Source organism: Phyllobates terribilis, unplaced genomic scaffold (assembly GCF_046119375.1).
Source record: "Phyllobates terribilis strain yellow unplaced genomic scaffold, ASM4611937v1 Scaffold_9__5_contigs__length_417890890, whole genome shotgun sequence".
NCBI lineage: Eukaryota > Metazoa > Chordata > Amphibia > Anura > Dendrobatidae > Phyllobates > Phyllobates terribilis.
In genome coordinates, this window is record NW_027362769.1 from 168,222,997 (window position 1) to 168,367,175 (window position 144,179).

The 144,179-nt window shown below is 44.3% G+C and overlaps 1 protein-coding gene across 1 annotated transcript; it reads right to left on the reverse strand.

The window, feature by feature from the left end:
* Positions 1–26,158: 26,158 nt before the first annotated feature.
* LOC141161845 (unconventional myosin-X-like) lies at positions 26,159–106,142 on the reverse strand. Its single transcript, XM_073647294.1, has 41 exons — positions 105,657–106,142; positions 87,372–87,470; positions 71,002–71,160; positions 69,727–69,914; positions 69,514–69,642; positions 68,774–68,898; positions 65,843–65,856; positions 65,637–65,721; positions 64,895–64,998; positions 62,935–63,064; positions 62,619–62,737; positions 61,982–62,128; positions 61,269–61,369; positions 59,736–59,802; positions 59,516–59,608; positions 59,052–59,120; positions 58,181–58,263; positions 57,996–58,104; positions 57,621–57,701; positions 57,379–57,503; positions 57,055–57,169; positions 52,133–52,239; positions 49,968–50,258; positions 49,797–49,836; positions 48,858–49,646; positions 48,452–48,575; positions 47,998–48,244; positions 47,824–47,919; positions 46,814–46,907; positions 46,604–46,659; positions 41,698–41,840; positions 38,634–38,828; positions 38,388–38,545; positions 37,233–37,356; positions 36,328–36,625; positions 35,310–35,517; positions 34,172–34,308; positions 31,721–31,844; positions 30,651–31,103; positions 28,976–29,167; positions 26,159–27,592 (listed from the first exon to the last, which is right to left on the reverse strand). The coding sequence occupies exons 1-41, from the start codon at positions 105,675–105,677 to the stop codon at positions 27,479–27,481; spliced, it is 6,153 nt and encodes a 2,050-aa protein (XP_073503395.1). The 5' UTR covers positions 105,678–106,142; the 3' UTR covers positions 26,159–27,478.
* Between the last annotated feature and the right edge of the window lie 38,037 nt (positions 106,143–144,179).

Consider the following 144,179-nt stretch of genomic DNA (forward strand, 5'->3'; position numbering starts at 1 on the left):
TATTATGGGGGACTTCAGCTACCCTGAAATACATTAGGGGACAGAAACCTGTAGTTCAAGCAAAGTTAATAGGTTTTTGACAACTATGAGAGACAATTATCTTTCACAACTGGTTCAGGACCCAACAAGAAGGGGGGCACTGCTAGACCTAATATTAACCAACAGGCCAGACCGCATATCAAATATACAAGTTGGGGGTCACTTGGGTAATAGTGATCACAAAATAATAAGTTTTCATGTAACCTTTAATAAGATGTGTAGTGGGGGGGTTACAAGGACACTAAACTTTAGGAAGGCAAATTTCCAACGGTTGAGAGATGATCTTAGTGCAATAAATTGGGACGATATCCTGAGACATAAAACTACACAAAGCAAATGGGAGACATTTATTAGCATCCTGAATAGGACCTGTGCTCAATATATACCCTATGGGAATAAACATGCTAGAAATAAGAGGAAACCACTATGGCTAAATAGAGCTGTAAGGGGCGCAATAAGTGACAAAAAGAAAGCATTTAGAGAACTAAAGCAAGTAGGTAGTGATGAGGCATTAAATAAATATAGAAAATTAAATAAATTCTGTAAAAAACAAATCAAGGCAGCAAAGATTGAGACAGAGAGAATCATTGCCAGAGAAAGTAAAAATAATCCCAAAATATTCTTTAACTACATAAATAGTAAAAAACTAAAAAATGAGCGTTGGCCTCCTTAAAAATAGTCTGGGTGAAATGGTGGATGAGGATGAGGGAAAAGCCAATATGCTAAATGATTTTTTTCAACCGCATTTACATAAGAAAATCGCAGGACAGAAAACATGATTAGTGATAACAAAAATTCTCCATTAAATGTCACTTTCTTAACCCAGCAGGAAGTACGGCGGCGTCTAAAAATCACTAAAGTTGACAAATACACCCGCGAGTCCTGCAGGAGTTAAGTAACGTCATAGATAGACTATTATTTTTAATCTTTTAAGATTCCATAATAACAGGGTCTGTACCACAGGACTGGCGTGTAGCAACTGTGGAGCCAATATTCAAAAAGGGGACAAAAACCAAACTTGGAAATTATAGGCCAGTAAGCTTAACCTCTACTGTGGGTAAAATCCTGGAGGGTTTCCTAAGAGATGCTATACTAGAGTATCTGAAGAGGAATAACCTCATGACCCAATATCAACGAGGGACCGTTCCTGCAAGACTAATCTGATCAGCTTTTATGATGAGGCAAGTTCTGGACTGGACCAAGGAAATGCAGTGGATGTTGTATATATGGATTTTTCAAAAGCTTTTGATACGGTTCCACACAAAAGGTGATACATAAAATGAGAACAATGGGGATAGGGGAAAATATATGTATGTGGGTTAAGAATTGGCTCAGTGATTTGAAACAAAGGGTGGTTATTAATGGAACACACTCAGACTGGGTCTCAGTTAACAGTGGGGTACCACAGGGGTCAGTATTGGGCCCCCTTCTTTTTAACATATTTATTAATGACCTTGTAGGGTGCATACAGAGTAATATTTCAATATTTGCAGATGACACTAAACTCTGCAGGGTAATCAATACAGAGGAGGACAATTTTATATTACAGGAGGATCTATGTAAACTAGAAGCTTGGGCTGATAAATGGCAAATGAGCTTTAATGGGGATAAATGTAAGGTAATATAAGGTAATGCACTTGGGTAGAGGAAATAAAATGTATAATTATATGCTTAATTGTAAAACACTGGGCAAAACTGTCACTGAAAAAGACCTGGGTGTATTGGTGGACGACAAGCTCAAGTTTAGTGGTCAGGGTCAGGCAGCTGCTGCAAAGGCAAATAAAATAATGGGATGCATTAAAAGAGGCATAGATGCTGAAGAGGAGAAGGTAATTTTACCTCTATACAAGTCATTAGTGCGACCACACTTAGAATACTGTGTACAGTTCTGGTCTCCGGTGTATAAGAAAGACATAGCTAAACTAGAGCGGGTGCAGAGAAGATCGACCAAGGTTGTTAGAGGACTGGGGGGTCTGCAATATCAAGACAGGTTATTACACTTGGGGTTATTTACTGTGGAAAAACAAAGTCTTAGGGGTGATCTTATTACTGTGTACAAGTATATGAGGGGACAGTACAAAGACCTTTCTACTGATCTTTTTACTCTGAGGCCTGAGACGGGGACAAGGAGGCATCTTCTACGTCTGGAGGAAAGATGGTTTAATCATAATCACAGACGGGGATTCTTTACTGTAAGAGCAGTGAGACTATGGAGCTCTCTGCCGCATGATGTTGTAATGAGTGATTCACTATTAAAATTTAAGAAGGGCCTGGATGCCTTTCTTGAAAAGTATAATATTACAGGTTATAAATACTAGATTCCTTGATAGGGCGTTGATCCAGGGAACTTGTCTGATTGTCGTATGGAGTCGGGAAGGAATTTTTTTCCCCAATGTGGAGCTTAGTGTTTGCCACATGGGTTTTTTTTGCCTTCCTCTGGATCAACATGTTAGGCTATGGGGTGGACTAGATGGACTTACACTGTGTTCCAAATTATTATGCAAATAATATTTTCTCAGATTTTCTCAAATTACCTATATGAATTGCAGTCATTGTAATTTTCCAGTCAAATAACTATTAGAGTACAACTGAAAGGTTTTTGTACAAACTGCCTATGATAACAGTATATTTTTAAAAAATAAAAAACTCAAACTGTACTCAAAATGCATGTCCCAAATTATTATGCACAGCAGAGTTTTCAACCTTTTCATTTTAATAAAGAACAAAAAAATGGTCATTTTTGAAATTATAAGCATTAGCAGGTTATTACAAACTGAAATCAAACAGTTTTCAACTCAAAGCTTTATTCTAGGTGATGCTACATTTGCACATAGGACCCCTTGTTCGAAAGGAGCTTCTGAACTCTCTGGTCCATTGAATTTGTCAGGTTTTGGATGGTTTCTGCTTTAATTGTTTTGCATGAGGACAGAATACCCTCCCAGAGCTGTTGCTTAGATGTGAGCTGCCTCCCGCCATCATAGACACTCCTTTTGATGATGCTCCAGAGGTTCTCAATGGGGTTGAGGTCAGGGGAGCATGGCTGCCACACCATAAGTTCGTCCCCTTTTATGCCCATAGCAGCCAGAGATGCAGATGTGTTATGTGCAGCATGAGACGGGGCATTATCATGCATGAAATGATCTTGCTGCGGAATGCACGGTTCTTCTTCTTGAACCAAAGGGGACAAACTTATGGTGTGGCACCCAGGCTCCCCTGACCTCAACCCCATTGAGAACCTCTGGAGCATCATCAAAAGGAGTGTCTATGATGGCGGGAGGCAGTTCACATCTAAGCAACAGCTCTGGGAGGGTATTCTGTCCTCATGCAAAACAATTGAAGCAGAAACCATCCAAAACCTGACAAATTCAATGGACGAGAGAGTTCAGAAGCTCCTTTCCAACAAGAGGTCCTATGTGCAAATGTAACATCACCTAGAATAAGGTTTTGAGTTGAAAACTGTTTGATTTCAGTTTGTAATAACCTGCTAATGCTTATAATTTCAAAACTGACCATTTTTTTGTTCTTTTTTAAAATGAAAAGGTTGAAAACTCTGCTGTGCATAATAATTTGGAATATGCATTTTGAGTGCAGTTTGAGTTTTTTATTTTTTTTAAAATATACTGTTATCATGGGCAGTTTGTACAAAAACCTTTCAATTGTACTCTAATAGTTATTTGACTGCAAAATTACAATGACTGCAATTCATATAGGTAATTTGGGAAAATCTGAGAAAATATTATTTGCATAATAATTTGGAACACAGTGTAGTCTTCCTTCAACCTTAACAACTATGTTACTATGCTACTATGTTACTTTTCCTTTCTCTGCTCAGGATCACGCTATCCACTGCCTTGGTCTCCTCTCAAGTCAGCGACACACACCACATGACTGATCAGACTGTGGCTCTTCTACAGCAGGCCAAGTTGCATCTGACCTCCTGACAGGAAACTATCCCTTCACTTTAGACCCTCCCACTAAGGGTTAATGATTGGGACTAGCCCAAACTCTCCCTACAGTCAAACTTAAAGGAGAAACATTGGCAGCACTTCTATCTTTTTACACCTCTATTACAGATATTCTTGTCCTAAGTATCAGCTGCTTACTGAAAACAAGCAACTGAAGTTTTGACCAAACTGAACCTTCCATTAGAAGAACAAATGTGGCATCTTAGTGTTTGTGGACCCTGTTTGAGGAGATGAAATATAGAGTGAGAAGGTGCCCGACACCCTCCCTGCAGATATAAAATGTATTATTGTTGAGCCCTGTTTTATGCTGAATTTAAGGTAAAGTCTCCCATTTGAGCTATAATAGATAACTCTTCCTTTCCCACCAGTCAGCCCTTTAGATGGAGGAGTGTTTTGGAGTAAGAGCAGTTACCTCTTGGTGAGTGAATATTTTAGATGAGAAGGACATTAGTAATGTCATGCCTTGTGTGTAAGGAGGATAGCAATTTCTGAAGTAACAGGATCCAGTTGCAGAATTACCTATGAGAGCAGGAAGAGCCTTGGCCCTCAGATTCACTGACAGTAAGGAACCAGCTGTAGCAAGTATGGCCCAAGTCAAAAATAGAGCTCTGGATTACAGGGCCCAAGGCTGCTAGAAGAAGCGGGGCTGAGGAGGCAACGTGTATCCTGGAATGCCAGGCAGGCAACATGTACTACTTCAGAATAAGGTCATAGCACAAGAAAATTAAATATGGGAAGACCAAGTTTTTTTATGCAGTGTTTAAACAAAAAGTATATTAAAGAGTCTGTGCCCAAAACAGATGATTGATACCAAAGTTTGTACCTCCTACCAACTGTATATGTGGTGCCCCTGCGGGTTCAGTCGCCACAGAGGTACTGCATCTCACCCAGAGGTGTGGTATCTCACTCTCAGGTAAGGATGGAGTAATGCCCGGGACACAAACACCTGCATCCACACTACACTACTCCAGACCAGCAGGAGGGGCAAGATGCACTGCTGCACTGTTGAGCCCTGACCCTGGCTAGAGTGGGCGGAACCAAGAGAGGGGGAACCATGTAGTGGGTGTGGGTGGAGGAAGAAGGTTAGGGGAGCACTTGAGAAAGAGGATATAAAAAGGGGAAGCCATCTTGTGAGGGGTGGTCAGTCTGATGACTTCAGTGAGAGGAAGAGAGTGTGGAGCAGGAGCTCTGCTCAGGAGGAGGGCCTAGTGAGAGAGGCCCAGGACAGAAAGAAGAGAGGAGAGGAGCAGGAAGGAAGGCTCCAGTAAAGCAGAAAGCATCCCAGGGGTACGGGCAGTGCTGGAGGCTACCCGTACGCCCGAATCTACCAGGCGGTGGAGGGATTGAGCCGCAGAAGGGGACTGGCCCCTAAACTAGCAGAGTTCTTCAAGTCTCAACTAGGTAACCGGAGGGTGCAGCATTTCAGGTGCTGCAGCCAAAAGCCACATGTAACTCAACAAAAAGGTGGCTATAGAGGACCCAGGGGACAGAGAAGACGTCGCCCACAAGGTCCGCGGTCACTGGCTTGGGACACTGGGTGTGAGGTGCAGGGAGACGGCCAGAAGGAACACACAGAAGGGGGTCCCGTTATGTACTCCGGAGGTACCTGCGGGTTTGCTGAACCCCTCCCTGAGTAAGCACAGGATGACATGGGAAGTTACCCTGGCCCTGGTAACTCGGAGTATAAAAATCGTGAGTAAAACCCTGAAGACTGCACCCCACTGTCTCTGTGAATTATTACTGGGCCATCATCCCCTGCACTACACTGCACAGCAACATCTATAACATCACCATTTCCTGCCCTGGAGCTAAGCTCTGCCTGTGGAGAGCTGAACCAACTCTGCTGCACTAACATCAGCTCCAGAGGACCTGCTCTGCAGCAGCGGCTCCCTTTTGCCGCATACCACAGGTGGTGTCACGAACTTTATATAAAAACTATAATCCCCTTTCCCAAATTCCCCTTTTATTGACCGCCCTGGGTCATGGTCCGGGTCACCGCCACTGTGACATCTCCCCTAGCAACGACCGGCCCGGCTACCGAGTACCCCACGGCCCAGGGGGCGCATCATACCTGGCATCACAAACAGGATTCACGAAGCCCGGTATAACCGGGTCCTGTGTGCCATAGACTGTACTGAACTGTGTTATCACGTCATTTGTCGTCAGCCGGAGGGAAGCAGAAGTCCCTGATCCGGAACCGCCGGGTAAGAGATCCTTCCGCCTGCAGAGCAGCGTACAGGTACGTCAGTAGAAACCCAGGACCTGGCTGAGGTTCACTAGGGGGGAGGAAGATGCCCAACCGAGGAGAGGATTCAGCCGCGGCTGCGGCTACTGTAATGCCGTTATCAATGCCATATATACCAGTGGTTCCCCAGTACTCAGGGAAGTCGCACACCCTGACCGACTTTGAGGAGAGACTGCGCAGTTTGTTTAAACTGTACCCCCTGTCTGAGGAGCAAAAAGTCAGCATCCTCATAGGCCAGCTAATCGGTGCAGCCCAGAGAGAAGTGAAGTCCTGGCTGGGCAGGGACAAAGGCACTGTTAAGGAAATACTGGCCCGGTTAAAGGATACCTTTGACACCTGCACTGCAGCAGGATTAAAATGAAGTTCTACAGGTGCAAAAAAAGGGTGCAGGACAGTGTACGGGACTATGCTCTAAACCTGCAGGAGGCGCTGCAGCCAATTAAACAGATAGACCCCGACAGCGTGCGAGACGAGGACAGCTAACTGAGCAGTTTATTGAGGGGCTCCTGTCTAATGCCCACCGGACACAGCTGCGTTTATGGCTCTGCAAAACCCTGATCTGGACTTTGCGCAATTTAAAGACCGAGCCATCCGGGTGCTGCGAGAACCAACCCCAGGTGGCACTGCACCCCTCCGGCGCCCAGCTATCACATACCACCAGGAGGTGGCATCCTTTTCCCCAGCACCTGTGGAGGCTGACACGCAGACTCTAGACAATGACCTGTCTGCAGACCTACGCCTTCAGGTCCAGGAGCTGACCAAAAGTGTGGCTGCGCTAACCAAAACCGTGCAGGCCATGCAAGTGTCTCCAGAGGAAAGAATCCAGCTGGCTTCCAGTCCAGATGACGTCCCGTGGCGACGGCAGAGAAGAATTCCACCGACCAGAGGGAGGAACAGCGATCGCTACGACCAGGACTGACAACCCATCTGCCGCCGCTGTCAAAAGGCGGGGCACTTCGCACGATTCTGTAATTTAAACGAGCAACACCTGGGGCAGAGGGCCAACCCCCAGGAGTAAGACGACCGGGCCCACAAAGCTGGCGAGACAAGTACGTGGGAGAACAGCCGGTCGTACCTGTCGTGCTTGATGGCATCCCGATGAACGCACTGCTGGACACTGGTTCCCAGGTGACAACGATGCCGTATATCCTTTATAAACAATACTGGACTGATTCAGACATTACCCGCCGTCCAGATGAACATCTTAACATCTATGCCAGCAATGGTCAGTCCTTGCCTCAGGTGGGGTATAAAGGGGTGACGATAAAAGTTGGCCGAGTAGAATTGCCATCACAAGGAATGATTATTGTTGATACTGATCGCCGAGAAAGTCATGCTATGATAACAATAGGCACCAATGTGATAGAGAATTGTCTTGGGGAAATTATTCTTTTGTTGCAGCAGGTCGCAGAGACCGCCAGTTCCAGTCAGCAGTGAGTTCTGCAGAAGGAGATCAATACCCTGATGCTGAGACAACAGGTAGAGCTGTCCGGAGGAGAAGTTGGCAGTGTCAGGATGAGTGATCCATTCCCCATTGCAATGCCCCCTAGGAGTGAAATGTTAATATGGTGTCGGGCAGCAATCAGTCTCTGGGGTCAAGATTATCAGGCCCTGGTAGAACCCGTGTACTCTGATAGTAGGGCAACAATCTTGACAGCCAGGGGGGTAGTCGATGTCTGCAAGGGGAGGGTACCGATATGCATCCTGAATTGTGGGGAGAAAGAGGTCCATTTACCCCGGTATGCCACTCTTGCTAAGCTGTTCACTGTCAATAACAATGCAATAAAGACAGTGGAACCCTTGCCTCCATCCAAACCAGCGGAGGATAATGGCTCCAAGGGGCAGATGGAGGATTGGTGTGAGAAGCTACAAGTGGGCACTGACTCCACCCCTTTGCACCAAAAGCATTGAGTATACCGAGTGGTCCAAGAATATGAGCGAGTCTTCAGCAAACACCCACTAGACTTTGGGCAGGTAAAAGGGGTCCAACATCATATCCCCACAGGAGATCATCCACATTAAAGAGAGGTACCGGCCTGTACCCCCAGCTCACTATCAATGTGCCAAAGGATTGTTACGGGAGATGAAGGAGGATGGGGTGATCAGAGATAGTTGTAGCCCTTGGGCAGCTCCATTAGTTCTCGTTAGAAGGAAGGATGGTACAATGAGGATGTGTGTTGATTATGCAGCGCCCCGAGGATTCGGCCGCTACAGGGGTATTGCACCTCAACCAGAGGTGTGATATTCCACTCCCGGGTAAGGATGGAGTGTGGACCAGGGCTCAGTTAGCAGCATGCATCACACACACCCCATTTCCGGGGGACAGCTCAACGGTGCTCCCATTAGACAGTAATGCAGGCACGACAGAATCTGTCCCTGGCTGGAGTGGGGAGGGGGGAGGAAAACCCAGTGATGTAGGAGCAGATAGGGGTTGGGTCTCTGGGCATAGGTAGGAGCCCACTGGTTGCAAGTCACCTGGGCTCATACACAGAGAGGGAGGTATATAAGGTGGGCACCATCTTAGATCAGTGTTCAGTCTGAGAGAGGAAGTGACAGAGCAGGGCCTCTGTGGAGCTCTGCTCCGGAGGCGGGCCTAGCCTGTGAGGCCCAGCCAGCACTGAAAGAGAAGAAGTCAGTTCAGTCAGGAGGAGAAGAGAAAAGGAGTTCAGCCAGGCGGGCTGACAGGGAGCTGTGGCTCAGTCTGGGCCCAGCTCCACGAGGCAGGCCTAGAGTGAAGGCCAGAGCCAGAGGAGAGGAACAGAAACAGCAAGGAACAGAAAGGAAAGGAAGAAAGGAACAAAACACCAAGAGAGGCCCAGAGACACGAAGGAAGAAGGAACCCCAAAGGCCCAGGAGATTGCAGGTGACGGGTTGGCAGAACAGGGTACCGGATCCCAAGTTGGTGGAGGCGACTAATCCTCAGCCAAGGACCGGCGGTCGTGATCATATCTTGGTGCGACCCCTCACTACACCTACTAGAAAGGCACACCACATAGGGTCAGGGAAGTGGACATACTACAGGAGATTCATCAAGGATTTCACCAAGATAGCGGCATATGCAGGACCTCTTAGTGGGCCAGTCCAAGAAGGCTGAGAACCCGAAACCTCCGTTCAAATGGGGTAAACCAGAAGACGAATCTTTCACTTGACTGAAAATGGCTCTTACTGGAGACGAAGTCCTGGCCTACCCCGACTATGGCCAACCCTTTATACTTCATACGGATGCCAGCAACGTGGGATTGGGAGTGGTGCTGTCCCAGGTACAGCAGAGCAGGGAGAGAGTGATTGCCTACGCCAGCAGGAAGTTCCGGCCTACGGAAAGGAACCCCGACAACTATAGTTCCTTCAAGTTGGAGTTTTTAGTCATAGTCTGGGCTGTAACAGAGCGCTTCAAACACTACCTCGCCTCCTCTAGATTTACAGTCTTCACGGACAACAACCCGCTGATGCACCTGGAGACTGTGAAGCTTGGTGCCCTAGAGCAACGATGGATGGCCCGACTGTCTAACTACGAGTTTACCATCAAGTATCGGGCGGGGCATAAAAACACTAATGCTGATGCGCTGTCCAGGATGCCCAACTTGCCAGATGGGGAGAAGACCCGGAAGATCTGGAGGAGATAGAGCTACCTGCTTTCCATCGTTACGGGGTGACCCAGTGCTCCCACTGTGTGAGGGACAAGTGCTCCGCCAACAGAGAGACCACGTTCAACCCATTGCCCCACCATGGATGGGCAGAGACACAGGATAGCGACCCGGCTGTCTGCCTGGTAAAGGAGTTGCTGACACAAGCTGACTTGCACCCTGATCTAGATGCTCCACAGGAGACCCAACAGTTGTGGAAGGAGAAGGGAAAACTGTTCATCTACGAGGGAAAGCTGTGTCGAAGAAGTATCAACTCCCGGGCACATGAACTGGTCTGGCAGGAGGTAGTCCCGAGGCGGGATGCGCCAATGGTCTTAGAAGCATACCACGATGGAGCAGGACACTTCGGGTGGAAGAAGTTGGAAGTCCTGCTACGTGAGCGATTCTACTGGGTTGGCATAAGGAAAGCAATGAGAGATGGAAAGACCGTGATAGCCAGAGGGCTCCCCTGCAGCCCATAATCACCAAACAACCACTTGAACTGGTAGCCTTGGACCACATGAAGCTATCCCCAAGCCGGTCAGGCTATGTCTACGCTCTCACCATAGTAGACCATAGTAGACCACTACTCCAGGTTCTTGGTAGTAGTGCCAGTGAAAGATCAGACGGCAGCCAAAGCGTTTCAACAACACTGAACGAGTGCTGACCGACCAAGGTCCAGCCTTTGAAACAGAAGTGTTCCAAGAATTCTGTAACTTGTACGGCTGCAAGAAAATAAGGACGATGCCGTATCATCCCCAGCCCAACGGGTTGTGCGAGAAAATGAACCAGGTGGTAATAGACCTGTTCAAGACTCTTAAAGAACGTAGCCTGTGGCCAGAGAGGTTACCAGATTTGGTGGACCTATATAACCACATCCCGGAGAACTCCACCAACTGTACACCCACTTACCTGATGAGAGCAAGACCTGGTAAGCTACCCATTGACTTGGACATAGGAGTTTTAACACCAGAGACAACATCACCAGATGCAGATTGGGATACGGAGTGGCAGCAACAATACCGCACGGTGCAAGAATGTGTGGAGAGAAGTTTGTCCCAGGCGAGACAGAAGCAGGAGAAAACTTACAATCAGCACGCAACTCCCGTTCCCTTATCACCTGGAGAACAGGTACTCAAGAGGAAGAGACGAGTCCATAAATTAGATGACAAGTGGGAGGTTGAGCCATACACCGTCCTACCCTCGAATTACGATAACACCAAAGTGTGCCTCATCAGTAAAGATGGAGGGGAAACTTCAGCGGCAGTCTCAAGAGATCACTTGAAGATATGTCCTGAACAGCTGAAACACAGAGAAGTAGACCAAGACAGCCCTCAGCCCACAAAAGAGGTGGAAGAAACGGTCCAGAGAGTCCTTGGAGCATTTCCCCGGTCTTGGACGCAGGTGAACAGAGCAATTGTGGTACCGGTCCTAACCTTTCTCCAAGTGGTCTCACCGGAAGCTGCAGAGGCTCCAGAACATCTGGAAGACCAGTCGGCCCCAGAGACAGATGCTTTATCAGCAGCAGATCAGGAGAATATACCCTCTGCTAGCAGTGAACCTGTCGCACCCAGGGTGAGTCAAAGAATTTGTAGGAGATTACCCAGCCTACCAGTGTTACCTCAGACTACCTGTAGTGTAGTTCACACTGAACCCACCACACCAGGGGTAGACACTAGGGACCAGGGTAGGTCAGTGACAACAAAAGTACTACGTAGATCGACCCTGAGTACTAAAGGTCAGCTCCCTGCCCGCTGGAGGAACTAAAGTGTAAGAGAATAAAAGTGTATGTTATATATAGTTGTAATCATTAAATAATGCTAGATATATATATATTTGTTACATTTGTGGACAATTGGACCACAGGACTAGGTGTGGTCAGGACAATATTGAAAATAGTTAATAAGTGGCCTTGAAAATAAACCGCAGGCGTGGCTGAAGACCAGGCCTAACGACAGAGTGCCCTGAAGCCACGCCCAGGGACGATACACAAAGTGGGTTTATGCGGTTCCTACCAGCCAAATTTCAACTATCTGGAAAAAAGACAATCCCTGGATTGTGGCATAAAGACTAAGCGCCGCAGTGACTGCTGTACGTTTTTGCTTGGGTTTTTGTAGTTTTTGCCTTTTGAGATTTTGTAAACTATGTGTAATGTGAATTGTTATTGTTGATTGTTAATTCAAAAAGGTATCCTCAGTCTGGGAGTACTGAAGTTAACTAGGGGGGAATGTGGCACCCCAGGAGTCCGGTTGCCGCAGTGGCATTGCCTCCCTCACAAGAGGTGATGCCATGCCTGGAAGTAAGCAGGGGTCCCCTAGTCAGGTATACTAGCATGCAACACTTTCCTGGCTCCAGACCAGCAAGGGTAGCTCCTCCCCTTAGCAACTGGAATCTGGAGGCGGGGTTAGTAAGAGTTAGTGAGTGGAGTTGAATACAGGACAGCGATGAGTAAAGACCTGGGGAGTGGAGCTGCACGGCAGCTCACCCCAGAGAGGAGCGTAGAAGAACCGGATACCGGAGTCCGAGGTTGTGGGGCACTGAAGGCCCAGCAGCAGAAACTGGAGGGCAGGAGACTGCAAGTCTCCTGGCCCCATCAGACTCCCGGAGGCTCAGCAGCACATAGGGCCCAGCACCGCCACGTGGGAGCGACACTCCAGGAGGGCCCGAGCTGCCTGCCATACGGGTGAGCACAAAGACGTTTTACTCAGGGACGAGGGCCGCAGCACAGCTATAAGCAGCAGGGCCAAAGAGATTAGCGCAAAGAGAAGGCCTACAACTTCACCTGGCAAAGTGGATTCCCAACTTGCTTCCAGGCCGCCCGGACCTCTACTACCAGCTAGTACCCGTGCCCCGGTCTGCCTAACCACCGCAAGTAAAGATAAGAGGAAACCGCCATTAAGTTGTGGACTGGTTATTAACTGTGCCATCCCCTGCACTACACTGCACAGCAACATCTATCACATCACCACTGGAGCTTAGCTCTGCCTGTGGAGAGCTGAACCAACTCTGCTGCGTCATCATCAGCTCCAGAGGATCAGCACCGCAGCGGCGGCACCATATAGCCGCATACCACAGGTGGCATCACGAACATATATATAAAATTTTAATTCCCCTTTTCTCAACATCCCCTTTTATTGACCGCCCTGGGTCACGGACGGGGTCACCACCACTGAGACAACCCCAGCACCGACCGGCCCGGCTACTGAGTTCCCCACGGCCCAGGGGGCGCATCAACTATATGGTTGCATATTTACAACTCTGTGATCATGTCTACCTAGGGTCATCTCTAAAATGCCCAAGAATGCCCACTATAGGACGAAGTTTACATAAAACTTATCCTTTTTGAACCCTGGTTAGCACAATTGTCCCAGCAAAATGGCGACTTTTAGACCATTCAACCATATACTTGTCATGTCCCTTGCAAAGTATCATTCCTGCACCTGCACGGGGCCCCTCAGCCTCTTATACTTATGATTTCTGATATAATGCTGTATGATTCCACAATGACAAGACAAAAAAAATCCTATTTTCTTTTCAAGTTATTTTCTCAAACCTGGAATCATTTCTGTTTCTATATTTTTATATTATTGATTTGTTCCTATATTTTTTCATATAATTTAATACATTATCCATCTCTGTAATATCTAGTGCAGCAATTTACTATAAATTAAATTTAGGCCTGAACAGATTGTATTTCGCTGTGTGTAGAGGTACAGTGTAAATCTTGCACTGGGCCTATAGAAAAGCAGGCAGTTCAGATCCTCATGGGCGATCTTAACATGTTTCCACCCCTGCACTTCAACATTACCAACTAATGGACCGGAAGGGGGATTAAAAGGGAATAGGGAAAGTATGTGCTGCTTATCCTCTTCTTAGGTAAGAAAAACATGAACTTTCGAATTTACATTTTTGTTCAACCTTTGTTCACTTTCCGGAAGGTGATTTTGAACGAATATTTTCACGTATTAATCATAAAGAAGTCGCCCACAATAAGATGCTAGAAGTGAAATTTTGGCACATTTCACGCTTTAAAACAATTGCTGAAAGAGAACATGTCAGAACTGAACGCGACTGCGCTGATACAAATGCGTTCTCAATGAAAGATGAGAGTTGGCTCTAATTTGGGATGAAGAGTTTATCCACGTTGGACTCATGCAATGGTCATAGCAGCAGTTCACACTTCTTGGCTGTTAATTCGAATATTAATAGTTAAGTCCAATTATATTTAATATAAAAACCAAACATTTATTTATTCCAACATTAGGAAAATTACTGTCACTTCTTTAAGTTACAATAAACCACAAAGTACCCGGTCAACAAATAAAGGCAATGTCTGATGCGGCCACACAGGGCACATGTTTGTCTCACAATCTTGTATCTACAGCTAATAATAAAGTGTTTTAACCTTTTTCAGGACGGCACAGCTCCTCTACCTACCAGCAGGAGGAAAAAAGTCTCATCATTACCGCCGGTCCAGTGCAGACCGACAGGAAGCAGATTCCTGGAGTCAATACATCTTTTTTTCTTCGCATGGTTTGCCGCAGTCAATAAAACAATGATAGTTGTGATACATTGTACCATGCATAAATTGTGCCCCATTTACGTCACCATGCCCATAGCCTATGCTATCAGTATTCAGTTTTCTTTTATAGACTCCTTACTAGTGATGGGCGAGCACTAAAATGCTCGGGTGCTCGTTACTCTGGTCAAGCACATTGGAATACTCAGGTGCTCGAGCCCAATGTAAGTCTATGGGAAACTTGAGCATTTGTCAGGCGGCTCCCCCCGGCGGTCTGCAGAGGGCCTAAAAATTGCCCAAATCAATGGGAACAGTGCTCAAATAGCATGGGAACAACATGGGTGTAACATACCTTTCGGCGTCCTTGCATAGTGGTCCATCTCCCACTGTGCAAGAGCGCGCACTTGATCTCTAGTCCAGAATGTCTCTCTGGCTTCCCTCCATGCTGTCTGTTTGTGTCTGTTTCTGCTGCTTAAGGGCGGCGCCCGATGACTTCCTGCTTTTTGTACCTGCTGTAGGTCACACCCCTTGTGCGTCCTCAGCCTATTGCTGTCTGTCACCTGGTATATAACCCAGCTGCTCCAATCAATCCCTGCCTGAGCATTGTGTTTCATTCAGTGTGTGCTTGCACTCTGAAGGTGACAGGTCCCGTTCTGTGTTCTCTTGTCTGCCTATCCTGGAGGCTGTATTTCCAGGCCTGTCTGAACACGCTCCTAGCCTGTTCCTCCTGCCTTCTAGGGGCCGATTACCTAGACCCGCTCCTGTATCTTGTCTGTCCTGTCTGAACACGCTCCTAGCCTGTTCCTCCCGCCTTCTAGGGGCCGATTACCTAGACCCGCTCCTGTATCTTGTCTGTCCTGTCTGAACACGCTCGTTGCCTGTTCGTCCCGCCTCTCTGGCTCACCGCTCTGGCGGTTCTAGCCCGCTCTGACTCCTTTGCTCACCGCTCCAGGCGGCCTCGTCCTGCTCTACTCTTGCTCACCGCTCCAGGCGGCCTCGTCCTGCTCTACTCTTGCTCACCGCTCTAGGCGGCCTCGTCCTGCTCTACTCTTGCTCACCGCTCCAGGCGGCCTCGTCCTGCTCTACTTTTGCTCACTGCTTCAGGTGGCCTCGTCCTGCTCTGACTCCTTGCTCACTGCTCCGGCAGTCTCACTTAGCTCTGACCCTTTGCTCACTGCTCCGGCAGTCTCGCTCAGCTCTGACCCTTTGCTCACCGCTCCAGGCGGCCTCGTCCTGCTCTACTCTTGCTCACCGCTCCAGGCGGCCTCGTCCTGCTCTGACTCCTTGCTCACTGCTCCGGCAGTCTCGCTCAGCTCTGACCCTTTGCTCACCGCTCCAGGCGGCCTCGTCCTGCTCTACTCTTGCTCACCGCTCCAGGCGGCCTCGTCCTGCTCTACTCTTGCTCACCGCTCCAGGAGGCCTCGTCCTGCTCTGACTCCTTGCTCATTGCTCCGGCAGTCTCGCTCAGCTCTGACCCTTTGCTCACCGCTCCAGGCGGCCTTGTCCTGCCCTGCTCTCGCTCACCTCTCTGGGCGGCCTCACTCTGCTGTGTTTGTCCGCCACATCTGTGGTTCTGTTCCTGAGTCCCAGTGTGTACTGGGTCCTATCCCCCCTGTGTTCCTACCTGCTAGTGCCTCCCTGTCTGCACTCTAGCCGTGCTTGCCTGTACCCCCCTGCCTGCATACCCGCCTGCCTGCATACCAGTCGTGCCTGCCTATTCCCACCAGTCTGTGTGCCAGCCTACCAGTCTGTTCCTGTATTCCCCTGTGTGGGTCAACAGCCGTGTCCGGGGTCTGTCCTGGAGTAGCACCTGGTCCCTCTGCTCGGTTCCTCCTTGGTGCACTGGCGTCGTATGCCGTCGTGCGACCCTGGTCGGATCGGGTGAATACCTAGTTACGCCCCTCCAGGCATTCACTTTCCGGCACGGTCCAGTGGAATCACACGCACACACCGCTCAGCCCGGGCGTGTGCATTACAGCATGCTCAGGCCATGGTTCCCGTTGAGCCCCACGGCCTTCGCTCTCTGAGATGTTTTCCAGCGAATACGTGCATTAAAAATAAATAAATAATTTTTTTTTTCCTTAGCTGAGTTCCAGGCGAATTACGCACCCGTCCAGATGGATCTATCAGCTCTCGTTCCTGCGGATCCGCCACGTTACTATGGGGATCCAAGACAGAGTCGTGCATTTGTGGAGCAATGCATGCTACACTTCAAGTTCTACCCTCTATGTTTTCCCACAGATCGGGTTAAGGTGGGATTCATGATGTCTTACCTAGCGGGTGATGCCTTGAATTGGATCATTCCCCTATGGGACGCACAGGATCCTATTGTCCTGGACATAATGGCCTTCCTGGTGGCCTTTCTAATGGTCTTCGATGATCCTAACCTGGAGGCTCCTGCTGAAGCTTCAATTCCCAGTATCCCGGAGCAGCCCCGATGGGTAATGTGTGTGGGTAGCGCAATAGTCCTCCAGCCCAATGAGACTACTGCCCACCCAGAATCCTCACAGGGTGACTACACTCTCCGGAATACTTCTCCCAACCTCAAGAGGCAGTCCAGACGTGCTAGACGTAGAGGCAAGCCATCACACCAGGGTCTGTCCTCCCTGAGACCTCCTGACCCCAACCTTGAAGTCCCTACTGAAGCTTCATCTCCCTGTATCCCGGAGAAGCCCCAACGGGTAATGTGCGTGGGTAGTGCACCAGTTCTCCTGCCCGAAGAGACTGCTGCCCACCCAGAATTCACACCGGAGGACCCCCTGTTGCCTCCTGAATCCCCCGGGATACCACTTGAGGACAATTGGAGAGAGACTTCCCTATACCCTGCACCTGATACCTCGCCCGCTTCGTCCAGTGAGTCCGACCTTGTGTTCTCCGAAGTAGAGGTTACCCCTGAGTCTCTACACCCCTCCGATCAGGCGGAGGATCTCCAGTTGTCTCCTGAACCCTTCGGGGTGCTACCTGGTAGCGAATGGACAGAGACTTTCCTATACTCGGTACCTGATACCTCGGCTGCTTCATCCAGTGAGTCCGACCTAGTGTACTCTGAAGCAGAGGTTACTCCCGAGTCTCTACACCCCTCCGACCAGGCGGAGGACCTCCAGTTGTCTCCAGAACCCTTCGGGGTGCCACCTGGTGGTGAATGGACAGAGACTTTCCTATATCCTGGATCTGATACCTCGCTTGCTTCATCCAGTGAGTCCGACCTAGTGTACTCTGAAGCAGAGGTTACCCATGAGTCTCTACACCCCTCTGACCAGGCGGAGGACCTCTAGTTGTCTCCAGAACCCTTCGGGGTGCCACCTGGTGGTGAATGGACAGAGACTTTCCAATACTCGGTACCCGATACCTCGCCTGCTTCGTCCAGTGAGTCCGACCTAGTGTACTCTAAAGCAGATGTTTTCCCCGAGCCTCTGCACTCTTCTGACCCGGCGGAGGACCTCCAGTTGTTTCCTGACTCCTCCGGGGTACCACCAGATAACAAAGAGACAGTGACTTTTTCTCACCCTGTACCTGATAACCCGTCTATTTCTTTCTGTGAATTTGACAAGATGTACCTCGAAGCAGAGATTACCCCCAAGTCTCTGCTCCCCTCCAACCCGGTGGAGGACTTCCAGTTGTCTCCTGTACCCTCTGGGGTGCCACCTGAAAATATGTGGAGAGAGACTTCCTTGTGTGCTGTTCCTGGTACTCCACCCATTTCGTCTATTGCTGAGGATGGCTGGATAGGAGGTAGCATCCTTGCTAACCAGATGAGACCAGTTTTTCCTGTGGACAGTGGAAGTGATCTCCTTGAAGTGAAGGATTGGCCCTCGAATTCCCTGCGGAAGATTCTGGCAGGCCTGAAGAAGAGGGGGCGTAAGGGGGGGGTACTGTAACATACCTGGCGGCGTCCTTGCATAGTGCACTGCTCCGGCAGTCTCGCTCAGCTCTGACCCTTTGCTCACCGCTCCAGGCGGCCTCGTCCTGCTCTACTCTTGCTCACCGCTCCAGGCGGCCTCGTCCTGCTCTGATTCCTTGCTCATTGCTCCGGCAGTCTCGCTCAGCTCTGACCCTTTGCTCACCGCTCCAGGCGGCCTTGTCCTGCCCTGCTCTCGCTCACCTCTCTGGGCGGCCTCACTCTGCTGTGTTTGTCCGCCACATCTGTGGTTCTGTTCCTGAGTCCCAGTGTGTACTGGGTCCTATCCCCCCTGTGTTCCTACCTGCTAGTGCCTCCCTGTCTGCACTCTAGCCGTGCTTGCCTGTACCCCCCTGCCTGCATACCCGCCTGCCTGCATACCAGTCGTGCCTGCCTATTCCCACCAGTCTGTGTGCCAGCCTACCAGTCTGTTCCTGTATTCCCCTGTGCGGGTCAACAGCCGTGTCCGGGGTCTGTCCTGGAGTAGCACCTGGTCCCTCTGCTCGGTTCCTCCTTGGTGCACTGGCGTCGTATGCCGTCGTGCGACCCTGGTCAGATCGGGTGAATACCTAGTTACGCCCCTCCAGGCATTCACTCTCCGGCACGGTCCAGTGGAATCACACGCACACACCGCTCAGCCCGGGCGTGTGCATTACAGCGGGGAAGACCCCTGGAAGCATTTCTGACTCCCAGGTCACTTCTGTCAACAACGTTGTCAGAGTATTACACCACTTTTACGGACTCACAATAAAACACACAAAAAGGAAACCAAATTGGATTTTCCTGGGAAATATGTTAAGGAACATCCTTTCCAGGGTAATGACTTGTATATAAGGCAAAATAAATAACCAAAAACAAAATTACTCCTCCACACCCTGGGCTATGTTCACATGTAGTTTTTTTGATGCGTTTTTGCACTTTTTCATTGCTTTCAACCGTGACAAATGCATTCACCAGGAAATGTCATTTTAACATTTTACAACTTTTCTGGCCATGTGGTGTGTGACACATCATCAGACATATCCTGTTTCATTTATGAAGGAGGGACTCTGAAAGTCACAAACCCTATTTTTATAGGGCCATCAGGCGGCCTTTACTATTCTTAAAGGGCCAGCATTCGGCCCTCACTATTCTTAGAGAGTCATCAGCCGGCTATGCTTTGTTGTTCCCATTACTAAAGAGTGGGCCTCCTATACTGTTATTGCGTATGCAGTGAGTGGCAGGTCTGCCCAAAATTTGGATGCGCCCCAATACCCCTTTGAAAATTTGGACGCACCCCAATACCCCTTTGAAGAGACTTAGAGGAGGACCTCCAGAAAACAATGTCCCCATTATTAGGAAGTGGGTCTCCCATACTGTTTGCCTATGCAGTGAATGCAAGGACTGCCAAAAATTTGGACCTACTCCAATGCCCCTTGGAAGAGACGTAGAGGAGGGCCTCCTGAAAAAAAATGTTCCCAATTATTAGGAAATGGGTCTCCCATTGTGTTTACCTATGCAGTGAATGCAAGGATTGCCAAAAATTTGGAGGCACTCCAATGCCCCTTGGATGAGACGTAGAGGGCCTCATGAAAATTTTTTCCCATTATTAGGAAGTGGGTCTCCCATAGTGTTGGCCTATGCAGTGAATGCAAGGGCTGCCAAAAATTGGGAGGCACTCTAATGCCCCTTGGAAGAGACGTGGAGGAGGGCCTCATAAAAAATGTTCCCATTAGAAAGGAGCGGGCCTCCTATACTTGTAATGCCCATGCACTAAGTGTATGAGGCGATAAACATTTACCCCTGAGGGGTATACAAGAACATACTGTATAAAAAAAATTTTTTACAGGCATCATAAACACCATTTAAAAAAATTATGTGGGTGTTGCATCACGGACCACGGCACCCTGGTGATATGGTGGTGGAGGATGAGGATGAGGAGAACAAGAGCAAATAGCCAAAATCAGGAAGCGTATACCCATGTGTGGGTGTGAAAAGGTGCATGGGAATACACCTCCCAAAAAAATACACTGGATTTGAGTTTATGTTACGCTGCTATCATTTGGTGGTGTTGAGAAGTCTGGCCCAATCCAGCCCTTGTTCATTTTTATAAGAGTCAGCCTGTCAGCATTTTCAGTTGACAGGCGGATGCGCTTATCAGTTATAATTCCACCAGCGGCACTAAAAACCCACTCTGATAAAACGCTGGCAGCAGCGCAGGCCAGGACCTCCAAGGCATAGAGAGCCAGTTCATTCCACGTGTCCAGCTTGGATACCCAATAATTATAAGGCACAGCGGAATCACGGAGGACGTTGGTACGGTCGGCAAGGTACTCCCTCAGCATCTTCCAAAACTTTGCACTCCTTGTGAGAGTACCCTGCGCCTCAGGGCCTGTGCGATGGGAGGGGCTGAGAAAACTCTCCCAGAACTTTGACAGTGTTCCCCTGTCTCTGCTGGATTGGAGTTGTCTCTCTCTTGGCTGTACTCCTTGGTTGTCCAATGAACTGTGACCTCTGCCACCAGCGTTTTCAGAGGGGAATTTTTTTAATAGTTCCGCAACAAGGGCCTTCTGGTACAGCCCCATTTTTGTAGACCTGTCCGCCTCAGGAATAAGAGATATAAAGTTCTCCTTGTAGCATGAGTCTAGAAGTGTCACTAACCAGTAATGACTGTCACCCAAAATTTTGAGAACGCGAGGGTCATGGGAAAGGCAGCGTAACAAACTCAGCCATGCGTGCCAGACTGATAACAGGCAAGACTTCCGTGTCCTCACCAAGAGGACGACTGACCATGCTCTCCTCCTCCTCCACCACCTCCTCCTCCTCTCTGTCCTCAGGCCAGCCACGCTGAACAGAGGGTATGACAGTTGTGCAGGTAGTACCGTCTATAGCGCATGAAACTAGCTCCTGTTCTTCCTCCTCCTCTTCCTCATTGTCACCCAATCCACGGTGGGATGAGATGAGGCTGGGCTGTGTGTAACCACCCTGTATGGTTCCTTGCTCCATCTCATTGTGCCCCGCCTGCAATGCATCCTCTTTGATGGTGAGCAGAGAGCGTTTCAGAAGACAGAGAAGAGGGATGGTGATGCTAATTATGGCGTCATCGCCGCTCACCACTTGGTGGAGTCCTCAAAGTTTTGGAGAATGGTACATATGTCTGACATCCATGTCCACTCCTGAGGTCTTTTGTGTGTAGTCTGACCTGAATACCGACAGCCTTGTTGATGCTGGTAGTCAACAACTACCCTCTTCTGCTCACAAATCCTTCCCAACATCTGCAGTGTAGAGTTCCAATGCGTGGGGACATCACACACCAGTCGGTGAGCCGGAAGCTGCAGCTGACTTTCTAAAATGGGTACACAGGCGGCATACTTTGACAAGCAGATCCAGGTAGGTTTTGAGAAACTGCTGAACCACGAGGTTAAGCACATGGGCCCAGTATGGTACATGTGTGAGCTTGTCTCGACCTCAAAGCCGCCACCAGGTTCCGGCCATTGTCACACACGACCATGCCTGTCTGTAGGTTCAGTGGTGTCAGCCACAGATCTGCCTGCTCTTTCAGAGCTGTCCACAGCTCTTCAACATTGTGCGGTTTGTCACCTAAGCATATTCGCTTCAGCACAGCCTGTTGCCGCTGGGCCGAGGCAGTGCTGCATTGCTTCCAGCTTGTGACTGATGTGGTCATTTTGGAGATGGAGGCTGAAGAGGAGGAGGAGGCGGAGGAGGACAAGGTGCAGGAGCTGTAGACTGTGGGGGGAACCCTGATTGACCTAGGGCCCGCAATCCTCAGCGTTGGGAGGATGTGTTCCGTCCTAAGGTCTGACTGGGTCCCGGCTTTCACTAGGTTAACCCAGTGTGCCATCAGCGAGATGTATCGTCCCTGCCCACAAGCACTTGTCCACGTGTCCGTGGTTAGGTGGACTTTCCCAGTAACTGCATTATTGAGGGCACGGCTAATGTTGTGGGACACGTGCTTGTGTAATGCGGGGACGGCACACCGGGAGAAAGTGGCGGCTGGGGACCGAGTACCAAGGGACAGCCGTCGCCATCAGGTTGCAGAAAGCTTCCGTCTCCACGAGCCTAAAAGGCAACATTTCGAGCGCAAGCAGTTGCGAAATGTGGGAATTTAGTAGTGTGGCCTGTGGGGCGTTGGCTGCATATTTGTGCTTGCCTTCCAAGGACTGGGGTATGGACAACTGAATGCTGCGCTGGAACAAGGATGTGCTTGCTGATGGTACTAGTTGAGAGTGTGCAACGACAGCTGCAGGGCAGGAGGCATCTTCGCATACACTATGGACAGTGGATTGGCTTGCACGCACAACAGCAGAAGAAGCAGTGGTGCCACCCACAGACACTGTTCCTGGACCCTGGGGTTTGGCCAACAAAGTCGGGTGCTTTGCTGCCATGTGCCTGATCATGCTGGTGGTGGTCAGGCTGGTAGTTTTGCTACCCCTGCTGATGCTGGCCTAGCAGCTGGTGCAAATGGCCTTTTTGGGGTTATCAGCAGAGTCTTTAAAAAACAACCAGACTCTGGAAGACCTAACTGTTGTACTGGCAACTTCCGTCGTGTTGGTGTTACGGGGAACGGTTGCCTGCCTTCTGTCTGCGGCCACCACACTGCTTCTTCCTGCCTCCCTCCCCCTGTGTGCTGCTGTCCTCGCTCTGCATGTCCTCCTGCCAGGTTGGGTCAGTTACTAGATCATCCACCACCTCGTCTTCCACTTCCACACCCTTGTCCTCCTGATTTTCTGGCAATTGTGTTTCATCATCGTCCATCTCTTGTGACACTTTCCCACCGTCGCCTTCGTATGACCGTGGCTGCTCAAATATTTGGGCATCGCTACATGGGATCTCCTCTTACCGCGCTTCAAGTGGACCAGGCGAGAGGCCCAAATCTATAAATGGAAAAGTGAACAGCTCTTCGAAGTGTCCAAGTGTGGGATCAATTGTTTCTGGGCACTTGGCATGATGGGAGGAAGGACGATCAGGGTAAGGAATATGCGGTCCAGACTCACGGCTACTGAGACTTGACCATGTGGAAGACAGGGTGGTGGTGGTGGCTAAGTGACTGGAAGCATTATCCGCTATCCAACCAACAACCTTTTCACACTGCTCTGTGTTCAATAGTAGTTTTTTGCGGTCCCCTATTAAATGGGACAGAAAGGTCGAGCGAGAAGATGTGGGTGTTTGTTGTAGCACAATTTCAGCTTGCCAATGGCCTCGGCCTCTGCATGCACCATCACCATCACGTCCAGTTCCCCGTCCATTGCCACGTGTCTTGCCCATTTTAAGTGGAGGACAATATCTTCCACGCTCACTACAAATGGCTGAATTTGGATCGAACTTATATGTGATCCGTGTGACGGACAAACCACAGTTTTAAATACCTGGCCTGTAGGTAACTATTTTTTAACAGCAAACTGGTGTCAATAACTTCGCTGACACGCTGCAACAAAATTTCAATGGAGGCCAGAAATTGAAATATTTTCAGCACAATTATATGTGATCCGTGTGACGGAAAAGTCCTCCGAAGGACTGTTAGTTGAGATGGATGTGTGTACACCTACACTAACTAATAAACAACCAAATCTCTCCCTAGCTCAGCAGCAGCTCTCCCTACACTGCCTGATTGCGGAGTAGAGTGACGAGCATGGCGGCGCCAGGTCTGATATAGACCTGATGACGCTGTGCTGCCACCCAATCACTGTAATGCCACAACCAACATGGCTGCTGCATTACAGTGAGCGGTATACAATCCCTGTATGTTCATTGGCTCTGTAAAGAGCGCCAAACATGCAGGGAGGGGACCTGAGCTCCCGCCAAGCAACCCCGGCAATACTCGGCGAGCAGCAAGCAGTAGCGAGCATGCTCGCTCATCACTACTGCCAACAAGTCGGGAAAAAGATATTAAATCAAGATCGATTTATCATGTATTAGAAATATCTCACTTTCCTCAGATTATTCCATCGGTTCCCCAAATAGAAGAGTAAGAAAAAACATAGAAGGCATACGTAGGAGCTGCAAAGAAGAAGCAGAAGGATATTTTTAGTGAAGACCAATGTTGTTTTTTTCTATTAAAATTTTTCATAATTTACAAAGAAAAAAAGAATAAAAAAAGGAAAACAAAACACAAAAGTGGTCACTTTCTTAAAAGGGATTGTCCAGGACTGAATCATTAGTGGTCAGGAGCAGGGGGAATGCAAACATTTGATGCTTTAGCCGTCTGGTGTGTGTGTGTTGGGGAGTCGGAAGAGACGGCTGGTGACTAAAAGCTATCGCATGTTCACGGCGGCTTAAGTCTCATTTGATGACCCTTGATTTCCAAACTGCAGTATCCAACCAGAGGGCTGATCTCGGAACTTTATCTCTAATTTCCTTTATTACCCTTTAAAAGAAGAGGTTCTACATGATTAGATCTACATTGCTTCTCTCATCCAAAGACAGCGCCACATCTGTGCACAGGTTGTGTGTGGTACTGCAGCTCAACCAGATCAACCTCAATGGAGCTGAACTGCAAAACCGAACATAAGGAATTAGAACCACGTGTGTATGGGTTATATATATATATATATATATATATATATATATATATATATATATATATATATATATATATATATATATATATATATATATATATATATATATATATATATATATATATATATATATATATATATATATATATATATATATTGTACAACCCATTTATCTCTAATACAAGTTCATAAATCATTAGCACCCCCCCAAAAAAACTAGTATGGAATTACCTAGGAGGAACATCACCAAATTCCCGGCAAATACATAGTTTAATGTTAAGGCTGCAATTGCCTCTTATTCAGGTAGGAATACAACATTTGACTCGAGCAAAGCATGGTCTAAGGGTATCACAGAATCCTAGAATGTTAGAGTTGGAAAGGACCTCCAGGGTCTTCATGTCCAACCCCCTGCTCAATGCAGGATTCACTAAACCATCTCAGACAGATGTCTGACCAGCCTCTGTGTGAAGACGTCCATTGAAGGAGAACTCACCACCTCTCGTGGCAGCCTGTTCCACTCATTGATCACCCTCACTGTCAAAAAGTTTTTTTTCCAATATCTAATCTGCATCTTCTCCCTTTCAGTTTCATCCCATTGCTTCTCGTGTTTCCATGTGCAAATGAGAATAAGGATGATCCCTCTACACTGTGATATTCCTTCAGATACAGTATTTGTATACAGCTATTAAGTCTCCTCTAGTGTTGAGCGAGTATGTTCTGTTAACCCTTTCGCCGGGTATGCTCAGGCCGAGCTCCGAGTATTTACAGCTGCTCGGTTCATGATCTGCGACTGATTGACAGCTTTATTACATGTGAGGAATGTCTATTTCTTAAACATTCCTCCCATGTAATAAAGCTGTCATACGGTCGCAAATCATGCACACGGGAGCGATTCAAACATATCACCGACCAGCTGTAAATACTTGGAGCTCGGCACGAGCATACTCGGAACAGAACATACTCACTCAACACTAGTCTCCTCTCAGACTATTTTTTTACAAGCTAAACATTCCCAGATCCTCTCACCGTTCCTCGTAGGACATGGTTTGCATACCAGTCACCATTTTGGTAGCTCTTCTCTGAACTTGCTCCAATTTCTTCATGTATTTTTTAAAATGTGCCCAGAACTGGACCCAGTATCCAGATGAGGTCTGACCAAAGAGGATTAGAGAGGGATAATTACTTCACGTGATCTAGACTGTATGCTTCTGTTAATGCAACCCAGAACTAGGTTTGCCTTTTTTGCTGCTGCATCACACTGTTGACTCATGTTCAGTCTGTGATCTATTAGTATACCCAAGTCTGAGCTATAAAGAGGTTGTGATCATCAGATGACACAGATACCCGTAAATGTGTTTAAACAATAATTTATTAGCAATATAATGTAAATGCGGTAACAGTCAATTCCACCATCTATTGTCAGCTAGATACATTCAGCCCTGGGCACCACCGCCTGCAGCTGCCCAGGAGTACGGCCCAACACTGATGCCGCGGAGGTTGGACAGACACAACCCCAAAGGCCTCCACTCGTAAAGCAGCAAAATAAAAAACAACATTAAAGAGAAAGTTCCTCCAGTTTGGTTCTCTGGATCCGGCATTCATCTCCATGATGGGAGTTGGGATTGGCACTGCCACCATCTATGGAGGTCAGGAGCGTCGGCCTTAAAGGGGTCATCTAGGACTACAATGCTCAAAGCCATCGTTATCCAATCAGTGGGGGTCTGACCTCTAGCACCATTATTCCTTCAGTTAGCTATTCGGAGAAGAAGAAAAAGGTGAGATTTTTTTTTTTATTTATTTAAAAGGGGGTTAATTCTGTAAGACGCAGGACCCTGGAGATGATGTGGCAGCTCCAATCCTTGTGCCCGATTGTCGGGAGATCACAGACACCGGATTTGATACCATGGGATTAGTAGTCTATGGTCCCGCACCAAACAATTAATCCAGATATACTGTATAATACGAAGACGGGGACTCTGTCACATCACGTGCCCTCCTGATAAGGAGAGTCTTACCCGAGGGCGCCCCCGCCACGCAATTCTACATAGGACACAACACTGGGCAGTGGGGAAGGTCGAGGTCATTGCGGCACCCAGAAGACGGGTTAGAAAATAAATACAATATATGACACAGAAGCTTCCCTATCCCACCAGGATCATCCACAACGGCAGGGGGATTTAATACCGTCAAAGGTCTGGACCCCCGTCAACGTCTCCGGCCATGAGAAATGCACTCCCTGCAAATTTTGAAATCCCCGAGAAGGATTCAGAAGATTAAACTGGGGCCGAGGCGGCACAATCCTCAGCAGGAAGACAGATTTATTTTTTTTTATAGAAAAAGTGAATGTTTCTGATATTTTTTTCACATTAAATTTTATAGAAATAAAATTGAATCTGGATAATCCAAAGCTCCAGTCTGAGGTGCAAGGAGGTTGTGACGGAATATCGCCTTATTCTGGATGCAAAAGTACAAAAAGAGTTCAGTTCAGTGGTTCTTCCGAGGGTTCGGGCTCCTCGTAGTCATCTTCCAGTTTACGACATGGATCAGAATCGCTCGTATTGTTCCCGTGTTTTGTGCAGATGAAGTCACATCAACTAAGAAGTCTCCATATAGAAATGGACCGTCATGGGGGGAATGTCTGGGAATCCCACCACTAGGGGGCACTGCTTGGTCACCTGGCCCAGCTGTTGAATTGACTGTCCTGGCTGGTTACGGACTTGATGCTGCAGCGCTTCTTGACGATCATGTTGATATAGGCTCTCATGATCTTTGTGATCTCTCCGACCTGGAGGAATAAGGACAAGACAAGGACAGAATTTTACTAAGCGCATGAATTCGGGGCTACTGCAAACAGAAATGCTTAGTCTCATACACATTTTCCTCTATATCCAAGTCCCCAGAAGGGGTAAAGAGAGAAACAAAAAAAAGTTTTACTACTATACTGTAAGGGGGGGGTGAGAAGAAGACGCCGAGTCAAGGAGGAGTAAAATTTTATAGTAATGTATATCTCACGAGTAAGGTTTTTCCTTGTGGCGAGTGATATGCCAGATCTGGCATGCCAGTATGAGACGACTTAAACATCTTGCAAGCTCCGCTTGGAAATTAAATATGTAAATTGTCTCTTCAGAGTGGAAGAGGAGTTGGCGTTTAAGTCTCCTTATACTGGCATATCACTCGCCACAAGGAAAAACCTTACTCCTTAGATCCCAGTCTTAGCCTTTCACCCAGCCAAATCAGATCTCATAGTAATGTATAGGAATGTTTTATTGTTATTTGTTTATATAAATCTGCATTTTTATCCTTCTGGCCGGTTTGTGTCTCAGATTTCCTGGAGGTTTTATCTCAAGGCCATCCCCAGGGATGGGGGAGGGCTGTCCATAGGGGAACCAGTGGAAGAAGGGCATAGGGAATAGCTCAGATACTGGGAGGGGTTAGATCTGATAAAAAGTGGAAGCACTTCCTAGTCAGGAGGGGAGTGAAGGAAGTCTCAGACAGTGACAGGGAGTGAAAGGACCAGCAGCGAAAGGTCCTGTCAGTTTCAAGTCTCCCAAAACATTGCACAGATTCCAGGATGATCTTGGGCCTACGGCCCAGAAATGGCATCGGATTCCATGGCTCTGTCTGCCCTGAGATGAAGAGGCCGGTTGGAAAAGATGGTGGGCCTCAGAAGCTGTAATGCCGGATGGAAAGTCCCTGGTACCATCAGAAGCTCTTGAGGTGGGGGCAGGTCGGGCAGAACGGAGACAAGAATCGATAGTGGACTGGGCAAAGGGAAAACCATATGAAAGGGACTGTCATTCTGTATGCTGCAGCTGTATGTATCTGAATTGCACAGAAAAGCTGAACCTGTAGAAACGGACCAAATGTCTCCTGATATGTGCAACTGCATCCGGTCCCATGGACCGGGAAGTAACAAGGACTCCCGAAGGGCAAGCGAGTACAGAACACATCCCACAGCACGACACACAAGATTCCTGTTTAGAAGAGGGATTTCAGGGTGAAGAAAAGTCAACTCCAGCCCACAGCAACCGGTTCTGGACCCTCCCTTCAATAGCATGGTCATTCCTATTATACTTGTACAATACTACCACTCAATCATACTTTGCTTATTTAATAACTTTCATTCATGACACAAAAGGACAACAATTGCATTTGTGATGACACGGACCTGGGTTGTTTCAAAGAACATTTCTCGGTCGTCTACTGTGATCTTGAAGGTGTTGGGCTGCGGAGCTCCGAAGAAAATGATGTGTTCATACTGAAACGTCTCCAGCGGCTTTGGTTCTCCTCGTTTGTAAACAGAGACATTTTCTGCACTGACCCCGAGCCACAAATCATTAGGAAATCCTCCTTCTTTATACTGAAAAACAAGGACAAAGGGGGCAGTATTATAGTAGTTATATTCTTGTACATAGGGGGCAGTATTATATTAGTTATATTCTTGTACATAGGGGGCAGTATTATATTAGTTATATTCTTGTACATAGGGGCAGTATTATAGTAGTTATATTCTTGTACATAGCGGCAGTATTATAGTAGTTATATTCTTGTACATAGGAGCAGTATTATAGTAGTTATATTCTTGTACATAGGGGCAGTATTATAGTATTTATATTCTTGTATATAGGGGCAGTATTATAGTAGTTATATTCTTGTACATAGAAGCAGTATTATAGTAGTTATATTCTTGTATATAGGGGCAGTATTATAGTAGTTATATTCTTGTATATAGGGGCAGTATTATAGTAGTTATATTCCTGTACATAGGAGCAGTATTATAGTAGTTATATTCTTGTACATAGGAGCAGTATTATAGTAGTTATATTCTTGTACATAGGGGCAGTATTATAGTAGTTATATTCTTGTACATAGGAGCAGTATTATATTAGTTATATTCTTGTACATAGGGGGCAGTATTATAGTAGTTATATTCTTGTACATAGGGGGCAGTATTATAGTAGTTATATTCTTGTACATAGGAGCAGTATTATAGTAGTTATATTCCTGTACATAGGAGCAGTATTATAGTAGTTATATTCTTGTACATAGGAGCAGTATTATAGTAGTTATATTCTTGTACATAGGATCAGTATTATAGTAGTTATATTCTTGTACATGGGAGCAGTATTATAGTAGTTATATTCTTGTATATAGGAGCAGTATTATAGTAGTTATATTCCTGTACATATGAGCAGTATTATAGTAGTTATATTCTTGTACATAGGGGGCAGTATTATAGTAGTTATATTCTTGTACATAGGGGCAGTATTATAGTAGTTATATTCTTGTACATAGGGGGCAGTATTATAGTAGTTATATTCTTGTACATAGGAGACAGTATTATAGTAGTTATATTCTTGTATATAGGAGCAGTATTATAGTAGTTATATTCCTGTACATATGAGCAGTATTATAGTAGTTATATTCTTGTACATAGGGGGCAGTATTATAGTAGTTATATTCTTGTACATAGGGGCAGTATTATAGTAGTTATATTCTTGTACATAGGGGGCAGTATTATAGTAGTTATATTCTTGTACATAGGAGACAGTATTATAGTAGTTATATTCTTGTATATAGGAGCAGTATTATAGTAGTTATATTCCTGTACATATGAGCAGTATTATAGTAGTTATATTCTTGTACATAGGGGGCAGTATTATAGTAGTTATATTCTTGTACATAGGAGCAGTATTATAGTAGTTATATTCTTGTACATAGGGGGCAGTATTATAGTAGTTATATTATTGTACATAGGGGCAGTATTATAGTAGTTATATTCTTGTACGTAGGAGACAGTATTATAGTAATTATATTCCATGTTTTCTTTAGGGATCTCTTACCTCAACATCAAAGAGCGTGGATCCGTATCCCGGCCACTCAGTGACAATTGCCATATAATTCACCATAGCTTGGTGCTGGGACATCCCATAGAGGCGGCTCCATTTCTCGGCTATACTTGTGCGAGCTGCGGACAATTCCTCCTTTACCCACATCTCCATCATCTGTTCTTCCTCCATCTTCTGCTTCTTCATGGAGCCCACTTTGAAGCTACGTTTCAAGGTCCCCTCCAGGAAGCTGGTCCTCCTCCTCTCTAGGGTCTGCCCGGAGGAGCCGCTGCTTGTTTTGGTGGCTTGAAGAATCTTATTTTTTAGCCGCTGAACAGGATAAACAGTTTCCAGCGACCATGAAACTTTGGAAAAGTCTCCATGTTGATATTGCAATCTTAAGGCAGCCAAGTGCTGTAAAGTGTCTTCGGGGGCTGGGAAGTGGCCGCTTGTAAGACTTTCATGAGCCTTAAAAATAAAAAAAAAATAAAAATTACAACCATCAGCCACAGAATAGAAGCAGCATGTGGACGTGTATGTAAGAGTCTGCTATTGTTTTATGCTACATAATGGATTCAGACTACCATTAAATTTATGATCAGTATAAAAAAAATAAAAAAGATTTGTTTCAATTTTTCACTTATTTTTAAAAACTGCTTGCTGTCAGATTTTGTGCTAATGGAATGTTTTTTACTGTCTTCAATGAGCTCCCTCTAGTGGTGACCGCAGACAGACAGGATTTTATCATTTATTCTATGTCCATGAGGGGGATTTGGAGCTTTATATCAGAAAAATGAGCCTCTGCCTCCATAATAGATGAATTATAAAATCAATTGAGTTTTTGATCTATTGAGATCTTAAATTGGATGGTTCCAAGCTTTTCAGATTTTATAAAATAATAATAGACAAAGTCTTAGTACATTTCATCAATTGTTGCAAAATCTGTGCCTTTCATACTTATTGCAATCTAGAGAGAAGAGATGGGAATGGCTGGAATATTTTGTTCACTATATGACAGATCTCTCAGCAAGATGAAATGCTCCACAGCGTTTTATTGCTTAAATGATCTATTAAATAAGACCGACCTGCTCAAACATGAAGGCGAATTCAACCCCCTCCTTAGGAACGCTCTGCACATCCAGGAAGCAGTAGAGTTTGAAATACAAGGTCCATTGCCCCAAATCCTCCTCCTCCTCTGTGCTGGTGAGTCTGAGAAAAGAGCGAGAAGGCAGAACAGAACAGCAAGTGAATACACAATAATAGGGGATGTGAGTTATTATCTGTATTATACTCCAGAGCTGCGCTCACTATTCTGCCGGTAAAGTCACTTACATTACTGATTCTATGTACAGAGTTACAGTGCCTTGTGAAAGTATTTGGCCCCCTTGAACTTTACCTTTTGCCACATTTCTGGCTTCAAACATAAAGATATAAAATTCAAATTTTTAGGGAGAAGAATCAACAACAAGTGGAGACAATCATGAAGTGGACCGAAATGAATTGGATATTTTAAACTTTAACAAATTAAAAACTGAAAAGTGGGGCGTGCAATATTATTTGGCCCCTTTACTTTCAGTGCAGAAGTTTAGTGAGGATCTCTGAAGGATCCAATGTTCTCCTAAATGACTGGTAATGATACATAGAATCCACCTGTGTGTAATCAAGTCTCCGTATAAATGCACCTGCTCTGTGATAGTCTCAGGGTTCTGTTTCAAGTGCAGAGAGCATCATGAAGACCAAGGAACACACCAGGCAGGTCCGAGATACTGTTGTGGCCAAGTTTAAAGCCGGATTTAGATACAAAAAGATTTCCCAAGTTTTAAACTTCTCAAGGAGCAGTGTGCAAGCGATCATATTGAAACAGAAGGAGGACTATCAGACCACTGCAAATCTACCAAGACCCGGCCGTCCCTCTAAACTTTCATCTCGAGCAAGGAGAAGACTGAAGAGATGCAGCCAAAAGGCCTATGATCACTCTGGACGAACTGCAGAGATCTACAGCTGAGGTGGGAGAGTCTGTCCATAGCACAACAATCAGTCGTACTCTGCACAAATCTGGCCTTTATGGAAGAGTAGCAAGAAGAAAGCCATTTCTCAAAGATATCCATAAAAAGTCTCGTTTGAAGTTTGCCACAAGCCACCTGGGAGACACACCAAACATGTGGAATAAAGTGCTCTGGTCAGATGAAACCAAAATCGAACTTTTTGGCCACAATGCAAAACGAGATGTTTGGCGTAAAAGCAACACAACTCATCACCCTCAAAACACCATCCCCACTGTCAAACATGGTGGTGGCAGCATCATGGTTTGGGCCTGCTTTTCTTCACCAGGGACAGGGAAGATGGTTAAAATTGATGGGAAGATGGACGGAGCCAAATACAGGACCATTCTGGAAGAAAACCTGTTGGAGTCTGCAAAAGACCTGAGACTGGGACAGAGATTTATCTTCCAACAAGACAATGATCCCAAACATAAAGCAAAATTTACAATGGAATGGTTCAAAAATAAACGTATCCAGGTGTTAGAACGGCCAAGTCAAAGTCCAGACAAGAATCCAATCGAGAATCTGTGGAAAGAGCTGAAAACTGCTGTTCACAAACGCCCTCCATCCAACCTCACTGAGCTCGAGCTGTTTTTCCAGGAAGAATGGGCAAGAATTTCAGCCTCTCGATGTGCAAAACTGATAGAGACATACCCCAAGCGACTTGCAGCTGTAATCACAGCAAAAGGTGGCGCTACAAAGTATTAACTCAAGGGGGCCGAATAATATTGCTCACCCCACTTTTCAGTTTTTAATTTGTTAAAAAAGTTTAATATCTCCAATAAATTTCATTCCACTTCATGATTGTGTCCCACTTGTTGTTGATTCTTCCCCCAAAAATTTGAATTTGATATCTTTATGTTTGAAGCCAGAAATGTGGCAAAAGGTAGAAAAGTTCAACGGGGCCAAATACTTTCACAAGGCACTGTAAATCCTGTATTACATTCCAGAGCGGCACTCACTATTCTGCTGGTGCAGTCACTGTGTACATACATTACATTACTGATCCTGAGTTACATCCTGTATTATACTCCAGAGCTGCACTCACTATTCTGCTGGTGCAGTCACTGTGTACATACATTACATTACTGATCCTGTACTGATCCTGAGTTACATCCTGTATTATACTCCAGAGCTGCACTCACTATTCTGCTGGTGCAGTCACTGTGTACACACATAAATTAAACTGTAGTGTATCATAAGTATGTAGCAATTTTTGGAGCTGTATTTAGAATTTTGTAGGCTTCAGAGCTGAAATCCCCATGCACTCCCCAGTTTATAGGTAGAGCTTGCACTGGTGATTTGCATTTTATGTTGTGAAATCTTTTTTATCAGGGCTTGTAAAATTATCTTATGTAGGAAAAATTAACAGCTCCCCCTCCTATGTAAAACCATTGATAATTGTTATACCAGCTGGAGGGGTAACAGCTGCAGTCCCATGTAAACAAACAGTTAATAAGAAACTGAATTCACCATTCGTAAAAAAAATCCAACCTTTCAAACTTTGCAAGGACGTCCGCCACAATAACCCGACTCTCCACCGCCCGGTCTGTTTGCTTGTTACGTTCAAAAAGGGCGAACATGTTGCGGCTATCATCCATAGACAGGCCACGGATTAATTTCTCCACCACCTGCAATAATATACATCCCCACAATTGTTACTTAGGTTTAAAAGGGACAAAGCTGCACCCCCTAGTGGTGGCTGTATAAATCTCTATGCAGTGAGCTCCCCCTAGTGGTGGCTGTATAAATCTGTATGTAGTGAGCTCCCCCTAGTGGTGGCGGTATAAATCTGTATGTAGCGAGCTTCTTCTAGTGGCGACTGCATAAATCTGTATGTAGTGAGCTCCCCCTAGTGGTGCCTGTATAAATCTGTATGTAGTGAGCTCCTCCTAGTGGTGGCGGTATAAATCTCTATGCAGTGAGCTCCCCCTAGTGGTGGCTGTATAAATCTGTATGTAGTGAGCTCCTCCTAGTGGTGGCGGTATAAATCTCTATGCAGTGAGCTCCCCCTAGTGGTGGCTGTATAAATCTGTATGTAGTGAGCTCCCTCTAGTGGTGGCGGTATAAATCTGTATGTAGTGAGCTTCTTCTAGTGGCGACTGCATAAATCTGTATGTAGTGAGCTCCCCCTAGTGGTGGCTGTATAAATCTGTATGTATTGAGCTCCCCCTAGTGGTGGCTGTATAAATCTGTATTTATAGAGCTCCCTCTAGTGGTGGCTGTATAAATGTATATGCAGTAAGCTCCCCCTAGTTGTGGCTTTATAAGTCTGTATGTAGTTGGTGGCTTCTAGTGGTGGCTTCACTTTCCATTTTTCCTCCCAAGAGCCACGCTCTTTTTTTTATTTCTTTTAGTCGATCGAGTTGCATTAGGGCTCGTTTCTTGTGGTACTAAATTTAGTTGTTTTTGTTACACTATTTGGTCATTATAGGATGGTATTACTAGTGCATTATATGGCGGTATATTACCAAGTGGCCTTGCAATGTATGGTGGTGGTGGCAGCACTGATGTTTTATACCGCATGGCACTTATGGTCCGGCACTGTGTGGAGATGGCCGCAGTCCATAAGCCCCGAGCATCTCATTCAACCATAATACACAATACAGCCGTCCTTCCACCCAGTCATTACCTCTCCTGCCGTGGTGTGAGAATTAATACTGATCTGGCAGGAGCCTCCGCCATGACAGTAGACCGTTGTGGTCATGTTGCTGCGTGACAATAGCGCCGAGATCTCCTCTTGTGACGGGACCAGCTCCCTACATTTAGTTTTCTTCAGAGCGTCAGCAATGAAATGAGCGAACTGTTCAACCTCCGAGCCAGGAAAGCTGTCGCGCACCCTGCAAGAGGCCAACGGGTCAGAAGGGTCCGACAAGGAAACACAAAGTCCATCTATGTCCACTAAGCAACAGTAACATACGCACTACATGGAGAGAAGTATTGCTTCTTTAATCATTGCATTCCAGTTTTCCTTCATTGCGTATAACATCCAGCACTCGCCATGCAGCCGTACATCACCAAGCACAAGGCCGAGCGTCGGATGGAGTGGTGTAAAGCCGCCACCACCGGACTCCGGAGGAGACTTGTTCTGTGCAGTGATGGATCACACTTCTCTGTCTGCGTCTGATGGAGGAGTCTGGTGACTCCAGGAGGACGTTACCCCCTGACTGCATTATACCCACCGTACAGATGGTGGAGGAGGATAGTGCTAGGGGCAGTTATCAGGGGGCGGCCGCGGATGGGAAATCTTAATCTTTAGCACAAGACATTGTGGACAATTGTAGCTTCAGCTTTGTGGGAGCAGTTTGTGGTTCGCCCTTATCTGCCCCCCATGACTGTGCCCAGTGCACAAGCTCCATACAGACATGGGGGGGGGGAGAACATGACCTCAGCCCCATCCAGCACCTATAATGGAGAATGTGAGCCCGACCTCTCCCCCATAAATGCTCTTTTGGATGAAGGGGCAAAAAGCTCTATAGACACCTCCAAAATCTTATAGAAAACCTTCCCAGAAGAGCGGAGCTGTTACATCTGGAGAGGGGGCAACTCCATACTAATGACTATGGAGGTGGTCAGAAAAGCTCCTGGAGGGGGCACATACTTTTCTCCATATAGTGAAGGTAAAAGGGGCATGAACATTACAGCTTTACCTCTTAAGGTGGAATTTAAGGTAGCGCAGGATTTCCCGGCCGGGCAGGAAGGTGCAGCTCATACAGGCGAGCAGCTGCCAGTGGCGCAGGGTGCCCGGGCTGTTCGGCTGGGGCACATGGTTGGTCTGTTTGATCAGCTGGCAGTAAACTTCATCCCTTAAGGGTTTCAGGTCCTGGCAGGTCTGCAGGATGCCCTGGATGATGGGCACCGGGTCAGGGACGGTCTCAATCTCCTGGAGGGAGTTGAAGATCCTCACGGCCTCGTCCTGCAGCGTGGTGTAACCCTTCTCCTTTTGCACTGTAAGAAAGTGATGACAATACTCTGAGTCTACGGTGGGCTGTGGCCGGCGGACTTGGGGGGACTTTCTTTCAATGGGGCGGAGCTGCAATACCAGACGAAACCCACAGACAAGGGAGGCGATCTAGAGCGCCTGTCCTTAGAATTCTATTGTGCTATTCCCTTTATTATTCCTCCTGGATATTCATATCTACATTTCCAAATGGGCGTCACCAATTCTTTGTCAAAAGGCTGTATCGGCTATGAGACCCCCCAGACTGTAGAGACTGGTCCTATTGACAAGGTGATAGGTGTCATCCACTTGTAAAGTTAAAAATTTTGCAGGAGGAATAACACAGGGACAAAGTCATAAAAACTTTAAATCATCATCATTTCTTTTCACACTCTGTTCGTAGCATTTTCTTACTTAATACTCCCAGAGCGCACGTCACACACAGCCCCCTATAAACTCCTATTACCCACTGGAGGACTCAAGTTTCCTTTTGGGCCTCCATGAAGTCATATTAGTGAGGGGAACCGGTGACCGGCTGTATAGAAGAGCAGAGAGGGCGGCTTGTCTCCACGTCTGCTGCTTCTCCGCAATGTGCAGAGGACGGAGGACACTTACAGTTGAGGTTGACGTCCCCGTAAGGCAGCGGTAGAAGTGGCGAGTGCAAGGGATGCTGGGTGTATCGTAATATTGGGTTTCTTCTGTAAGTCTGTTCAACGGCTTCACTGTTCAGGCTGTTCTCCTGGTAGAGAGGGAAGAGGAATTAGCATGACATATGCAGTACACAGACTTCACCGCTGGGTGGCAGTATAACATCAATCACAGCAGCGGGATTGTAAGATGATCGCTAAATAAAGGATTAAAAAAGTGTTTTATCAGCCGCACAATAAAGAAAATGTAACAGCAGAGAAACACAATATCACGGCTCGTATTACACACATGTATCATTCACACATAGAATTAATCTAAAGAAAAGTCACTGTGTATATACATTACTGATCCGGAGTTACATCCTGTATTATACTTCAGAGCTGCACTCACTATTCTGCTGGTGCAGTCACTGTGTACATACATTACATTACTGATCCTGTACTGATCCTGAGTTACATCCTGTATTATACCCCAGAGCTGCACTCACTATTCTGCTAGTGCAGTCACTGTGTACATACATTACATTACTGATCCTGAGTTACATCCTGTATTATACTCCAGAGCTGCACTCACTATTCTGCTGGTGCAGTCACTGTGTACATACATTACATTACTGATCCTGAGTTACATCCTGTATTATACTCCAGAGCGGCACTCACTATTCTGCTGGTGCAGTCACTGTGTACATACATTACATTACTGATCCTGAGTTACATCCTGTATTATACTCCAGAGCTGCACTCACTATTCTGCTGGTGTCACTGTGTACATACATTACATTACTGATCCTGAGTTACATCCTGTATTATACTCCAGAGCTGCACTCACTATTCTGCTAGTGCAGTCACTGTGTACATACATTACATTACTGATCCTGAGTTACATCCTGTATTATACTCCAGAGCTGCACTCTCTATTCTGCTGGTGCAGTCACTGTGTACATACATTACTGATCCTGAGTTACATCCTGTATTATACTCCAGAGCTGCACTCACTATTCTGCTGGTGCAGTCACTGTGTACATACATTACATTACTGATCCTGAGTTACATCCTGTTTTATACTCCAGAGCTGCACTCACTATTCTGAAGATGCAGTCATTACTGAATCTTTCCCACTCACCTTGATGTCCCGGATGAGTTGCTGGGTTGGGGTCTCTATGGGGGCTTTGCTGTCTATTACCCCCTGGATGGCATTGGCCCACCTCATGGCCTCATTGAGAAGCTTTGTGTACAATCTGTAGGAATGTTTCCTCCCGTACACGACAATGTTCCAGTATCCTGCAGATAGAAGTATTATGACAAATTCTGGGTCAGGGTACCGGGAGGAGGATGGGGGGCGCCCCCCGCAGGGATGTGGTCACTGCACCTGTTTCCGTGTGCGTCTTCTCGTCCGGCTGCACCACGGAGCACAGGCTGTTCAGGACCAGGGTGCCCAGTTTGGACGCCGTCCGCTCAGAGGACTTGTAATAATCTAGAGCGTTTCGGGTCAGAACAAACCAGCGACGTTTTAGTTTGAGCGACGCCATTTTGCTGCTGTTCTGGACTTCTTTATGGAGCCAACCTGTCGGAGCGGGAACACGAGCAACATTATATTGTACAACACTGCCCCCTGCAGCCAATATCACGAGCAGCAATCAAAGAGCAAGCTAGGTTTTATATAATGCATAGCTGTATGTTCTGTTCCCATGACAACACTTCCTGCGACGGCATTCTAGCAGGTCAGAGTGGCCATAAGGACATGGGGCGACATTAATAATTGGAATATATACAATATACATTTATATAATCTTCTCTGTCCCTATGACAACACTTCTCTCCATTGTGCTTTAGAAGCTGAGTGGTCATTTCATCACCTGTCCTTATGTACAGTACAGACCAAAAGTTTGGACACACCTTCTCATTTAAAGTTTTGTGTGTATTTTCATGACTTTGAAAATTGTACATTCACACTGAAGGCATCAAAACTATGATTTAACACATGTGGAATTATATACTTAACAAAAAAGTGTGAAACAACTGAAAATATGTCTTATATTCTAGGTTCTTCACAGTAGCCACCTTTTGCTTTGATGACTGCTTTGCACACTCTTGGCATTCTCTTGATGAGCTTCAAGAGGTAGTCACCGGAAATGGTTTTCACTTCACAGGTGTGCCCTGTCAGGTTTAATAAGTGGGATTTCTTGCCTTATAAATGGGGTTGGGACCATCAGTTGTGTCGTGCAGAAGTCTCGTGGATACACAGCTGATAGTCCTACTGAATAGACTGTTAGAATTTGTATTATAGCAAGAAAAAAGCAGCCAAGTAAAGAAAAACGAGTGGCCATCATTACTTTAAGAAATGAAGGTCAGTCAGTCCGAAAAATTGGGAAACTTTCAAAGTGTCCCCAAGTGCAGTTGCAAAAACCATCAAGTGCTACAAAGAAACTGGCTCACATGAGGACCGCCCCAGGAAAGGAAGACCAAGAGTCACCTCTGCTTCTGAGGATAAGTTTATCTGAGTCACCAGCCTCAGAAATCGCAGGTTAACAGCAGCTCAGATTAGAGACCAGGTCAATGCCACACAGAGTTCTAGCAGCAGACACATCTCTACAACAACTGTTAAGAGGAGACTTTGTGCAGCAGGCCTTCATGGTAAAATAGCTGCTAGGAAACCACTGCTAAGGACAGGCAACAAGCAGAAGAGACTTGTTTGGGCTAAAGAACACAAGGAATGGACATTAGACCAGTGGAAATCTGTGCTTTGGTCTGATGAGTCCAAATTTGAGATCTTTGGTTCCAACCACCGGGTCTTTGTGCGACGCAGAAAAGGTGAACGGATGGACTCTACATGCCTGGTTCCCACCGTGAAGCATGGAGGAGAAGGTGTGATGGTGTGGGGGTGCTTTGCTGGTGACACTGTTGGGGATTTATTCAAAATTGAAGGCATACTGAACCAGCATGGCTACCACAGCATCTTGCAGCGGCATGCTATTCCATCCGGTTTGCGTTTAGTTGGACCATCATTTATTTTTCAACAGGACAATGACCCCAATCACACCTCCAGACTGTGTAAGGGCTATTTGACCAAGAAGGAGAGTGATGGGGTGCTACGCCAGATGACCTGGCCTCCACAGTCACCAGACCTGAACCCAATCGAGATGGTTTGGGGTGAGCTGGACCGCAGAGTGAAGGCAAAAGGGCCAACAAGTGCTAAGCATCTCTGGGAACTCCTTCAAGATTGTTGGAAGACCATTTCCGGTGACTACCTCTTGAAGCTCATCAAGAGAATGCCAAGAGTGTGCAAAGCAGTCATCAAAGCAAAAGGTGGCTACTGTGAAGACCCTAGAATATAAGACCTATTTTCAGTTGTTTCACACTTTTTTGTTAAGTATATAATTCCACATGTGGTAATTCATAGTTTTGATGCCTTCAGTGTGAATGTACAATTTTCATAGTCATGAAAATACAGAAAAATCTTTAAATGAGAAGGTGTGTCCAAACTTTTGGTCTGTACTGTATGTATACTGTATATATTCCAATTGATTGGTATATGTATATTCTCTTCCAGTGTCCTATGATAACACTTCCTGTTATTTCAGTGTTGCCATAATCTTACTAGCCCATCAACCAAAACAATTTAAAAACACAAAAGAAGATGTATTACAATAAATATATAATATATTCTTTTGTGTTTCCCTATGACAATACTTCCTGGCACATTGTAGGTGATGTATTCTGAGTATTGTCATATAGCCGTTGGCCCACACAGGAAATAAGTGGAACACTAGAGTATATAAAATATACACAAGTAAATATTCTCTTCCTGTGTCCCTATGACAACACTTCCTACCACTATGTACTGATTGTGACATTATGACAACATTGAGCAAACAGTGTACAGGTGTATATTCCCCCTCTGTCCCCATGACAAAACTTCCTGACAATGTTCTGGCAGCTTAGTGTTCGCAAAAGGGGATCAGCCCGCATGTAACCAAATAGAATATATAACATATGCACAAGTAAATATTGTCTTCCTTTGTCCCCATGACAACACTACATACTACTGTATACTGACATATCAGTGTTGTCAAAGTCACAGCCCCACATACCAACCAATTAGAATATATACAGAATAATTTATATACTCAACCTGTGCTCCCATGACAACACTTCTTGCCACTGTGATATGGTAGGTCATTGTTGTCATGAGGACTGGCACACCGTAGTCAATCAAATCCCACTTTTATTTTTGACCCATGGGTAACTAACTAAAAGGAAAGATCTGACTGTGCGCTATAATGCTTAGGTTTAAGTTGAAGTGAAATAAGTTTTCATAGGGTTATAGGCCCTAAAGCTTTCCCCACAGGCAACATATCTTCAGCCATTGATTAGCAATAATTCCTTAAAACATTCTTTTTCAGCCCCCAATTATATGTTTCCAATTCATTTACCTCTCACCAGAAACTCCTGACCGTCCACTTTGGCTTCTCCGCGCGGCTTCTGGAGCAGAGAGATCCAGTGATGCATCTCCTCTGGAATATCCGTGTTACAGTGAATGACCCGGTTTGCAGTGATTATCACAAAGGAATTCGGTCTGTAGAAAAGAGATATCAGAGACGAATACAGCCACCACTAGAGGGAGCTCAGTGTATCAGGATTTCTACAGCCACCACTAGAGGGAGCTCAGTGTATCAGGATTTATACAGGCACCACTAGAGGGAGCTCAGTGTATCAGGATTTATACAGCCACCACTAGAGGGAGCTCAGTGTATCAGGATTTCTACAGGCACCACTAGAGGGAGCTCAGTGTATCAGGATTTCTACAGGCACCACTAGAGGGAGCTCAGTGTATCAGGATTTCTACAGGCACCACTAGAGGGAGCTCAGTGTATCAGGATTTCTACAGGCACCACTAGAGGGAGCTCAGTGTATCAGGATTTCTACAGGCACCACTAGAGGGAGCTCAGTGTATCAGGATTTATACAGCCACCACTAGAGGGAGCTCAGTGTATCAGGATTTATACAGCCACCACTAGAGGGAGCTCAGTGTATCAGGATTTATACAGCCACCACTAGAGGGAGCTCAGTGTATCAGGATTTATACAGGCACCACTAGAGGGAGCTCAGTGTATCAGGATTTATACAGCCACCACTAGAGGGAGCTCAGTGTATCAGGATTTATACAGCCACCACTAGAGGGAGCTCAGTGTATCAGGATTTATACAGGCACCACTAGAGGGAGCTCAGTGTATCAGGATTTATACAGGCACCACTAGAGGGAGCTCAGTGAATCAGGATTTCTACAGCCACCACTAGAGGGAGCTCAGTGTATCAGGATTTCTACAGGCACCACTAGAGGGAGCTCAGTGTATCAGGATTTCTACAGGCACCACTAGAGGGAGCTCAGTGAATCAGGATTTATACAGCCACCACTAGAGGGAGCTCAGTGTATCAGGATTTATACAGCCACCACTAGAGGGAGCTCAGTGTATCAGGATTTATACAGGCACCACTAGAGGGAGCTCAGTGTATCAGGATTTCTACAGCCACCACTAGAGGGAGCTCAGTGTATCAGGATTTCTACAGCCACCACTAGAGGGAGCTCAGTGTATCAGGATTTCTACAGGCACCACTAGAGGGAGCTCAGTGTATCAGGATTTCTACAGGCACCACTAGAGGGAGCTCAGTGTATCAGGATTTATACAGGCACCACTAGAGGGAGCTCAGTGAATCAGGATTTATACAGCCACCACTAGAGGGAGCTCAGTGTATCAGGATTTATACAGCCACCACTAGAGGGAGCTCAGTGTATCAGGATTTATACAGGCACCACTAGAGGGAGCTCAGTGTATCAGGATTTATACAGCCACCACTAGAGGGAGCTCAGTGTATCAGGATTTATACAGCCACCACTAGAGGGAGCTCAGTGTATCAGGATTTATACAGGCACCACTAGAGGGAGCTCAGTGTATCAGGATTTATACAGCCACCACTAGAGGGAGCTCAGTGTATCAGGATTTCTACAGGCACCACTAGAGGGAGCTCAGTGTATCAGGATTTCTACAGGCACCACTAGAGGGAGCTCAGTGAATCAGGATTTATACAGGCGCCACTAGAGGGAGCTCAGTGTATCAGGATTTCTACAGGCACCACTAGAGGGAGCTCAGTGTATCAGGATTTCTACAGGCACCACTAGAGGGAGCTCAGTGTATCAGGATTTCTACAGGCACCACTAGAGGGAGCTCAGTGTATCAGAATTTATACAGTCAGCACTAGAGGGAGCTCAGTGTATCAGGATTTATACAGGCACCACTAGAGGGAGCTCAGTGTATCAGGATTTATACAGGCGCCACTAGAGGGAGCTCAGTGTATCAGGATTTATACAGCCACCAGTAGAGGCAGTTCAGCGTATCAGGATTTATACAGCCACCAGTAGAGGGAGCTCAGTGTATCAGGATTTATACAGGCGCCACTAGAGGGAGCTCAGTGTATCAGGATTTATACAGCCACCAGTAGAGGGAGCTCAGTGTATCAGGATTTATACAGCCACCACTAGAGGGAGCTCAGTGTATCAGGATTTATACAGGCATCGCTAGAGGGAGCTCAGTGTATCAGGATTTCTACAGGCACCACTAGAGGGAGCTCAGTGTAACAGGATTTATACAGGCGCCACTAGAGGGAGCTCAGTGTATCAGGATTTCTACAGGCACCAGTAGAGGGAGCTCAGTGTATCAGGATTTATACAGGCACCACTAGAGGGAGCTCAGTGTATCAGGATTTATACAGGCGCCACTAGAGGGAGCTCAGTGTATCAGGATTTATACAGGCGCCACCAGTAGAGGGAGCTCAGTGTATCAGGATTTATACAGGCACCAGTAGAGGGAAGCTCAGTGTAACAGGATTTATACAGGCACCACTAGAGGGAGCTCAGTGTATCAGGATTTATACAGGCACCACTAGAGGGAGCTCAGTGTATCAGGATTTATACAGCCACCACTAGAGGGAGCTCAGTGTATCAGGATTTATACAGGCGCCACCAGTAGAGGGAGCTCAGTGTATCAGGATTTATACAGGCACCACTAGAGGGAGCTCAGTGTATCAGGATTTATACAGTCAGCACTAGAGGGAGCTCAGTGTATCAGGATTTATACAGGCACCACTAGAGGGAGCTCAGTGTAACAGGATTTATACAGTCAGCACTAGAGAGAGCTCAGCGTATCAGGATTTATACAGACACCAGTAGAGGGAGCTCAGTGTATCAGGATTTATACAGCCACCACTAGAGGGAGCTCAGTGTATCAGGATTTATACAACCACCAGTAGAGGGAGCTCAGTGTAACGGGATTTATACAACCACCAGTAGAGGGAGCTCAGTGTATCAGGATTTATACAGCCACCACTAGAGGGAGCTCAGTGTATCAGGATTTATACAACCACCAGTAGAGGGAGCTCAGTGTATCAGGATTTATACAGGCACCACTAGAGGGAGCTCAGTGTATCAGGATTTATACAGGCGCCACTAGAGGGAGCTCAGTGTATCAGGATTTATACAGGCGCCACTAGAGGGAGCTCAGTGTATCAGGATTTATACAGGCGCCACTAGAGGGAGCTCAGTGTATCAGGATTTATACAGGCGCCACTAGAGGGAGCTCAGTGTATCAGGATTTATACAGGCGCCACTAGAGGGAGCTCAGTGTATCAGGATTTATACAGGCGCCACTAGAGGGAGCTCAGTGTATCAGGATTTATACAGGCGCCACTAGAGGGAGCTCAGTGTATCAGGATTTATACAGGCACCACTAGAGGGAGCTCAGTGTATCAGGATTTATACAGCCACCAGTAGAGGGAGCTCAGTGTATCAGGATTTATACAGCCACCAGTAGAGGGAGCGCAGTGTAACAGGATTTATACAGCCACCAGTAGAGGGAGCTCAGTGTATCAGGATTTATACAGCCACCAGTAGAGGGAGCGCAGTGTAACAGGATTTATACAGCCACCAGTAGAGGGAGCTCAGTGTATCAGGATTTATACAGCCACCGCTAGAGGGAGCTCAGTGTATCAGGATTTATACAGGCGCCACTAGAGGGAGCTCAGTGTATCAGGATTTATACAGCCACCGCTAGAGGGAGCTCAGTGTATCAGGATTTATACAGCCACCAGTAGAGGGAGCTCAGTGTAACAGGATTTATACAGCCACCAGGAGAGGGCACTCAGGGTATCAGGATTTATACAGCCACCACTAGAGGGAGCTCAGTGTATCAGGATTTATACAGCCACCAGTAGAGGGAGCTCAGTGTAACAGGATTTATACAGCCACCAGGAGAGGGCACTCAGGGTATCAGGATTTATACAGCCACCACTAGAGGGAGCTCAGTGTATCAGGATTTATACAGACACTACTAGAACTCAATAATAAATCCATATGCAGGGAGCTCCCCCTAGTAGCCCACAATAGAATTGCATGTCGTCTTCTTCATGGAAAGTGGGGTTACTTTGGTATAAATGCTGGTATAGAAAATCACAATTCAAGTGTGATACCATCCGATAACCTGTCGCGTGAGCTCCGTTATACCACAATAGTTGCAAATCACAGCATTTAAAACTGTATATAGTCTTAAGGGGACCTGTCACTTACCATAAATCCGTATTGTTTTAACCAGGTGTAAATACCGCTGTTCTCTTGAATCGGGTGTTTTTCTTTTGTTCCTGCGCCCCTCCGATAAGGAGATATGGAGATAGGACTTCCTCTTCTCTGTACATAAATCTGGGGTGTGTAACCATGTGGGTGTGGTCTTAAGCTCTTCTCTGTTGGAGTCCTCAGGAGGACCACACCCACTTGGCTAATCAGACTAGATTTAAATACAGGGAAGATGGGGCCATGTCTCAGGAAAGGAGAGAGACGCATGAACAAAAGAAAAACTATGCCAGATTCAGGAGAACAGCGGCATTTACACAAGGCAAAAAAAAATGTATATTTAAATCAAGTGACAGCTTCTCTTTAAAGGGGTTCTCCTACGTCCTCTACATGTGTATATAGGTCTATTGCGTAAATCATAGCATACCCCAACAGCCTCCAGCTACTTTCTTCCACAAAAACAGCGCCACAGCTCTTCACAGGTTGAATGTGGTATTGCATCTCATCCTCATTTACGTCAATGGTGCTGAGCCGCAATACCATACAACCCATAGACTGACGTGGTGCTGTTTCTGGAAGGAAGCAACTATTTTTTTTTCTAACCCTGGATAAATGTATTAAAAACAGTGCACAATGCATTAGCTGAAATACCCTTGAAAAAAAAAAAAAAAAGTAATGGATTTTCCCATTATCAGCGTTCTTAATGGAAAATAAGCGATTACCGATCAGGACAGTCTGAGGCGCAGACAGAATCAATAAGGCCCACGTCCAGGGTTCCCTGCAGGAGACAGAAAGAAGAAAGACTGCTCTCAGGACGGAGCGGGGTAATATCTGACCACAGTCGGGTTCATAGGGCAACGCGGTCCTCTCCGCAGGAGACTGGAAGGAATCGAGACGCCTGAGAACATGGAGTGACTCACACAGACACTTACCACAGCATTCTTGGGGTTGGCTTGCTCATCCCTCATATCTCGCAGCTGCTGGGAGGTCGCACTGTGAACTCTGCTCAGGACATTGAACCAGCCGCTGCAAGAGGTGAGAGGAGGATACGGTTCTGGGTTAGTCCTCCTGGCCAGCAATACTGATGGGCGAGCCAATAAGTCACAACTCGACTTGTCCCAAATTACCCAATGTATGGGAAACGCTCTGCAACTTACTAACATGCTTTGTGTTTCACCTTAGACCTCTACTTGCAGTCAGTAAATATCAGCTATAAGTGATCAAATAGATTGAGTTTTATTGCAACATATCAGTAAAGAAAATCCTCTGTAGCTCGAGGCATCAGCAACACACAAGGCTCTGTCCTGTCCTGACTGTTTGCTACAAAGTATCAATGTAGGTAAATATATTTCAATATGGAGTCGGGCTGGATACATTTGTAGCAAATGTACATTTGTACAAAGGATTTTTATCCTGTGAATGCAAAGAAGGACGTTTCTGCTTATTGACTGCAAACAAAGATTTTAAAAATGGTGACGAACGGAAACATTCACGGGCCGGTTCTGCAGTTTGCGCAAAAGTTTTGCTACTTTGTGCGTTTCTATGCGAACTCTGTTAACGTTTTGAAAAGATGGAGGAGCTTAGCCTAACGCAGCACGCGCTAGGAAAAGGGCCACGAGTTAGGAAAAGGGCCACGAGTTAGGAAAAGGGCCACGAGTTAGGAAAAGGGCCACGAGTTAGGAAAAGGGCCACGAGTTAGGAAAAGGGCCACGAGTTAGGAAAAGGGCCACGAGTTAGGTCAAAAAATGTAGACCAGTCCACACCTGGAGGACTCTTCGGATGCAGACACACGCCATCTGAGAGATGCGCCAAATTCATTAAGAGGTGCATGCTTAATAATTTTGGCGCATCTTATTCCAGCAGACTCTTAAGACTAGAGTGCAAAACGCCATTCTTGGTACATCAATCATAAAACTTTCATAAGTTATAATGCAGTCGTTACCTGGCATCTTCAGGTGTCTCTGCCACGATGTGATAGGTTCGCTCCTCGGTGACGATATCCAGAGCGTTCTCTTTCTCATGAATATCAATGATGGCTCTGAATCACAGCAGACAGGAGTCAGACACACTCAGGATGTAATACATTAACCATACCTCCAGCTGTCCCGGGTCTCACTTAGCGTTGCGGACGTCGATTGTCCCCCTTAGTCGTTCTTCACTGTCATTCTCAAAGTACATCAGCTTGGACTCTCTCAGCACAAACCAGCGCCGTTTCCAGTTGCGCCGGGACAATGTGGACATCCCACCTCCCTTCTTATAGAGCCAGCCTGATTTCAAAGCCTCCTGCTTAGTCCGGAACCACATGAAGGTTTCGTCTTTGAGGACGCACCACCGTCGTCTCCACATGTTCATGAGGCCACCAGCTGGAAGGACAAAATCAATATGAAGGAGAGCGGTGCAATGCTTCTCTTATCCTGCTGGAAAATGTAAAACTAGATCCCTCAACAGATTGCAGTAGATCACATGGGGGTGGGGGACGGTTCAGCAGCAAGACACCCCATGTTCAGCTCATCGGAGGAAAGCTTCTACTGAAAAAGGAAATGTATGAATGAATTGATGAAATCCATTACCTTTCATATACAAGTAACTGTGGAAATAGGGGGGGCCGCCTCCATTAAAAAGCGTGACACGTGAAGTCATCAGTTCTTCATCGGTGTCAATATGGCTGTCTGCCTCTTCATCACTGTCCAAGAACTACAAGAGAAATGTTGAATAAACCTCAGTTGTCCACACTGGGAGCTTTTCATGACCATTCTGTAATCTCAGCACAAACACTTCCTGCAAAGCTCAAGCAAAACACTAAAAGTAACAATAAAAACCTTTTCTGTGGCCGTTAAAATACAGATGAGCTCAGAAAAGTCAATATCGCAAGTCCATGCAAGAGAAAAACAGGAACTGTGCACATACCGACCCGAGACGTGACACCATGTGTGCAAGCTCCCCGAAGAGCAAGACCAATGAGCCAAGACTACTCACCGAGTCCAGACTTCCACATTGGGATCCGTAGCTGCCGGGTTTGGAGATCCGAAGAATCTCTTCATCGGTTAAGTGACCATCACTGGAGTTCCTGGCATCAGTAGAACCCGGTGGACCATCATCAAACTCTTCATGGTCATAGTCCGACTCCACATCGGGAGGGTAACTGTAGATGGGCTCCTGGGCCTCTTCGCTGTTACTCTGGATATCTGATAGACATTGATAAATGCTCTCAGATTTGTCAGAGAGGGCGCTATACACATCTTGAGTAGACTGTGGTTCTAGAGGAGACACCTGGGAATCCGTTGAGTTGCCAGGAATTTGTGTGTACGTTCCATTTTCCGAAAAGCTCTCGCTTGTCCTAAGCACAAAATCGTCTTCTTCCAACAACATTGGAGGTGGAGGTGGTAACATCTCATCATCTGCGTGAAATCCTTCATCAACCTCCTCCTCGGCCAAAGGTGCCACCAAACTGCCTACCACGTTCAAGTTTCCTTCTACGCCATTCTCTAAGCTGTTGGCGCTCTCATCCAAGTTTCCAAAATCTAACAGCTCCAAGAACTCTTGAGCCACCCGAGAGGCTTCCTTCTCAAGCTTATGGATCTGCTCCTCTCGCTGTCGCGTCAACTCGTTACGGGTATCCGTGCAAGTGATCGACACTCCGTCTATCTTCTGTTGCTGATGCAATTTCTCTATCTCTTTCTCCAGTCTCAAGATCTCATCCATCTGTCGTTTCTCCTCCTCTTGGAGGAGAAGGTTCTCCAGGTTTCGAGCTTTTTCCTGTTCTTCCTGGAAAATAACATCATGAAAGTTAAAAGATAGAATTTGGAAAAATGGAGACACCCATCTGTTTGGTTTTTGGCTAAGTTGGTGTGGCCCATCATCTCCTAGTTCACAAATGGTCAACAAAAAAAGGTGAACCAACAATGCAAGACTAACCTGAGCAGCTTTGAGCTCAGCCTCCAGTCGCTCCTGCTCCCTAGAAAAAAAAAAGCAATAATTAAAATTAGGCCAACCTGAGATACAAGAGATTCTCGAAGAACTGAAGTTGAAGAGCTCCAACAGATCCACAGAGTGAAGAAGAGATCCAAGGCTTGGGTGACCCATTACCTTCTCTCTTCCTCTTCTAGTCTTTTCCGCTCTTCCTCCATTCTTCTTTGCTCTTCCAGTTCTCTCCTCAGTCTTTCCTCCTCTTCTTTCCGTTTTCTCTCCTCCTCCTCTCGGCGTCTCCTCTCCTCCTCCAGCATTTGCTGATACAGGTGCCTCGCAGTCCTCCCGCGCCAGTGCTTCTGAAACTGCACAGCCGAATGTCGGAGTCTTAAGTATGTGGTTTTCCAGAAATGAGCTCGATAATTCTTTTGAATGGTGATGATGCTGAGACACACGTGCTTATAATGCTTCCTGCAAGAAAAGAGGGAGGAAGTTAGTTGGTGCATAAGTTCCACCAAGGACACGGTCAATATGTCCAGTTTCCTGCTAGTCCATGTTCTCAGCCCCCCTGATCTACAGAATCGCTGCATACGAAGTTCAAAAAGCTGAAGCTTCAATAACGAAAAACTCAATATATTCTGTAGGGGAACCATGCTGAAACGATTGTCCAGTCAATGTCTGCAGGGGCAGTATTATAGCAGTTATATTCTTGTGCATAGGGGGGTGTATTATAGTAGTTATATTCTTGTGCATAGGGGCAGTATTATAGTAGTTATATTCTTGTACATAGGGGGCAGTATTATAGTAGTTATATTCTTGTGCATAGGGGGGTGTATTATAGTAGTTATATTCTTGTGCATAGGGGCAGTATTATAGTAGTTATATTCTTGTACATAGGGGGCAGTATTATAGTAGTTATATTCTTGTACATAGGGGGCAGTATTATAGTAGTTATATTCTTGTACATTGGGGGCAGTATTATAGTAGTTGTACTCTTGTACATTGGGGGCAGTATTATAGTTGTTATATTCTTGTACATAGGAGCAGTATTATAGTAGTTATATTCTTGTACATAGGAGCAGTATTATAGTAGTTGTATTCTTGTACATAGGAGCAGTATTATAGTAGTTATATTCTTGTACATAGAAGCAGTATTATAGTAGTTATATTCTTGTACATGGGGGCAGTATTATAGTAGTTATATTCTTGTACATAGGAGCAGTATTATACTAGTTGTATTCTTGTACATTGGGGGCCAACCTTTTCTCTAGCCCCTTAGACTGGCAGATTTGTACCATTAACCTCTTAATCTTTTGCAGACGACAGTTATAAATGTATTCATGTTCAAGTGATCCTAAACAAACAAGGACATTAGAAACCACTTCATTAGTAGCTTTACAGGTTACTAAGTGTAGTGCTCCGAGCCTTTCTTTTGGCAGTGTAGGGCAGCACCACCATTCCCCCCATTTGCACCATTTATCGATGATTCCTGGATGGACGGAGGCGCATGGAAGCAGAATCGCACATCTCACATGACTCATTTCGCTTCCCTTCATCCTCGCTGCCCTGATTCCCTGCAGCAACAAACACCGCACCATCCTGTAATCTACTCCCTGAACAAAAACATTACCTTGTCCTACATCCGGCCCGCTGACCCCGAGTAACAGCAGGGGCTAAAAATAGGAGCTCGCATTTATCACCATAATTCACCACCAATCATCGAGCCACTTCTGATAATAAATGGCCACAATTCTTTACATTAAAAGGACTTCTGGTTCCTCGCTCAATAGTTTGCACATCCTTATGTTACCCAAATGAGGAAAGAAAACCGTAAGCTCTTGGGGCAAGAATATTGATAAAGTAATGGAATTACAGAAAATTGGGATGAGGTTTGTGCTGCGAGATGCATGACTTTAGGAATGTGTAAAAAAGGTGTAAAGTGAGGCAAGCTTTACACAATGCAATAAATGACATTATATTTGGTGTAACTCACCGTATGTTTCTCTTCCTTTTGCCGCCTCGTAGTATAGACACAAATATACTGCAGCAAAAAAAGGTGAATTTTTCACCTCCTTCTACTTCTGTAATTTTCTCTTTAAAAACTTTTCAAAACTTTTTCAGTTGACAAAAAAAAGTATCTTAAACACCATATAACTTGGCAGGTAGCATGCATTCCCCTGCGGTATAGCTCACTGATTGTTTTCCAGAAGTGATAGATCTGATTAACCCCACGTTCTCTGGAGTCGGCCCCTGCCTAGTAAACCCTTGAGATGCATGCACTATTTCACCTTGGGATAATCTTCACAGTCAGACATAAGAATACAGGAGCTACAGCAGAGCCTTACCTGGCGATGTATCCCTGGATGTGCGCTCGGATCACCAAAGCCGCTCTCCTCAGCTCCTGATCCCGAGTCTTCTCCAGACGCTGCTCCAGAGCTTCTTTGAGGAACACCTGCGGGTGAGTGAAGACACCCTGTAAGTGAGGTGACGGGAGCCATATGACAGGTGTGAAGTGCAGCCCTGTGGTCTGTGCGACTCTGGACTAGGATATTCTTCTTACACCAAGAAAAGAAAGGATTTACGGGGAGGAGTTGAGCAGAGGAGAAGGGGATGATCCAAAGTTATGAGTCAGTGAGCTGAAGCTGGTCACCACTCACACACCAGATTGTAAGGATGGAATAGCAGTACACTGACAGATGCAGCAGAGTTTATCAGGTGCATTTACAAGAATTGGATCCAAAACTGGCCAAAAACGCAACGGCCCCACCCGCCTGGCCAAAAACGCAACGGCCCCACCCGCCTGGCCAAAAACGCAACGGCCCCACCCACATGGGCAAAAAAGCAACAGCCCCACCCTCCTGGCCAAACGTGGCAACCCACACCTGTCTAGATGCAGTGGCAGATGCCAGGTCAAAAGCAGCGTCCCACACCTGGCCAGTGGCCACCATTCATCGATATTACCACGTGTTGTTTATGTATTCACATACAGATGTAGCAGAGCTGAACTTTTCCTTCAATTATCTCCTGGACCAGATGATGTATCAGGTTTAGCTGCCCTGCACCACTATGATTTTTACATGGGACTGCCAAATTCTTTAAACGCAGACATTGCAGTGCTGACACACTCCTCTCTGCTACATCTGCACTGAACACACAGGATGGGAGGGACGCTGGGATGCAGGAATGCACACAGGATGGGAAAAAAGACACAGGATACAGAGATGGGTTTGCAGGAAGATCCAGAGACAGACACGACGCAGGCTGCACAATGGACCTGGACATGGACCTGCACATACGATGGACCGGGGGACAAGACAAACCAGTAAAGACCCCAAATAAGTCCACGAGAACGAGCGCACGAGATCCAGGTGCAATAATCTGCAGACATACACAGCAGGGTAGAGTCACACGCGGATGGCACTGCCCAGTAACACTCATTGCCCCCGGTGCAGCTTTCTGCTCTCTGTACTTTGCAGCGGTTTTATTTGGTTAAACCCTATGACAAAGACGCTGCCCCCTCCTTGTGCTCCCGGCTTCCTTCCAGAAGTTGTTCCTTCCGTTCACAAACAATCGACGGGAGAAAAAGCACATGGAGCAGAGTCAGTGAGCGCCTGAAGACTGTGCAAGTATGTGAGAGAGCAAGAACATGGCAAGAACATGGCCAACCGTGCAACGAGGCTCAACGGGGGTGAAAGTCTGGATTTTATTCATTAGCTGATTGCTTCAAAAGGCTTATTCTCATCTTCATAGATGGATATTGTCAGATAGAGCTTGCAAAAAAATATATATATATGCACTTCTGCAATTTACTGCTTATTAAACTTTGCAGCCATTCTTGAGATAGTAACACTTGTTGCCCAGGAGACCGACCACCGCTGCGGTTTAGCTTGTAAACACTGCGCTGTAGCTGCCCGGGATTAAGAGGTACAAGCTTGTAAGCACTGCACATAGTCTGGTCGGTTTCCAAAACAACGAGCTGTAAATAAAAAATAATAAAAAGATTTTAAAAAAAAAGTTAATATCTCAAGAACGGCTGAAAATTTTAATAAGCAGTAAATGGGAAAATTGCTTTAAATTTCCATCACTGCCCAACAATATCTATCGATGATGGTGGGAATAATCCTTTAAAAGGACATTTTTTGCTTTTTGAAGGACACGTGGATGTCCCACTGATTTTAGTGGGCACATTGCAATGCCTCATCTCACCTGTGGTGGTGCTGTAAGGGGATTGAACACTTCTAGTTGACCGCAGAAGGTCCAGGCAGGATTTTCCAGTTTTATGTAAAAAGTTCTGCAGATTTCTTATACACTTAGAGGTTTCATCCCTTTCCAAGTTCTCTGCTTGCTGTCAATTAACAAGAACTCGTTCCCCCTTCATGAACGGAGCCGTGTACGGACATATAGACCTACTATTGAGCCCATAGACCACTCTGTGCATGCAGCTCGTTTTAACTGATTGGTGGGGGTCTCAGGACCTGGACCCCCACCAATCAGCAGCACTATGCAACGCCGGTTATATTTAAAAACTTTTCCATTACATTTTAATAATGGCATGTTATGGCAAACTTAAAGGGGGTTTCCTGACCTCTAATGGCCAGCCCTGTGTCTATATAATAAAATCATATGGTGCTCATCCTCCCCAGGTCCAGCGCAGATCTCAGTTCCTGCTCTGACCCAAACTACAGTTCAGATCACCACTGCAGCCAATCTCTCAGCTCAACAGCTCGTGCTCCATGATCAGAGTAGCCGAGCTCAATGATTGACTGCAGCCGTTGATGTGCTCTGCGGTTAGGTCGTCACCGCTGCCACCAAAAAGACCGAGCAGCGGTGGACCAGGGGAGGGGCAAGTACATCTGATTTAAATATTTTAAACGCAGTGCTTGGTCATCAAAGGCTAGAAACCTAAGTGGAAAACCCCTTTAATGAAATCTCCCCCGATCACCCACCCCCTAAGTTGTAGTATTTTGTCATTTAATGATTAAAGATCCCAGATAGATTTTCTTTTCTTAGCAGGATCTCTAAATCCAGACTCCGCTCTGTGGCCCACAATGGTCTCGCTTTTCTCCAATGGTCTCGAGCCATTCAGCCACATGACCACTGGAGCCAATCACGGACCTCAGCAGTGACGCACGACCGCTGCGGCCAAAGTTAAAAAAGATCGACAAGGACCACCGGGTCGCCAGCAGTAGAGTGGTGGGGGGGCACCAACAGGCAAGTTATGGTTTGGGGATTTTTTTTTTGATCCCCTTTAATCTTTATTGATGTAACCTGGCGATAAGTATCGGAGCTTCAGGCTCCTGCAATTAGAGTGGACTGTGTCTGTGCGGAGGACGGACGCTGCACAATAAGGGTTAAGACCAATATTAACTGCAATAACACTTCTCGACTGTTAAAAGAACACATCCCATTGAGAGCCCGAACGCGACGACAAAAGGCACAGCCTGTGACCCCAAGCAGAACAAAGAGGCTTTCTGTGCAGCGCCCGAGGCTACCAGCTCCCGATCCCATCCACAATAACCCAGTGTGACTCCGCAGGCATGGCCGGTGCCCCCCCCCAGCTCCAGACTTGTGCCACCCAACCAGGGGAAGCTCCATGTGACGCCCGCCAGCCCTCGCTCTCCCTTGCCCGTGACCCACATAAACCCCCCGTCCTTCCCTCGCCCACTGCCTCATACCACAGGGTGGAGTCACCGCCGTCACAGGGCAAACTCATCAGTCACGGTGGTTTATCACTTCTTACAAAACGACCGGCTCTCAGCGCGGAAACAATGAACGCTTCATAAAATGGCATTTCAACACAAGAGAATCCAACCACAATAAAAAAAAATAAAAAAAAATCTCATTGCAATCACAAATCTGGTATGTACAGAGCTCCAGTGGTTGCAGAACTACAAGTACCAGCACAGCTACTGGAGATGAGAACCAACAATCAACAAGAGTGGGAGATCTGTATATGTAATACATCAGAGGTGTAGCGGGAACTTCTTGGTGCTAAAGCAATACTCCGGCCGTCCTCCTACCCGCCAATAACTTTACTGGCCAATGCATCCATCTTTACAGCGGTCCGAGCTTCGCTTTTCTGATACAAAGCTCCAAATCTCCAGCACGACAATTATTTAGTAAAAGATTAAACTTTTGCCACCTGCAGTCACCACTAGAGGGAGCTCACTGCATACAGATATACATAGAGCTACATAATGAAACATTATGCAGGGACCTCCTCCTGGTGGTGGTTACAGGTAGTGAAACTTCTAATGTAGGTCTCTGCAGGGTATCTGGGGCTTTGTATCTAAACAGCAGGGCCCCCACCGCAATAAAAGATATAATAAACGTCTTAACACGCTGCAACCTAAAAGTAACAGAGCCAAAAGATATCTTAAGTGTGAACATGCATCAAACATGAATATATTTATTTATAAAAAGGTTCAGTTTTTGTTACAGAGCTCCAGTTTAATACATAAAATGGGAATGGGGGGGGGGGGGGGATAACAATTCCCTTAAATCCATTTTGATTTCTATAGATGTCCATGAATATAATACTAGGAGCATAAAAGACAAAGTTTAGGGGCCGTCCCGTCAAATCTGCACAATCCTGGACTGGAAAGGGGCTGGGTTTAGTAAAGCCCTGCCCACAAATAGCAATTTTTTTGATCGGGATTGGTGCAATGGGGTGAAATAAATGGTCTTTGAATTGCTTAAACCAGATGTCTTAAAATATTCAGTTTAGCGCCTGCATGTGCTGTATGTAAATTACTTTGCTGGAGTCAAGAAGGTGGAGCCACTCGGTGGAAAAGTCAAGCTAGCCGTGCCATAAGTCTGCCCAATATGGCTTGCTGTGACATGCTCTGCCTTCCCAAAATCTGAGCATGCACTTCTGACTCAGCGACATACTCTGCCTTCCCAAAATCTGAGCATGCACTTCTGACTCATGCTCTATGCCCTCGTCCCAGCAACAGCAAGTGTCAGTTGGGTTTTGGACAGGTTTGAGATGAGATATCTTGTTCTCAGAAAGTCAATTACATGGCAACCTTGACTCTCTTGGTGAGTGGCTCCTCCTCCTTGACTCTTGCCTCTAATATTACATATAAATACAGAAAGCAAAAAAGAGCCACAGAAACAGCTACTTCAGTAGCAAAAAACACGATTTATTTAACTTACAAGCACCACCACTAGGGGGAGCTCTTGACATACAGGTTTATACAGCTCCTACGCTCCCTCTAGTGGTGGTTGCAGGTCTGACATCTAATCCTGCCTTGTTTTTTTATACCTTGGTTTTGCCGAGCTGCCATTCCTTCTTGGAGTCATCAAAGGTCTGCAGGAAAGCTGCACATTTTCCCCGATCATCGTCCGTACCGGTATTATTCTTCAGGAGCATCTTATACCTGAGGGTAGATAATTAGGGGTTAATTTTCCCCAAAATGCTAGAAAAGGTGAAAAAGCAAAAACTGACAAGAGCAGAAAAATAAAAATTGCACGATTTACTTGTTTTAATACCTCTGCTTGCGGTCAGCGAGAGGACACATCCCTGACAGTTTGTGCTTGCATGGCAGTAACGTGCACTGCAATCTGCAATTTATTTTGACGTGCTCACCGGCTCATGAAGTCTGGGTACTGCCTGCGGACGGGGTACCCGGCCCTCCTGATCTTCACCGTCTCCAGCATTCCTGAGTATCTCAGCTGATTCAGGACCACGTCCGGACTGAACTTGTCCGGCAGCTGGAATAAACATGGAGATAAAACTGGGTAAGTAGTAACCAAAAGGGGGGAAAAATATTTAGGCTTGGGTCCACATGAAGGATAATGCGCCTTTTAGCTTTCATGACTTGTACTCACCTTCTCGGTGTTGGGCTTTATGCAGCGGATGAAGAAGGGGTTTGAGGTATTGAGCATTGCCATGAGAGAATGGAGGGACTCCTACAAGAAGAGGAGAAAACTGCATCACTCCCAATAACTTTCTGTACTGATTCATTTATTTTCTTAATGGTTGGTGATTAGGTTTTCTAATGCAAAGCTCCAAATCCCCATCATTGTAATAGAGTTACATGGTAATTAATTCTGTCTGCCTGTATCCACCACTAGGGGGAGCTCAGTACATATGGTTTATACACGAAGCTCATAAGGTCCCTCTAGTGGTGGCCGCAGGCTGTCTCTTTATACAGGAGATTTGATGGAGCAGGGAGCAGATTGATGGATTCTCATTGCACTTACTCTGAACTGAGAGCTGACCGTCGGCTTCTTCTTCTGTGTCCCCATCTTCAGTGTTTGCTCCCCACCTCTGCTGGAGACTTTTTCAAACAGGTCATAGATAAAATCCAACCTAAGCAATAAAGATGCAAGTTTATAGGGGGCGCTTTATAATCGTGTCACCCCTTGTGTGGTAGGTATCCCTTTACCTGCTGTCTCTCAGCATGTTCAAGATATCATCACGAAACGTGTCCCTGTTCTTTTCCAGGAAGCCCTTCACATCGTACATGACCTAAAGGGCCAGCAATAATGCAAAAAGAGCTCATAAGATCGTAGGTGGTCACTTAGCATAGGCAAGACTCCACCAGCAGCCGCCGCTCAGCGCAAGCAGGGAACCCTCACAAGCAGCCACCGGCTCAGCGCGGGCAGGGAACCCTCACAAGCAGCCACAGGACTCAGCGCGGGCAGGGAACCCCCCCACGAGCAGCCACCGGCTCAGCGCAGGCAGGGAACCCTCACGAGCAGCCACCGGCTCAGCGCGGGCAGGGAACCCTCACAAGCAGCCACAGGACTCAGCGCGGGCAGGGAACCCCCCCACGAGCAGCCACCGGCTCAGCGCAGGCAGGGAACCCTCACGAGCAGCCACCGGCTCAGCGCGGGCAGGGAACCCCCACGAGCAGCCACCGGCTCAGCGCGGGCAGGGAACCCCCCCTACGAGCAGCCACCGGCTCAGCGCGGGCAGGGAACCCTCACGAGCAGCCACCGGCTCAGCGCGGGCAGGGAACCGCCACGAGCACCCACTGGCTCAGCGCGGGCAGGGAACCCCCACGAGCAGCCACCGGCTCAGCGGGGGCAGGGAACCCTCACGAGCAGCCACCGGCTCAGCGCGGGCAGGGAACCCCCACGAGCAGCCACCGGCTCAGCGCGAGCAGGGAACCCCCACGAGCAGCCACCGGCTCAGCAAGGGCAGGGAACCCCCCACGAGCAGCCACCGCTCAGTACGGGCAGGCACCCAGTAGCCGCACAGCATGTGCATGATGCTAAAAAAACAGGATGATTTAAGATATTTAGTTCACTTACCTCACCAGCGTAGTGCTTGATGCCAAACTGGTTCTCGGTTACCCGTGGCTTCACATAATGTGGGTTATTCTGGAGCACAAACAGAATTATGTATTAAAATTGTAGCTTACTGGGCAGCAGTCTTAAGCTCATGGGGCAGTTCTGCGAGTCTGACCAAAATGACAATTGTGCAATGGAGGTTCTGGAAAGTTTGGGGACATCTTGGATGGAGACTGCGGGAACATAATTGGATTTATGCATTTCGCAAACAAACTTAAATAGTCATCAATAAACTCCAGAGCTCCCCCTAGTGGCGGCTGTAGACAGACTTATCATACGGTCTAGGTTTTATGAAAGATTGGTCTAAAAATAACAGTAACTAATGGGAGAAGAATTTGGGGCCCACAATAGGTCGGTGCCCTGTAACATAGTAGGAAAATAGGATATAGTGAACACCCTGCTAAAGCAGTGTAAAGAGCACTTACAGCATGCTGGTTATGGAGCTTCTCTAGCAGGGTGAGGTCTGTGCCTTTTGGAAAACGACTCTCCTCATTAATCAAAGCCAGCAAACCGAGTTTCTATACAAACCATGGTAAAGAAAAAAAGAGTTAACTATGGTGGCCCATGCAAGGACATGTTCAGATCTGTGCGTAGTATCCATCTCTGCCTGTATCCCACAATCTATATACACAGCACAGCTCCCACCTTTTCCACCAGATCCAGGCATTCTGCATTGTCCATCCAGTCAATGGCTTCCCAGTGTATGCCCTCCCTGCAATGCAGAGTATAAGTGAATGAAAAATAAAAGTTCAGAAACTTTTTACATTAGAGGCCACTATGGGTGACTTATGGCGCACGCTATTTGCAAGTTTTCTGACAGCTCTATAAAATAAAATGGAGGGGGGGGGTGGAGCTCAGCGGTAGGGGGAGGGGCAAAATACATCCCGCCACATTTACTATTACTTATGCCATAGTGGCATAGAAGAAAGCAAGCGACGAGCCTCTTAAAATGAATGCAGGCATGAGATGCCGATGATCTATTATTAGTATCTGGTGTAAATCTCCCCAAAAAGTGTCTTCATTAGTCACCACTATCAATATCCCTGCTTGCTGTAAGTGAATGTGTTCCCATGCCGAGGCTTAAAACCTGTCCTGACCTCCGTTCACACAGCCAATCCAACAAGTTTTTCAGCTGTGGGAAATTGGGGCTAGGATTGTATACATTTTTTTTCAAGCAGTGATTTTGAAATCGGTGGGGGAATATAAAAAAAATACGGTACAGACCAAAAGTTTGGACACACCTTCTCATTTAAAGATTTTTCTGTATTTTCATGACTATGAAAATTGTACATTCACACTGAAGGCATCAAAACCATGAATTAACACATGTGGAATTATATACTTAACAAAAAAGTGTGAAACAACTGAAAATATGTCTTATATTCTAGATTCTTCAAAGTAGCCACCTTTTGCTTTGATGACTGCTTTGCACACTCTTGGCATTCTCTTGATGAGCCCATTTATAAGGCAAGAAATCCCACTTATTAAACCTGACAGGGCACACCTGTGAAGTGAAGACCATTTCCGGTGACTACCTCTTGAAGCTCATCAAGAGAATGCCAAGAGTGTGCAAAGCAGTCATCAAAGCAAAAGGTGGCTACTTTGAAGAACCTAGAATATAAGACGTATTTTCAGTTGTTTCACACTTTTTTGTTAAGTATATAATTCCACATGTGTTAATTCATAGTTTTGATGCCTTCAGTGTGAATGTACAATTTTCATAGTCATGAAAATACAGAAAAATCTTTAAAATGAGAAAGTGTGTCCAAACTTTTGGTCTGTACTGTATATTATAAATGGAAACGAAAAAAAATACATTATTCAATAATTAAGCTTCATTTACATTAAAATCCATTCAGAAGTTTGAGGAAGCAAATTTACTAAAAACCGATTATTTGTGTATACAGATTCTTTGCAGAGCAATGTGTCTTCACGGTAACAGACTACAAACAAACCATTATGTAGTCTGATTCTGAATTTATTATTTTTTGTCAGGTATCATGGGAAGGGACTAAGACAGTAGAATCCAACTGCACTGATTTTCACCATGGAGACACATTGGTCTACATAAGAGCTGTAGACACAAATAAACTTCTTTCTTTTTTTTTTAACTTAGGAATCTAAAATGAACAAAAAAACAAATCAGCTGAACACACATCTTAGATTAGAATTCATTACCTGTTATATTCCAGCTGTTCCAGGGAGAATATGTGTTTGTTGAAATATTCCTGGAGCTTCTCGTTGGCGTAATTAATATTAAACTGCTCAAACCGGTTCACCTGGACAGCAATAGAACAACATGCAGTCAAAGATTGCACAACATGGTCTGTTTCCCTCCACGTAAATGACTATGTATGGATGGTCTCGCTTCATTAAAGGTCTTGTATAAAATTAGAAAACTGTAGCTGCTTCCTATTAGAAACAGCGCCACCTTTCTCCCTGGGTGGCATTTGGTATTGCTGCTTAACCCTATTGAAGCAAATGGGAACGAGCTGCAATACCACACAGAGCCTACAGACATCAGTGGCGCTGTTTCCAGAGGAAAATCGGCCATGCTGCCTTGTTTCCACCATGTTGGGCAATTTCCTAGAACTGAAAGCCCCACAACCCAAAAGTGACAATGTAGTCTATCCTCCAATCAGATAGAAAGCTAAAGACAATTCTGTAACCAGACAGCAATGCATTGTGGTTAGTTCAGCTTTTAGGTCACATGACTGCATACAGGTTCAGGAAATGAACCGGCAGGATTATTTGCTTCAACTTTAGACGCCGACCGGAGTAGAAAACACCAAATCAGCAGAAGTGACTCCATGAATCATATAGACTGTAATAGTAAAATGTGGCCCCAGAAATGGAGATCCCCTTGAAATGTGTCTAAATCTTGAAATTACCTGGAAGTTTTCAAATCCAAAAATATCCAGAATACCGATCGACTTGAAGTTCTCTTTTCCCTTAATACGAGCGTTTATTTTTCCCAGCAGCCAGGAGAAACACTGAGCGTAGAGCGCCATCGCCAAGGAGTCCCGGGAGTCTATAGCCTGGAGAAGATGGGTGCACATTACATGTTATGGCCACAGCGAGTGCAGCAAAAAATGAGAAATAAAGCAACTTTGGAATAGGAAAATGTAAAAAAAATTCCCATTACTTTGCGTCTAAAGCTCCTACAAAAAGCTATGTGTCTCCATGGTAACAGACTACAAACAAACCCTGTGTAGTCAGATCCTGCAGTCATATTCCCATCTGTCAGTTTCCTTCTTTCTAAACCTTCTCTACTTAAAAAAGTAAAGATGACCGCAATGGACAATTTCTGCCCTCTGTACCTACTCCCTGCCCCATATCCCGGACCCCACTTCTGCGGGACCCAGAGGCACAAGAAACCTTTTGGATTTGATCTCCCGATTCTTCCAGGAATAAAAGGAGATTTCCCCTTTTTGTAGGAGCACACCGGACGTTCCAGGAAAGTTGCCAAACATGGATGATTCTTACCAAGTATCCGATTGTATAGTAAGAAAAGACGAGCAATCTCACCTGCTCCACCGTCAGGGGAGAACTGATCTCTTCCCCCCTCAAAATCATTGATCGCTGAGTGAGAACCTCCGACAACTGGAAGGAATCCAACCCCAACAGATCGGCCACGTCACTCAAAACTGAGGAAGACACAAAAAAGAAAAAAAAACTTCAAAATAGTTTCAGTCCTACTTAAAAAAGGGACAAAACACCCAAGTCTGTTTTCCATTTATTGTTCAGCCAAATGCAATTTACTGATCTCTGTTATCAGCCAGTTTTAATAGTAATTTTTTCCCACAATCCTGGGGTAAGAAATTACATTATAAATGCTTCTCACCTGCTTTGCTTGTAATCTGAGCGCCCCCTGCAGTCATGAACTCCAAATTCCCCAGTTGCAACGTGCCAGAAAGCAGCTTCCACACCTCCCGGATTTCCTCATCACTGAAATCCATCACTTGCAGCGCCCTCTGTGACCAGAAATCAATACACAGATATTGACTTTAAATGACAGACCAGTTTCTTGGACATAACACTTTGGCATTATTATTTGGGATTATTTATGTTTATTTTATTTTTTTTTAAGATGTTAGACATTTAGGAGTAAGTTTGGAAAAATCAGTAATTAAAGTAGAAAATAAGCGGAGTTATGTATTTTTCTAATATACTACATTACCTAATTTTGATTTTTTGCTCTCTCCCAAACAATGTGCTGCAGAGCTGTTTTAACTGCTTAGTTCAAGCACCATAAGAATCGATTTTCAACTGCTGCTCAGCAAAAGTCTGTACTCTACAGTGTACGTGACTTTCCCTGTCTGAGCCTTTCTGCTCCCCTTGGCCAAACTCAATCTGGGAAAGCCTTTAACATAGATTGTTGGTAAATAGAATACGGATTCTTCCTGAGCAGCACTTGAAAGCAGATTCTTTGGGAGCTTGAACTTGGCAGATAAAACAGCAATGCATTTTTTTTTTTATTAAATACTGATCAGCTTTTGCAGTCACAAATCTTTGTAATTACCTAATTTTGCCTCCTCCTGCCCCAAACACTGTGCTGCAGTGCTGTTTTAACTTCCTACCTTAAACTCCTTAAGAACCTGCTTTAGAAAACGCTCACACTGGCGTTGATTTTTTTCTTGAGAGAATCGGGACGATTATGCTAATGACACTCATCCCAAAGTCTGTAAGATCCGAGTGTGATCAGATTCTCTCGCATGACAGAATCGGATCACAGGTGGGGAGAAGATGGAGAACTTCATTCCTCCATCTCCTCCATTGCCTGTCTTGGCATATATCGGACTGCACTCGGATGATATCGAAGTGCAGTCCGACGTTTTACATGCACACATAGACTAGTATAAGTGTGCGTGAGCAGAGTCTCGCAACCACTGGCAGCATGCTACGATTATTTTCTAATGCCGATTGGTCATGAGAAAACAATAGGAGATCTGTTCTGCCCCATAGTATAACATTGGGCCGAGTGCTATCAGATAAAACATCGCATAGCACTCGGCCATGTCCAGAAGCAGCTTAAACTTAAAAGCCCCCCCCAGAGAGTCTTGTGATCAATGACTCCTTGGAAAAACTATAAAAAAAATAGCATATTTGGCGCACTAAAGAAAATATTCCATATCTATTGAACTATATGGCAGATTTAAAAAAAAAAACACTCATGGGAACAGTGGGTAACAAATAGCGCAAAAATCACTTTTTCCTTTGTGACTGGTCCTCTTTAAAAGTGAATTCATGCTGTGATGGTCGCACAATAACCTATGACGTGGAATAAGGTGATCAAAGCTACAGTGCGCAATTTTTAACACATTAATTCTGTGCATTGAGAGGGAAATTCACATCTACATCCCCTGCTAATGCAGCAGACGTTGAAACCACAGGAGAATGCAGAGGAATGTGTGCGGCGAGCAGCCGAGAGCTAACAGTAAAGCAGCAGAATATGGAATGTGAATGTGTAATAGAAAATGTAACTGCTGATTATATAAAGTATTCGCTCACATGCACTCAAATATAGAATGTCAAGGTGATTTAATTGAGAATTGCAATCCACAGTGAGAACATAACTGTTCACAGACCTTCCTCAGACGTACGGATTGCCAGCAGAGAACGTTATGTTCTCACTATGGATTGCAACTCAATTAAATCACTTTGAGTGCCAAGTTCTTCTTACATATAAAAGTAGATGATAAAGTCATATTTCCTGAACTGATCTAGGTGCACAAATGGGAGACAATGCATCAAGAAGCTGATTTTCAAACCTTTACAAATATTTCTGATATTTTTGCACTCACCAAAACCTTGTTATACATGTCTTTGTCATTGAGCCCCTCGGCCGTCACACATCCAGGAGAGCAGAGATACTGATAGGATAGGGGATCCGAGAGGGAGAGCGCTTCTGTATACACAAGGTGTAAAGATGCCAATCAGCAGAGAGCTGCAATACCATTCACGGCCACTACACAGTATATAGCGCTGTGCCGGATAAGCTGCACAGTGGCCCCTTTAATCAGCTGATTGGCGGGGGTGTCAGGAATCAGATCTACACAAATCTGATATGGATAACCTAGGGCGGTTCAGTACTATGCAACTCATTTAATATTGATTACTTATTCTTATCAACCCCTTTAAAGTTCCTGAACACCCCTTAAAAGTGGAACTGCCCCAAAAATCACAGTGCAGAATACAAAAGTTTTGATCTAGGAGGGTTTCAAGCTTCTACATTTTTGCATTCATTGAAAGCAAGCTGAGATACTAAAAATAGTGAGTAATTAAAAACAAAAAGTAATATCTAAAAACTAAAAAAAAAGTAAACAAAAATTCAGAACTTTTCTGTAATTATATACAACCAGAAAAAAAAAAAAAAAAACTGATCCTGGTTACACCATAGCCATCAATATGGTATCCAGCATCCAAAAGCAGGAATCTGGACTGCAGGAGTTCATTTGGCATTATATGATAAATTACTTAAAAAATATATAATAATAAATAATAATAGATACAAAATAATAAAATTATAATATTTTTGTAATGTACCTCTTTCCTCCTTACTGGCCCCCGCAAGTAGAGCATAGAATATGTGATAGTTCCTTTCACCAGGACTCTGCCGCGTCACTCGGGTCTAAGGGTGGAAATAAGGAAGAGGACTGGCAGGGTTAAACGAATTTGCGGCTTTACCTGCAAAAAATTTTCCCCGCCTCACACTGAAGAATACATCCTCCATAGCGGATAAAGAAACTCACCTTCTCCAGTAAATCTGGTGATGTAGCAGTGAAGGAAAGTAGCAGAAAAACAACAACAACAATAATAATATAGAAAGGAAATAGTGCAAATTATGAAAATAATTGGTTAAGTTCTTCAAGTGCAATATCAGGAACAGACACTAGGGGGCAGTCATAATCTTTGTACATCTCAGATCATTAGTGACAGACTTGATGTAACGGCATAAATGAGTGCAGACTTAAAAAATAAAAGCAGCCTGCCCGGTGAATCTAGAGAGGTTTTATGTATCAGACGCGCACTTTACAATCGAGTATGAGCCAGGTTACAACAGGCTATAAAAGCTAAATATAACAGTAATGCCCACTGTTGATTCATTTAGACATTTCCAGGAGGAATTACAGAGGTACGGCACAACACAGAGCTACAGAATTGCTAGGCTCTCTTCACATTTGCAATGTAGTTTTCTGTTTATAATAGAAATCAATGTAGATGGATCCCGATGACCTATAATAGGATCCAGGGGGTTCAGTCGTGGCTTTTGCAGATTTCAGTGATAAAACAACAACTATGCTGCATGTGAATGTGACGAAATCTACACTGGAGACTCCTAAGAAAACACAAAGTCTTGGATGGAAATTAATCCAGACAACGCCCCCAATAATTTCCAACATTATAACTAGTCTTAAGGGGATGTTCTTCTCATTAATGCTCATCAGCAGCGTTCTTCTGCCTCTGGGCAGGGCAGTGCGCTCCTAATGATTGACAGGTCGAAACAGCAGCATTGTTGCGCCTCTGGTCCGAATGGCACCCTCTCTGATGTTGAAAGCCAATGCAGCTTTGCTTCTGCAATGAAGGTGGCCAGATGTAGCAGTCCAGCCAGCTTCAGAGCAGCACTTACAAGCTCTATAGCAAACAGCTTATAAGTGCTGCGCTTCTTGCCTAGGAGATCAGACATTACGGAAAAACTGCAGAAGTGGCCGGTAACTATAGCCGGCAGTAAACTATAGAAATAAGAATTCCTTTTTCCGTGAGAACGGAGAGGGTTTTTTTCGTTTTTTTTTTTAAAAAAAAGGTAAATTGTAAAACAGAACAGATGTCTTAAAAATCATGAAGAGTTACTACAGAAAATATATTGAAAAATGTACACTTCTCATTATTAAAAAAAATAATAATGGTACATACCTCATTATAGTACAAGACGCAGACAGATTCCTCTAAACCTTTCACATTTCCTTAAAATAAAAGATACCGCAGCTTCCTGTTCCTCATCTCAACAGCAGGTGACAGTAATAGAGGATGAGATCTACATCCGTTCTTATAATATCTTATTATACTGCAAAAATATCTACATAATGTCTGCATCAGCGAAGCTTACAGTCCATATCATTGTGGTATATGACCTAATACACAAAGAAAATTCCTGTCCACAGTAGACAGTATTATAGTAGTTATATTCTTGTACATAGGGGGCAGTATTATAGTAGTTATATTCTTGTACATAGGGGGCAGTATTATAGTAGTTATATTCTTGTACATAGGGGCAGTATTATAGTAGTTATATTCTTGTACATAGGGGGCAGTATTATAGTAGTTATATTCTTGTACATAGGGGCAGTATTATAGTAGTTATATTCTTGTACATAGGGGCAGTATTATAGTAGTTATATTCTTGTACATAGGAGCAGTATTATAGTAGTTATATTCTTGTACATAGGGGGCAGTATTATAGTAGCTATATTCTTGTACACAGGAGCAGTATTATAGTAGTTATATTCTTGTACATAGGGGCAGTATTATAGTAGTTATATTCTTGTACACTGGGGCAGTATTATAGTAGTTATATTCTTGTACACTGGGGCAGTATTATAGTAGTTATATTCTTGTACATAGGGGGCAGTATTATAGTAGTTATATTCTTGTACATAGGAGCAGTATTATAGTAGTTATATTCTTGTACATAGGGGGCAGTATTATAGTAGTTATATTCTTGTACATAGGAGCAGTATTATAGTAGTTATATTCTTGTACATAGGGGGCAGTATTATAGTAGTTATATTCTTGTACATAGGAGCAGTATTATAGTAGTTATATTCTTGTACATAGGAGCAGTATTATAGTAGTTATATTCTTGTACATATGGGCAGTATTATAGTAGTTATATTCTTGTACATAGGGGCAGTATTATAGTAGTTATATTCTTGTACACAGGAGCAGTATTATAGTAGTTATATTCTTGTACATAGGAGCAGTATTATAGTAGTTATATTCTTGTACACTGGGGCAGTATTATAGTAGTTATATTCTTGTACACTGGGGCAGTATTATAGTAGTTATATTCTTGTACATAGGGGGCAGTATTATAGTAGTTATATTCTTGTACATAGGAGCAGTATTATAGTAGTTATATTCTTGTACATAGGGGGCAGTATTATAGTAGTTATATTCTTGTACATAGGAGCAGTATTATAGTAGTTATATTCTTGTACATAGGAGCAGTATTATAGTAGTTATATTCTTGTACATATGGGCAGTATTATAGTAGTTATATTCTTGTACATAGGGGCAGTATTATAGTAGTTATATTCTTGTACACAGGAGCAGTATTATAGTAGTTATATTCTTGTACATAGGAGACCTAGGAATGTTGATTTCATCACTGGTGGGTTCTGGTATTACTGGTGCGGCTCCGGCACAGATATTTTTAGCAGGCACGGAGCACTGCTCCGATTTCACTTCTGCAGAGAGTTCTCATATGTTCGGCACAGGTGATGATCTGATCATCTGTGCGTTTGTGTTTATTCAGAAAGTGAGAATTGAATTTCTGCTTTCGCTGTAGGTGACACAATAAATGCTGGTGGTTCCTCTGTGGGGATAAGTTGGTGTAATTAGGTTCTCTGCATGTCTGCGTACGCTGCTCATCACATCAACCTGTCACTGTATTAGAAGGATACAGTCCACCACGCGGCCCCCCTGGATGTGGCCCTGCTGGGAGAAATGCAGCTGGATGAATTTTCCGAAGCGACTTGAGTTGTTATTGTAAACGGTCTTTGCGTTTCCAAAAGCTTCGAGAATTGGGCTATGGAAGAAGACATAACTCAGAGTGTAAATCCTACAAATATATATACACATAGGCGGGGTCATATCTATGCTATATACATACACAATGGTCAGCGGGGGAGCTGCATAAACCCAATGGTGTGATCCGTGCAATGAAAATATGTACATGACACCAAATCACAACAAACCGATTAATAGATATTTCCTTACAATGACCTTTTGAGGGTTATAAGCCTAAGAATTATATACTTGTATCTATCTATAATCCAGAAAAATATGATATAGGATAATTAAAATTTTTCTGAAATATGAATCCCATACAGTGAGACATTTCTAAGCCCTGCCCCTGCTTAGCCCAGGAACACCCTAGAGGAGCCCGACACACCGCTTGTACAGAAAACTCAACCTATTTTCAGGTCTAGTTCCCAGGAAAGTCCTGTAAAAACAAGACAAGTGACAATTTTGCCCTAGATGATAAAAACTTTCTAAATTGTCTTTACTGTTTTTATTAAAGATCATAAAGGGACTTCTTGAGCCTACGGCCGACCCACTAAATCAATTAATTGCTGCTAGTCTGGATCGTCTAAGTCCCGGGAATCAGCGTCCACTTCTTAGGACATGTAGTAATAAGGACCTGCTCTCCATGATGGCCGCCTCCACATGCGTCTGATTGTCTCCACCTCCTGCGCAGCTCTGGCTCATCGAGGACAAAAATTTAAGGAGCAATTTTGTGCTTTCTGTTTTGCCAGCGCCGCTTTCTCCACTGAAAGACACAGAATTTTCACAATTTCCCGGTGTTATAGTCTGTATATAAGACATTTTGACGCGCAATTATTTGGCCTCGTACCTTATGAGGACGCACTGGCTGTCACGTCTCTTCCACAAGCAGCGGTAACACTCGTTGGCTATGGCAAATATATGGGGAGGGAGCTCCCCTAACTGATGGCGACTGTATAAATCCACAGCGCTCTCGTCGTACAATCCTAAGATTTGCTTGTAGGGATTTACTGAGGCCAGGATGGAACCGATATTGGTCTAGTGAAAGGAGATCAATAATGTCAATAATATCCTTGACCTACACTGCACAGAAGAATAAGTTATTATACTTTCTTTCTTTTTTTTTCTTTTAAGTATAAGGTAAATTGCACCATACCGTTAAGGAATGCCTAAAAAATAGAATTAAACATCTTGTAAAAAAAAATCACCGAGTTGCCCTGATCCTGCCGCTCTTTTCCGTTTTGGACTGTGTCGCTCCATTGCAGAGATATTCACATTTGTACGTTTTGGAGCGCAGCATGTGAAATCTCCGCTTTGCAGGCTAACTGGGTGTTTCTTCAGAGTTTTCTATGGGGGTATTGCGCTTTCATACCTCCCTCCCAGATGCTGCCAATCACAACTCGGCAGCATTTGAGACTGTTAAACAACTAGATCAGCTGCCCAGCTGTGATTGGCAGCATTTGGGAGGGAGGGATGAAAGTGCGAAAGCCCCAGAGAAGACTCTGAAGAAACACCCAGTTAGCTTGCAAAGTGGAGATTTCACATGCTGCACTCCAAAAGGAACAAATGTGCATATCTCTGCAATGGAGCAACGCAGCACAAAACGGAAAAGAGTGGCAGAATCAGGGGAGATCAGGGAAGATCTTGGAATTTCACAAGGTATTTAATGCAATTATGTTATGCAAGTGACAGGTTCTCTTTAAATTATAAAATGTTTGCAGTTTTCAGCCATCACCAGGGGGCGCACGGGAGCTGATGGTGTACAGTTTATACATTGATCTTGGCTCCCTCTAGTACAGTCTGGAGTCCAGAACAAGAAGCACATTTCAGCTGTATTTTGCTCACATGATTGCTTAAACCGATACAATGTAACTACTGCAGCTGTGAGAAATGTACAATGTCAGAACCAGTTCGCAGTCTCTAAATGTAAACGAGAAGGAACCAGAGCTATTGAGAGGAACTGAAACTCAAAATTATGTGACCAATTGGTAGATCTTCTCATAATACAGTGACTGAGAGGTTAGATATGTCTTTATTATAGAAATATTCTAATAAGAAGCAGAAATAGAAATAAGAAAAATGATAGGTATATAATGACAATGCAGGTCAGCAGCTCTCGACTCACATAGATTTTATTATCTTTGTAACGTTGATAAAGATTCAACATGATGGCGGCTTCATGCAAGTCACTCATCAAGGACATGTCCTCCACACCTTCTCGGTTATTCTGATGCATCGGGAGCACCAAGTCCCTGGTGAGGGCGCTGCAAGGGTACATAAACTCCTGCAGAGAAAGAAGAAGATACCTTTACAAACATATAGAGAGCAGCATAATAGTAGTTATATTCTTGTACATGGGGGGGCAGCATTGTAGTAGTTATATTCTTGTACATAGGGGGCAGTATTATAGTCGTTCTATTCTTGTACATGGGGGGGCAGTATTATAGTCGCTCTATTCTTGTACATGGGGGGCAGTATTATAGTAGTTATATTCTTGTACATAGGGGTAGTATTATAGTAGTTATATTCTTGTACATAGGGGCAGTATTATAGTCGTTCTATTCTTGTACATAGGAGCAGTATTATAGTAGTTATATTCTTCTACATAGGGGGCTGTATTATAGTAGTTATATTCTTGTACATAGGAGCAGTATTATAGTAGTTATATTCTTGTACATAGGGGCAGTATTATAGTAGTTATATTCTTGTACATAGGGGGCAGTATTATAGTAGTTATATTCTTGTACATAGGAGCAGTATTATAGCAGTTATATTCTTGTACATAGGGACAGTATTATAGTAGTTATATTCTTGTACATAGGAGCAGTATTATAGTAGTTATATTCTTGTACATAGGGACAGTATTATAGTAGTTATATTCTTGTACATAGGGGTAGTATTATAGTAGTTATATTCTTGTACATAGGGGCAGTATTATAGTCGTTCTATTCTTGTACATAGGAGCAGTATTATAGTAGTTATATTCTTCTACATAGGGGACAGTATTATAGTAGTTATATTCCTGTACATAGGAGCAGTATTATAGTAGTTATATTCCTGTACATAGGGACAGTATTATAGTAGTTATATTCTTGTACATAGGAGCAGTATTATAGTAGCTATATTCTTGTACATAGGAGCAGTATTATAGTAGTTATATTCTTGTACATAGGGGCAGTATTATAGTAGTTATATTCTTGTACATGGGGGGCAGTATTATAGTTGTTATATTCTTGTACATGGGGGACAGTATTATAGTAATAATAATAATATTTTATAATTATATGAAGTCCTTGCTGCTTTTAGTTTCTTTTGTAATTTAGGAATATTTACTCAACCTCTGATGTAGTAGAAGTTGTAACAATAATTTTCTTAATTCACTTGACATTGTTATAACAGGATCCATAAACCAGTACACAAGGAATCATAAGATAATAAAACCATTTTTTACTTCAATAGTCGCAACTTTTCACCACCTACAGGTCACTTAGGAAACTACATTCGATTGAAACATTGATCTGAATTCCCAGCACGGCCTTTTACTGGAATTCTACTTTTACAGCTTTCTGTCAACGGCTATAAACTGGTAATGACGGACATCAATGCCGCATTGTAAACCACAGGCAGAATCATGACAACCGGCTGTTCACAACGCATCCTTATATTTACAGGCACCACCTGCATTTCGCTTTTTATGGCCAAGGCATGTGACGGTACAATACCGGCTTCATATGCGTCATGATCTTACAGGAAACTGAGCTTTTTAGATGTAACGGGAATTATTAGGACACAATCTTTACGGATTTTCAATACGCTCCAACGTTAACTTTTTTACCCATAAAAATGTCAACATTCCCAGGAAATTCCTGGAGACATCTCGCAAAGATCCTCGGTTAGAACTGTAATGATCGGCCATAATGGACGTCGCCCGGCTTCACCAGCGCTGACTCATTGTAACAAACTATCAGGACTGTTGAGCCGTTTTTCGTTCACATATTAATGTCCAAATTGGATACAATTGCAACAATCGCTCGTTTGGAGCTTCTAGAGATTAGAATATTTCAGTGACAACAAGCAGAGATCTCAATATCATAAGGCTTGGAAATATGAAGTATTTTAGGAGACCGAGAATGGAAATCCCCCTTTAAGTGTTAAGACAAAGCATCTGCACCGTGGGTGAAGCTTCCGTCTACACGTCCGGCACTCGCAGAAGGAGTACAGCGGCGACAAAGTGCGGCCATGAATTATTCCTCATCTACAAATGTCATAAAACAGCTGGGTCTCGCTTCACGTCCCCAAGTGTCACTCAGAACGGCAGGCGCTGCATAGCCTGAACTTTACGGGATATTTATAACAATTTGTCACGGTGACATTAAAGTATGTGCCCCCCCCTGACAATAAAAAAAGACGACCAAGAACAAGAGGAAAAATAAATCTGCAGACATCAGACTTAGGGTTCTGTGGCGAAGATGTTCATGATTTTGTGGCGATTCCACCATAAATGGCGCATTTTGTGCCCAATTTTCAATGTCACATGGGGCTTTATTAATTGATATAAAATCTGAAGCATTCTAATATTCTAAGTGTCGCTATTCAAACCAGCTCCTGATCATTTAAGGGATTTCTGGGCATAAAGTTCTCGAATTTTACAGTGTAACTGTTGCTAAATATGTGGGTACTGCATTTCTCTGAAGTGCTAGGGGCCATGCTCCCAAACTATCCCGATGCACTGGGACAGTCCCAATTTGGGGACCAGTCTTGCTGACCCGGGGGGTGAGTGAGGGAGGTCGATGACCTGCCCCAGTTTCAACTGCATCTTTGGGATGCAGCTACAGGTGAATGCAGTGGTGGAGCAGGGAGCAGTCCGCTCCCCCCTTCACCTCTGCTGTCTGAAGTTCAGCTCATGAGCTACAATGATGTCACTGATAGAGGATAACGTGCTAATCACTGGAAGTACCCATAGTGATCTCAAGAACAGAGTCCGCAGCCTCATCCTGAATGGCGCAGAAGTGCGCATATGTGGCCATGCTCCATTCATTGTCTATGGGACTGGCGGAAATAGAGTGCAGTCCTCTACAGTCCCATAGACAAGGAATGGAGAAGAGGCCGAGCATTTGCTCCTCCGCTCTATCCAGGATAGGGTAGCAGAGCCCCCTCTAAGAGTTCCATAGCTCTGTTCTCAGGATCGTGGGGAAGCTCCAATGGTCAGACCCTCATTGATCAGAGAATTATCCTGAATCCTATGGATTTTGGGGGAATAACCCTTTAAAGTAGATTAGCAAAAAGTAGTGGACAGATTTATTTAATTATTTTATTTTTAAAAATGGGCATTTTTACAACTGCCCCAGACCCATGAGCGATAAATCGACTCTTGCTGCAACATCATATTTTTGGTCCATAGAATTCATGGAAAACTATTTGGAATAAGTTTTGTATTTCAATTCCTCACGATTTTCGTGATATCTGCTGTCAGTGAATGAGAACTGATCCTGCTCTTATCCAAGTGGATACAATTTTATCTAGTCCAGAAAATGCTCTGTGAGATTAACACCTGCAACACCAGACTGATACATTGTAGCAAACAAGGAAAACTCTGCAGTTGCTGTTCAGCTCACAGAGCATGGTCTACACTGGATGGAATTGTATCCACTTCTCAGCTGAGATCAGGACTAGCTGAAGTTAAAGGGGCATTTCCAGCTCATACTCTTATGGCGTAGCCATATGGGTCACATCTGTCGCTATCAGACAAAAAGTTGTCAGAATTCAGATTCATTTGTATGGGAATACAAATGTTGCACAAGCTAGGAAGCCCTTTTTAAAGCGGATCAACGCCACATTTGACAATACAATCTGCATGCATTTAAACAGATCTTAAACCTCATGAGGCAGGTGTACTTATTGTAACCTCATGTCAGAATAGCTTTATAATCCTGACAAATGAACTGAACATATAAAATTCTCATCTTAATATTAGGTGGGGACTTTATTTAAATGCGATTATAAAAGCCATTCTGACACGGATTTTCAAAGTCCACCAATCCCATCAGGTCTGAGAAAGAAAATGTATGTTCAATGCTTTAAAGAAGAATGTTCTCATTCACCGACAAAAAATCAGTATCTTGAAAATAGCGAGAAAATTGGAGGAAAAAGTGCATTAGAAAGTTTTAAAAGTTTATATGAAAACAGTGTTCGCCCAGATATGCTATGAGGCAGTGCAAGAAATTGAGGGAGAAATGAAAGTTGCCCAGTGTTACCCAATTACCACTTTTCAATGTATTAGTGTCCGCTTTGTTCCTCCTTTCAATTCCTTAATTTGGCCAAAATTTGTGCCAAAACGTTCCCAGAAGAACGCCAACCACGGAACAAACAGAATGCAACCCTTTCATTTACACAATGACAAGTCTCTGCTAAACTAGGTCCACCAAAATAATTGATTTAATGGTCAGACCAGGCCAAATCACACCTTTTATACTGGTGACTGCCAGAAAATGTGAAGCCAATCAGGAATCTGAGGAGCTGATACATTTGAAGGACTTCAGGGATTTGGCTGTATCCTTGTCTACAATAGAGAAGACCAGTCTTCATGAAAATTGGACTTCCACTCCAACCCAAAGGGTTGGCTGCCACCAGTATATCTTGAAGAATATCAGCCCAACTGAGATATCACAAACTGACTGTGATAGAACCAGATATATGTGGTGTAAGACATCACAAATTAGGTCAATATTCTTCAAAACACATTGGTGCTGAATGCTTCACTGGTCGGACCTATATTCATGAGGATACATCGGTGGCAGTCACCTTGTCGGTTGAAACTCATGAATATTGGTCCAACCCATGAAGAACGTGTTACCTCTTCATCCTCAGACATTGGTTCTACCCATAGATAGACTTTCACCACTTACACGTCTTGATATTAATCCAATATGGCCACATAGGATTATGGGATGGACCAATATTAATGAAACTATCTGCTGCTGCTTCAATCTCATGAGCAGTACTCCAGCACACGACACAAGGCTGCCTTCCCATGAAAACTGGTCCAACCTTTTTGATGGGTCCAACCAAAGTATCATCAGAAATATTGGCTGCCCCATATATATCTGTGGCCACTACTTCAAACTCACGGATCAACTCATGTGTTGGACGCTACTGCCACATCTAAATGAATACTGACCCCCCCCATAATATTGTTGTCATCACTTCATGATTATGGGTCCAAGCTGTGTTTAGGATGTCAGTCTTCGGTCATTAGTGGAACGGAGAGAACAGGTATGATAGACAAAGATGAGGGAGGAGATGTAGGGGCAGTGCAGAACTGTGGGGAGTTTGTATGCAAGAGTGATAAGTTTATATTGGACCTTGTAGAGAATGGATAACCATTGCAATGACTGGCACAGCGTAGAGACATCGGTGTAGTGGTTGGAGACGAATATGATCGTGGCTGCTGCATTCAGGGTGGATTAGAGAGGAGAGCTGATTAGTAGAGAGCTGGAATAGTCCAGACGAGAATGAATCAGAGCAACAGTAAGTTGTTGCCGAGTCACAGATAAGAAAAGGTCGACTTGTGTAGATGTTTTTGAGGTGTAGGTGACATGAGCAAGCGAAGTCATGATAGAACCACACATGGAAATTGCAATTTCAGTTTTAGGTAGATTAGTGGAAGGGAGAAACACAAGGAGTTCAGTTTTTGACAGATTCAATTGTAGATAGAGAAAGGACATGTTGTTAAAGACATCGGAAAGACAATTACTGGTATCTTGTAGTAATGCGAGGGTGACATCAAGAGACGATGTGTATAATTGGTGTCATAAGCATAGAGATGGTACTGAAAACCAAATCTACTAAATGGTTTGTTCAATAGGGAAAATATTAATGAAGAAGAGGAGAAGGGGAGCTAGGACAGGTTCCTGAGGAACCCCAACAGTAAGAAGAGGGGACCTAGGACTGAGCCTAGAGGAACCCAGAAAGTAAGGGGAAGAAGAGCCAGCAATTGATACAACCCCATAAAGTGACTGACACCACATCGACCTCCTAAAACATATGATGGCTTCCTCCCCTGCATGTAGGAACTGGAGACAAGGCAACCTTTTCGGGAAAAACGTATTGATATAATTTTCTCAATTTAGACCCCTAATCCCAGACCAACTTCACCACGATTAGTTCACTGCTGAACACATCTTGGCTTGGTCACTACCGATGCTGCGATAAATCTACTTTTATGATAAGATCTCAAGTGCAGATGAGTCAGAGGAGCATCAATTAGTCACTTCCAGGGAATAAATCTGTCAAATTGTGAGTCCTTGTAGTCAGTGAACCAGCGCTGCCCGCTCCCCTGTCCCCGGCCACTTCCTGCAGGAAGCTCATTATCCTGGTCTATTTACTTCTGTTCACAACTTAAAACATTGTTTTCAAAACCTTAGAGAAAAACATCAGAGCAAAGTCTAAGAAAAGCCGAGAGCAAAGAGAAAATGCACCTTTATGCAGTAAACACCAACATTTGCTTTGTTTCCTTCAAGCTACATGGGGAAGAAGGCATCACAGATGTGACCCAGAAAACCTGGGCAAGACCAACCAGAATGCCCTCCGCACCTTCATAGTAGGTCCATGGGCGACCTCCACGATACATATCTAGGGAGGAAAAGCTCAACATCAGGATCAAAAACCTCCAAAATGTGATTCTCACGTTGGGGGGGGGGGGGGGGGGGGATATCTCTAAAGGGGTTTGGATATTTGTCCATTTATACTATGGCTTCACATAAGGGCATTTATACACAAGAGCCACCTGCATTACCTAACCAATTGTAGAACTACAAATCTCCCCTTTCTTAAAAGTGGATGTCCACCACTGGTCAACCCATCCTCATAATAGCTCCTCTGTTGTCAGGAATGGTAGCTCCATACCTGAGTGGGCCCCTCACGCGTCTGGACGGGCTCCGGCTCGTCACCCATCGCCCTTCACTGGCCATGAGAGGCAGGGTGTCACCTCCAGGGGGCATAGCTAGCGGGGGTGGTGGGGGGGCTCGCTCAGTCCGGATATTGCATTCTAGGAGATACACTCGTAGCATCGCTGGGAGGTGTGACGCTGCTGCTCCCAGCAATTATGCTGTGCGGGGACCTTGGGTCCCCTGGCGTTAGCTGCTGCTAGCGGGTGCGGGACACCGTACCTGATGGGACTGTCAGATGGTGGGAGGTTCCCTCCAGTCTTCTCTCTCCTACTCTGGTGTCTGTGGTCTGGGGGTGCAGATTGGGCGTTGCCCCATCGTGGTCAGGTGGTTGCTGGGAGGCAGATATAATCCTCCTTTTGTTGCTTATCATTTCAGTTCTGGTGGGTGGTAAAGGTCTGTGTTTCTGTGCTTCTGAGGTGGTTCATTTTTTGGTACCTGTGCTTGGTTTATCATCGTTCACTTTAATTTTTGCAGATGCACTTCGGTTTTTTGGTTCTGGTGTGGTTGCCCTCTCTGCTTTTTGTGTGTCCGGTCACCAGCCACCTTGCTGCTCACTGCCTGGGAAGGGCTCTGCTAAAGTCCCCCCTTGACAGGTCCGGGAGGCGGGTGAAGAGTATACCCGGCCCCAGTAGAGTAGCTACGGGTGGGGGGGGGGGGGGGGGGCAGAGGGGGCAGTCGCCCCGGGCCCCGCGCTCTGAGGGGGCCCACCCGGAGCTACACTATTGTAACTGTAGTGGCATGAGCAGCGCACCGCTACAGTTATACTCCGGGCAGAGCAGGGAAACTCGATGTCCCTGCACTGCCTGGCGGACGCTATGGGGCCCTTGAGCACGAGGGGGGTCCCTGGTGCCAGCATTGGGGCCCCCCCACACCATTCACTGCAACCGTGAGCTCAGTGATGGGAGAGGGAGCGACGCTCCCTCTCCCATCAGTCCCCATAGCATCCTCTGTGTCTGACGTCACTGACGTCATCACTTGGCGCCCGGCCCGCTGTGCTGAAGATGTGTGCGGGCCGGGTGCTCAGAGCAGCAGGGGAACCAGGAGGAGAGAGAGGCGAGTATTGTGCTTATTTATTTTTTCTTATGGGGGGTGGGGGGGGGGGGGGGGATTACCCTACAGACTGCCTATGGGGGAGGATTATTCTACAGACTGCCTATGGGGGAGTGAATTATACTATATTGAGGACTATCTGGCACATTATACTATATGGAGGTTATTTATACAGTGTGGGGATTACAGTTAGGGTCGTACAGTGTGGGAGATAATGTGGGGTCTTTTCACAGTGTGGGGGCCATAATACAGTGTTGGAGACATCAGTTTGGAGGCAGGCTACTAAGGGGTCAGTATACTGTGTGTTGGGTACTATACAGTGATGGAGTATCATACTGTGTATAGGAGAGCTGTACATGGGGGAGACTCAGGACATTATTAAATCTTAAGTGGGCACTTATCGTTATAGGGGAACTCAGGTTATTGTGACTGTCAGAGGGGCACACAGAGGGCATTATTACTTTCTAGGGGGCACAATGTGGTCACTGTTTTCTAGGACACTTGCACAGGGCATCACTATATTCTAGAGGGTTGTTTTATCATCTTGAGAGCACACAGAAGGTGCAGTAATAGGGTCACGTACAGCAACAGAGGCTCAGTATTGGGGTATCAGCAGGAAGAGGTGTTTGTGCAGGTTGGGAATAGATGGGGACGGGGCCTGAAATGTAAGGAGTCAAATGTGTCTTTGATGTGATCTCTGCAGACCTGAGACTCTGAGTCCTGGGTGGAGAAGTCATCGTGTCGGTCTGGGCCAGATGGAAAATTTACTATAATTATATACATACATACGTGATCTCTTATATATTCTGCAGGACTGGTATCTAGCAATATGTCACCATATGGCAGTAATATCAGTGCTGGTCTTTGTATAGAGATTATTTTCAGTAACAGCGCTGTCATCTGCTGAGGTTCTCCTACATCCACTATCTGGGTGCGCCACTATTTTTGTAATCGGGGTTACCTGGTTAGAGGACCATTCAGAAGTTTTGTCCCTCCCTGAACCAAAACCCTAACTACCTCTCTGCCCGGCCCTCAAGGGTGTGCGGCAGAGCGATGGCTAGCGCCAAGTGTGACCGACACACTGTTCTTTCTGCCTAGCAGTGGGTCACTTCACCATCAACCAGCATTACAACTGTCCATAGCTACATAGGTTGGAAAAAAAAACACCCCAGTCCATCAAGTTCAACCTTTCTCCACCAATTATACATTTTTGTTGTCACTAAATTATCTATAACCTACAATGTTATGGAAGTCATCCAGCCCTTGTATAAAAGCTGTGATAGTGTCGGCCATCACTACCTCTTGTGGTCAGCATTCCACAGTCCGACTGCTCTGACTGTAAAGAACCCTTTCCCGTTTAGGTGCAGGAATCGCCTTTCTTACACCCGTAATGAGCCCCCTGGTCCTTAGTATAGTCTTTGGAAGGAATAAGTCATGTGCCGTCCTTTGTACTGACCACACATATATTTATACATGTAAATGAGATCTCCTCTGAGGTGTCCTTTTTCTAAGCTAAACAAGCTCAACTTTTCCAACCTCTCATCATATGAAAGGCCTCCATCCCTAAAAATAATAATAATAATAATCAGCAAACAGATTATTATTATAGCGCCATTTATTCAATGGCGCTATAATTGTGAAAAGGGGTATACATATAAAAAAAACAAGTACAGTAATCTTAGACAATAGAAGTCGCTGACTGGTACAGGAGGAGCGAGGACCCTGCCCGCGAGGGCTCACAGTCTACAAGGGATGGGTGAGGATACAGTAGGTGAGGGCAGGCTGGTCGTGCAGCGGTATGGTGGAGCGAGGGTTACTGCAGGTTGTAGGCTTGTCGGAAGAGGTGGGTCTTCAGGTTCTTTTTGAAGGTTTCCACAGTAGGAGAGAGTCTGATGTGTTGGGGTAGAGAGTTCCAGAGCAGGGGGGATGCACGGGAGAAATCTTGTATGAGACTGTGGGAAGAGGAGATAAGAGGGGAGTAGGGCAGGAGATCTTGTGAGGATCGGAGGTTGCTTGCGGGTATGTAACGGGAGACTAGGTCAGAGATATATGGAGGAGACAGGTTGTGGATGGCTTTGTATGTCATGGTTAGGGTTCAAAACCGGAACTGGATTCTCTGGGCAATGTAGAGCCAGTGAAGGGATTGCCGGAGAGGAGAGGCCAGGGAATAGCGGGGAGACAGGTGGAGTAGTCGGGCAGCGGAGTTTAGGATATATTGGACGGGTGCAAGAGTGTTATAGGGGAAGGCCTTTGAACTGACTAACTTCTGAATATCCTTTTTTGAAATGTGGAGCCCAAAACTGGTTCCCATATTCTAGATGTGGCTTCACCAGTGATTTATAGAGGGGTAACAATACGTTGGGATCATAGGATTTTCTCTCTCTTTTATACACTCTAAAATCTTGTTTGCTTTTGCAGCTGCTGTTTGACATTGAGTGCTGCTGCCCAGCTTACTTGTAACTTCCAAATAAAGCATACCCTTAAAAATATCAACCTTTATTTATTTTCAACTAAGTTAAAAATCTCTCCCAAACCAAAAAGCAACGAAAAAAAAAGGTGATATATCGTGGATGTGAAATAACAAAAAAATTAAATGTAACCACAGTGATTAGATAAAGTACATTATGCCTCAGACAATAACCTATGGCTTTCCCTATAAACCCCTGCCTAGCTGTGGAAGTTGGCACATTATAGGATACGTAAATAGCGCCCCTCGCTCACCCACGGCTATCCTTGTCTGATCAAAGATGATTACTCAAACTCTCGGATAACAATAAGGACACGAGGGATTCAATAAGTGGTCATAAATATCATTAATGCCTTCTAATAGGGAATAAAGTAAGTGCTAGACATGTTTAAGATAACCAAAAGGCATAGGTAAAAATAAACAATAAGGAATAAAAGCAAGCGTCCCCATATGGCATATTATTCATCCGAGTTTCTTGCTAAATTCAGCCTCAACGCGTTTCCCCTCCATCATGAAGGTTTCTCAGGAGGCTTTTTAGGATAACATGGAATGATGTCCATAGAGAAAATTATGTGGCCAGGTTGCATTTGTCATAATAAGTGACCTAGTCCTGAGTATACTCTCATTTAATGTATAAGCAGCAATAGGATTACTCCATCCTAGGTGCATTACTCTACATTAAATCTTATCTGCCAAGTGTTTGCCCATGTAGTCATCTTATCCAGATCATTCTGCAATATCAAGATCAGATTTTAATATCCTACATAGTTTGGTGTCATCAGCAAAGACTGACTTTATTTAATGACCTTGTGGATGGGGTTGAGAATAAAGAGGTTAAAAAGAATCTGTCCCAGGACAGGTCCGTCGTGGGGCCTCCTCCCAGGACAGGTCCGTCGTGGGGCCTCCTCCCAGGACAGGTCCGTCGTGGGGCCTCCTCCCAGGACAGGTCCGTCGTGGGGCCTCCTCCCAGGACAGGTCCGTCGTGGGGCCTCCTCCCAGGACAGGTCCGTCGTGGGGCCTCCTCCCAGGACAGGTCCGTCGTGCGGCCTCCTCCCAGGACAGGTCCGTCGTGCGGCCTCCTCCCAGGACAGGTCCGTCGTGCGGCCTCCTCCCAGGAAAGGTCAGTCGTGCGGCCCCCTCCCCCCCCACACTCCTCCCAGGACAGGTCCGTCGTGCGGCCCCCTTCCCCCCACACTCCTCCCAGGAGAGGTCCGTCGTGCGGCCCCCTCCCCCCCACACTCCTCCCAGGAGAGGTCCGTCGTGCGGCCCCCTCCCCTCCACACTCCTCCCAGGACAGGTCCGTCGTGCGGCCCCCTCCCCCCCCACACTCCTCCCAGGACAGGTCCGTCGTGCGGCCCCCTCCCCCCCCACACTCCTCCCAGGACAGGTCCGTCGTGCGGCCCCCTCCCCCCCCACACTCCTCCCAGGACAGGTCCGTCGTGCGGCCCCCTCCCCCCCCACACTCCTCCCAGGACAGGTCCGTCGTGCGGCCCCCTCCCCCCCCCACGACAGGTCCGTCGTGCGGCCCCCTCCCCCCCCCACTCCTCCCAGGACAGGTCCGTCGTGCGGCCCCCTCCCCCCCCCCACTCCTCCCAGGACAGGTCCGTCGTGCGGCCCCCTCCCCCCCCCCACTCCTCCCAGGACAGGTCCGTCGTGCGGCCCCCTCCCCCCCCACTCCTCCCAGGACAGGTCCGTCGTGCGGCCCCCTCCCCTCCACACTCCTCCCAGGACAGGTCCGTCGTGCGGCCCCCTCCCCCCCCCTACTCCTCCCAGGACAGGTCCGTCGTGCGGCCCCCTCCCCCCCCCTACTCCTCCCAGGACAGGTCCTTCGTGCGGCCCCCTCCCCCCCTACTCCTCCCAGGACAGGTCCGTCGTGCGGCCCCCTCCCCCCCCTACTCCTCCCAGGACAGGTCCGTCGTGCGGCCCCCTCCCCTCCACACTCCTCCCAGGACAGGTCCGTCGTGCGGCCCCCTCCCCCCCACACTCCTCCCAGGACAGGTCCGTCGTGCGGCCCCCTCCCCCCCCTACTCCTCCCAGGACAGGTCCGTCGTGCGGCCCCCTCCCCCCCCTACTCCTCCCAGGACAGGTCCGTCGTGCGGCCCCCTCCCCCCCCTACTCCTCCCAGGACAGGTCCGTCGTGCGGCCCCCTCTCCCCCCCCACTCCTCCCAGGACAGGTCCGTCGTGCGGCCCACTCCCCCCCTACTCCTCCCAGAACAGATCCGTTGTGCACCCCCCCCACACTCCTCCCAGGACAGGTCAATGGTCCATTTGATCCCCAACCCTTCACATATGTATTACCTAGATGTCATTTACAGGACACAGACCGCCCCACTATAAACCAGCGGTGGCAATTCATTCTAACATGGTGTCGTCTTCATTCAATCTGTCAAAATTCACGGGAAGTGTCATTTTTGTTAAATAGATTAATGAGCAAATGGACTAGAATGTAGGAGACAAATGCTGCCTCTGTGGATCATGGGTAATGACATGCAAATGAGGTATTTGAGGCAGATTAGCTCAGGTAATTCTAATCACTGGTAAATGAGTCGCTGGGAAATGACATTACCTGTGAACTAGATCAAAGCAATCTAAAAGTGGAGAAGACCCCCCCAGGGCTCTCCAGGGGAGCGATTAAGGCCACCCACTTACAATTCAAAGACTTTCTGAATAAGTCTACTGAGAAAAATGATAAAAGTAGACAATTGCTCTGATATTTCGAGTATTTACAGGCTCTTAAAGCAGCAAAACTTACGAAGACGTGACGGAGCCCTCATTTCATTCGCTGCTAAAAACTGGGTGCAGAAGAAGACACCCCTAACATTTCCAAAGCTGAGCTAATTTGCTGCGGGTTCTTCATATTAGAAAGCCTGTATTTTCCTGATGCCATCGGGGAAGGGTTGGGAGGACTTGACTTTCCGGCATCTGAGTGGGGAAGGGGGCGCTCTAATCCCAATCTGAAGAGCGGCAATGGACAATCGCTTGCAACGCAATTCCATAATACACTATTAGAGGACTTTAATCTCTCTCTCAATATTGTCAGGACCCTTGGTGGATAGATATTTTAAGAAGTTTTTCTCCTCTTTTATCCCTTTTTAGATTCACAAGAAAAAGTGTCAACGGTCTGATCAAGTCAAGTGCCCCCCATGGTATCAGCTTTCCGCACATCCTCACCTAAGTGTATGTGTGACACTTCAAAGAGGAGATCACAAAACATCTGTCCATCTGCCTTCAGGGCCCTTCATGTGCTATGTATCACTTTACAGCTCTTAAAGGGGCTGTCACTCAGCTTTCTAATGTTAAAACAACTTAAATCAACTCACAGAAGTAACTTGAAATTTAAAGGGACGGGGACCCTGAACTATGACATGTCACTAGCAATAAAATTAGCTTGAGGATAAGAAAAGCATGGCTGTCATTTTCCAAAAAACAAAAAAAAAAAAACAGTGCGACATATCCATAGGTTGTGCGTGCCATTACCACTCCGTCCCATTCACTTTTATACAGCTGATCTGTAATACCAGACACATCCTGTAGGGGCAGCAGAGGTTGTCCAGAATTAGACAAACATGGCTGCTTTCTACTAAAAAAACAGCGCCATATATGTCACAGGTTGGGAATAGTACTGCAGCCAATAAGGCAGAGTTACAACATCACAAAACCTGTGGATAGGTTCTCATTCTGGACAACCAATTTTGGGCCCCTGTGGACCAAATAAAACATCACCTCTGCACCCCCCCTCATAGTTACACCTCATCCTTATATTGCTGTATTACTAGCACATCATTAGAGGTCTCACTCAGCTTTACCAGAGTATAGTCGAGATGTGAAAGTGGATTTGTTTTCTTTCATTCTAAGTGGAAATGCCGTTTAACAGCAGCACAGAGTATTTGAGGCTAGGGATTAAGGGTATGTGCACGTGTTAAGTATTTCGTGCAGAAATCTCTGCATCTCTTGGCAGGAAAAACACTAAAAAAGGTGCATTTTTTATGCGTTTTGGTGCAGATTTGTCCTCACTCAGTGCAGCAAAAACATTGAAAGAATTAAACATGTTATCGATTTAAATCTGCAAATCACAAATAAGCAACGTGTGCATGAACTTCAGGATTCTCATTCACTTTGCTGGCATCAGTAAACCCTTTAGAAAAAAAAAAAAAAAAGTGAAAAATCTGCAACAAATTTGCAACGTGTGCACATGCCCTTACAGTCAAAATATACAATTCCTCCGTCATATCGGCTTCCATTAAAAGTCTAAATCCAGCGCATACAAATATAGATCTTGATTTTCTGCTGGATTTTCCTCCTTTAGTTCAGGATTTCGCCACGACAAAAGGATTCATCTATGGCTCATTGCATCCAGCAGTCACCCACATCCGGCCCTTTAATAACTATCCCAGGACCCAGCAAAGGGCATTCACACCCACGGGAAATACATGGGGGTAAACGCACCCGAGACTGGAAGTCCCCGATTTTATTTTGTATTCGTGCTAATAATGACATCGTAGCACGAGGGGTCCGATATGGGAATATGAAGCATCTCGTACAATAACAGTATCCACATCTGTGAACAGCTGGCGATCTGGATTGTGTCATACGTCCCCGGCTCAGAATCGATTACTAAATGCACTAAGTGGTGGAGGGACCTGAGGCTGGACAGCGGCAGATCACATCCTGGATCAATGGGATACGCGGAGTTAAAAACCGCATTAGCAAAGGACACATTAGCATTCTTTTCTTATCATCAGGGAGGGGGCAGGGCAGACAATGGATGCTCCGCTTTCATCCACCATGCACACTCAGCAGTATGACATGCAGTAATTACCGCCATGTGGTGAGCTGCGAGGGTGGGCCGGGTTTATGGAAAAATTTCTGCAACTTTAGAATATACTTTGCATTTTAATTTCTCATCATTTTTACAATTGCTGCTTGCTGTCAATGGATGGAAGTATTCTTTACAAACACATTTATGCCCAGCTCACAAAGCTGAGGGTTGATCATAGCTACAACTTTATCCAGAACAGTCAAACACCTGCAAGCTAAACAGTCAGGCTGATACATTGTTGCAGAAAAGAAAATCAAGTTGCTAATTTCTGAAAGCTGTTGTCAACCTTTGGGACAATTTTATTTATTTATTTGGGTCTGAAGATCATTTTTGCAATTGGGTTTCATTAAAAATGTTGCACCATTTGCCTATTATGGCTTCGGTGTCACACTGTCTATTTCTGGCTCAAGAGCAGAGTTAACTGAGAACCCATTAGTGAGCTCATTATGAAGGGAGAGTTTATAAATCCTGTTCACCCACCCTTTACTGAACTCTGTGTTGATTTATGATCACATTAAATATTCAGCTCTCCTTTGTTGTGGTCATAAATTATTTCAGAAGATCTCAGTAAAAGAAAGATAAGAGTTCCCAGGAACCCACATCAGAAGGCAGCTCTCTGACGGATTCTACAATAACTCAAATGGAAACAGAGCCTGTTAAAGTTAAATAATGATACTCAAATTGCAAAAATGATTTTTCACTCCACAATACATGCATTCAGGAAGGGGGGGGGGGGAATCATACCTAAAGATGGACAACAACTTTAAGGGTTTAGAAGATAGTTTTCTCCAATTGTATGCAGTGAAGACATACAGCTGCGAGACAGATTTGGATTACATAGGTTTCATCCTCGGAATGGAAACCAGAATGTTTACATTCACTGACAGCAAGTAGAAGGATGAATTAACAAAGCACTTTAACAAGGATGAATTAACAAAGCACTTTAACAAACTACATATTTGTTTTATTTTTTTTAAATCCATATAAAATTTGTGTCATACTAAATTTCAACATTTGTATCCAGGACCATGTGCACTCACTTGTGGTGGGTACACAGAAGTCAACCTGACATTGTATCAACCTTCCCCGGGTGCGACACATTACAGCAGTGCCCACTGGAACAGACAGAAAGAACGAAAGAGCAGAGAAGAGAGGGGCGCACCGGATAGGTCTTTTCTTCTACTTTTTTCATTTATTTCCTAAATCTTACCTGATCATAGTCGCTTGTAAACAGAACATCTCCATCACTGCAAGAGGTGACTGTGGCTGGGACCAAACTACCATTTATGAGGAGCCACACCCGACCCCCCTGCAAAATCAGAGAGAAAAATGTAAAAATGGAGTTTTAGTCACATTGATGTTAATAACAATAACATATATTAATAGATTTCTTGTGCTTTATTTTAGGAGTGAAATACAGTTATATGGAAAAGTTTGGGCACCCCTATTAATCTTAAGCTTAATGTTTTATAAAAACTGGTGTTTTTGCAACAGCTATTTCAGTTTGATCTATGTAATAACTGTTGGACCCAGTAATGTTTCTGCCTAGAAATGAGGTTTATTGTACTAACAGAAAATGTGCAATCTGCATTCAAAGAAAATTTGACAGGTGCATAAAGTATGGGCACCTCACCAGAAAAGGGACATTAATATTTAGTAGACCCTCCTTTTGCAAAAATAACAGCCTCTAGTCGCTTCCTGTAGCTTTTAATGAGTTCCTGGATCCTGGATGAAGGTATTTTTGACCATTCCTCTTTACAAAACAATTCCAGTTCATTAAGTTTGATGGTCGCCGAGCATGGACAGTCCTCTTCAAATGATCCCACAGATGTTCAATGATATTCAGGTCTGGGGACTGGGATGGTCATTCCAGAACATTGTAATTGTTCCTCTGCATGAATGCCTGAGTAGATTTGGAGCGGTGTTTTGGATCATTGTCTTGCTGAAAGATCCATCCCCTGCGTAACTTCAACTTTGTCACTGATTCTTGAACATTATTGTCAAGAATCTGCTGATACTGAGTGGAATCCATGCGTCCCTCAACTTTAACAAGATTCCCGGTGCCTGCATTGGCCACACAGCCCCAAAGCATGATGGAACCTCCACCAAATTTTACTGTGGGTAGCAAGTGTTTTTCTTGGAATGCTGTGTTTTTTTGGCCGCCATGCATAACGCCTTTTTGTATGACCAAACAACTCAATCTTGGTTTCATCAATCCACAGGACCTTCTTCCAAAAAGAAATTGGCTTCTCCAAATGTGCTCTTGCATACCTCAGCCGACTGTTTGTGGCGCGCTTGCAGAAACGGCTTCTTTCGCATCACTCTCCCATACAGCTTCTCCTTGTGCAAAGTGCGTTGTATAGTTGACCGATGCACAGTGACACCATCTGCAGCAAGTTGATGCTGCAGCTCTCTGGAGGTGGTCTGAGGATTGTCCTTGACTGATCTCACCATTCTTCTCTGCCTTTCTGATGTTTTTCTTGGCCTGCCACTTCTGGCCTTAACAAGAACTGTCCCTCTGTTCTTCCATTTCCTTACTATGTTCCTCACAGTGGAAACTGACAGGTTAAATCTCTGAGCTTTTGGAATCCTTCCCCTGAACAACTATGTTGAATAATCTTTGTTTTCAGATCATTTGACAGTTGTTTTGAGGAGCCCATGATGCCACTCTTCAGAGGAGATTCAAACAGGAGAACAACTTGCAAGTGGCCACTTTAAGTAGCTTTTCTCATGATTGCATACACCTGGCTATGAAGTTCAAAGCTCAATGAGGCTACAAAACCAAAAAAAGTGCTTTAGTAAGTCAGTAAAAAGTAGGTAGGAATATTTAAAACAAAATGATAAGGGTGCCCATACTTATGCACCTGTCAAATTTTGTTTGAATGCAGATTGCACATTTTCTGTTAGTACAATAAACCTCATTTCAAGGCAGAAACATTAAGCTTAAGATTAATAGGGGTGCCCAAACTTTTTCATATAACTGTAAGTATACAGCTACTATAATAGTGCCCCCTATGTGCAAGAATATAACTACTATAATACTGCCCCTATATGCAAGAATATAACTACTATAATACTGCCCCTATATACAAGAATATAACTACTATAATACTGCTCCTATGTACAATAATATAACTACTATAATACTGCCCCCTATGCACAAGAATAGAACTACTATAATACTGCCCCTATATACAAGAATATAACTACTATAATACTGCCCCTATGTACAAGAATATTACTACTATAATACTGCTCCTATGTACAGGAATATAACTACTATAATACTGCCCCTATGTACAAGAATATTACTACTATAATACTGCTCCTATATACAGGAATATAACTACTATAATACTGCCCCTATATACAAGAATATAACTACTATAATACTGCTCCTATGTACAAGAATATAACTACTATAATACTGCTCCTATGTACAAGAATATTACTACTATAATACTGCTCCTATGTACAGGAATATAACTACTATAATACTGCCCTCTATATACAAGAATATAACTACTATAATACTGCTCCTATGTACAAGAATATTACTACTATAATACTGCCCCTATATACAAGAATATAACTACTATAATACTGCTCCTATGTACAAGAATATAACTACTATAATACTGCTCCTATGTACAAGAATATTACTACTATAATACTGCTCCTATGTACAAGAATATTACTACTATAATACTGCTCCTATGTACAGGAATATAACTACTATAATACTGCCCCTATATACAAGAATATAACTACTATAATACTGCTCCTATGTACAAGAATATAACTACTATAATACTGCTCCTATGTACAAGAATCTAACTTGCCCCCTGGGGCTTTCCCTGACACCGTTGGTTGTCTCCATCCTTTCATTAAGTATGTCATATTAGGCTTAATCCATGGGACATTTATACATTTGTGATGTTGTGTATTACTTACGGCTGATTTTTTAGTTGGCCCTATACATGCTTTACTACATGACAATTTTTATTGTGACTCGATCAACACATTTTGTTGTTAATAATGAATTGTATTGGATATACCATATGACCTTATATGTAAAAAGTGTTGGTTTAAAATCTGACACCAACTGTGTCTCTATCTACCCTCTTTTGCCTTGTCTGCCTATGTTAGGTCTTCTATTATATGGAATTTATGCAATGTGTTTTTCTAAATATATTTAATAAACCTGTGGAATCTTTTTAGTCATCACATTGTGCCTAACCATGTGTCATTTGGGGTGTCGGAAACACTTATGGTTCTCTTTGTTGTTGTCAATTGAGATTTAGTGGTATACCCCTTATTATCTATGGAGGACCTGGTCTCCACTCTCATTTTTTCGTACTGCCCCTTTTTGTCTCTTTGTTAGAAAGAATATCACCTATAAGATCAGGAGGGGAAATATATGGGGCTGGGAATTTGGAGGTTACACCGCGGTAAAATAATGCTTTAAACTGGATACTGCAGGTAACTATATTGTACACGGGTCTTTCCAATTACATAAAATCTTATGTCACCTCTACAACACAAAGACAGCAGAACAGACAACGGAGGAAATAGAAGATGATCTGCGAGAAGACTTTCTGCCCGAATAGATGCGTCGCCGCAGAGTGTCATTTCTGGGATAATCTGCTCAGGAGAATGGGCTCTAGGACCCGAGGAGAACTGTCACATCTGGGGACTTACTGACGAGATGAATGACAGGCCATCACTAACACAGACCCAGAACTGCAGAATAACTAAAGGATGGAATGAAGACTTATCTGTGGGATCCTGAGAGTGCTGAGATTTCACAGCAAACTGCAGACTCTGCACTTAAATAATTTACAAGAGCATATGTGAGTGACCACATATTTAACGCTTTGCGTCAGTGGCAGACAGGGGATGGGGGCTTCACAGCAAAAATTAAATTCAGGCCCATTTAAAAGGAAAGTTACAACCAATCTGGCTTCCATAGCAGATTCTGTTTTGACTTAACTTTCCTATATTCATGAATGGCTGCATAAAATGTCGCTAGACCCCATGTACCAGCTTGTTTCTATTCAAGCTTTACATATTTGCTGTGGATTCTCCACTGCAACAAAATAGCAGATAAAAAGATTTAAATTGAATCTCATCCAGACATTGCTGAAACTCTTCTGCACGGAAATTGACCTGCGGTGCAGATTTCAAAGGCGGATTCCCGCAGAATGCGTTTGCAGAACCAAATTGTGCAGATAACGTAGCAGTTTCCGCTGCAGATTCTATAAGCTTCACCTTTTACATTGCAAAGGATAGAAACTGTGGTGAATGTGTGCAACATAAATAGACAAGGGTGCAGATGTCAAATCCACAGTGGCCAATTTTCGCACTGTGCTTTCTCCAAAGCATCTGTACGAGATGAGATTTCTTGAAATCTCATGCACATTCACAAGTAAAACAAATAAGAATGGACTTCGAACCATAATTGATTTGTTGTAGTTAGTTTCCCAACGTTGGGACCTTGTTATGACTTTATTATTTCTTTCATGTCATTATAATGTCATATATGTTCAAACTGGCTCACTCAATAGAGTACTTTATGTCCCTTCCCCATCCCTTACCCCTTTCCCCCTCCACACGAATGTAATTGCTTTAAAACTTAATAAAAAATTATTGGAAAAGAAATCTCATGCACAATGCTGGTATTGTGAGGCTATGCGCACACGGTGCGTTTTTGATAAGGTAAATCCGCACGGAACTGGCCCCAAAAACGCATTGCAAACCTCATCCCAGCATTTTCTATGAGATTTTACAAGATCTGTGCACATGATCAGGATTTTTACAGATCTTACAGAATTTAACGTGTGTTAAAAGAAGCAGCATGTCCATTCTTTTTGCGTTTTTGCCTGCATTATTCCTATACAATGCATTGGAAAAAACGCATGGCAAATCCGCAGCCAAAAACGCATGAAACGCATCAAAAACTCTGCAGAATTTCCGCAGCATTTTTGCTTCCAAGAGGTGCAGAAACGCTGCAGAAATTTCTGCAAGCAAATACTGATTGTGCGCACATACCCTAAAATGTAAGATTTTCTATTTGACAATAGGGACAGAACATCCGCGTTTTCACTTGCGGGAACGCATCTTTAAATGTGCAGGATGTCAATTCTTTGTGGATATCAGTTTTTTGCAATGGAAATCTTTATGGAACACATGCAAAAGGTGCACAAAGCCGCACCAAATCTGCACCGTGTGCCGAAGATCTCCAGTGTTGCGCAGTACCAACTAAGTAGGTGAAAGAATTTAAAAATGACACCCACACGTTACAGAAATTTTCCGAGCTCAAATTGACCAGCGGTGCGGATTGTGAAACATGCAGCATTTTGATTTTTGTTTGTGCAGATTTTCATTATGGATTTTAAACTTCTGCAATGCAAAGGGGTCTGACATATGATGCTAACCTGTATCAAAATCAGAAGTTTTCGCTGAGGGAAAATCTGCAAGCACCTTTAATATTTTTAAAAACAACCAAGAAGTAAAACATTAAATATTTGCCAAGTTATTCTAAATATTTTGAATAGAAGGTAAAATAATAAATCCAGCGCCTTAGTTCCTGATCTGCTTGGTAGATACATGATTTTTTTTGCAGTCAGTACACAGACTTCATTTATCCCTCTATTATTACCCCCAGCATGAAGACAAAGATACAATTCTAATATCTGGCGGATCTGTGATCAGCATTTATAACCCTCCCCCCCGCTTCCCATTAGCTCAATGCATCTCCTCTTAGGTGTATGGGGAATAGGAGGGGGGATATAATCAGTGCTATCTGCACACCCCTGTGATGTTACATTCCTGTGCGCCCACCGCCCCTCACATCTGACAGATGCTGCACTTATTACACTTCTTATTAATAGTGTCAGATCCACAGGAAGAACCTGAGCTCCAAGGAGGAAGAGTCTAATCAGGTAGAAATTGTTCTGCCGGCTGCTGTGGGACCCCCAGTATATAGCCCAGGCTTATCCACAGCAGGGGAGGCTGGTGGTATTCACAGAGATGCTGCAAGCAGGTACATGGCACCAGTGGGAATTAGTGGGGGAATTTTGTGGGGAGTGGGAATACTCTCAACCCCTCTATAAACTCTGTATAACCTCACTTTGTTGCGTTTACAGCTACATATGATTTGATTCAATCTGACCTCATCTGGCGACAACCACAGCAGCGTATGTAATGATTGTTTCATAGGTGATGTCCCACCTCAGCAACTCACGCCTCGCCGCTATCCCATCAGGAGAATAACACGCAGCCAAATTGCCATTTTCTGTAAAACCATCCTCACCTATTTATTAAACACTCTTTAGTGAAAGCGGAATCATTTTGTTTCATTTCCCTATTCTGCAACCCAAAAAAATAAATAAAATAAAAATTAGGCAAAAAGATTTCCCACCGTTTTGTGCTTGCAGCTCCTATGCAGAACTGCAAGTGTACATGGTTACTGACTACAAATAAACCCTTTATTATAGTGTCATGCGGCAGTACTGTATTATTCCACTCCATCTGTTCTGTTTGAAATAAACCCCCAAGATAATACAGTAATTTAAAAAGGGGGTATAGGAGAGTAATGCATAACTGTAGGGTCAGACTACACACGCATTGTTTGTAGTCTGTAACCATGGACACACATAGGTCTGCATAGAAACTGTATACACTGAATGGTAGACTCATAATTGGTACATCAGATATCGAGAGAAAAAAAAAAAGTGGTTTTATTGGGGAGAAGCGCCTATATGGCCATACCACACTACTTCCATATCTAGACATGTGCGGACAGGCTGTGGGCGCAACATGACCTCCAAGGATTGACTAGACTGGATACAATTGCAGCTGTAACAAATATTAGGTCTGTGTGAGTCTACCCCAGGTACCGTAATTTAGAAAAAAAAAAAAAACACCATTCACTGATGCCAAGCAATGACTTTTAAAATGACAAGAAATCGCAACCCAAAAGTAGTATAGAAAGTTGCATAACTTTTTAATGAAAAAGTAAATAAATCCTTTAAATAAAAAAAAATAAAATGTTGAACAGAGCCCCCTGGGTGAGTGTGGATCCCACCTTTAATTAGCAGACGGATGACAGCATCCATGCGACCCCCTCAGCTTTCAGACTTGATTGAACATGGCGGTGTTAGTGAAGCTAGAACAATACCGTCTGCAGCTGCTCTCGGGGGACGAGGTTAATTCAATTGTCTGCTTCATGCATTCAATAAGAGAGCTGCATTCAGCGACTGTACACAATATCCTGCGAGATCAGAGAAAGTGGGGCGTCAAAAGCCCCCCAAATATGATGACTATACTGTAAAATGGGACACCGAATCTTGACATGTTAAAAAAAAATAAATTAATTAAAAAAAAAATTAAACACATATCGACCATAATCCCATGATATTGGAATTTCAAGTGCCACTCACTGGCGGACACAGACAGAAGATCCCTATGCAAGAAGAATATATGGGCCTCTTGTAGTCCAATAGCTCCCCATAACGCACAGATCCACCAGCTTTGGAGGTGGATGTGGCCCCCTTCATTGGTCCCATCCCATCTTCCGTCTGAACCGGGATTCGGGCGTATGGGGCCATAAAACTAGAATGATGCCGGCAGAGCAAACGTGCATTGACGTGCATAATTTTCTGGCTTGTAGGCGTACTGGAGACCGATACTCATACGCAGTCCACTACGTCTAAGTGTCCACTTCCAGAAGGTGTACACGCTCAGAAATGATGCACGTCCTCTCGGCCAGCACCATTATATTCTTTGGCGCATACGTCCAAATCTCATTTTGGAGGGAGGAAGTTTGGTCGTAAGTCCCAACGAACGGGTGCCTGAACGCACCCTTACCTCTTGGGCTTCTGTGTGGCCACACAGGTTGCACCAATGATATGTCCGCCCGTCAGGCTCCCATAACAGACAGCAGGCAGTGAACCCCAGCAATTGCTGAGATCAAGGCCCTTGGAGGTCCACCCTGCCTGGGCTTCAATTTGCGACATTTGCCATACATGTATGGCGGATATGTGGATTGCATGAATGGTGGCGGAACCTGCGGTGCCATCTGTGTTACACAGCCAGTAACTGCTGCAGCAGACCAGCTGTGATTACAGTTGATTAATGATCATAGATCTTGCAAATAGTGCAGGTCTCATTTCTAATGCCCACTGACCTACCCCCCCCCCCCCAAACATAATTACAAGGTGCCAATGAGTCATGGGAGGGCAGGGGAAGGCAAACTGCAGTCCCCTTTCTCTGCCATGTTTGTAGATCTGTAAAGTCTGTGGCTGGTCTGAACTGGACCAATTTCAGCAGGATCGGTCTTCTACCCGATATGTACGGGGCCTCGTGAGCTCGGTGGCAGCGACTTTCTACCCCCTGAGCTGAGCTGCTTGTTTGGACAACAAATTGAGCTGTGGGGTTGTAGCGCATCTTGTACATAGGCCCCGTTTCCCATAGCAACCAATCAGCACTCAGCTTTCATGTCTTCCGGTACTCTTGAAATATGAAAGCTGTGCTGTGATTGGTTACTATGAGAAACAAGGCCTTAGTTACTGTGATATAGAAATAGAGATATATATCTATTATATATAGTAACTGTCATGGGAGCACTTTTTTTTTGCTTTCGCCATCAGTTATCCCGTTGAAGAACACTACATCCATCCTCTCCCCGCCTAGAAATGGCTAATAAGCGGAAGTGCTATGTTGCAGTAAACCACACAGTAATAGTAGTGGCCCTTTAAATAAACCAATATGGCTGCCATCCTATGTAAATTATTGCACAAGGTTTTTTTTTTGTTTGGTTAGAAACTTTCCCTTCATGTTCGGGTGACTGAGGGCTGCGCGGACAATGGGTGGCATTCAGCTGGTGATACATTTACCCGCACGGCGAGGGCATCACACAGCTTTATTGTGTTCGAGACGCAGACAATGAATGATTTTATGGATGCGGTGATGACTTTGGTTTGGTCTCTTTTGCAAATAATTTCTTCCTTGAGTGAACCGCGAGAATCGTTTTAGTCACGGTGGAGAAAGATTCTTCATACGAGAGCGATAGATGCAGCGGCGTTCATCAGCCGCCATATTATCACATGACCAACATCATCCAAATCTACGCCTTAGTATGTCACTGATGCATGACAAGAGCAATCACTCTATAATGGGAACTTCTGCAAATTTCTGACATTTTGTATATCAATTCCTCACCATTTTCAGATCTCTGATTGCTGTCAAGTAAATTAAAGCATTATTGTTAACATCTAGGAGACTGAAAAATCTGCCTGGACCTTCTACTTCTCACAACTAATAGTTTATTAATATTGTATTTATTCTAGATAATACCCTTAAGAGTACAAATCACTCTTCTGTAATAATAGTTTGCTTCAATGTATCAGTGCAGAACACCAGCTGTAGGGCACAAAACAAAAAGTATAAGGGCCTCACTCTTCAAACCACATGAATCAGGGCACATGTCCTTTGCAATCAGAACTTTTATTTGATATATATATATATATATATATATATATATATATATATATATATATATATATATATATATATATATATATATATATATATATATATATATATATATATATATATATATACACATACACTTGAGTTCAACACGGCAGCCTCCGGATGTATACATTCCAGGCTGTGACTTATAGTAGTGTTTGGAAATACCAGATCTGATTGCAACATAAAAGTATTCAGGATGTCAACAATTCTGCCTTTCAACATGAACTGCTTCCTTTACAGAGGGAGGGACTGATGGATCATGTCCATGCGTCTCCCCTGTGTCCTGACCCTACTGATGTCCTAATAAGTAATAGCCCAGCCCCCCCCCCCCCATCCCTTACATTTCCTTCCAGTGACTCAGCAATGGCCTCTCCTACTATGTCTGTATTCCTGTGAAACTTCATGCAGCATATGAAAGGTTAACCCCAGGAGCACCCCATGAGCTGCAGTCTAAAATATTCAGGATCTGCGGCCGCTGCATTGTGGATATATATTTTTAGGAAAGCTGGGTGATGCTCAATATGGAAGGCGATGGTGGTCCCAGATGGTTGGGAGACTAGGACAAAAAACTCTAAGAGTAGCCATGCTGGGGTCCGAGCTTTTCAGATTTATTTTATGGGTGACACAATTATTTACTTGTCTTGAAAAGCTATAGTAATGGTCATTCCTCTTTCCAAATGAGTCCCACTTAACTTTTCCAGACACCTGCATGGCAAAAGCCATTACATTCCCGACTCACATCCTATATTGCTCAGTAGATTCATCAGGGAACTGAAAAAGCTGGATGTATAATGAACAGATATAACTCACATTACATATTCTAGAGCAGCTGTGACCCAACTTTTCCAGAATCCTGATTAATGCAAAGGAATGCCCATCTAGGCGGACCACACCATGCAGAATTAAATAAGCTGTGTGAAATCTAATGACAACTTGGTCTGTATTACAGCTTCAGCAAGGGTTATCACCCAACTCTCCCAGCCTCCTGATTATCGCAGAGGAATAACCAAAGTAGGCAGACCACCCCATGCAAAGTTTAGGAAGTTGGGTGAAGTCTAATGACAACAATCTATATTACTGCTTTAGCTAGGATGATCACCCAACTTTCTAAAATTCCTGAAAAGACCAACATTGCAAAGAAATAGAGACAAGGATGGAGACAATGCCCAACTACACAGACCTGCCACCTGGGACTGGGAAAGCTGGGAATCTATCACCTGCAATACTAATTTTTACCAGGATTGTCAGACAGCTTTCCAAAACACCTGAATGGTTAATCCATTTTAGCAACATGAGACAACAATGCAAAAGTGGCAAGCTAGACCAGCTTAATACCAGTGACTGGGTTTGGCAAAATCGGGTGGAAGTCTATATCGAATATGGTCCACATTACAGGTTTGTCACTCAGCTTTCCAAGACTCCTGAATGGCTAATCTGTCTAGCAAAGCACAGCAATGGGAGACAAGGATGCATCACTGTGCAAATAGAAAAACTTACTATCTAGGAACCAAGTCAGAGAAAGATTCTTTAGGAAGGTTATTACCCAGCTTTCCAAGACTCCTGAATAGTTTATATGCCTGGACTAGGAGTCAGGTATGTATCACTGCCCAATTAACCAGACCTGAAAGGCAGATCTGTAATAACAGTGCAGAGATTACAAGATGGGATAGAAAGCTTGCTTTATTATACAAGACTACAACCACCATCATTCCCCGGCCAGGTCGGAATCTGGTCCAGCCTAAATGGTGACAGATTAATGTGCAATTATTGAATGACCAAAATATTGAATTATCGGGTAAAACAATGACCACCTGGCGGTCTCTACGGCGAGGTGCGTGGCCCGATAACGTGACGAGAGGCCATGATTGCGGAAGCAGACACATAACGCAGCGACTTTCATCATACCAAATCACAGAATGAATAAAATATGAGTCTGAATCTGCTAATGGAAGAGAAAAAGCAGGGGGAGGGGAGCGGAGATGGGAAAATGTGGGGGGATATTCCCAGGGAGGTCTGGCACAACGCAGAAGAGGTAAATCCTGGTGGGAAGGAAGAAAGACAATGTCACATCAATAAGTATTACTGCTGTGGGCGAAGGCATGAGGATATATCGACCAAGCAGAATATCGACTGCAGGGGGCGTTATTAAAGGGTAGTGTCAGTTTTTAAACATACCCTGTGCTAGGAAGGGTTAGAATGTTTTGCAATATGTTTCAGCAGTTACTTATGCCACGTGAGACCCAGTATAAAAGTAGGGTCGTGCCAGGCAATATGACGGCAGAGAAATCCCTCAATAAATTTGTGTTTTACCCTTAATAGAGGTTGGCAAGTATAAAGTTTTGCTGCTACCATAACCCCCTTCTGTCTAAGACAAATTTTTTTGTTTGCACTTTCAGACGTTCCTCAATATATATCTTTTTTTAGCCCTTTTTTTTTTCCTGTCGACATAATACGAGGGTTCAGTTTTTTTTTTGAATGACACTAATAATTGTACTAAATAATGTACTGAAAAATGGGTTGGGGGGGGGGGGGGGTGTGAAATATTGTATAAAATAAAATCCACAATTCTGCCATTGATTTTTGGTTTTGTTTTTTACAAAGTTCAAAAAATTACCTTTTTCTGCATGACCCAAGTCAGTACGATTACAGCAATATTATACTTATTTTTTTAAAATATTTTTGTGGGGAAAAAAAAAAAAACGCCTAATAAGGTTATACAGGACATTCTTATTGCATTTTTTGAAGGAGATGTGGCAATGGATATAATTATGAATGGAGAACAATTTATTTTTGAAAAATTTTTTTTTAGAATTCTTACTCTATTTTGTCATCCCCCTAAGAGACTTGAACCTGCAATTATACAATCACTTGTTCTGTACACCGCAACAATTCAGTATACGACCAAAATCACCGTCTCCTATGAAGCCCTGACTGTGCAATACCACCATGGAGTGATGGGAGTCTTCAGCAGATCCCCGGGTGTCATCAAAACCAGGATTGCGCCACTTAACTCCCACTGTAATAGAGTGACAGTGGCATTTAAAGGGTTGAACAGCAGTGATGGATGTCAGTGCCCTTAGAGGTGGATGTGAAGCAGAGTCCGCTCCATACACCTACATGTACAGCACTCCTTGAGAAGGTTTTAAGGGATTGTCCATTATTCAGGACTTGGATATTGATGACTTCTCCTTAGGATGGGTAATCAAGATCAGATCAGTGGGGGTCTGTTACCCGGCACCGACACCAATCTGCTCTTTGCAAGTCCCATGGTGTCTGGGTGTCCACCGCAACAAACAGCTCCTTATAGCTCAGCTTCCAAGGGGCATTTACATGTGATACAAGGGGAAAGTGGGATATTAGGGTTAGTTTTTTCCATCCCTGAATCTTTAGGCTCTGAGCGGAGTTGCACTTTAAGTATTGGGGTTGTCTGTAGAGCAGATTCACTTCTGCACTTTGTGCTAGGAAATGGCACAATACAAGAAGCTGATCTCCTGTCACCGGCCCCTCGCTGCACAGCCGGGCTTCTCACATCCTACTTTTGTAAGTCCAACAATGGCCGAGATGTGTGGGTCCATTATCACAACATTTATTTATATCTAGAGCCGCAGAGGGATATCCCAACCGCATGGGGCCGATGGCTTTTAATGCAATGATATAGGAACAGAACTGGACTCCATGTTATACGGGTAACCAGTCTCTTTGATGCTGTGCCTGCTTTAAAGAAGTGCCCCAAAACAAAGTAGTGGGCAATATAGTACTTGTTGTTCTTTACACCATTTGAAGAGATAGGACCAAGTAATGAGTAATAATAATCTTTTTATTTATATAGCCCCAACATATTCCACAACGCTTTACAATTCAGTCCATTTACAGACATTATCATGGCTGTCCCCATTGGAGCAGCTCACAATCTACATTCCCTATCAGTATGTCTTTGGAGTGTAGGAGGAAACCCCCGCAAACACGAGGAGAACATACAAACTCCTTGCAGATGTTGTCCTTGATGGGATTTGAACCCAGATCCCCAGCGCTGCAAGGCTGCAGTGCTAACCACTGAGCCACAATGCTGCCCGAGTAGAGTGAGTTGCTCCGGTGGTAAAAGGTCTTGAAATAATGGAGGCTGCAAGTTCAGGTGAAGCCGGGAATTGCAGCCGTAATACAGACGTTAAGGATATATTAGGATTTTAGCCAGAATGAGGCCTTGGGGTAAGATCTGCAGCGGATGCACAAGTTGTGTGGCTATAATGCAGGTGTTCAGAGTCGCATTGTGACCCGCAGAGAACAGCAGCTGTGAACAGGGAGTCACAAAAAGTTGGAAGCAGTTGGTATTTTTTGCACCTTGCATGTCGCGGTACCTAGCGTGCCCCCATCTGTCTGCATTATGCTGTGATGTAGCAGTGGCACAAGCCGGTCTATGACAGCGCCACCTGTGTAGCCGTCAAAGTCGCACCAGATCTTGCCGATTTACTGTGGTGGATTATGCAAAACAACTATTTTAAATTCTTTATTTTTTTTTGCAGATCTCCAGCACAATCCGTAACATTTTGGATTTTATCACGATATCAACAAAGCCAATAGGAAAAATCCTTAGCAAATCCGCAAACAATCGGCATAAAAATCCGCACCGCTGGTGAATTTCTGTGCGGAAATCTTTACCAACACCTGGATACAATTTGCTAAAATCCGCTTCACTTCTCCTGTACGCCGCTTCCAGTTTTTTCGGTCCTGTGTGAATTTAACCCCACGTGGCCCGTCAGATAATGGGAGGCTCTGGAGGAGACTAGTTACGACCAGCAGGTTTTTTTTCCTCTCCCTTGGGAAGTGGTTTTTGTGACTCACGAGGTGACAGCTGGTCACCCCAGGAACGCGGCTCCATACTTGCTGCGGACCAGGTTGGCATAATTGGCAGCGCATCGACGACCGGTATTACCTAATGACTACCAGAAATAGCAGCAGGAATGGCCGCCTGTAATAATACATGCAATCCACACGGCTCATTGTAATCCCTTCATTGCCCCGGGGGATGGAATTTGCTTCTCTTCTGACCAGATCTGTGTCATTATTACTTGCTAAATCGAGGACTATAAACTTATTATGAGACACTACCGTATTAACCCTGTGAGTGCCTGGCACCATAGTAATTCGTCCGAGCGCTCACTGCCAGGTTAATTGGAAAACTTACAAATGCCAATGCAACCCCCCCCCCCCCCCCCCCACGGCAAAGCTTCGGATATCAAGCTTTATAAACACCCGCTAATCCAAATAGGATGTCATCTATAGCAATAGGGGCCGGTGTGCCCAATTGGGCATCAGTGCCCCGGCTCAGCTTCAGCCTCTACGCTCCCCTATAGTTACATTCCTGGTGACAGTCTAAAGCTTATGGGCTCCGTCAAGCAACCAAAGTTGACAGATCCTGCTGAGAAAGTGGGACTTGTTTTGGGGACTTAAAGCTCCAACAAATTTCCTGAGTGGTCGTTCTAAATAATCCCTGCATGAAGTCATTGCTCCCAATATCATCAGGGCCTTGCGATCATCGATTCAGATGCCTCAGGATATACAATGATCTCACCATAAGAATTTTCGATATTTCAAAGCCGCAGACGAACAATACATTGACGACATTATTTGTTCAGCAAAAGAGGCTTCGACACTGCGGTCAGTGACCCCCAATGCCCATATGATACTGCCTGGGAGAGAGTGTAGTATACAAGCTGGCCCATGTCCATCTATAACTAGCCGTAAGATAATTATTAGACTTCAAACAGTGACCCCAAGTGGTATTTAGGAGGAATACACTCCAAGAACTAAAATGCTTACTGATTGTGTCATAACTTTTGAGTATGTGATAAAAATAAGGGCTGGACAACTCCCAATAGTCAGGCAGCCTAAAATATTACTGTTGGCTCAAACTTTTTGGGAAACTTTCCTATTTATATCAATGGGAGATCGTACTTATTTATTTTCCTCACTTATATAGCGCCATTAATCCCACAGTGCTTTACAGACATTATAGGCACTGTCCCCATTGGGACTCACAATATAGATTCTCTATCAGTATGTCTTTGGAGTGTGGGAGGAAACCGGAGGAAACCCACGCAAACACAGGGAGAACATACAAACTCCTCGGAGATGTTTCCTTGGTGGATTTGAACCCAGGACCCCAGTGCCGCAAGGCTGCAGTGCTAACCACTGAGCCACTGTGCTGTATTATCTACTATAAACCCATAAGAATAAAAATCAGACTGTTCCTATAGAGATACACCTGGCTGTATTAGAGAAGACCAGGGACCCAGGAAGCAAGTGGGCCACAGACAGTAAGCTCCTTAATGTCATGTGAGCTATTCACGGATCTCGGCACTCCATGTCTTCCCTTACTCTAAAGCTGGGACTAGCTTTAAAGGGGTTTTGCAAAATGTTAGTATTGATGACCTAACCTTAGGATAGGCCATCAATGTCACATCATTGGGGGGGGGGGGGGTCAACTTCTGGTACCCCAACCGATCAGTTGATTGAAGGGCTCGTGGCTCACAGCGCCGTACATGGTTAAGTGGCCGTGAATGGTACTGCAAGTTCTCTGCCAATTCAATCAAGTGATTGGAGGGATTTTCAGGAGTCAGACCCTAAGAAGCAGAAAGATAGGTCGTCAATATTAATGTCTTCAATATGGCATCCATAAAAATCTATCAGACCTTACTGTATCTCCACATGTCCCTAATTTCATACAGAATTGAACATGTCTTATTGCATCTAAGGGAGAAGATCTTCCTGCGGTGTTGTATAGTGGCACCATATGGCGGCACACAAAGTGCCAGCTGCCTACAGCCTCACACATTACAACATTTTCAGTATCATATCACACACAATTTCAGGTTCACCCGTCAACTAGATGAAAACTCATCACATGAAACTATCAGCGCGACGTTTCTCCGGACCATAGAAAGTGCTGCAATCATTTCCACTAGATATCAGGTTTTTTTTTTTCTTTTTTTTCAGTGTTTAATTCATTTATTTCTTTAAACTTTTAGCCGGGGAACAATATGACAGCGGTTATCACTCATCTTGACCGGAGATGAATGGCGGAGACATGCGAGGAGCCAGATTTAATTAATTCTCTGCACAGCCAGACGGCAGCTCTGCAAAACGACCAAAGTGGCCACTTTCAGGAGCGAACATCCAGGTAAAAAAAGAGAATAAAGACAGATAGACGGGGAACAATGAAGGACAATCAGGCATGACGAGAGAACAAAGCCTTCTCTACTGACAGGCGAACGCAGGCGGTGAGGACTGGAGATGAAGCCCCCATCACTGCACTGCAGAAGAGGAGGCTCATCCTTTGTGCCAAGGCGGTTTCACCTTCATACCTTGTAGACCGTGGTGGTGCCACCTAAAATAGTTCTTTTCCTGGAAGGGACTGCCCCTTGCCGATGTCAATATTTTAACCCATGTAGATCATCTGGTCTTCGACGTGACAAATGCAGGCTTACAAAGGATACAGTATCACCTCCGAGCCAAAAAGAGACACAGAAATGGGAACAGTGACATCACCAAGACGGAGGTGATGTCACCGGATCACGTGAGATGTCTCATTGGTAGGCCAATGTCATCACCATGGTGGAAAATGGTGAAGATGAACCCTTTGATCTCATTTCTTACAGAAGGGGGAAGCGGGTGCTATGACACCGTCTTGTGGTGTTATCGGATATCGGGCCACCAGGGATAAGACACGTCTTGAAGATCTAGGACCCTACTTCACGGCTCGTGTAGGGTGATTTCCATCCCTCAGGACATTGAATGAAAGAAAGACTGTAGAGATGAGATGAGTTTGCAGGACAGTGGCCCAGTGTCTATGTTGGGGGTCTATGGCCGCCGGTCCAGAGCCCTGCGAACCTCCTCCTACCTGCCGTCACCTCTTCCGATTAGTAGGCCTGGTGCACCTTCATGCGTGCCTCAATGAGGACATTGTGCCAACTAATCAGAAGAGGCACCAGAGATACCAGCAGGTAGGAGGAGGTTCGCAGGGCTCTGGTCCAGCAGCCATGGACTACGAATGTGGTCACTGGACCAGGGTCCTGTGAATCTTTGTTCATCTCACTAAAGGTTTAAGTTACAAATGATGCAAAACTACAAAAAGGTAGAAAGGTCACTTTAGTGTAAGGAAACTTTTCAAGACGGAAAAGACTTAAGTAACACGATTTAGGGCCAAAAATCACATGACCTGTTGTGCCATCATGGCCCATTGATTTGCCACCACTTTTGAAGCATGAGACACATCCTAAGTCACTGAATTTATGACAGGAGTCAAATACCATGGAAGGAGCCATGTAGACCCCTTGCTTGGCTGACTCATTGGGCCCCTGGTGACATCACACTGGCACAAGTCATTTTTCAGTGTTAAAGTAGACCACAAAAATGACAGGCAGACATTGCTACTGTTTACCCAGCGTTCCCCTTTAGATCCTCCCCGTCAGTATTGCACACCTTCCAGGTTGTGATGTAAGCGCAGTACTGTGCAGACAGGATGCGCTGGTCACACTCACTCAATAGGACTTATTCCGTAACCCTCAATGGTGATGAGAGGTGATGGACATAACGGAGTTCTGCAATGCAGCTCACAAACTTGTGAACGTGACCTCTACAGTGTCCTGTAAGGATGATGGGTGTGGTGGTGCCCCCTCACCTCGCTCCCAGGACACCCACCCACTTCACGTAACTACCGTCAAGCAAAATGTACCACCACCTCCGATTTCCTCTGATTACAAATAATCTTTTTCCAGGGTGCGGACACAAATGCCCAAAATTGGAGCGTTTTTAAGACCCAAATCCTGTATCATTAAATCCACAAACACTATGTGAATGGCGTCAATTTCTACAGACTGCATAGAATTGTCTGTACTTTCTGAACACGGACTGCAGACGTCCCATCGCCTGGAGAACATATGTCGCATCCTGCACTTACCTCCATGAAATACTCATCCATTTTCCTACGAGTTCTGCAGATTCGCTATAATCCGGGGTTCCAGGTTTCACGAAATCCAAAAGAGTGGCAATATTTCAGGGGTCAAAATAAAAAAAATTGCTTCCAAATTGTCACCGACGGTTGACGGGATGGAGGATACGGGGTCGGTAAGATCTGGTTAGTGGCCACAGTCCATGTGCCGCTGCCCGTGGGGTTAGGCTAGGTTAGTATCCAACTCCTGATATTCCAATACAAAGGGCTGGTGCGGGCAAATCGGAGTCCCAGCTCCACCGGTGCCCTTTGTTCTCACATACAGGGGTTAATTGGGGGCATAAGCAGCAGAAGCCGGACCTGCACCCCACCTCTGTGTGCAGAAGCAGCATAGCCTTCAATGGAAGATCCTCCAAGATGCACTCACATCTCCCTGTGATCCTGCATTGACCAAGGCTTTAACTGAACTCAGCTGCTCTCAGACAGCTCCTCCTATAGAGGCCAGGCCTGCGAGCAAACCCCTCCTGCGCTGCTGCTGCGTCTTTTCCCATACACTCACAAAGACTCGCTGGGGCATTGTGTGTGCAAAAATCCACGGATGCTGCACGTAGCAGTGATAGCGGCACTTTATGCGGCTTTACGTAGAGAAGGCGACTGCAATGTTTCATTCACATATAATGCAGTCCCAGAAAGTAATCAGCAATTTTCACCCGGTGCAGTGAGATATATTCTTATGCCTCAATCGCAGCAAAAATGCGCCACACCGATGCAATGAGTGAACGCAGCCTAAGGCTACATTCACACCATGAGCTTTTTGTGAGTTTTTGATGTTGCAGATTTTCTGAACCATTTCTTCCCCCATTAAGTAAAATAGATTACTTGCATTTTTTCAAAAATACACAGCGTAAAAAAAACTCACCAAAAACTCATCGTAAGTCTAAGGCTATTGTCAGACGTTATGATTTTGCAGGTTTTTTTTGCTGCGTTTTTTTATGCAAATATTCAGCTGCATCTTACAGTACCAGCAAAGTCTATGAGATTTCAGAAATCCCATGCACACACCTTAGTTTTTTTCCTGACTGCTTTGTCACTTCTTTCAGCATTTTTGCTGCGCGTCACCCTTAGAAAGGAATAAGTAATAAAACCGAGCAAAAAATGCAGGCATCAGCTTTTGCTGCGTTTTGGTGCAAAAACCAAACCTGATGAAGTTAAATCATGTTTTTTTTTATGCATTAAACTTTATCAGAATGCACAAGAGACGAATGTACCTGGCAAATACACAGCAAAAAAAATGCAGCAAAAACACTGCAAAAACTCAGCAAAACCTCCTTTTTTTTACGTTGCTTCTTTACTGCCAAGATAGCCAGTTTTGCCTGCGGGGAAAAAAAGCAGCAAAAACGCAATGTGTGAACATAGCCTGAGGGTATGTGCACATGATTTCTTTTAGATTCCGACGTTTCCACATCGTTTTTGCTATAGAAAGTCACTTCAGGAGGTGTCTTTTGCAACTTCTTTGACACCAGCCTTTTTTTCTATATTGTGCCTGATAAAAGTTAGCGTCTGCCACGCGGAAGACGCCACAAGATTGGACCAGTCACTTTTAATCGCTTCACGTCTTTGAAAACCTGAAACGGTTTAAAGAAGCTAACAAAGGCTGATACTGTGCACAGCAGGTTGTTTTTACATTGCTGTCTATTTGTTCATTCTTTTTGCATTTTTTAAGCACTTTTTCCAGGAGTGTTTTTGCCTGCATAAGATGTTGTGTGCACCGTACCCTAACATCGACTTCGAAGAGTGGACATGCTGCGGATTTTAAAAAAAATGGAACAAGAACTAATTTCTGTGCGGATTCTGCTCCCAAAAAAATGCAAGATGGGGATGAGATTAAGTAAAAAGTCTTCTCCTTTGGTCCTGTAAAATACTGCAGATTTTATGTGCAGAAAATAAACATCAAATACGTGATGTGTGAACATGGCCTATTGAAGTTTTCCTACAATTCGTCACTTACCTGCAGGATCGTCAATAAGTGTCTGATCACTGGGGGCCGCACTAGAATTAGGGTCCCGATGGAGTGGGGTTTCAAAGGCACAGGGGGTCGAGCATGCTCAGAGCCACTCCTGTCTGTGAGGCTGAATAAAATGGACGTGTGTATGTCCCCACTAGCCTTATAGCCATTGAATAGAGCAGCACTGAGCATGGAGCCCTATAGCGAGGAGGAAGGAGGGCTTAGGTCCTCCACTATAGTGATTGTTGGGGTCTGGGTGATAACACCCATGCTATGGGAAGATAACTGTCAATTTTAGGAAAATCCCTTTAAGTATAATTTCTGCGTGCCCCTGCAGAGTTACTACTACTCCCAGCTGGAAAGGAAGAGATCTCAGTGTCCTGCACAGGGGAAGTTCTAGATTTATGAATAGAAGCATTTAGAAAGCGGTTTTTCCAGTTTAATACAAATGCAGATTCATCGATAAACAATGGAATAATTTGTAACTTTCCAGTATATTTTATATTTTACTTCCCCATTTCAAGATCTCTGCTTGCTGTCAGTGGATGTGAATATTCCTATTTACACCCAGGGGCATAAACCTGTAGAGAACTACTACTTCTCACAGCTGAGGGTGCGTCACACTTGTTTCCAGAGTGTAAAATAGTCCGTAAGAGCCTGATACATAGTAATAAACTAGGAGAACGTTTTGTGCTGCTGTATTTGGGTTTATTCACGTCTTTTGCTGAGATTTTTCTATAAATGGAGCAAAATTCTGCAGTTTTGGAAACAATCACAGAAAACACGAGCAACGTATAAACCTAAATGCATCAGAACCAATGAGAGTTTGTTACAATGTATCAGTTCGAGTAAAGTCAAACAATCTGGAGTTCAAATTGTTTAGGACGATTGTCCAGAGCGGATGCAATTGTAACAAACCCTCAGAAGGTCTGCAGCAAGCAGAGATCTTCAAAACAGCAAAGTTTCTTTTACGTAAATCTAATATATATATATTTTTTTAGTTGTTCTTGCCCTTTGGACCAAGGATTGTGTCCAACCTCCTGCTAAACTTCAGCCGGACATCTGCTCTATCGGATAGAGATGTCCAATTATCATTAGTGTCCATGATGAAAAATGACACGGGGGTCCTCCGCATGTACCCGAGTGGTCTTGACAAATAAAGAACATTTTCTGGATGAGTCCGATCAATCAATGGCAGCAAAGACGAGGCCTCTGACTACTCCTTCATCTGGAGAACAGCCGGCCTTGGGGGCGACCTCACCCGCCGCCCCCTCCTTGGAGAATACCTTCTATGGGGACTCATTGTGTGGTTGACCTCGGAGACAACTGCTGGAGCCTCTGATGTTCTCGTCCCTCTGACAACTCATCCTGATTTTAATGATTTTTTTTTTCTTACCTTGATCTGAGATATGGAATTACCTGAGTCAGAGTCGCAGATGATGTCACCAAACCGCAGCGGACAAAGCCAAGGGCATGGGGGGAGGGGACGCACACATTTGGCTCCGCAGGATCTGCAAGTGAGAATGAGAAATTAGATTAGTGTAATCTGCTATGGTTATCTCCCTCTGATCAGCCCCCTCCCTGCGGCTACGGGGACCCCAGGATGGCAGATGTGCCTGTTGATCCAGGGCTGGTGCCACTTTATTTCAGCATTAATCACAAGGAGGACCACTGGGCTCATCAACGTGAGTGACAGCTCATTAACCCTTACAGCTCAAGTTCACATCCACACTCCGCGACTCTGGAGCTGTACGTACGCATCACAAAGAGCTCAACCATTATGGCCAATTTTGGCTTTTTTTGGCCACCGACTAAAAGAAAATATTAAATAAAGGAGCACCAGTGACGCCCAGCCCCCAACATCTTCTGTAGATGATGTTCAATCTTTGTTAATATGTATCAATGCAGAAACAATGTATCAACCTGAAGTGCAAACTGTTTAAATCACACACAATTGTCTAGACTGGATACAGTCATAGCAAACCCTCAACTATTAAGAGTATTAGGTCTGTAGTGCAGGTGTTCAGCTTAGGCAACGGCCCCACTATCAGTATTTGGTCAGTATTGGGTCAGTATTTTTTCTCAGGAGTGGGAGCCAAAACCAGGTGAGGAACAATCAGAGAAAAGGTAGAATAGAAACAAGACACCAATTCTGCATTTATCACCCACTCCTGGTTTTGGCTCCCACTCCTGAGAAACAATACTGACCGAATACTGACCAAATACTGATAGTGGGGCTGTGGCCTGACAAGAATTCACTGATAGCAAGCAGAGACCTTGAATACGTTGAAGAATTAAAACAGAATATATTAGAAAGTGGATTAATATTACTATTATTTTTTATATTATTATTATTATTTTTTTTTTTTTACATTTTAATTTTTAGATAAATAAAGCTTAATTTACGGTAATTATTATTATTATTCATAATAATAATAATATAATAACAAAAAAATAATAATTCCCCTAATTAACCTTTATTTATATAAAAATTTAAATGTAAATAATAATTAAAGAAATTGGTACATGACCTCTTGGACCTGCACCTATCTCGAGAACAAGGGTTATAAAGGTTAAAGCGCACCTGTCAGCAGGATTGTGCTCAGTAAACCACATACACTGTCAGGTGGGTGACATTACACTGATTAATATGATACCTTGGTTGATGAAATCGGTCCTGTGGTGCTTGTATAATCTTTACTTTTAGTTTGGAGATAACGATATGCTCGTGCTCCGGGGCGGCCTGTGGGGGGCGCTCTATCTGGTGCTCTGCTTACATATTCATCTGTATGCTCTTATGACAGCTCACTGATCGTTCACTGACCTGCCTCCTATTTTACATAATGCATCTAGTAGTGCGGGGCTAGATAAAATAGGAGGCAGGTCAGTGCAGGCACAGTGAGCTGTCATAAGAGCATACAGATGAATATGTAAGCAGAGCACCAGATAGAGCGCCCCCCACAGGCCGCCCCGGAGCATGGGCATATCATTATCTCCAAATTGAAAGTAAAGATTACACAAGAACCACAGGACGATTTCATCAACCAAGGTATCATTTTAATCAGTGTAATGTCTCCCACCTGACAGTGTATGTAGTTTACTGAGCACAATCCTGTTGAGAGGTGCGCTATAAAGAGGACCTGTCACCTGTCATAGATATGTAATTTTTTTTTACCTGGTATAAATGCCCCTGTTCTCCTGAATCCGTTGATGTTTTTCATTTTTTCCTGTGCCTCTCCATTCCTGAGATATGACCCCTTCTTTCCTGTATGTAAATCTAGTCTTGTTAGCCAAGTGGGCATGATCCTCATGAATACGCCCATATATAGAGTCAATGTTCACGCCCACTTGCCTAATAAGACTAGAAGAGGCTGTATCTCAGTAACGCAGTGGCGCAGGAACAAAAGAAAAACATTGCTGGATTCAGGAGAACAGCGGCATTTACACCTGCTAAAAAAAAATTACATATTTATAGCAAGTGACAGGTCCTTTTTAAAGGGGATGGGAAGACATCTTTAAATGTATTAGTCTTGACTCTAGAGGATCTACAGAGGATCTTCTAGGTTGGAAACAATGGGATCAAACTCTCAGCTTTAAGTCTGTATGGTAACCAGCCTCTGGATGTAATTGAGAATGTCCTCCTTCTCTGATAGCAAGCAGAGATCTCAAAAGTATTAAGAAATGGAAACACAAAGCTATAGACCAGCTATTAACCTGCCAAACTTATAATTTATCAATAATTAAAGGCTATGTCCACATTTGCCCCTACTTTTTTATTGTTTCCTATCTTCAAGCAAAAAAAGAATAACCTCCTCCCGTTTTGTGTATACAGCTCATGTGCAGTCCTATGTGTCTCCATTATTACATATATGTGGCTGATCCTGCAGCCGGGGTTTCTCCTGTATGACATAACAAATACATGGAGTAGATGGCAGATGGAATAGAGAGTGATGGTGGCAGCACCAGTAGTTCATCAGGGCATGATGGGAGTTGTAATTTTGCAAAAGACACAAATTGGAGACTTCTGCATTAGAGGAAAACAGGAAATCCCAACTGTTCTGATCTCATGTATCATCAATGCCCTCTTGTAATTAGACCTGGACTACAAGGAGTTGTGAAGCCCGGTGGTCCTAGGTATATAGCCCACCATTATCTGTGTAATGATATACTGCAATACCTTGTAATTAACCATTTACAGCCATGTCCCTGCACACACAGAGCTCATCACAGCAGCAATACTGCACCCATTGTGCACCGTACCACCACATGTTCAATGCCGCCATGCTCCACACCTGCTATAATGTACAGAAGCACCATAGGTCCTGTACGTCAGCGAGGATTCTGTGCATTCATATAGGGGAAGGAAATGAGGGGTTAATGGAGCTGCTAATGAAATTATAGTAGCTGAAAGCTTCTTGTGGTTCAGTCTCAGCTGCACCTGCCCCCCTAGTTATCCTGTCAGCCCCCCCATAGATAGGACCTCCCTCCATCTGACTAATGCATCTCAGACTTGTAGCAAAGGACTATTAGCAATCCCCCCAGGAGGACCCCCAGCCACAGATAGCGGGCTGCCATCTATTACTCAATAACCAAAGCTGACCAGAAATAAACAAGGCGCCACCATCTGACAGTCGTCAGAATCATCCCGCAACAGTCAGGATGTGACCGAGGTGACCACATTACAACACCCATGTCACACCCCGATCATGGACGGCTGAGGTTATCTGCAATATTATCTTCTGTATGACCTCCCAGGTCTATAAAAGGACCCTTTCTACAAAGTGTCATAGACATATCCCCCATAACAGCGTGCAATCCACAAATCCCCCATTACAGATCCCCCATAACATTGCATAATCCATAGATACCCCCATACTAGTGTGTCATGCACATAAACCCCCATAACAGAGCGTCATCCACAGATCCCCCATAACAGTGTGTCATCCACATATCCCCCATAACAGTGCGTCATCCACAGATCCCCCATAATAATGCGTCATCCACAGATCCCCCATAACAGAGCATCTTCCACATATCCCCCATAACAGCGTATCATCCACAGATCCCCCATAACAGAGCATCATCCACAGATCCCCCATAACAGTGTGTCATCCACAGATTGGGGGCACCCCAGTGTCAGGCCGCGCCTCGCTCTGTTACATACATTGTACGGTGGTCTCATACCACACTTTGATCAGAGGTGCAGCCGAGCGACACAGGACAGAGCCTCTATTATGTCTCTCTAGGGGGAGGACATATGTTTTGATTCTTAATTGTTGGGGATTAAAAAAAACTAAACCGATCACTCAATCTAAGGCCGACCATATACATTAGATGCCGTCAGCTGAATATGCATGTTTTCTGCACTGGGGAGTGGGAGATAAGCAGCTGCCGGACCCCTATGTCCCCTCCAGACACGCTGTGCCCTCCAGACTTCTCAGGCAGCGGCTTATCTCCATAAGGGTAACAAAGAGTCAGTATGTTGTAATTCCTCCTGCTTAATCCTTCTTTACCCCAAATGCAAACACGGGGGGGCGGGTGACAACCAGCGTCAGGCTGCCCGCCGTACACAAGCTGACCTTACATATATGGCCAGATGAAGACAGGCTGAACTAAGAATAAAGGAGTGCCTGCCATAACGGCCTCATGACATCTTCGTGTGCCCTAAAAGTGCCTGCCTTAGATGCCCCATATGTTTCTGCCTCAATTGCCCCACAGGATCCTGCCTTAGATCCCCCATATGTATATTCCTCAGATGCCCAATAAGTGCCTGCTTCAGATGCCCAATTTGTTTCTGCCTCAGATGCCCCATAGGTTCCTGCCTCAGATGCCCCGGTTCCTTCCTCAGATGCCCCATATGTTCCTGCCTAAGATGCCCCATATGTTCCTGCCTCAGATGCACCAAATGTTCCTGCCTCAGATACCCAATAAGTGCCTGCCTCCGATACCGCAGTTGTTCCTGCCTCAAATGCCCCATATGTTCCTGCCTCAGATGCCTTATAGATTCCTGTCTCAAATTCCCCATATGTTCCTTCCTCAGATGCCCCACAGGTTCCTGCCTCAAATGCCCCATATATTCCTGCCTCAGATGCACCATAAGTGCCTGCCTCAGATGCCCCATTTGTTCCTGCATCTGATGCCCCATAGGTTCCTGCCTCAGATCCCCCATATGTTCCTGATTCAGGTGCCCTATATGTTCCTGCCTCAGATGCCCAATAAATGCTTGCCTCAAATGCCCCATATGTCCCTTCCTCAGACGCCCCATATGTCCCTACCTCAGATGCCCCATATGTCCCTTCCTCAGATGCCCCATATGTTCCTGCCTCAGATGCCCCATATGTTCCTGCTTCAGATGCCCCATATGTTCCTGTCTCAGCTGCCCCATATGTTCGCGCCTCAGGTGACTCTATAAGTGTGTTGCTGTTTTTTACATAATAAGCACATTAAAGCGTTTGTTTAATTTATTTTCCAGATACCCCATAAGTTCTTGCCTCTGATGCCCCTTTTATTGTTCCTCAGATGCCTTATAAGTGTCTCTACCTTAGATGCCACATAATTCTCTGTCTCGGATGCTCTCATCGTTCCTGCCATAGATGCCTCCCAAGGTTCTTGTCTGAAATCTTCCCATATACATTTGCCTTTATTGCCTCCTGCCACAGCGGCCCATAAAGTGCTTGCTCCATAGTCCCATAAATTCACATCACACATCACTATAACTACTTGCTGTAGATGTCGCCATCCTGTCTAACATGTCCCCGCTACTACGTGCCCATATGTGCCTGTCACAGATGGTATCTCAGATGCAGCATATAGAGGGGCACAGAGACGCTGCTGGGATTGTTGGGGGCTGCAATGTAGAAAACTGTATAAATCAGGGGCGGACATATCATTGGTGCAACCTGTGCAGCCAGATTATAATTTAAGCCCTCGGAGGCCGGGGCCGAGCACGCAGCCAGCATACTGTTACTGACTTGTGTGGCGCGGCCTCTTTTCCGGCCGGGCCATGATTAGCCACTTCAGAGGCCATTGAGTGAGTTTAGCCTCAGTCCTTATCCTCCTGAATTAAATTGTGCGTGACGGGTAGTGGATGTGACACTGGGCGCCGCTCCTCGCTCCACACACTTGGCACCGAATAATGAAGCAAAGCCAATACTTTGTTTCCTGCTCTATATGGCTCTATATGGCGCTATCACATCAGTGCTTCCAAACACTTACTACATTTAGTGTTTGCAAAGGTATTAACACCTTTAATAAATTATAAGTCCTTGGCCACTTATGTACAAGAGTTGTCACATAGCTCTCCTAATGTCCTCAATGACACATCCAGAGACAGTTTTATAAAAAATAGAGGGATAAAGCCGCCATACCATGCCTAAAAAAATACTTCCATGTAGCCTCCAAATAATACTGCCATACATTGTCCATGCAACACTGGAATATGTTATATTCCACATGATACTTGGATCAGTGCCCAAATAAAACAGTCTTTCCTCCAAATAATGTCCAAATAATATCGCCATATAGTGACTAAATAATACCTCCATATATACTTCATATAATACCACCAAGTATAGCCAAAATTGCACTACCATATACACCTAATGTTATACCATCAATTGGAGACAAAAGAATCCAACTCATATAATACCTCCATATGGTACCTAAATATCACTAGCATACACACATCATATAATCCCACCAAATAGTGCCTAAAATAATACTGCCATATACACTCTATGAATTACCATCAATTAGAGTGTAAATAATACTGCCATATACACCTCATATAATATCAGTATATAGTGCCTGAATAACACTACCATATATACATCATATAATCCCACCAACTAGTGCCTAAAATAATACTTTCACCTATACCCCATATATTACCACCAATCAGAGCCAAAATAATACTGCCATATAAACTTCATATAATACCACCACATAGTGCCTAAACAGCACTATCATATGAATATAATATAATCAATTAAAGCCTAAATAGTATTGCCATATACCTCCCATATATTACCGTCAATTAGTGCCAAAATAATACTGCCATATAAGCCTCATATAATACTATAAATGTAAGCCAAAAATATTTCCACCTCATACAGTATAATAAAATCAATTTGAGCCAAAATAATACTGCTATATACAACTTATATAATACCAACTTTTAGTGCCGAAGGAACAGCATCATATCCACATTATATAATATCATCAATTAAAGCCTAAATAATACTGCCATATGCATCTTATAATACCACCATTCAGTGCAACATTACACTTCCATATCCACCTCATATAATACCACCATATAGTATTAAAGGGTTATTTCCAAATCACAGAGATGTCATGTTTCTATAATCACTTTGTGATCAATATTGCGCTGTCCTCTGAGACCACCACCCATCCTGAGAATGAAGGGTCTGTAGTGCTGGTGAATGGCGATGACTGCAGTTTCCTGCACAGACTGGTGGCCGGGAGCGGCAGCACTGTGCACAGAAAATTTAGAGCGGTATGCAGTCAGTATTGTAGACCCTTATTTCTCAAAATCCGTGGGGGGTCCCAGAAGTGAGACCCCCACTGATCATAAAGTAATGACCATAGCGATATGGGAAAATGGGAATAACCTTTTTAAAAATCTCACATAATACTGCCATGTAGTTCTGACATAATACTGCAACTCAGCTCTATGCTTGGGATTCGGTGAGGGTCCCAGTGGTCGGACCCCCATGATCATATAGTTTTCACCTTTCCAGTGGATGGGTGGATAGTGCTGTTTGTAGGATACCCCCTTTAATACTGGCCGATTGTACGGTAGTCGTTGGGGTCCTGGTGCCACCCCCTGTACACCCCACTTTATGAAATCTGGGAGGCAAGTTAAAGGGATGTGATATTGCATCGATCCTGCTGCGGAAGCTGTGATGCTGGGATGTAATCCTGCAGGGGCGGACATGTCATTGGTGCAATCTGTGCAGCCGCACCAGGGCCCGGGAGGTGAGGGGGCCACATCCAGCTCCAAAACAGGTGGATCTGTGCATTATGAGGAGCTATTGGCTGCAAAGGGCCCATATACTGTTCTTACACAGCGCCCTCTTCTGCCTGTATCTGCCAGTGCACATTCCCTACGTTACACGTATGACTCCATTGTACATGATCCGTTTCTTCTGGGCCATTCCCCGGCGTTCTCTTTTCCTGACTCTCCATCTGTACTGTCCGGTAAACCTCTTCCCTTTCCTCCTCCTGACCTCTCTTCCTTCCCCTCCCTGTTCTCCTCTGCCTTGTGCGCTGCGTCTCTGACCTCAGTCCGGGGGTCCGGGTGCCGATCAGTGATGTCATCTCCCACCGGAGAATCGCTGAGCATTATCTCAGAGATCTATAGCAGCCCCACTCCGGCAGGGACCTCGGGGGGAGAAAGATGATAAATCCATAATAGGAGCGAAGACTTCACTGAGAGAATCAGATCTGCAGTCGCTTTCATAATTGTGATAGGGAATTGCCCTTCTAGCGATTGTCTGGCCTTAAAAATTCTACTTATTACTTACAGAGAGCTGAGATGTAACGTAAAAGTCTTGTAGCCCCAATGAAAAATCTGTAATAGGGCCCAACTATCAAGTGTCATTTATAATACTGGGGGCTTCTTTTCGGGCAGTGGGGACACCCAGGAACCAAGTCCTGGGTGTGACTGTCACAGATAGACCCTAGGGAAAGAGTGACATAATGATAACATGTGTGGCCGACTACAGGCAACGTGTACACAGTGTAGAGGAATAGAATAATAGAGGATAACAGAATACAGACTGCCATAAACAGCACCTATATTATTACTATTAACAGAATACAGACTGCCATAAACAACACCTATATTCTCATTAACAGAATACAGACTGCCATAAACAGCACCTATATTCTCATTAACAGAATATAAACTGCCATAGACAGCACCTATACTCCCATTAACAGAATACAGACTGCCATAAACAGCTCCTATATTCCAATTAACAGAATATAGACTGCCATAAACAGCACCTATATTCCCATTAACAGAATACAGACTGCCATAAACAGCACCTATATTATTATTATTAATGGAATACAGACTGCAATAATCAGCACATATATTACTCTTAACAGAACACAGACTGCCATAAACAGCTCCTATATTCCCATTAACAGAATACAGACTGCCATAATCAGCACATATATTACTATTAACAGAATATAGACTGCCATAATCAGCTCCTATATTCCCATTAACAGAATATAGACTGCCATAAACAGCACCTATATTCCCATTAAAAGAATACAGACAGACTGCCATAAACTGCACCTATATTACTATTAACAGAATACAGACTGCCATAAACAGCACCTATATTACTATTAACAGAATACAGACTGCCATAAACAGCATCTATATTCCCATTAACAGAATATAGAAGTCTGCCATAAACAGCACCTATATTCCCATTAACAGAATACAGACTGCCATAAACAGCTCCTATATTCCCATTAACAGAATACAGACTGCCATAAACAGCACCTATATTATTACTATTAACAGAATACAGACTGCCATAAACAGCACCTATATTCTCATTAACAGAATATAGACTGCCATAAACAGCACCTATATTCCCATTAACAGAATACAGACTGCCATAATCAGCACATATATTACTATTAACAGAATATAGACTGCCATAAACAGCTCCTATATTCCCATTAACAGAATATAGACTGCCATAAACAGCACCTATATTCCCATTAAAAGAATACAGACAGACTGCCATAAACTGCACCTATATTACTATTAACAGAATACAGACTGCCATAAACAGCACCTATATTACTATTAACAGAATACAGACTGCCATAAACAGCATCTATATTCCCATTAACAGAATATAGACTGCCATAAACAGAATCTATATTGCTATTAACAGACTACAGACTGCCATAAACAGCTTCTATATTCCCATTAACAGAATACAGACTGCCATAAGCAACACCTATATTACTATTAACAGAATATAGACTGCCATAAACAGCACCTATAATACTCTTAACAGAATACAGACTGCCATAAACTGCTCCTATATTCCCATTAACAGAATACAGACTGCCATAATCAGCACCTATATTACTCTTAGCAGAATACAGACTGGCATAAACAGCTCCTATATTCCCATTAACAGAATACAGACTGCCATAAACAGCACCTATATTCCCATTAGCAGAATATAGACTACCATAAACAGCACCTATATTCCCATTAACAGAATATAGACTGCCATAAACTGCACCTATATTCCCATTAACAGAATACAGACTGCCATAAACAGCACCGATATTCCCATTAACAGAATATAGACTGCCATAAACAGCACCTATATTTCCATTAACAGAATACAGACTGCCATAAAAAGCACCTATATTACTATTAATGGAATACAGACTGCAGTAATCAGCACATATATTACTCTTAACAGAATACAGACTGCCATAAACAGCTCCTATATTCCCATTAACAGTATACAGACTGCCATAAACAGCTCCTATATTCCCATTAACAGAATACAGACTGCCATAAAAAGCACCTATATTACTATTAATGGAATACAGACTGCAGTAATCAGCACATATATTACTCTTAACAGAATACAGACTGCCATAAACAGCTCCTATATTCCCATTAAAAGAATACAGACAGACTGCCATAAACTGCACCTATATTACTATTAACAGAATACAGACTGCCATAAACTGCACCTATATTACTATTAACAGAATACAGACTGCCATAAACAGCACCTATATTCCCATTAAAAGAATACAGACAGACTGCCATAAACTGCACCTATATTACTATTAACAGAATACAGACTGCCATAAACAGCACCTATATTACTATTAACAGAATACAGACTGCCATAAACAGCATCTATATTCCCATTAACAGAATATAGACTGCCATAAACAGAATCTATATTGCTATTAACAGAATACAGACTGCCATGAACAGCTTCTATATTCCCATTAACAGAATACAGACTGCCATAAGCAACACCTATATTACTATTAACAGAATATAGACTGCCATAAACAGCACCTATAATACTCTTAACAAAATACAGACTGCCATAAACAGCTCCTATATTCCCATTAACAGAATACAGACTGCCATAATCAGCACCTATATTACTCTTAGCAGAATACAGACTGCCATAAACAGCTCCTATATTCCCATTAACAGAATACAGACTGCCATAAACAGCACCTATATTCCCATTAACAGAATATAGACTACAATAAACAGCACCTATATTCCCATTAACAGAATATAGACTGCCATAAACAGCACCTATATTCCCATTAACAGAATACAGACTGCCATAAACAGCACCGATATTCCCATTAACAGAATATAGACTGCCATAAACAGCACCTATATTTCCATTAACAGAATACAGACTGCCATAAAAAGCACCTATATTACTATTAATGGAATAAAGACTGCAGTAATCAGCACATATATTACTCTTAACAGAATACAGACTGCCATAAACAGCTCCTATATTCCCATTAACAGAATACAGACTGCCATATACAGCACCTATATTACTATTAACAGAATACAGAGTGCCATAATCAGCACATACAGTACAGACCAAAAGTTTGGACACACCTCATTTAAAGATTTTTCTGTATTTTCACGACTATGAAAATTGTACATTCACACTGAAGGCATCAAAACTATGAATTAACACATGTGGAATTATATACTTAACAAAAAAGTGTGAAACAGCTGAAAATATGTCTTATATTCTAGGGTCTTCACAGTAGCCACCTTTTGCTTTGATGACTGCTTTGCACACTCTTGGCATTCTCTTGATGAGCTTCAAGAGGCAGTCACCGGAAATGGTCTTCCAACAATCTTGAAGGAGTTCCCAGAGATGCTTAGCACTTGTTGGCCCTTTTGCCTTCACTCTGCGGTCCAGCTCACCCCAAACCATCTCGATTGGGTTCAGGTCTGGTGACTGTGGAGGCCAGGTCATCTGGTGTAGCACCCCATCACTCTCCTTCTTGGTCAAATAGCCCTTACACAGCCTGGAGGTGTGTTTGGGGTCATTGTCCTGTTGAAAAATAAATGATGGTCCAACTAAACGCAAACCGGATGGAATAGCATGCCGCTGCAAGATGCTGTGGTAGTCATGCTGGTTCAGTATGCCTTCAATTTTGAATAAATCCCCAACAGTGTCACCAGCAAAGCACCCCCACACCATCACACCTCCTCCTCCATGCTTCACGGTGGGAACCAGGCATGTAGAGTCCATCCGTTCACCTTTTCTGTGTCGCACAAAGACACGGTGGTTGGAACCAAAGATCTCAAATTTGGACTCATCAGACCAAAGCTCAGATTTCCACTGGTCTAATGTCCATTCCTTGTGTTCTTTAGCCCAAACAAGTCTCTTCTGCTTGTTGCCTGTCCTTAGCAGTGGTTTCCTAGCAGCTATTTTACCATGAAGGCCTGCTGCACAAAGTCTCCTCTTAACAGTTGTTGAAGAGATGTGTCTGCTGCTAAAACTCTGTGGGCATTGACCTGGTCTCTAATCTGAGCTGCTGTTAACCTGCGATTTCTGAGGCTGGTGACTCGGATAAACCTATCCTCAGAAGCAGAGGTGGCTCTTGGTCTTCCTTTCCTGGGGCGGACCTCATGTGAGCCAGTTTCTTTGTAGCACTTGATGGTTTTTGCAACTGCACTTGGGACACTTTAAAAGTTTTCCCAATTTTTCGGACTGACTGACCTTCATTTCTTAAAGTAATGATGGCCACTCGATTTTCATTTCTTAGCTGCTTTTTTCTTGCCATAATACAAATTCTAACAGTCTATTCAATAGGACTATCAGCTGTGTATCCACCAGACTTCTGCACAACACAACTGATGATCCCAACCCCATTTATAAGGCAAGAAATCCCACTTATTAAACCTGACAGGGCACACCTGTGAAGTGAAAACCATTTCCAGTGACTACCTCTAGAAGCTCATCAAGAGAATGCCAGGAGTGTGCAAAGCAGTCATCAAAGCAAAAGGTGGCTACTTTGAAGAACCAAGAATATAAGACATATTTTCAGTAGTTTCACACTTTTTTGTTAAGTATATAATTCCACATGTGTTAATTCATAGTTTTGATGCCTTCAGTGTGAATGTATAATTCTCATAGTTATGAAAATACAGAAAAATCTTTAAATGAGAAGGTGTGTCCAAACTTTTGGTCTGTACTGTATATTACTCTTAACAGAATACAGACTGCCATAAACAGCTCCTATATTCCAATAAACAGACTACAGACTGCCATAAACAGCATCTATATTCCCATTAACAGAATATAGACTGCCATAAACAGCACCTATATTACTATTAAGACAATACAGACTGACATAAACAGCACCTATATTACTATTAACAGAATAGAGACTGCCATTAACAGCACCTATATTACTATTAACCGAATACAGACTGTCATAAACAGCTCCTATATTCCCATTAACAGAATACAGACTGCCATAAACAGGTCCTATAGTCCTATTAACAGAATATAGACTGCCATAAACAGCACCCATATTACTATTAACAGAATACAGACTGCCATAATCAGCACATATATTACTATTAACAGAATACAGATTGCCATAAACAGCTCCTATATTACTATTAACAGAATACAGACTGCAATAAACAGCACCAATATTAACAGAATGCAGACTGCCATAAGCAGCACCTATATTGCTATTAACAGAATACAGACCGCCATAAACATAATCTATATTATTTTTTACAGAATGCAGACTGCCATAAACAGCACCTATATTCCCATTAACAGAATACAGACTGCCATAAACAGCATCTATATTACTATTAACAGAATACAGAGTGCCATAAACAGCTCCTATATTCCCATTAACAGAATACAGACTGCCATAAACAGCTCCTATATTCCCATTAACAGAATATAGACTGCCATAAACAGCACCTATATTACTCTTAACAGAATACAGACTGCCATAAACAGCTCCTATATTCCCATTAACAGAATACAGACTGCCATAAACTGCTCCTATATTCCCATTAACAGAATACAGACTGCCATAAAAAGCACCTATATTACTATTAATGGAATACAGACTGCATTAATCAGCACATATATTACTCTTAACAGAATACAGACTGCCATAAACAGCTCCTATATTCCCATTAACAGAATACAGACTGCCATATACAGCACCTATATTACTATTAACAGAATACAGAGTGCCATAATCAGCACATACAGTACAGACCAAAAGTTTGGACACACCTCCTCATTTAAAGATTTTTCTGTATTTTCACGACTATCAAAATTGTACATTCACACTGAAGGCATCAAAACTATGAATTAACACGTGTGGAATTATATACTTAACAAAAAAGTGTGAAACAACTGAAAATATGTCTTATATTCTAGGCTCTTCAAAGTAGCCACCTTTGGCTTTGATGACTGCTTTGCACACTCTTGGCATTCTCTTGATGAGCTTCAAGAGGTAGTCACCGGAAATGGTCTTTCAACAATCTTGAAGGAGTTCCCAGAGATGCTTAGCACTTGTTGGCCCTTTTGCCTTCACTCTGCGGTCCAGCTCACCCCAAACCATCTCGATTGGGTTCAGGTCTGGTGACTGAGGAGGCCAGGTCATCTGGCATAGCACCCCATCACTCTCCTTCTTGGTCAAATAGCCCTTACACAGCCTGGAGGTGTGTTTGGGGTCATTGTCCTGTTGAAAAATAAATGATGGTCCAACTAAACGCAAACCGGATGGAATAGCATGCTGCTGCAAGATGCTGTGGTAGCCATGCTGGTTCAGTATGCCTTCAATTTTGAATAAATCCCCAACAGTGTCACCAGCAAAGCACCCCCACACCATCACACCTCGTCCTCCATGCTTCACGGTGGGAACCAGGCATGTAGAGTCCATCCGTTCACCTTTTCTGTGTCGCACAAAGACACGGTGGTTGGAACCAAAGATCTCAAATTTGGACTCATCAGACCAAAGCATAGATTTCCACTGGTCTAATGTCCATTCCTTGTGTTCTTTAGCCCAAACAAGTCTCTTCTGCTTGTTGCCTGTCCTTAGCAGTGGTTTTCTAGCAGCTATTTTACCATGAAGGCCTGCTGCACAAAGTCTCCTCTTAACAGTTGTTGAAGAGATGTGTCTGCTGCTAGAAATCTGTGTGGCATTGACCTGGTCTCTAATCTGAGCTGCTGTTAACCTGCGATTTCTGAGGCTGGCGACTCGGATAAACTTATCCTCAGAAGCAGAGGTGACTCTTGGTCTTCCTTTCCTGGGGCGGTCCTCATGTGAGCCAGTTTCTTTGTAGCACTTGATGGTTTTTGCAACTGCACTTGGGACACTTTAAAAGTTTTCCCAATTTTTCGGACTGACTGACTTCATTTCTTAAAGTAATGATGGCCACTCGATTTTCTTTTCTTAGCTGCTTTTTTCTTGCCATAATACAAATTCTAACTGTCTATTCAGTAAGACTATCAGCTGTGTATCCACCTGACTTCTGCACAACACAACTGATGATCCCAACCCCATTTATAAGGCAAGAAATCCCACTTATTAAACCTGACAGGGCACACCTGTGAAGTGAAAACCATTTCCAGTGACTACCTCTTGACGCTCATCAAGAGAATGCCAAGAGTGTGCAAAGCAGTCATCAAAGCAAAAGGTGGCTACTTTGAATAACCTAGAATAAAAGACATATTTTCAGTTGTTTCACACTTTTTTGTTAAGTATATAATTCCACATGTGTTAATTCATAGTTTTGATGCCTTCAGTGTGAATGTATAATTCTCATAGTTATGAAAATACAGAAAAATCTTTAAATGAGAAGGTGTGTCCAAACTTTTGGTCTGTACTGTATATTACTCTTAACAGAATACAGACTGCCATAAACAGCACCTATATTCCAATTAACAGACTACAGACTGCCATAAACAGCACCTATATTCCCATTAACAGAATATAGACTGCCATAAACAGCACCTATATTACTATTAAGACAATACAGACTGACATAAACAGCACCTATATTACTATTAACAGAATAGAGACTGCCATTAACAGCTTCTATATCCCCATTAACAGAATACAGACTGCCTTAAACAGATCCTATATTCCCATTAACACAATATAGACTGCCATAAACAGCACCTATATTACTATTAACAGAATACATACTGCCATAAACAGCACCTATATTACTATTAACAGAATACAGACTGCCATAAACAGCTCCTATATTCCCATTAACAGAATACAGACTGCCGGAAACAACAACTATATTACTATTAACAGAATACAGACTGCCATAAACAGCTCCTATATTCCAATTAACAGACTATAGACCGCCATATACAGCACCTATATTACTATTAACAGAATAGAGACTGCCATAAACAGCACCTATATTCCCATTAACAGAATATAGACTGCCATAAACAGAACCTATATTACTATTAAGACAATACAGACTGACCTAAACAGCACCTATATTACTATTAACAGAATACAGACTGCCATAAACAGCTCCTATATTCCCATTAACAGAATACAGACTGCCATAAACAGCTCCCATATTCCCTTTAACAGAATATAGACTGCCAAAAACAGCACCTATATTACTCTTAACAGAATACAGACTGCCATAAACAGCACCTATATTCCCATTAACAGAATACAGACTGCCATAAACAGCTCCTATCTTCCCATTAACAGAATATAGAAGTCTGCCATAAACAGCACCTATATTCCCATTAACAGAATATAGACTGCCAAAAACAGCACCTATATTACTATTAACAGAATACATACTGCCATAAACAGCACCTATATTACTATTAACAGAATACAGACTGCCATAAACAGCTCCTATATTCCCATTAACAGAATACAGACTGCCAGAAACAGCACCTATATTCCTATTAACAGAATATAGACTGCCATAAACAGCACCTATATTACTATTAACAGAATACAGACTGCCATAAACAGCTCCTATATTCCCATTAACAGAATATAGACTGCCATAAACAGCACCCATATTACTATTAACAGAATATAGACTGCCATAATCAGCACATATATTACTATTAACAGAATACAGATTGCCATAAATAGCTCCTCAGCATGTATATTACTATTAACAGAATACAGATTGCCATAAACAGCTCCTATATTACTATTAACAGAATACAGACTGCAATAAACAGCACCAATATTAACAGAATGCAGACTGCCATAAGCAGCACCTATATTGCTATTAACAGAATACAGACTGCCATAAACATAATCTATATTATTTTTTACAGAATACAGACTGCCATAAACAGCACCTATATTCCCATTAACAGAATACAGACTGCCATAAACAGCACCTATATTACTATTAACAGAATACAGAGTGCCATAAACAGCTCCTATATTCCCATTAACAGAATACAGACTGCCATAAACAGCTCCTATATTCCCATTAACAGAATATAGACTGCTATAAACAGCACCTATATTACTATTAACAGAATACAGACTGCCATAAACAGCACCTATATTCCCATTAACAGAATATAGACTGCCATAAACAGCACCTATATTCCCATTAACAGAATATAGACTGCCATAAACAGCACCAATGTTCCCATTAACAGACTGCAGACTGCCATAAACAGCACCTATATTACTATTAATGGAATACAGACTGCAATAGTCAGCACATATATTACTCTTAACAGAATACAGACTGCCATAAACAGCTTCTATATTCCCATTAACAGAATACAGACTGCCATAAACAGCACCTATATTACTATTAACAGAATACAGACTGCCATAATCTGCACATATATTACTATTAACAGAATACAGATTGCCATAAATAGCTCCTCAGCACATATATTACTATTAACAGAATATAGATTGCCATAAACAGCTCCTATATTACTATTAACAGAATACAGACTGCCATAAACAGCACCAATATTAACAAAATACAGACTACCATAAGCAGCACCTATATTGCTATTAACAGAATACAGACTGCCATAAACAGAACCTATATTATTTTTTACAGAATACAGACTGCCATAAACAGCACCTATATTCCCATTAACAGAATACAGACTGCCATAAACAGCACCTATATTACTATTAACTGAATACAGACTGCAGTAAACAACTCCTATATTACTATTAACAGAATACAGACCGCCATAAACAGCACCTATATTCTCATTAACAGAATATAGACTGCCATAAACAGCACCAATATTCCCATTAACAGAATATAGACTGCCATAAACAACTCCTATATTACTATTAATGGAATACAGACTGCCATAAACATTTCCTATAGTCCCATTAACAGAATGCAGACGGCCATAAGCAGTGCCTATATTCCTATTAATAGGATACAGATTGCTTACTGTTAGTGAATGGGAATGTCCCTTACTTCTGACAGATGAGGGTTTGCTTCAATAGCATCCAGTCTGTACAATCCTATTGATATCCAGCTACTTAGCTGCACGATCTCTCCCCTATTGATGATTTGTTAGGGTATGTGCTCACTGCCCGGAGCCGACTGCGGCCCTGACGCTCCAGAATAGCTGCGGCGGCTTCTGCAAATGAGCGGCGCCATTTTTTTTTCACCTGCGGACTTTCCTCATAGAGGTTAGGTCTATGGGTCTATGGGGAAAACCCACATGCGGACTTGCAAGAGAAATTGACATGCTGCAGTCTGGAAAGACGCGCTGCGCGTCCGTGTCCGCGGGTAATCTGCAGGTGCACGGAGACGCATAGAGGACATGGGATTTCTAGAAATCCATCCACTATGCTGTAACATCTGGACGCTGCTGGTTTGATGCTGCATAACACACCGCGCCAAACCTGCAGCAGCTCCAGATCGTGGGCACATGCATCATCCTGGAGTCCAGACTGGTCACAGACTACTGTAACAAACCTTCAGCTGTGAGAATCATTACTTCTGTATTGGTTTACAGCCTTCTTCCTATTCACTGACAGGAAGCAGAGATGTTGGAGCACAAAGTGTATTAGAAAGTTGCAAATACTTTGATTTTGCTATGATTTCACTTTTTCATTTAAATACAACTATAAATTCCCTATAATTCTGCCCAGTTCTTCTTTAGACTTGTTAGTGACTCAATTGTCCCCTGTTATCAGCCACTTATGTGATGGCTGAAAAAAAGTCCAGAAAAGTCTCCATGTCTATGATCACTACTTTATATCACATCTCACCATTACTGAGGACCAGGAGCGCAATGACAGTGAGTGCAGAGGTGTCTGTCACACGGGGACCCTGAAGCCGCCATAGGGGGGTGCAAAACGTCCCTTTGGCCCATATAAGAGAACCAATAGTGTTACAGACCAGTGACAGTTTGGGGCTCTGCTGGAGAATTTGTATTGGGGACCACAAGCGTCAAGAGTGTGAGTGATATCCGCAGCTCGTGCTATAATGCTACTGCACCATTATAAGCTGCTTATTTTAGATGTAGTAGCCCTTTAATATTTGCATGGCTGTCACAGAGAATTCCTGTCCAATCATAGCAAAACCGTCTCAACCCAAATATTCGCCCCTATCCCCAGTGATGCATTAACCTGCAGTGCCCGGCTGTAGGATTGTTATTATGTCTATGCAGCTCCGAGCTGGATGTAAATTATTTACATGGACCCCTCCTGGGAATCCTGGATTCCCAAGGACATCAGCGACATGTCAGCATCCATAATTAATAAGCAAATTCACTGCTTGTTCAGGAGCTGCAGGTTGTTGTGTGCTGCGTCCTATGGTTTTCTGGAGGTCGGTAAAGTCAGCAGAAGCCGTGGAAATAACCGGAGAACTGACATAAACCTCATGTATAATAATGACCCCAAGATGCAGCTCCCCCAGAAGAACCAGGGCCGGAAAACTGCTACATCTGTACCCCCTATAGCAACACCCCTGAGACGGAACCCTGCACTACTGCAAGGGAAATGTGTAATGCATGGGCGGTAACAGACAGAAGAGGGCAAGAACAATACATAGGCCCTTTGCATCCCAAGAACTCATCATAATGCACATTTCCACTTGCTTTGGAGGTGTAAATGGACCCCCTGACCTATGTGCTGCTGTGCACGTTGCAACAATATTTCCCTCCGGTATAGTAAGTAGTTATTGTCCACAGTGGAGGGGAGACCTCAGCATCAGGACCCCTTGGTCATCAATATATTAGAGGGTTTGTCCACAACTGGACAACCCCTTGTAGGTAGGGCAAAAACATAAAAAAAATAATACTAGTTTCCCTCACCAGTGCTGCCCCTCCATACTCAGTCTGCTGGGTTTACGATCCAGCGGGGGGTCTTGTAAGAGTCGCAGCAATAGTGCAGAGCCAACACCATAGTCGGTTATGCACTAAGACACAATGGGTTTTTAGCCTCTGGATGTAAATGATAATTTTTTCATTCAGTTGCAGCAAACAGAGATCTTGAAAATGGTGAGAAATCCAAACATAAAATGGGGGAATTTATCAATATTTTACCTTTATTTATTGATTTAGTTTTTGTGTTTTCTGCACCTTCTCCTTTTTAATGTTGTTTATCTTTTCTTTATTTTTTGTTTGCAACAATACAAATCATTCCTGTCCCGATAGTTGTTGCAGTGTATCAGTGCAGATAGAGTGTATATGAGGCATTGTGCGCACGATCAGGATTTGAAGCAGAAATTTCCTGAGTGTTTCTGCATCTCCTTAACAGGAAAAACGCTGGGCGTTTTTGATGCGGTTTTGAAGCGTTTTTGTACATCAATGAATGTTTTTTGGAGCTAAATAAAGTTATTTGGTGGGACATTGCTCAAACCCTTGGATTACCGTCAGAACTGGGGTGAGTATATTGGTTAATTTGAATGATTAAAGAATGTGTCTGTTGTATTTCAAATAAAGTGTTTGCTCTATGTCTGCGTGTTTATTTAACTCTTTACTTTAATTAGTTTTGGTCATGAAAAGGTCTGATTGACATCTTGTCATCACCAAACAAAAGAGCTGGGTGTCAGCTAGTCCCATTCACCCAATCTTCATTAGCATTTCTATTCATGTCATTTATGCGGCTGCTGTGAGCTGGTATTTTTAGCCTCCGAAGGTTTTATTTGCAAAAATGGTCCCTGGTCATTAAATAACATCTCAAAGCTGGTTCGTTAGCCGCTTCATCCCCCCGATCAGCACTCAGCAGCGCTTTGGAAGCAGCACATTTTTGCTTTGCGTCCAAAACGTGGTGTTCTAATGCCGCACTTTTGTTGTCACTACATGTGAATCCACCACTTATAATGACACTTCAATAGGTCAAAATATGCAGCGGAGACTAGCGTGTCCGCTACAGAAATTTACATGAATTTGGGTACGTGGCCACGGTCAGGAGCTGCTGCAGGTTTGACGCTGTGTGTTTATACAGCTTCAAACCTGCAGTGTCCTGATTTTATGGTACAGTGGATGGGATCTCTAGAAATCCCATGTCCACTATGCGTGCATCAGAGGCTGCGGATCACCCCTGGACACTGACATGCAGAGCGTCTTTCAGGAGCACAGCATGTCAATTCTCTTGTGGAGTCGCTAGTCTTCACAACAGAAATTTGACCAGTAGAATGTATAGAATGCAGTAAATACACATGGTTCAGTGAGCACATGTGGATTTACCTGCATTCAATAGAATGCAATGTTTGGGACGCAGCAAAAAACATGCGCCCAAAGAGCTGCTGCATCTGGATTGTGGGCACAGAGCCTAAAATTAAAAAAAATGGCGTGGGCTCCCGCGTTATTTTTATAACCAGCAGAGGGAAAGCCGACCGCTGGGGGCTGATATTAGTAGCCGGGGAAAGGGCCATTAGCCAACAATGTTCCCTGGCTATTAATATCAGCGCACAGCTGTTTGTTTAGCCTTTACAGGCTAGATTACAGTGGGACCCCCTATAAAATCTAATTAGCAAAGGCTAAACTAGACAGCTGCGGGCTGATATTAATAGCCAGGGAAGGGTCCATGAATACTAGCCCCCTCCACGACTATTAATATCACCGCTCAGTAGTCCAATAAATGGCGCATCCATAAGATGCACCAAATCTGGCGCTTAGCCTCCGCTCTTCCCACTGCCCTGTAGCGGTGGCGAGTGGGGTAATGGGGTTGGGGGATCACGTCAGCCTTGTATTGGCAGCTGATGTGAAGCTCAGGTTAGTAAGATGCCCCCATTACTAACCGCGTAGTAAAATGGTCGCCGCTTTTTCAATAAAAGACATGGCCAGAATAAAGTGTTTTAATGAAATAAAAAACACACGGTTCTACAATTTTTTTTATTATACTCCGTCCTCGAAGCCATCGATTTTCTGAAAAAAATGTAAAATAACAATCAACCATATCCCTCACCTGTCCGCCGTCAACGACGCAGTCCACAATTACGCCAACGATTGTCCCACAGCGATCCGGGTCACTTCTACAGCAGTGACATCAGCAATCACTGATGTCACTGCTGTAGAAGACAGCACTGTACACTGACTGGGGTGTAAAATCACTCCTATCAGTATACTGTGCTGCAGGAGGTCACTGGCGTTGATCAGCTGAAGATCAGCTGATCAGCCCCGGTGAGCTTACCACCCTGAGAACATTCTTGCGAATGTTCCCAGGGTCAGGTGACCATCATCTGATCAGTGACGTCAGTGCAGGTCCTAGCAGCTCGGTCCCGGCAGTATACCGCTGGCCTCAGGCGAGACAGCATCGCTGGGCACAAGGAGGACACCGTTGGCTGCTGGACAGGTGAGTATAAGGTTTATTTTTTTATTTTTACTTATTTTTTCCTTTTTTTCACCGCGGGCACATGGGCTGGGAAAAGCAGACTACTGCTCCTCCCATCCACAGATGTAGTTCTCCTCTCCCGATCCGGGTACCACCAGCAGTGCTTTTCCGGCGTGATTTTGTGCCCATTGACTTTCATTGAAACGCAGCATATCCGCAGGTATAGATATTATACCTACGGGTTTGCTGCGGAAACGCCCAAACAATGGTCATGCTGCGGTTTTTGTACCGCAATGCGAATCTGGAGTGAAAATTTCCGCATCATGTGCACAGCACATTCGGATTCGCATTGCAATAGCTGGCAGACCTATTACAAGCGTCTTTGCAGCGTTTCCACGTCGGGAAAACCGCCGTGCAAATGCATCAAAAACGCATTGTGTGAACTTAGCCTAAGTCTGAGTCACAGAGGATTGTACAGACTGGAAACAATTGTAAGAAATCCTTAGGTGTGAGAAGTAGTATTGTGAATATCTGGAGTACCCAACCTTTCTTACCTTGAGAGAAGGGGTGGACATATCATTGGTGCAACCTGTGCAGCCATACAGAGGACCAAGAGGTCCATTTCTACCTCCAAAGCAGGTGGAATTGTGCATTATGATGAGCTATTCGGCTGTAAAGGGCCCATACACTGTTTTTGCACAGTGGCGTCTTCTGTCTGTGTCCACCAGTGCTTGAGAGCCACATTCAGCTCTGAAAGATGGTCATCCTATTTTAATTGCCCGCTTATATAGTAATAATACTGCAAGCGCCACCATATGAAGTAATAGTGGCCCAAGTTCCCCCTTATAATATAATAATGCCCCAAATGCCCGTTATAAAGTAGTAACTGTCTCACTGGCACTTATAAAATAAATATTGCCCAGCTGCCCCTTATAAAGTGATTAGCAGCACTGGGGTCCTGGGTTCAAATCCCACCAAGGACAACATCTGCAAGGAGTTTGTATGTTCTCCCTGTGTTTGCGCGGGTTTTCTCCGGGTTCTCCAGTTTCCTCCCACACTCCAAAGACTTACTGATAGGGAATAAAGATTGTGAGCCCCAATGGGGACAGCGATGATGATGTCTGTAAGACCACGGCCCCAGTATCAGCATTCGGACAGTATTTTTTCTCAGGAGTGGGAGCCAAAACCAGGTGAGGAACAATCAGAGAAAAGGTATAATAGAAATAAGTCACCAATTCTGCATTTATCACCCACTCCTGGTTTTGGTTCCCACTCCTGAGAAAAAATACTGACCGAATACTGATAGTGGGGCCGACGCGTAAAGCTCCAGAATTAATGGTGCTATATAAGCAACGCATAATAAATAAGTATACTTATCTACACCAGCATATTCTTCCAGTGAATTTATGGAGGAACTGCTGAGACTGCGTTCTGTGTGAGTCTATTTTATAGATTCCCACATCTCACAGCTGAGAGTTTGCTACAATTGTATCCAGTTTGAATTTGGGACTGATACATTGTAACAGACAGGAGCGATTTGATTGGTTGGTGTATTAGAACCGGACTGAAGTTAATCAATCCCATTCTCTGCTAGAAGGCGGAAATCTTGAAGATGGAAAAGAACAGAAGCATAAAGTATAATAGAAAGTTGCAGAACTTTTTCCCATCCACTGATTATTATAACACAGACACCATCAGGAGCGTGTGAGGCAGATCCTCCGCCTCTGAGATCTACAGTCAGTCAGTGGTATCATCTCTGAGGTCATTGTGCTGTGATTAATAATGGCGCTGAGGCTGAAATCATCTGACCTTATCTACTTTCCTGACTGGTGGGCAAAGACAGTCAGGAAATACCGTCATGAGTCAGCTGCATAACATGGGAATGTGGCATAATCCCAATATATCCATATAACTCAGAAATGTATCACAGTGACTGCTCACGACCGCCAGTGACATCACAGCACCCACATGAAGGGGCAGCAGCTTCCCCAATAAATGCAAGAGGTCACCGGCCGAACAACTGAACGACTTGAAGTGCACTCAGCAACATGTACAGAGCTCCCCTATAGATATACTACATGCCCAGTATATGCGGTTTGGCTGCTTTTCATCAGATTCAGCACCGCTCTTCTCCATGGGCGGAGGTGTGCATGTCATGTATGGAGAGAGCTGCAGTACCATAAATGGCCTAATGACAATAGTGGTGCTGCTTCCATTAGAAGCTTAGAAAACTCTGAGGTTTATTCTCTATTATACACTGAGGAATATTGCAGAATCACAGCATAGGGAGAAAGGATTACCAGCTTCATGAATAGTTCAAAAAATAGGTTTCTTTATTGTGAAAAAAGCTCTTTAAAAACAGATTCCATAGTCACATAGTGTAGCCAGGGCTAATGGAATCTGTTTTTAAAGAGCATTTTTCACAATAAAGAAACCTATTTTTTGAACAATTCATGAAGCTGGTAATCCTTTCTCCCTATGCTGTGGAACTACTGCGAATGGTTCATCGCACCTTGCTTCAGGACGTCATTGCTCAGGTGAGCTGGTGTTACCTTATTACTTCTCCAAGTGCAGCTCTGGAGTATAATACAGGAGGTAACTCGGGATCAGTACAGGATGAGTAATGTAATGCAGGGGCGGACACAGACTGTAGTGGGCCCCTGTGCAAGAAATTTTTTGGGGCCCCCCCCCCTGCGCTTCATAAGGCAACAAAGTTATGTAAACATAACCCCCCCATGTGCAGCTCTCATCCCCCCAATGTGCAGCTCACCCCCCCGATGCATCTCTCACCCCCCCCCCGTGCATCTCTCACCCCCCATGTGCATCTCTCACCCCCCCATATGTGCATCACTCATCCCCCCCCATGTGCATCTCTCATCCCCCCCATGTGCATCTCTCATCCCCCCCCATGTGCATCTCTCATCCCCCCCCATGTGCATCTCTCATCCCCCCCACGTGCACCTCTCTCATCCCCCCCACCCCATGTGCATCTTTTATCATCTCCCCCCCCCACGTGCACCTCTCTCATCCCCCTCCCCCCACATGTGCACCTCTCTCATCCCCCTCCCCCCACATGTGCACCTCTCTCATCCCCCCCACCCCATGTGCATCTTTTATCATCTCCCCCCCCATGTGCATCTCTTATAACACTAACACACACACACACACACACACACACACACACACACACACACCTCCCATTCCCCCACTCCTAGTAAATTGTATTTTGAAAAAAACAAAACTTGTAAAACTTACCCCCATGCGATCCCTGCAGAATCCTGGCGCTCGTCCAAATCGCTAACACCAGGTTCTCCTGACTTCCGGCCATGTGACGGCGCCGTCACATGACCGGAAATCAGGGGAATCATGAAGGTGCTGCCGCAGGAGCGCAGCGCTGAGATGTCCCGGACCCGTGAGGAGAGAGAATCACAAGAGGTGGCCCCTACCGGCTGGGCCCCACACTGGAGTAAGGGCGTCTGCCCTGATGGCGGCCCTGCTGGAGGCTGGAGGGGCCCCCTCTCCCTCGGGGCCCCCTCTCCCTCGGGGCCCCCGTTCAATGAACCGGCTGCACGGGCGGTAGTTCCGCCCCTGATGTAATGTATGTACACAGTGACTGCACCAGCAGAATAGTGAGTGCAGCTCTGGAGTATAATACAGGAAGTAACTCAGGATCAGTAATGTAATGTATGTACACAGTGACTGCACCAGCAGAATAGTGAGTGCAGCTCTGGAGTATAATACAGGAGGTAACTCGGGATCAGTACAGGATGAGTAATGTAATGTATGTACACAGTGACTGCACCAGCAGAATAGTGAGTGCAGCTCTGGAGTATAATACAGGATGTAACTCAGGATCAGTAATGTAATGTATGTACACAGTGACTGCACCAGCAGAATAGTGAGTGCAGCTCTGGAGTATAATACAGGATGTAACTCAGGATCAGTAATGTAATGTATGTACACAGTGACTGCACCAGCAGAATAGTGAGTGCAGCTCTGGAGTATAATACAGGATGTAACTCAGGATCAGTAATGTAATGTATGTGCACAGTGACTGCACCAGCAGAATAGTGAGTGCAGCTCTGGAGTAGAATACAGGATGTAACTCAGGATCAGTAATGTAATGTATGTACACAGTGACTCCAACAGCAGAATAGTGAGTGCAGCTCTGGAGTATAATACAGGATGTAACTCAGGATCAGTAATGTAATGTATGTACACAGTGACTGCACCAGCAGAATAGTGAGCACAGCTCTGGAATATAATACAGGATGTAACTCAGGATCAGTAATGTATGTACACAGTGACTGCATCAGCAGAATAGTGAGTGCAGCTCTGGAGTATAATACAGGATGTAATTCCGGATCAGTAATGTAATGTATGTACACAGTGACTGCACCAGCAGAATAGTGAGTGCAGCTCTGGAGTATAATACAGGATATAACTCAGGATCAGTAATGTAATGTATGTACACAGTGACTGCACCGGCAGAATAGTGAGTGCAGCTCTAGAGTATAATACAGGATGTAACTCAGGATCAGTAATGTAATGTATGTGCACAGTGACTGCATCAGCAGAATAGTGAGTGCAGCTCTAGAGTATAATATAGGAGGTAACTCGGGATCAGTACATGGTCAGTAATGTAATATATGTACACAGTGACTGCACCAGCAGAATAGTGAGTGCAGCTCTGGAGTATAATACAGGATATAACTCAGGATCAGTAATGTAATGTATGTGCACAGTGACTGCACCAGCAGAATAGTGAGTGCAGCTCTGGAGTATAATACAGGATGTAACTCAGGATCAGTAATGTAATGTATATACACAGTGACTGCACCAGCAGAATAGTGAGTGCAGCTCTGGAGTATAATACAGGATGTAACTCAGGATCAGTAATGTAATGTATGTACACAGTGACTGCACCAGCAGAATAGTGAGTGCAGCTCTAGAGCATAATACAGGAGGTAACTCAGGATCAGTACAGGATCAGTAATGTAATGTATGTACACAGTGACTGCACAAGCAGAATAGTGAGTGCAGCTCTGGAGGATAATACAGGAGGTAACTCTGGATCAGTAATGTAATATATGTACACAATGACTGCACCAGCAGAATAGTGAGTGCAGCTCTGGAGTATAATACAGGAGGTAACTCAGGGTCAGTAATGTAATATATGTACACAATGACTGCATCAGCAGAATAGTGAGTGCAGCTCTGGAGTATAATACAGGAGGTAACTCAGGATCAGTAATGTAATATATGTACACAATGACTGCACCAGCAGAATAGTGAGTGCAGCTCTGGAGTATAATACAGGATGTTACTCAGGATCAGTAATGTAATGTATGTACACAGTGACTGCACCAGCAGAATAGTGAGTGCAGCTCTGGAGTATAATACAGGAGGTAACTCAGGATCAGTAATGTAATATATGTACACAATGACTGCACCAGCAGAATAGTGAGTGCAGCTCTGGAGTATAATACAGGAGGTAACTCAGGGTCAGTAATGTAATATATGTACACAATGACTGCATCAGCAGAATAGTGAGTGCAGCTCTGGAGTATAATACAGGATGTAACTCAGGATCAGTACAGGATCAGTAATGTAATGTATGTACACAGTGACTGCACCAGCAGAATAGTGAGTGCAGCTCTGGAGTATAATACAGGATGTACTGTAACTCAGGATCAGTAATGTAATGTATGTACACAGTGACTGCACCAGCAGAATAGTGAGTGCAGCTCTGGAGTATAATACTGGATGTAACTCAGGATCAGTACAGGATCAGTAATGTAATGTATATACACAGTAACTGCACCAGCAGAATAGTGAGTGCAGCTCTGGAGTATAATACAGGAAGTAACTCAGGATCAGTACAGGATCAGTAATGTAATGTATCTACACAGTGACTGCACCAGCAGAATAGTGAGTGCAGCTCTGGAGTATAATACAGGATGTAACTCAGTATCAGTAATGTAATGTATGTACACTGTGACTGCACCAGCAGAATAGTGAGTGCTGCTCTGGAGTATAATACAGGATGTAACTCAGGATCAGTACAGGATCAGTAATGTAATGTATGTACACAGTGACTCCTCCAGCAGAATAGTGAGTGCAGCTCTGGAGTATAATACAGGATGTAACTCAGTATCAGTAATGTAATGTATGTACACAGTGACTGCACCAGCAGAATTATGAGTGCTGCTCTGGAGTATAATACAGGATGTAACTCAGGATCAGTACAGGATCAGTAATGTAATGTATGTACACAGTGACTGCACCAGCAGAATAGTGAGTGCAGCTCTGGAGTATAATACAGGATGTAACTCAGGATCAGTACAGAATCAGTAATGTAATGTATGTACACAGTGACTGCACCAGCAGAATAGTGAGTGCTGCTCTGGAGTATAATACAGGATGTAACTCAGAATCAGTACAGGATCAGTAATGTAATGTATGTACACAGTGACTGCACCAGCAGAATAGTGAGTGCAGCTCTGGAGTATAATACAGGATGTAACTCAGGATCAGTACAGAATCAGTAATGTAATGTATGTACACAGTGACTGCACCAGCAGAATAGTGAGTGCTGCTCTGGAGTATAATACAGGATGTAACTCAGGATCAGTACAGGATCAGTAATGTAATGTATGTACACAGTGACTGCACCAGCAGAATAGTGAGTGCTGCTCTGGAGTATAATACAGGATGTAACTCAGGATCAGTACAGGATCAGTAATGTAATGTATGTACACAGTGACTGCACCAGCAGAATAGTGAGTGCAGCTCTGGAGTATAATACAGGATGTAACTCAGGATCAGTACAGAATCAGTAATGTAATGTATGTACACTGTGACTGCACCAGCAGAATAGTGAGTGCTGCTCTGGAGTATAATACAGGATGTAACTCAGGATCAGCACAGGATCAGTAATGTAATGTATGTACACTGTGACTGCACCAGCAGAATAGTGAGTGCTGCTCTGGAGTATAATACAGGATGTAACTCAGGATCAGTACAGGATCAGTAATGTAATGTATGTACACAGTGACTGCACCAGCAGAATAGTGAGTGCAGCTCTGGAGTATAATACAGGATGTAACTCAGGATCAGTACAGAATCAGTAATGTAATGTATGTACACAGTGACTGCACCAGCAGAATAGTGAGTGCTGCTCTGGAGTATAATACAGGATGTAACTCAGGATCAGTACAGGATCAGTAATGTAATGTATGTACACAGTGACTGCACCAGCAGAATAGTGAGTGCAGCTCTGGAGTATAATACAGGATGTAACTCAGGATCAGTACAGAATCAGTAATGTAATGTATGTACACAGTGACTGCACCAGCAGAATAGTGAGTGCAGCTCTGGAGTATAATACAGGAGGTAACTCAGGATAAGTAATGTAATGTAATGTACACAGTGACTGCACCAGCAGAATAGTGAGTGCAGCTCTGGAGTATAATACAGGATGTACTCAGGATCAGTAATGTAATGTATGTACACAGTGACTGCACCAGCAGAATAGTGAGTGCAGCTCTGGAGTATAATACAGGATGTAACTCAGGATCAGTAATGTAATGTATGTACACAGTGACTGCACCAGCAGAATAGTGAGTGCAGCTCTGGAGTATAATACAGGATGTAACTCAGGATCAGTACAGAATCAGTAATGTAATGTATGTACACAGTGACTGCACCAGCAGAATAGTGAGTGCAGCTCTGGAGTATAATACAGGATGTAACTCAGGATCAGTACAGAATCAGTAATGTAATGTATGTACACAGTGACTGCACCAGCAGAATAGTGAGTGCTGCTCTGGAGTATAATACAGGATGTAACTCAGGATCAGTACAGGATCAGTAATGTAATGTATGTACACAGTGACTCCTCCAGCAGAATAGTGAGTGCAGCTCTGGAGTATAATACAGGATGTAACTCAGTATCAGTAATGTAATGTATGTACACAGTGACTGCACCAGCAGAATTATGAGTGCTGCTCTGGAGTATAATACAGGATGTAACTCAGGATCAGTACAGGATCAGTAATGTAATGTATGTACACAGTGACTGCACCAGCAGAATAGTGAGTGCAGCTCTGGAGTATAATACAGGATGTAACTCAGGATCAGTACAGAATCAGTAATGTAATGTATGTACACAGTGACTGCACCAGCAGAATAGTGAGTGCTGCTCTGGAGTATAATACAGGATGTAACTCAGAATCAGTACAGGATCAGTAATGTAATGTATGTACACAGTGACTGCACCAGCAGAATAGTGAGTGCAGCTCTGGAGTATAATACAGGATGTAACTCAGGATCAGTACAGAATCAGTAATGTAATGTATGTACACAGTGACTGCACCAGCAGAATAGTGAGTGCTGCTCTGGAGTATAATACAGGATGTAACTCAGGATCAGTACAGGATCAGTAATGTAATGTATGTACACAGTGACTGCACCAGCAGAATAGTGAGTGCTGCTCTGGAGTATAATACAGGATGTAACTCAGGATCAGTACAGGATCAGTAATGTAATGTATGTACACAGTGACTGCACCAGCAGAATAGTGAGTGCAGCTCTGGAGTATAATACAGGATGTAACTCAGGATCAGTACAGAATCAGTAATGTAATGTATGTACACTGTGACTGCACCAGCAGAATAGTGAGTGCTGCTCTGGAGTATAATACAGGATGTAACTCAGGATCAGCACAGGATCAGTAATGTAATGTATGTACACTGTGACTGCACCAGCAGAATAGTGAGTGCTGCTCTGGAGTATAATACAGGATGTAACTCAGGATCAGTACAGGATCAGTAATGTAATGTATGTACACAGTGACTGCACCAGCAGAATAGTGAGTGCAGCTCTGGAGTATAATACAGGATGTAACTCAGGATCAGTACAGAATCAGTAATGTAATGTATGTACACAGTGACTGCACCAGCAGAATAGTGAGTGCTGCTCTGGAGTATAATACAGGATGTAACTCAGGATCAGTACAGGATCAGTAATGTAATGTATGTACACAGTGACTGCACCAGCAGAATAGTGAGTGCAGCTCTGGAGTATAATACAGGATGTAACTCAGGATCAGTACAGAATCAGTAATGTAATGTATGTACACAGTGACTGCACCAGCAGAATAGTGAGTGCAGCTCTGGAGTATAATACAGGAGGTAACTCAGGATAAGTAATGTAATGTAATGTACACAGTGACTGCACCAGCAGAATAGTGAGTGCAGTTCTGGAGTATAATACAGGATGTACTCAGGATCAGTAATGTAATGTATGTACACAGTGACTGCACCAGCAGAATAGTGAGTGCAGCTCTGGAGTATAATACAGGATGTAACTCAGGATCAGTAATGTAATGTATGTACACAGTGACTGCACCAGCAGAATAGTGAGTGCAGCTCTGGAGTATAATACAGGATGTAACTCAGGATCAGTACAGAATCAGTAATGTAATGTATGTACACAGTGACTGCACCAGCAGAATAGTGAGTGCAGCTCTGGAGTATAATACAGGATGTAACTCAGGATCAGTACAGGATAAGTAATGTAATGTATGTACACAGTGACTATACCAGCAGAATAGTGAGTGCAGCTCTGGAGTATAATACAGGATGTAACTCAGGATCAGTACAGATAAGTAATGTATGTACACAGTGTCTCTTATTAAATGTATTTTTTCCACAACTAAATTAGTGACATTTAGTAACACGTGTCCCCATAAAGATTGATGGGAAAATAGCAGAATATTTCATTTTTTCCCTCACATCTCTGATTCTCACAGTGGAGGGTAAGGACTCACATAGTGGTGATGCTGTTGCTGCTCTTTTTGCCCTTAAATTGAGATTAAAGCTAAAGATTTACAGGTTCCTACAAGTAATAGGAGAGGGAAGGATTACATTTTGCTGTCATTAAAGTGAAGAAGATCGGAGTATCTTCTATTCTGTTTCTGCTTACCAGATCTTTTCTATATACTCCTAATTATCAGCAAGCAATCCATTAATTGTCATATAGGTCATCAGTCACCGACTTCTTTACTGTGCACTTCACCTGTCATTATATACGAAACGTTCATCGGTTCCTGTCAATCAACTACGCAGCACAAGGCTGACACAACAATATCCCAGCTGTAATCAGTGACATCAGCAAAGAATCCTGCAGTCTGCAAAGCTAAGTAATGTAAGGGAGGAAAACCCAACATTCACTAATTACCTCTGATCACATTATCACCTCACAGTTTACATTTACAATAGGTTTAATCTGTACATAAATTTGAGTCACTGTGTACATACATTACATTACTGATCCTGAGTTACATCCTGTATTATACCCCAGAGCTGCACTCACTATTCTGCTGGTGCAGTCACTGTGTACATACATTACATTACTGATCCTGAGTTACATCCTGTATTATACCCCAGAGCTGCACTCACTATTCTGCTGGTGCAGTCACTGTGTACATACATTACATTACTGATCCTGAGTTACATCCTGTATTATACCCCAGAGCTGCACTCACTATTCTGCTGGTGCAGTCACTGTGTACATACATTACATTACTGATCCTGAGTTACATCCTGTATTATACTCCAGAGCTGCACTCACTATTCTGCTGGTGCAGTCACTGTGTACATACATTACATTACTGATCCTGAGTTACATCCTGTATTATACCCCAGAGCTGCACTCACTATTCTGCTGGTGCAGTCACTGTGTACATACATTACATTACTGATCCTGTACTGATCCTGAGTTACATCCTGTATTATACTCCAGAGCTGCACTCACTATTCTGCTGGTGCAGTCACTGTGTACATACATTACATTACTGATCCTGAGTTACATCCTGTATTATACTCCAGAGCTGCACTCACTATTCTGCTGGTGCAGTCACTGTGTACATACATTACATTACTGATCCTGAGTTACATCCTGTATTATACCCCAGAGCTGCACTCACTATTCTGCTGGTGCAGTCACTGTGTACATACATTACATTACTGATCCTGTACTGATCCTGAGTTACATCCTGTATTATACTCCAGAGCTGCACTCACTATTCTGCTGGTGCAGTCACTGTGTACATACATTACATTACTGATCCTGAGTTACATCCTGTATTATACTCCAGAGCTGCACTCACTATTCTGCTGGTGCAGTCACTGTGTACATACATTACATTACTGATCCTGAGTTACATCCTGTATTATACCCCAGAGCTGCACTCACTATTCTGCTGGTGCAGTCACTGTGTATGACGCGCCCCCTGGGACATATTCCTTTTTGAGGGGAATACCCGGCACCGGATCAGATGAGGGGGGTTGTAGTCTCCGAGCGGCTGTGACCCGGTCCCGTGCCCAGGGCGTCAAGCTAAGTGTTATGTGGCAGCTTTACAGATGTTACTAAAGTTCTTTTGTGTCGACTACGCCACCCGTTGTGATGCGGTCACTGTGGCCGCCGCTGCAGCAGGGTCCACTGAGGCTGATGGTGGATGCGCAGCTTGGTGGGATAACCCCCAACGGGAGGGGTATAGCCTCAGAGGGGACAGGCGCAGAGGATGGGGGTTGTGGTGGTGCGATGCAGCCGGCAATGAAGACAGACTCGGGTTGTGCAGTTAAGGGTGTTTACTTACTGCTGATGTTGTACTGGTCACTCCAGCTGCTAGTGACCACCCGAGCCGTGCTGCGTCCACCAGGTCCTGGATCCAGCCAACCCCCAAACAAGTCCGGAGCGTGGCCCTGAGCTCTCCCTCTGTCCTTTCTTCAGCCGTCCCCACCAGTGATTCACCTAGGTCCAGCTCCCTCGGGCCTTCTTTTGGGACAACCTTGGCCCTGGGTTCCCTGACCCTTCATGTGGTGTGCCTTCGGGGTGAATGTGGTGGGTGACCGTGACAGACACTGCCCACGGTCTCCGGTCTCTGGCTGGGGAATGTCTTTGCCCCCACCAGCTTGGGTTCCGGTACCCTCTTGCTGACTCCTCACCCGGTGCTCTAATTTGGGTTCTTGGGTCCCTTCAGTCTTCCCCCTCTGGGTCTTTCTCTGCTCCACTCTCTCTCTCTCCAGGGCTGCTGTTTCCTTCTCTCTCCTCTCCAACTGACTTGTTCTCAGCGTCTGACCCTGATCTAAGTTGGTGCCCTCCTTATATATCCCTCTATGTGTGAGCTCAGGTGACCAGCACCCAATGAGCTCCTATCACTACCCAGACTGCTCCCCCTATCTGCCCCTACACTACATGGGATGTACCACCCCCCTCCCACTCCAGCCAGGAACAGGCTCGGTTGTACCTGCACATTTCTAAGTGGGAGTACCGTCGGCCTGCTCCTCTGGAATGGGATGTATGTAGTGCATGCAGTCTATCTGAGCTCAGTTCCACACTCCATCCTTACCCGGGAGTGGAATATCACACCTCTGGGTTGAGGTGCAATACCCCTGTAGCAGCCGAATCCTCAGGGTGCTACATTCCCCCCTGGTAAATCACAGCACGTCCTCGGGCTGTAAGACATAAAACACCAAAAAACATACAAAATTTTTCATATAAACATATAAAACATATAAAACATTATATATATAAAACTTTTTTATATAAACATTCTCGTAGACTTCTCTTGTCTCTGGTTCCTCCTCCGGACACTGTGC

Bases quoted from the DNA above. Each gene is read 5' to 3' on its own strand.
- LOC141161845 (XM_073647294.1), bottom strand. From the start codon at position 105,677: ATGGATGAGTATTTCATGGAG. The intron at 47,920-47,997 runs GTGAGACCCGGG...GCTGTGATTCAG, and splicing joins ATCGACGTCCGCAACGCTAA to AGCCATCATTGATATTCATG. The intron at 37,357-38,387 runs GTGAGTGGGAAA...CCTCTCTACCAG, and splicing joins AACTCATCCGGGACATCAAG to GAGAACAGCCTGAACAGTGA.